Source organism: Trachurus trachurus (genome assembly GCF_905171665.1).
Source record: "Trachurus trachurus genome assembly, chromosome: 16".
Lineage (NCBI taxonomy): Eukaryota > Metazoa > Chordata > Actinopteri > Carangiformes > Carangidae > Trachurus > Trachurus trachurus.
The window spans coordinates 27230921-27375099 of NC_139902.1; the positions used below are offsets into that span (position 1 = coordinate 27230921).

The 144179-nt window shown below is 41.7% G+C and overlaps 5 protein-coding genes and 1 long non-coding RNA gene across 7 annotated transcripts; 3 read left to right on the forward strand and 3 right to left on the reverse strand.

Moving 5' to 3' along the window:
- The first annotated feature begins 7016 nt into the window (after nucleotides 1-7016).
- On the forward strand, nucleotides 7017-26936 carry zdhhc3a (zDHHC palmitoyltransferase 3a). 2 transcript variants are annotated; one of them, XM_083989949.1, is made up of 7 exons: nucleotides 7017-7045; nucleotides 10751-11215; nucleotides 11970-12094; nucleotides 12618-12714; nucleotides 12954-13035; nucleotides 14403-14533; nucleotides 26281-26936. In XM_083989949.1, exons 2-7 carry the CDS (start codon nucleotides 10865-10867, stop codon nucleotides 26485-26487), a joined length of 993 nt encoding a protein of 330 aa, XP_083846075.1. In that variant the 5' UTR covers nucleotides 7017-7045; nucleotides 10751-10864; the 3' UTR covers nucleotides 26488-26936. The 2 variants fall into 2 exon arrangements, with proteins under 2 accessions (XP_083846075.1, XP_083846076.1); XM_083989950.1 differs by lacking the exon at nucleotides 26281-26936 and adding an exon at nucleotides 21374-22631.
- On the reverse strand, nucleotides 23037-25092 carry LOC310999515. Its single transcript, XR_014596055.1, has 2 exons — nucleotides 24138-25092; nucleotides 23037-24105 (listed from the first exon to the last, which is right to left on the reverse strand). It is a non-coding gene; the product is annotated as an uncharacterized lncRNA (long non-coding RNA).
- Nucleotides 26937-28878: 1942 nt separating the features above from the next.
- On the reverse strand, nucleotides 28879-31889 carry LOC310999302 (transmembrane protein 42-like; the record flags this gene model as incomplete). Its single annotated transcript, XM_083989645.1, has 3 exons — nucleotides 28879-30866; nucleotides 30975-31121; nucleotides 31749-31889. The coding sequence occupies 3 exons, from the start codon at nucleotides 31887-31889 to the stop codon at nucleotides 30735-30737; spliced, it is 420 nt and encodes a 139-aa protein (XP_083845771.1). The 3' UTR covers nucleotides 28879-30734.
- A 394-nt stretch (nucleotides 31890-32283) lies between these two features.
- Nucleotides 32284-36636, forward strand: kiaa1143 (KIAA1143 ortholog). Its single transcript, XM_083989764.1, has 3 exons — nucleotides 32284-32553; nucleotides 32878-33031; nucleotides 34974-36636. The coding sequence occupies exons 1-3, from the start codon at nucleotides 32440-32442 to the stop codon at nucleotides 35285-35287; spliced, it is 582 nt and encodes a 193-aa protein (XP_083845890.1). The 5' UTR covers nucleotides 32284-32439; the 3' UTR covers nucleotides 35288-36636.
- A 2112-nt stretch (nucleotides 36637-38748) lies between these two features.
- On the reverse strand, nucleotides 38749-78790 carry LOC310999486 (dolichyl-diphosphooligosaccharide--protein glycosyltransferase subunit STT3B-like). The gene is made up of 16 exons (XM_083989930.1): nucleotides 77860-78790; nucleotides 64395-64503; nucleotides 61629-61916; nucleotides 60677-60742; nucleotides 58176-58275; nucleotides 53653-53751; nucleotides 52799-52945; nucleotides 51575-51623; nucleotides 50625-50779; nucleotides 48836-49047; nucleotides 47912-48099; nucleotides 45993-46164; nucleotides 44900-45073; nucleotides 43064-43177; nucleotides 42746-42955; nucleotides 38749-40304 (listed from the first exon to the last, which is right to left on the reverse strand). The coding sequence occupies exons 1-16, from the start codon at nucleotides 78207-78209 to the stop codon at nucleotides 40224-40226; spliced, it is 2514 nt and encodes an 837-aa protein (XP_083846056.1). The 5' UTR covers nucleotides 78210-78790; the 3' UTR covers nucleotides 38749-40223.
- A 5054-nt stretch (nucleotides 78791-83844) lies between these two features.
- On the forward strand, nucleotides 83845-91826 carry LOC310999930 (syntaxin-12-like). Its single transcript, XM_083990541.1, has 10 exons — nucleotides 83845-83971; nucleotides 85392-85511; nucleotides 86294-86363; nucleotides 86496-86595; nucleotides 88118-88255; nucleotides 88374-88417; nucleotides 88999-89098; nucleotides 89193-89265; nucleotides 89464-89546; nucleotides 90329-91826. Exons 2-10 carry the CDS (start codon nucleotides 85412-85414, stop codon nucleotides 90419-90421), a joined length of 801 nt encoding a protein of 266 aa, XP_083846667.1. The 5' UTR covers nucleotides 83845-83971; nucleotides 85392-85411; the 3' UTR covers nucleotides 90422-91826.
- The last annotated feature ends 52353 nt before the right edge of the window (nucleotides 91827-144179 follow it).

Genomic DNA, 144179 nt, shown 5'->3' on the forward strand with positions numbered 1-144179 from the left:
TTTTCCAGTGATGTTCTCAAACAGCTGGTCATTGTCATTATTTGGGATGACAGTGAAGCAGCATCATTATTTATGTTGTTTGTTATGTTTTTCCAACTGTCACATGCAAAAACAGCATCAATCAAAGACTAATTCGTAATAAATTAAAAATGCAGGCAATATGAGTCTGAATAAATGGGCTGGTGAAGCTAACAAACAAGGAAACAAGCAAAACTTAAAATATGGGAAATCTTTATCTATCTAAGAGACTATAAAGTATGAAATGAAGTTAGTAATCAGGAGGAGCTTGTGGGAGATGAAACAGATATATGGAGAATAATTCTGAGTTGCACTTGAGAGACTCTGTGAAGCCTCTTTATGCCTCTACATGAAAGACTGATTAGTATAAGAGCACTTCTTGTATCCTGTCCGTGCTGTTAGTTCAGCAGCAGTTCCCATAGGACATATACACTTATACAGTATATGGTCAAGACGAAAAACGCAAATAAGAAGCAAACTGAGAGGGTTGGAAAAAAAATAAATGAAAGGATGCTTTTGACGACCGGAAGGTAGGGGGATGTTATTTGAGTCTGAGCTTTCTTCATTTCCTGCAGAATGAATACGCTTTGCTGTTTTTTAACCAAATTTGTTCTCCTCCTAAGTGCACAGGTGGATCAAGAATGACGAGGGTGAGAAGATCATTAAAATATGTAGGAGGAGAGCTCAGCCTTCACCGAAGAAAGATAAACCGTAACCGAAAGCTTGATTTTGATGTTAGCATATCAGCCGACGGGAAAAGAAGCAACGTTTTCTCATTTTTCCAGTTTAATTGCCACAACCCCGAGGTTTAATTTCTGGCTCTCAACTCAGCTGTTAATCCTCCTCTTCCTCCTCCTCTCAGCCACCGTGTGGAAGGACACACTGAGAGACACTACAGGCCAAAAGTTTGGAAACAAGATCACATTTGTGTGAAAAAGATTATAGTTCACTGGTATATTTTGCAACAAGATAAACATGGTTATTATCTAAAGAGTCACTTTACAGGATATTTGCTTATAGACTTTGCTTTCTTCAAAGTAACCTCCTCTGGCTTTAACAACATAATGGCATATACGAGGCATCCGTTGCACAAGTTTTTTACGGTATGTGCCAGGAAATGCATTTCTAGCTTTCTAAAGTTTATAAATGAGAGACCCCGTGCATGCGTGGATTCTCTCCGGGTACTCCGGCTTCCTCCCACAGACAGATCTAAATTGCCCATAGGTGTACTGTAAATGAGAGTGTGAATGGTTGTCTGTCTATGTTATCCCTGCGATAGACTGGCGACCTGCTCCAGCTTACCCGTGACCCTAGTGCAGGATAAGCGGTGTAGAAAATGAATGAATGATTTGCGGAATGCACTTTTATGACTGATGAATCCAATCCATCTCACACAAGCTCAATTGAAGAGAGGTCTGGAGACGGAGAAGACCAAACCTTCCTCTTCCTTTTCTGACCTTTTTCTATTCCAGTTTCTTCTAGTCTCTTCAGCGTGTAGTGAACTCCTTTGTTGGACACCATTAGGCGTTGTGCAATTTATCTTTCAGTGTAGCCTTCTTTCCTCAATGTACTGTACAAATCTGTACACTTGTTTCTTTACTGAGCCATTCCTGTGGTACAGTAGTTTGTGAGAGATATGAACACGGTTGAGATTTATTATTTATTTATTGTTTGTATGCAAACTCTCAAAAGCCAACAAGCTGAAGTGAATAATGCAAACTCTGATTTTTTTTATACCCTTGCAATAAAGCTGTAACTCTTGCACATCTTCTCAACCCACTTTTCTTGTGGTAACATTTATACAACAATAGTCTGATAACATCAGTGTATTATCTAAAGGCAAACTGAGGAAAATGTTGCATGCAAGCAAAGTCTGATCATGCAGTAAATACATCCCAAATTCATATAACTCATACTGTTTTTTAAGGAGGGCATTGTGAACAGAAACTTGAAGTTGCTTCCAAATGTTTGGCCTAGCATTTACCGTTTAATAAACACAGTCAGATACATGACATCAGGCTCCAGATCTCTGAGAATCAAAGGAATAGTTCACTAAAAAATGAAATTCAGTCATTAGTGACTCACCCTCATGCTGATAAATACTCTGGAGTAGTTTTTTATTCCTCAAAGTGCATCTGGAGACCCGGGAGGCCGGTTAGTCCAACGAAAACCTTATATGCTCTGACGTTCACGAGCGAGAACGCGAGAGTGCGCCCCAGGCAAATTCAATACAGGACTGTTTAGGCTGTAAAAATGTCTTAAATAATGTTGTTTCGAGTAAACTCTGGACTGTATCCCTTCAGGACACTTGGATTGCAGTGGACGAGCAGTGTGGAGGAATATTAGAGGGTTTTTGTGTAGTTTTATGCATCTTTTTGTGTCGGGCGCTATTACTGGATTTTTTTGGACTACGAACCGGCCTCCCAGGTCTCCAGATGCACTTCGAGGAATAAAAAACTACTCCGGAGTATTCATCAGCATGATGGTGAGTCAATAATGACTGAATTTCATTTTTTGGTGAACTATTCCTTTAATGTTGGCTTTGCTGGCTCGTACCAAATCAGTGCGTTTTGCACAAACAAAGCAACATAGGTGAAACTAGTAGTGGTGCGTGACACTGGCAGCAGTAATAACAGCAATATTTCTGAGTAATGCTCTTCACAGCACAGAGATGGCTCTTACTATACACTTACATGTATGGTTCAAATAATGCCCCTGCCTCTCTCTCATGTGCCATTCTCCGGGGGTCACTGATTGGTCCTGTGTTTTCTATTTATATGCCTTCTTTAGAGCAGTTACTCCTCAGGTATAATGTGAATTTCTACAGTGATGTGGACATGCAACACTGACAAAGACTGTCTTGTCTTTTTGATACCACAAATGATTGAATTGACTGTCATATTTGTTCTGTTCTGAGCTTTATTTTGACATCACTAACTGATCATCTAAGAAAATTGCATGTGCAAATATTTTATCTTTTTTATTATTAAAAAAAGAAAGAAAATCCTGTCACATCAAGATCATTGCAAGTTCCAATAACCAGAGAGTTGTCTCCCACCCTCATCTTCTTAATGTTGGAAGTCTAACAAAGATTTTGAGAGACAGGATTATACAAGAATAGTAAGAATAATAATGATAATAAACTGTATTTTTAGAGCACTTATAAAAGGAGAGTATACTTATAATTGCCAGGGATTGCCAGGAAACTCCTTTACTAACGACTTCCAACAGGCTCGCTCCTACACACATCACTGATTTACAGTTACTTTCACACTGAGCCCAGTTGTTGCAAGTTGCACTGCTAATTAGCCAAACCCCACATGCCTCAGTCATACAATTCATGTTGTCGTCTCAAAATGATTTGGTGTGAGCAGGCAGCGTTGACAACTTAGCACCTTTTTGTCACAACAAATTAACATTTAAACACCAAGTGACAAGTAACAACTGTAGCTACTGCACAGCAGACATGAGGTCAGGCTGTGGACTCCATAGCAACTGGCATAAATGTCATCATGCTTGTTCTTGTTGTCCAAGAACAGACACATAAAAACCTGTCAAAGAAGACAGAACTATTGGGGATTCGGCTGTATTAGACACTGTGTATGTCAGCAGAGAGAGTATAGGAGAGGAGCAGACAGATACAAGGCTGACACCGGGCAGAATAAAGTCGCCTGAGGACAGGGCCGTTGCTAGGAATTCTGGGCCCCCTTAAAGAATACTAAAGTGGGCCCCTCCCCCTAACTTTTCCTTTTTTTTTCTTAGACTACGTACAGTATGTATTATCGTTTTAACCCTTATTTAGCCTTCTTTGTTTTGATGCTAATGCAGCATTATACTGCAAAAACTCAAGTATCTTAGCAAGAATATTTGTCTTATTTCTAGTCAAAACAAATCTCATTATACTTAAAATAAGACATCATATTAAAAGTGGCTTGTTTTTAGACACTTTTTTTTTTTACTTCTTTCAAGCAGATTTTCACTTGGAATACATAAGTAGAAAAAATCTGATAGTGGAGCAAGTTTTCTTCCTTATTACAAGCACAAAAAACTTACTTTCACTGGCAGATTTTTCTATTTATTGTGTGTAAATTATCTAAAAACAAGTTAATTTTTAGGTTATGAGTCTTATTTTAAGTGGAAAGAGATTAGTTTTAGAAATGAGACATTTGGACAAGAAATAAGACAAATATTGACAAATGTTGAGTTTTTACAGTGTACTATGAGTATTAGTCAGGGTCTTACGCAGAATAAATCAGTCATACAAAGATTAGACTACTGGGGTTTTTTTATGGGCCCCACTGGGCGCTGGGCCCCTAGAATTATCATCACCTTTCTCCCCTATACAACGGCCCTGCCTGAGGAGAATAACAAATAAAATTTAACTAAGGTGCTGTTTTATTAAAGTTTTGTGATAGAGGTTGAAGTTGTTTTGGTGTCTGTGTGATGTGAAAATGCCGCCTTGAGGCTCGTGTTGTCTGAGAGGATTGTACGGTAAAACCACTGTTGATAGAAACTGAGAGTCTAGTCCATTTACAGTTAGTTGTTGTATTCAAGGCATAGAGTGTTCATGCACATCATTAGGGACAAAACATACACAACCATAGCTGAGTGTGTACGTGTGCCTGAGTCCATTTCAATCCAGATACATTAGGACATTTCTGACCTGAACCCTACAGTGCAGTGCACAGCTGTATAAGGCAATTAGAGGGGGGAAAAAAAGCATAATATATTTTTTTTTCTGAAACCTACAGCAAAAATATTACAGTACACACGCACTTCACTTTAACGTTTCATTTCCATTACCTGCTGCAAGGCATCCATCCATCCATAAATGGGAAATGCTGCTGCTGTGTCGACAATGAAGATGAATCTTCCTCATGTGTTTTATTTAACTGCAGTAAAAAAAAATTGCATTTTCAGTACATGATGTATTCGGAAACATTTTTCTAAACCCTCAGGATGTTTCATTTGGCGGAAGAGGAGATATTCTATTTTCTATGTGGCTGATATAAACATTCATGATGGATCTATATAGTTGCTGGTTGAAGGAGGATGAGTTTTTTTTTTTTTTTTTTTTTGCTATAGATAACAACCCGGCCTTCACCTTCACTCTAAACAATGTGCTTTGAAATAAATGCAATTATATCCTGAGCTCTGCTGTACCGCTCCCACCAGGCAGTCTTTAGTGTTGAATACCGAGGAATCAGGGCTTGAAGAACATTGTGTGACAAAGTGAAAAAAGGAAAGAAAAAAAGAAAAAGAAAGAAATTACAGCACCAGATCACTTGTTTTTACTGAAAATGTCGAGAGCAATGAGTCTCAGAGGCATTTGTCTGTATGCCACTGCCCTCTAGTGATGATGACACAATAGAAGAGTTTGTTAAAGCCCTCTGTCATTTGACTTCATGTTTTACAGTAATGCCTGATTGAACAATGTCAGAAATAACAATGAGCCATTATAACCATCACAGTAAATCTCTAAGTAGAACAGCACGGACTCATGAGGCTTACAATATAGATAACAATAATGATACACACCCAAGGACATTTTACACAGCAATCGAATACATTCAGAAAGAAAATGAAATAATGATACATATTCGCCCGCACTTTTATGAATACAAGCTTATATATAAGTTGTATAACTTATAACTTATTGTGTATGTACATGATGCATACTGTACATAATTCTTGATGAATTGCAAAAGAAATAGAATACAAATCAATTAAATAACATTACCATGACTGACAACATGTGATTTGATCACCTATGATATTTAGTCAAATATATGCCGTTCATGAAAGTTGCCACAATAAGGACGGAAACACCAGTGGCAGTGATGATGAGTGTCTCCAGATGTACAGCTGAACCTGAGTTGAAACTGAGTTGCAGTGAATAACGTGTCATGACAGTATTTATTTTGCCCCCCAAAAGTGAGCTAAGTATGGTGCATGTGATCTTTATAAAAATGCAAACGATTTTATATTATCGTTCATTATTATGATATTGCCTAAGTTTAAATTGATTGATTGGAACCTTAATTTATCCCTGTAGGGAGATTCAGTGTCCAAAAAGAGAGCCAAGTCCGTGTGCAGTGCCCGAGTTAAAACGAGGTGAGAAGTGCAGTTCTCTGTGCAGGTAGGTCAAATGTCAGAAAATAATTTTAAAATACTATATACAGTTGAAAAAAAAAAGGAGTTCCTGTAAACATCTTTTTTTTTTTAGTTTCTGTAAAATAACCCTTCAATAAACCAAAATCCAATCAAATACAGAGCAAATAACAGAGAACAACATAATACATCCAAAGGCAACAAAACTTTGTTTCACAATACAAAAACAGTTTTTCATGGTAAAATGCAATTAATAAAGCACATTTATATTATACGCCAGGGGGAATTTATAAGTTTACAAAAACTTTTTCAAGTTTTCACATATATTGATAGTCTTAATCGCTTTCTGGTTGTTTGAAAATTTGATGGAGGTTATGTATTGCTTGAGCTCACCGTTAAAAGCAGTAAAGGAAGGTTTTTTTTAATGAACTTACATTTGTGAATATGAAATTTTGCCATTAAAATAATAAGGTTGATAATAAAAGTTATGTTAGCTTTTTCCTTGTTTTTTTTTTTCAGGTCAGGGAGCCCAAACAGAACATTCCTCCAAAACAAAATAAAATCACCATCAACATTGATAGCAACAAAATTACAAATATCACTCCATAGTTTTTGCACAATAGGGCAGAGCCAAAACAAATGGGTCACAGTTTCAGCATGTACAGAACAGAAAGTACAATTCACATCAATGTCTTTTTTAAAAATCTTTTTAACAGTAACAATAACAATAGAAATCAAAAAAATATGTTTCTGGGATATCTGGGAATGTCCTGTGACGTCATGCCCCGGTCACGTCGGCTCCTCTCTCCTACGTGATGACGTATTGTTGTTGGTGGAGGGGCGGGGCTGCTGCTGCGGACGGATGCTACGGAACAGAGCGTCAGCGGAGCGAACCGGGAGGATGCGCGACTTCCAGGTGAGATTCAGCGCTGAAATAATCACAGTTAATCTCAGGTGAAGGTGTAGAAAGAGAGAGAAAAGAGAGAGAGACGCGGGCGGAGGTGAACCACCGCTTCACAGGTGAGCGAGGGTCACTGACCGGAAGTGGACACTAGGACAGGTTAGACAGGCTCGTCCTCTCCCTGCTGCTGCTGACACGACTGTAGCTACGCAAGCTAAGAGCTAACGTCGTTAACGTTAACCTGGGGCTGACGTTAAATGTGTAACGTTTGAGCAGGTAACGGGCCTTTAAACTGTTTAATCTGACGTTACAGCTTTCTAAGATTAGTTTTTACAACGTTTTACTTTACTAGCACTTCACCTGGGTAAAAAAATGTGCCTATGTAAGCTCATAGTATGTTTACCGAGCTCTGACAGAGAAACTTTACAGGTCAGCTGTTAAAAGACAAACCAGTTTAGCCTATCTGTTATTGTTATATGTAGATGTATATTATCTAACATCAGTAATACCATGTTTGAGTCATGTCACATGTCTAAGCGTGATATTAAGAGTTTTGACGTCCTTGTAAGGTTGAACAAGTATCTAATGAGTGTTATGGTTATGATTCCCTTTTTCTTTTCATTTGTTTATTCCAATTATGGGATTGAAAAGGAGCAGGATGAAGAGAATGTATAATACCTGCTCCTTTCTTAACACTTACATCAGATGAAATGTCATAATAATGAGCTGGTTTACAGCCAACAATATCAAAACTGTTCTTTTTTATTACATGTTTTTGTATAATTTCCCTATTTTTTTTTTTGCTTATACATCTTCTTAAACTGGATAATATTTGATATTTGTACAGCTTTTTTTTTGTCTTCGACTGTTAAGGAATTCCATATTTTGACACCCACCACAGAAATAGCTATACGTTTGTTTCGACTTAGTGTTTGCAGTCCAGTCCAGGTCAGGTCAGGTCAGGTCAGCTCCCGGTGTGACCCGTCCATCCACTCAGTTATCTCTCTCATTCAGCTCCATTGCCTCACAGACTGCAGAGGTTGTGCAGCTCCCTGCAGCTCACAACCATGTTTGACCTCTGTACTGACAAGAGCTCTCGAACGAAACCTGCTCACCTGCTCGGTTCTCACCTCCAGCTTCCTGTTATGGGATGTTTGCATTATTACTACTAGTGTGTGCACAGAGGGCAGATACTTCTTCATTCTTCTTACTTTGTTTGTCTCACTTCAGTATATTCAGTTAAGTGGGTAACACTTTATAATAATACACTATTAAGCATTAGTTAAGCATTAATAAATACAGAATTCTTCATTTATAAAGCATGAATGAAAAGTATGTAGTTTATAAACACAGTTAGTGCTTATCAATGATGAGTAAAACATTTTTAACTGTGTTTATGAACTGTGTTATAAATGATAATTCAGTATTTAATGCTTAATAGTGTGTAGTTATTATAAAGTGTTACCGTTCAGTGTTGAAATGTGTTGTCAGTATAGATGTATGGCCCTGATAGGACATCTTTAGTGTACGTATTGGCTCTGATATGGGATGGTTGCTGTTCACCCTCCACTGGTCATGTAGTCAGGCTGCATCATCTCATTGCACCAGATCCACACACATAAGGTCAAGTTAACATCAGTGTGTGTACCTGCGATAATTTACATTTATTAACACACTCATTCAATTTTAATTGATTTATATAGGAAAGAAGGCATAATGCATATTTAATATGGACATTTGAATGTAAACATGCCAGATTGTGGCCCCCAGGCTATAGTTTCCATCTGCTGTCCCTTAGCAGGTTGATGTTATGAAGCAGAGGAGACATTCAGAAAGTAAAAACACTAACAACAAAAAGACGGCAGAGAAGAATAAGACAATAGATTTATATAAGAATTGAAACACTAGTAGTGAAGTGCTATTAACACACAGTGTGAAACAGCTAACTAGAAAAAGGGGGTTATTGTGATATAATAAAAATGAGTTGCATAACTGTTGTGTTGACTAACTATTGGCTCCCGTCCCGTTGTGCTTTGATCGTGGGGTATTGATCGATTCAGCTATTGGCACTTTTCCTGCTCCAAACTACTGTCGTATTGGCAGCTTTTAAAGAATCCACTAACGGTCGACCTCTGGTTGTCACCGCGCACTAGTGTAGGGTTATAAAGTATTGTTCAATATGAGGAAGTGTCACATGAAGCACAGACGTGTCTTTACTGTAGAGGAGGGAAGTTACGTTTCCGCAGCATCATCTATCTAACCGTCCGTCCGTCTGTCCGTCCATCTATCTATCCCCCTCTCTCTATCTTTCTTTCTTTCTTTCTTTCTTTCTTTCTTTCTTTCTTTCTTTCTTTCTTTCTTTCTTTCTATCTAAAATCTTTCTACCCACTTTCTCTGTCTTTTTACTTCTTTCTTTCTTTCTTTCTTTCTTTCTTTCTTTCTTTCTTTCTACCCCCATTCTTCGGTCTTTTTACTTCCTTTTTCTTTCTTTCTACCCCTCTCTCTGTGTCTCTTTCTATTGTTCTTTCTTTCTTTCTTTCTTTCTTTCTTTCTTTCTTTCTTTCTACCCACTTTCTCTGTCTTTTTACTTCTTTCTTTCTTTCTTTCTTTCTTTCTTTCTTTCTTTCTTTCTTTCTTTCTTTCTACCCCCATTCTTCAGTCTTTTTACATCCTTTTTCTTTCTTTCTACCCCTCTCTCTGTGTCTCTTTCTATTGTTCTTTCTGTCTCTCTATCTCTTTCTTTCTTTCTTTCTTTCTTTCTTTCTTTCTTTCTTTCTTTCTTTCTTTCTTTCTTTCTTTCTTTCTTTCTTTCTTTCTTTCTACCCCCTTTCTCTGTCTTTTTACTTCAGTCTATCTATTGATCCATCTATCTATTTGGACAAAACAGGATTTTTGAAGATGTCAGTTGGACTTTGGCAAAAACTTGATGGGAAAGGTGGTAAATCTGAACAGGGAAATTCCCTTTCTCATGAAGAAAAAAGATAAGAAGATAACTACAGTAGATTAATTATCCGTCTCTCTCAGCTAATCAATTAATGAACTAATTCTTGGAGCTCTTTATTTCAGAAGTTCCCCTCACAGCTTCCCAATTCCCATTGTGAGCTTATCAAAATTATTCTTTCAACCAAAAGAAAGAGTATCCAAGTATCCAGTTCATGATATGTCAGGAAGAGAGGAGCAAACAACACACACACGTACACAAATAAAATGCTTTTGCCTTATGTTATGTTTATTTATTCGATATGGACATCACAAATAGACTGTTCCAGTGGACAGAACAGATGCTTTGCTTGGGTGTGTTTAGCACATGTGCTAATTTTCAACACCAGTCCATAGGCGGCAATTCAAAAAGCACAGAACATATTATCAACAGTATAAGATAAAACCAAGTGCATGACACTACTGTACACCATGACAGTAGCATACTAAAAAATACAGAACACAAGATCAACGAGAGGAGACTGAGCAAACAGAAATCTAACAGTAAAAATAGTAACAATGAAAAAGTCCATATTTATACATGTGAGCATTGTTGTTTTGCTTTTAACCCTTTATTAAACGAGTTTGTATCAGTCTCCAGTTTCAGGTGAGTGGGTAAAGTGTTCCATAGGTTAACCCCTTTTATTGAGAAGGCAGACTGTCCAAATGATGTTGTACACTTGAGAAAATCTTTTGAAGAATCAAACTGTATCTAAATCCAACCTGTTCCTCTCTCCTCAGCATGTGGTGACTGAGGCGTGAAGACGTAGTGTGTGTCAGGCGGCGGCGGCAGCAGCAACAACAGCAGCAGGAGGAGGAGGAGGAGGAGGAGGAGGCATACAGCTTGGATGAAGGATGAAGAGCCCGGTGCACCGGTGCAGGGACGTGGAGCATGGGCGCGCGCACGCCAGCGACGGGGCGGGGACCACCACCACCACCTGCCTGCAGAGCGAGCAGCGCATCCCCATCTCCAAAGACGTCATCACGTCCTCGTCGGCCTCGGCCATGTGGTTCATCCGGGACGCCTGCGGCATCGTGTGCGCCGTCATCACCTGGATGCTGGTGCTGTACGCAGAGTTCGTGGTGCTGTTCGTGATGCTGCTGCCCTCCAAGAGTCTGACCTACAGCATCGTGAACGGGACCCTGTTCAACACGCTGGCCTTCCTCGCCCTCGCCTCGCACGTCAGGGCCATGTGCACCGACCCTGTACGTAGTAGGGATATAACTCACACACACTCACACACACACACACACACACACACACACATAGAAGAGAGGATTTAGGTCTTATCTTTGAATAACCCTGAACTTTAATTAAATTACAGCACATTGAGCCTCTGCCTATTTATTTCAACGTGATGATTAATTAGCTGAGGATTACTAAGGCAGGGACACTGCAGGTGAATAGGATAAAAATGTAAACTACCGTAACAGATATCACCATGAAACTTCCCAAGTTTATCACTTGCAATAAGACCAATATTTTTTGTATTACAACTTGTGTCACATTTTATGTTTGAATATGTAAATGAGGCAATATCTAATGAAATATGCACTATTTTGAATACATTTCCAGAACCAAAATCTGAACAATAGATAAAGCCACTTTTTCTTGTTTTATTTTATTGACACATTGGAGTCAGAAGTTTTTACTGAGAGAATTTTGCACATCTCTTTTTATCACTCTGAACAAGAAATACTGTCACCAGCCCTGAAAAATTAAATTTCGCCATGTTTTTAGGAATAAAATGTTGTATAAATCAGGCTGTGAGTGATATATCAACAATTCTCTCAGTAAAAACCTTCAGAATATAGACAGGAATAAAACTGGAAGGTTTGGTGTCTGTACGACGTGCCGCTGAAGTGGAGATTTGAGTCTGAGGAAAAACAAATTTTGAGAAAACGGCTTGTCTTGTCGGTGTCTTGTCTAAAGTTGTCCTGTGTGTTTCCTTTCCTGCAGGGCGCTGTTCCTAAAGGGAATGCTACTAAGGAATACATAGAAAGCCTTCAGCTGAAACCGGGGCAGGTGGTTTACAAATGTCCAAAGTGCTGCAGCATCAAACCCGACCGAGCGCACCACTGCAGGTAGGACGGGAAATCCTCTCTGGAACGTCTGTGTTTGCATTCACAAGTCCAGCAACATGCTCCCAGCCTGAGCCGTTCATTTACAGGCCACTAATTACGTGATAATGTCAAGAAATAGCTAAGAAATAGCGGCCAATTTAACTGTCATGTTTTTCATGAAGGCAAAGATTACACATGCTTTTCATACTTTGAATTTTTTGGGAAAGGCCAGATTATTTTGCCACCAAGTCCTTGCAATTGACTGTTATTTATGGGCTATTTCTACGCAATCAATCATTAGTTCTTGGCTATATTTCTCGACATTACTATAAGATTGACTGTTATTTCTTGACTATTTCTTGACATTATCACATAATTAGCTGCCTGTGAATTAAAGGGTTACCAAAAATGTCAAGTATCACTGTCATTTCGAACTGCTTCTTCCCAGAATGCAATGCTTTTCACTTTCCTACTGATGTTGTCCTTCTGCACAGTTTCCTTTTACCCCCGTGTGTAACTCGCCGTCGTCTCGTCTCTCCCACAGTGTTTGCAAACGCTGCATAAGGAAGATGGACCACCACTGCCCCTGGGTCAATAACTGTGTCGGGGAGAACAATCAGAAGTACTTTGTGCTTTTCACAGTAAGTTCACTGCAATAATAAGTCTATTCTAATATATGCTGACCCAAACGTAGCATTAGATCATAAACAGAAGATGGGGACTGGGAGGAAGCGTTTTTATTTGTGTGTCACTGTAAGATGTGCATCAGTGCAGTACAGATGCAGCTGAGAGGGTTTTTTTTAATAATAACCTCTATTTGCAGTTGGTGTGTGTGGTGAACCGTCCTTCATTGTGTCCTCTTTTTTCGTTTTTAACCCAGATGTACATTGCACTCATCTCTCTCCACGCTCTCGTCATGGTGGTCTTCCATTTTCTCTACTGCTTTGAAGATGATTGGACAAGTGAGTGTTTCTCTTTTTTTTTTTTTTTTTTAAAGCTCCATAGCCCTCAATGTCCTTCACGCTCAAAAAAAAAGAAAAGAAAAGTAAGGCTGTTTTCAGAACCCAGAGCTGGAGCACTGAACTGAATTGTGATGCAAATGAATATAAATGTTATAATATATTATAGCTTTCTTGAAACCAGGATTTCTCTCAGGAAAAGGTGATTGTAGTAGCTGAAGCACCCATCCACCCTTTTTATCTGGACTTTTTTTCCAGCTGTAAAAAAAAATCTATCTTAGTGTGAAGTAAAGCATAGAATAAAGAAGCAATTTGCAACTTTAAAAGTCAGGAATCATTGAATATTTTTATTGGAATGAATTTCCTATGATTTTTTTTACACTATAAAATCAAATATTGCTTAAAAAGTTTGTCCCAACACTGCTGCAGATGTTCCCAACACTGTGATGTTTCTACCTTCTGTCCAGTTCATAGAAAACCAGCCAATCCCCCCCCCCCATATCCAGCTGTGCAGGATATAGATCAATAACTGATAAATAACCAGATAGTTTGACATTCAGGTCTCAAGACTGCAACATAACTAGATCGAGTGTTGTCAAAGGAACTCGCTTTGGTTGTATAATTTTAGAGAGCCTGCAGGACTTTTAAGGTCAATTTTAAGATGCTCAAACTGGACTCACATGCTCCCTCCTCATGGTTCTGGTTAACAGCCGAGCTGCCGGGTTGTGAATGAGCTGAAAGGAGCCTGGTTGAATAGTGAATTACAGTAATCAAGTTCTGCTTCAAACGGAGACATGAATCAGCCTTTCAGCATCTTTTACTGATTTATGAACGTTCATAGCTTGTTTTTCTGAGGTGGCGACTTTATGCCAAGACGTTTCAACTCTGATTTAACTCAGGGAAATCATTTTCCACAGGTGATTCAACATGAATGACACTTTAAAGTTAAATTTTTTATAAATCGAATCATATCAAACTCTATATCAAGCGACTTCACAGGGTAAAGTGAAGACAAATTATACAGTAGCTCAGGTTTACTTCAGACAAAAGACAGCTTTCATTTTTTTTTTTGGCTGAGACGTAAAAAAAAATCAACAAATTTGATCAGTAACCTGCTAAATCTCTGTTTCCCAAACACTTTTTTCTCCCCCCTCCCTCATGATGAAGCAGCTTGAGCAGGTGACTAGTGAACGCAGCCGTGCACCGACCTGCTTCAGACTGAGCTGTAGCTGCTGTAGTTTCTCTGACTGTAGTTGTAGCAGCTCCTCATGTGACCCTTCTTCTTCGCCCTGTCACTTCTCTTCCTCCATGTCCCTCCATCCATCCTCCCCTCCCTCCATCCTCCTCTCCTCTCCTCTCCCCTCCCCCAGAGTGCAGTTCCTTCTCCCCCCCAGCAACAGTCATCCTCCTTATACTCCTGTGCTTTGAGGGCCTCCTCTTCCTCATCTTCACCTCTGTGATGTTCGGCACCCAAGTCCACTCCATCTGTACCGACGAGACTGTAAGTGAACCGTTGAGCGACCACAGCGATCCTCCTCCTCTTGATCCGTTTTTTAACTTGCTGCTGCTCTCCGGCCACTCTTTCTCAGATTTTTCTCCCTGCTGCTTTTACCCTCTGCTTTTTCTTTTTTCTTTTTAATATTACTATCTTTGACTTTCTCCTTCTGATTCTGAAACTGTTACAGCAAAGTGATGTTTGTCCCTCTGCAGCCTGAGCTACAGAGCACTCAGAAAGTATTCAGACTGTAGAGCTGGGCGCTTTCTTATAGGGATGAATGCTCATGAACACTCCCATTAGGGAAAGTATGAATTGGATTAATTGCAATGAGCAATGAGTCCTAGATGTTGGTTTTGATAGTTTTGTGGTTAATTGTCCAGCTTTATTTCAGACCACTGCAACTTTTCCCCATTTTGTTATTTTGCAGCCTTACCTTAAAAAATCTTTATCAATCTGCTCTACATGACACAATGAGAAGAGAACAGGAGATTTTTTTGCAAATTAGGGAAAATTTAAATATCACATTGATGCAAGTGTCCAGACCCTCATGATGATTTCATATCTCTTGATCATTAATTAGTTGGACATGAGTTAGAAAGGCCCACACCTGCTGAGACACGGTGTCACAGCTGATGATGCAGATCAGGTCCAAGAAACTTAAGAAATAAGGAGGAAGGCATGTATATATTAGTTAAGGCATATTCTCTATAGTTATAAAGTCCAGAGACAGACCTGTGTGGAGGCAAAGATCTGGAGAAAGTTACTGAAGGAGCTCAGTGGTTCTCACATGGAAGAAGAAACAACCAGGACACTAAAAGAGAGAGAGAGAGATGTGTATATGTGTTTGTATACATCTTTATATATGTATATGCCTATTAGAGAGATAAAGATTAGTGATAATATATTAGAATAAATCCAGCTATAAATTAACTTTCTGACAGATTATAGTGACAAGGAAGCTTGATAGTTAATTTATGAATCGGGGGTGGGAGTAAATAAGTTTCACTTCTTCCCACTCCTTTTCGGATATGAAAAATCAAATTATTTTCATTTTCAATTATTTTTATTTTTAATGTGTTGTCTTTGTAAAGTATTTATTTGTTATGTCTGTCCATTACTGTTTATTATTTCTTATTTCTTTTAACATGTCCGAAATAAACTGAAACTAACTAAGAAAATAGAGAGAGAGACATTGGTATCAGAGGTGACCAGGAACCTGTAGAGGGGAGAGACACTTCCTGAACGTTACCAAGCAGCTCAGCCTTGGCTTCACCAGACAAGAACATCTGGTTTCTCTCAGGCTCAGTGACCTTTAGCGGCTTTTGTTTTACAAAGTTTCACAGAAGAGAGACAGTTTTCTGTGGCCACAGCCCTAGAGGAGTCCTGCTGGTTCTTCTGCTTCCTCCAGTCCACACAGTCCTGTCTCTGAGCTCTGCAGCTGCTGCTTCCTCCTCATGGTTTCTGATCTGATCCGCATCGTCAGCTGTGAGACCTTATAGAGACAAGTGTGTGTCTGTCCGCACATCATGTCCAGTCAGCTCAGTTTTACCACAGGTGGATCCAGTCATGGTGCAGCAACATCTCAGAGATGATCCAGAGAAATGGACTTTGACATCCCAGTAAAGTGTCTGAACACTTATATTAATGTGAGATTTGAGTCACATCTGTAAAAACTGTCATTATGAAGTATTGAATGGGTAAAAGTGAGTTTATAGATTGTAGCATGAGCCTGCAACATAACAAAATGTGAGAGAAGTGCAGGGGTCTGAATACTTTCTGAATGCACTGTAGTACAAAGTACAGCAAATTCCCCAAAGCAGAATCCATGGCTGCAGATATTTTCTGACTGGTAGTGTTCAGAGTCGGTGCCTTTGATGTAAATTCATGGTTTCTGTGACATGAGACCGGTGTTGGGTAGAGCAGGGCTGAGGACGGCGACCACAACGGTTACATGTACATACACAAGTCAAAGTTTCACATGGTCGCATTGGTGCAAGTGCATGATGATCTTTAGTCAGACAAACCTAAACAGCAGAGAGAGACTTTAACTGGGCCGGTGAAGAGGAAACGGATGTTTAGACCACGCCGGCCAACGCAGCACCTGTTGCTCAGAGCTCATATGCTTCTTTTGAAGTTGCATAACTACAGATGATTAGAAGATGGGTCATCAAGTTCAACACTTAGATTTCAAACCCTCCACACTGAGAGCAGAAAAATAATATTTATATTTATATACCGTATGTGTTCTGCAACAGCTGTTTCAGTGCCCAGACTATACAGATGTGTTGAACTGTACCGGGGAAAACTGCACAATGTTTTTTTTTTTTTTTTCTTCTGCACACATAGCAACAGTCTCATTCATCTTAAAGTTACAATCTGAAACTTCTCCACATCAAAATGTCTAAAATGACTGGAGCTGTCATTCACAGCTCTGGAAAAAATAAAGAGACCACTCCAGATGTTTCTCTTCATGTTTGGCAGCCAGCACTGAACAGGTGATCTGAACCAAATCATATTTATCGAGGAAGATTATAAACCACTGCTGTGATTAAAAATGCAGGTTATTCCACTAATGTGGATCTCTGAACTGAAGTTAATAACTTAGTGTTGTGTTTTCTTTGCATTATTATTTAAGCTCTGAAAACACTGCATCTTCGTTATTTTCTGCAAATACATTCATTAAATGATGATATTTTTGTTTTAAATCTGGGACAAATGTTGTCAGTGTTCATTTTACTCAAACACATGCCTATAAATAGTACAGGGATGCAAACAGCGCGCCGAAAAGCGAAACTCGCTTTTTTCATGACCAATTAGGTGACTTGTGTGAATCGTTCAGATCCGAAGAGTTTTTGTTTTTGGGAGGGGGGGGGGGGGGGGTCTCAGCGTCTCAGCTGGGAGGGGGGGGGGGGGGGGGGTCTCAGCTGGGGTCAGTAAAATGTTTTTCTAACAGGCTGACAGTGACAATCACGTGAAACTGAGGCGAACTCATTCATGGTTGTCTCTGGTTATAGCACATTATATAGGCCTATATGTCCATTACACACTTTTAGGCCTTAAAATGTCTTAAATTTGTTGAATTATTGTGTTCAAGACTTAAATAAGACAGCTCTTAAATTTTCGTATGCCCACCATGGGCGAGCATTTCGCTCGCATTTGCCCCTAAAAAAAAAAACATGTGTGAACCAGGAAAATCACAAAAAAGAAAGAGCACAACCTGCGATTGGTCAAAAACTACAAATCCCACAATCCTCTGGCCTCAACAATAACAGTAGTTGTGTAAGTAAGGGAGAGTGGAGCTGTCGGTGAAAAGAGGAAACAACGCCACGTCTGGTCCTGTTCTATGTTGTTCGTTCACACCGTCACCGTTTATTCGTTACGTCCGCGGTGTAAAAGGCCGTGACGCAAAGACGCGATTAGGCGCGAGACGCGGTAGACGCGACTTTTTTTTTTTGCGACGCAATACACCCGATTCTTTTATGGCGACGGGACCTTCGCGTCTTCGTCTATTTCATCGTGTTTGGTGGGAAGACCCAAAGGGGCTTCCCACTCAAACACGAGGAACGCTTTTTTTTCGCTCGAGCTTTTACGCGCAACCAAACGCGAGATACGCGAGATACGCGAATTAGCGCTCGTTTTCACTCGTTTCAAAAAAAAAATTCACTACAACAAATTTTTTTTTTTTTTCTTTTTCAAAGGAGGTTAAACCGAAAGCAACTGGACTTAGTTATTTACTTATTATAACTAAGTCCAGTTGCTTTCGATTTAACCTCCTTTGAAAAAAAAAAGTATAGGAAGACGTTTCACCTCTCATCCAAGAGGCTTCATCAGTTCATGTAGCATCTGACCAGGCTGGGACTGGTCCAACTATCTGGTGTGGAGACTCAGTATAAGTCCAGTTGCTTTCGATTTAACCTCCTTTGAAATACTATGACCTGGACAAATGAGAATATGCACAGGCCTACAACAACATTTCTGCGATAACGTGACGCACAGTATACTGTTATGAGACACATTATGGATCCCAACTGTCTTTTTTTTAGAGGATTTTTTTTTTTTTTTTTTACCAAGAATGCGCCCAAAAAAATCATGATCCAGGGGCCAAAATTCGAAACAAATATATATATTTTTTAATCATAATTCTCATTATTCTCCTGATGTCGGTTTAATGTAAACAGATTGCGCTGATATGCGTCATGTGACAGCGGGGCAGAGCTGCAGCTGCTGTGCTGTGATGGACCTGATCAGACTGGTGGTGGTCCACAGTCAATCAGTCCCAGAGCCTTCCTATTCACCTCCAATGTAGACGCGACGTGCGCGCTCGTTACCCAAAGCGGCGCGTATCCGCGTGCATTCGGTGCGACGGCGCCGCCGTTTTCCCCCCCGTGCATGTCCGTTGCTGTGTCAGGCAGGTGTCTCCCACGGAGCTCTGCCCCGTTTCAGAGGTGAAGGAGAGACGTCGCCTCCGCGATGTAGAATGTGTTCAATTAAAGTGAAACTAACACATTATATCGGCCTATATGTCCATTACACACTGAATGGGATGTTAAATCCCATGTCTTTATTTCTTCAGTTTATTTTAATAGTAATAATTATGACTAACATTCAGTGAAGACCTAAAAATCAGTATCTCCAAAATTGAAATATTGCAATGGTTTTTATTTTTTTTAAAGCATTTTTAATATAGAAATGTTGGCCTTCTGAAAACGGTCCATCTATATGCACTCAATACTTGGTTGGGGTTGAACTACTGGAAATAGACTTTTCTGTGATATTGTTAATGGTGAGCCCCCCCCCACGACAATTCCTCTCTTTTTTGGTCCTGACCCGTTTGCATCCCTGATAGTAAAACCAGAGCATCTGATCATTTTGAAGTGGTCTCTTTCATCTTTTCCAGAACTGTATATTTGCTGAGTTGTGTTCTTTCACATTATCCCAAATGTTTCCAGTCATTTTCTAACCCAACTCATTTTCAAGTATTTCAGTCAGATGTAGGATTTCCGTCGTTAGTGACCTCAGTCTTAAGTTAAGGGAGAAAAAGGCTCAGCTATCAGCAGCTTGAGACGCCCTTTCCTGTTTTCGCTGTAGAGCATTAATGATTCACTGATTATTAAATAGAAACTGCTTGATTCAGTGTTTCTATCACCAGGTCTGTTTGTTAAACAAACTTTAAATGTGAACCTGCTTTAATCAGTGTTTTTACTGGTTATTATCACTGTCTAATTTTGATTTGGTTCAAATGAGAGACCCATGGTGGCAGAATGACAAACTAATGTGCTGCTGACTGAACATGATGCATGCTGCTGCAGTGGTGACCTGCCACAATGTCAACACACTGAGTGCCACATATTGATTTTCTATGGCGTTTTTTTTTCTTTTTTTCTCACTACTTCCAACAGCTCAGGTCTTATTTAAATGTGGAGCTGAGGATGACATTGATTGACTCAGCCTCTCCTTGCACACAAACATATTGACCACTCACCCCTCGACTGTCAAGAGTCAGCTGGGAGAAGTCTGGTCTCATCAGTGGACCATTAAATCCTGGTCTTCTCTATGAGCCTGTCATTCAGGGTGCATACTAGCGCAACGCTCACTTCTTTCATATGCAGCTGCAGCATCCCCCACCATGACAGGCGTCCCTGTTAGGTTTAGGTGAGGTGCACGACACACTACAGGTCAGCTTCACTGTGTCACATGAGGATTAAAACCTGCAGGAGACATGCAATGCAACTGCAGGTTTTTATTTCCAAGAAACATGAATCCGCGGTCGGCTTGTTCCACCGTCTCCTATGATTAGAGGATGCAAATCCTGTATAATCTCCATGATTATGATTTGCAGGAGAGCTCTGGCTGGTTGTTTTTTGTGTTTTTTTTGCATTCGCACTAAAAATAGAATCGTGTTTCTTGCGTTTCAGAAGCATCACACTCACTTTTGCCCACAAATAAATGCTTGTTGACTTGAAAATGTATTTTAATTTACACTGTGTATTATCTCCACGTTTACACAGTAAAAGAGCGAGAGGGACCAAAATGATTTAAAGGGATAGTATAACATTGCCATAATCCCTATAGTCTTAGCAGTAGGTTTGTTACCTTTAATTGTCGGTGCAAGCTATTTTTAGAACGGCGGAGCAGAGCCGCGAGCTGCTCAGAGCTACACTATGGAGGCTGATGGGATTTCTTGGTTTCCCTCATCAAACTCATCAAATACACAATCCAACAACTCCACAACGCTCTGGTGGACAAGTTGTGACCTGCACATTCACCACGCTATGAGATAATAACAGAACGTTACCAGACAGAGTTGTTTTGGAGGTAAATTCATGCAAAAGCGCTGATGCGCGTTCCCGTCGGGGGCAGTTTTTCATCAAGCAGTCTCTGCATTTACCTCTAAAACAACTCTGTCTGGTAACGTTCTGTTATTATCTCATAGCGTGGTGAATGTGCAGGTCACAACTTGTCCACCAGAGCGTTTTGGAGTTGTTGGATTGTGTATTTGATGAGTTTGATGAGGGAAACCAAGAAATACCATGAGCCTCCGTAGCGTAGCTCTGAGCAGCTCACGGCTCTGCTCCGCCGTTCTAAAAATAGCTTGCACCGACAATTAAAGGTTACAAACCTACTGCTAAAACTATAGGGATTATGGCAATGGGCCAATTTGCCAAAATTGAACTATTGCTTTGATAATGAAGGTGGGAGGGCTTTGACATGAGGGAGGGTTTATGACCCAACTTGATGACATGTTTGACATATTTAGCTGTTTTGAGAGAAGTTATTATTTTCTTAATCTGGTCCCAGAAGCACAACAACGTGGACTGAAGTTTGGTTGTCTCTCGTTTTCAGGGAATAGAGCAGTTGAAAAAGGAAGAGAGAAGATGGGCTAAAAAAACTAAGTGGATGAACATGAGGGCGGTATTTGGACACCCTTTCTCCTTTTTGTGGTTTAGTCCCTTCTCCACCCCTGACCATGGGAAGGCGGAGACATACCAGTATGTGGTGTAGGAGCTCAGCTCATGCAGGGAACCAGGCAGCCGGGTCAGAACCAGACAACCAGCCAGCCGTCGCTGAGCAGAGGCTCTGGCTGTCGTTCTGTCGCCGAACATGAACTGTGTCCGTCTGTCTGTCTGTTTGTCTGTGTGTCGCTCTGTAGCCGTGGACTGGCTGCTCATCTGCTTTTTTTTGTGTTGCCAAAACCCTTTTAAGTGCGCTCGATTGATCGACGACGTCATTTCTGTGTTGCCTTGAGTCGCTGAGAAAGAGAAACACTATTTTCTTTTTCTTTTTTAGTTTGTGAATCCTGTTTGCAAACACTGTGACCAGTCTGTTTTTATTTTTATCTGATCTACTTCTCTTTGTGTTGTATCAGAAGCCTTGTTTTTCTTTCTTTTTTTTTATAACTGACTGTCTTTTCTTGCTTTCCCTTTGATGAACGGTTATTTAAATTTAATAATGGAAAAAAAAAATCATGTTTTATTAACATTTCCATCTCTGGTCATGTGGATAGTTTCACAAAGTGTTCAGACCCCTTCGGTTTTATTATGGAGTCAATTATTATTCCCTCATCAGTCTCAACTCAGTAGCTCATAATGACTAAATCGAATATTTAAATATTTTAGATATTTTAACAAAATGTATTAAAAAGGAAAAACTGTAATATCACTTTATTATAAATCTTCAGACCTCGCATTTCTCTGAGTCTTTACACTTTGACTGGATCCACCTGTGGTAGAACTGAGCTGATTGGGCATAATGTAAACACACACACAGACTTATGTCCAATCAGAGAAATGGAGGTTGAATACTAAACGTCAATGTGATATTACATCAGTTTTGTCTTTAATAGTTTCTATAAAGTCTGTTTTAACTTTATCATTATGGGATGTTCGGTGTAGACTGATTTGGGAAAATAAAAATATTTTCTTTTTCATTGTGAAGAGAATGAAATTTCCTGAGGGCTACAATTTCTGGTTATTTTCATTGTATATTAATGTCAAAATCTCTTTTATTTTGAAACTCTAAACTCCCCAAAGCAGCAAATAATCTCCAGTACCTAGGACATTATACGTTGCTGTTAGGTTTCCCAATTGTTATCCATTCAGATCTGAGACATTGCAAATAAAATACAGGTAGAGGTAAGGTTGTAAGTTGTAAAAATGGAGAGAATTAAACTTGTAAAGGGGTCCAGTCGATCAGAGTTAGATTCACAATCTTGTGTCTTTTAAACTGTGCCAAGTGCATCACATAAAAGGTTGTGGTTGTGAAAATGTCTTATAATCCAACCAGTTGGGTAAAAAAAGAAAATTAGTATTTGACGTCCTGGCTTGTTGAACTTGGCGGGTGTGTGACAGAATAACTCATGACTAAAAACACTAAAAATGTAAATTGCTCTCTGAATCTGATGCATCAACCAGTTTTTAACTGTAAAATACTGAACTTTGAACCTAATGATGAAAAAAAAGAAGATCAATGACTAAAATGTTTTATTTCAGTCTCACATCATGAATCTTTTTTTTTTTTTTTTGGTGTTACTTGTCCTTTAATCTGAGGTAAAACAAGCCAGGAGGTTTTCTTGTTTCTCCCTGTTCCATCAGACAGAAGCTGATTATTATGAGCTCGCCTCGGTCTCTCTGACTCATCCTTACAAAAGCTCTTTGAGGAAGACGAACTGGTTTCAGTCGGAACAATATTGTGAACTTGAACGAGGTTGATTGAACGTTGCTGACGGCCGACCGACCGACCGCACGGCGAATCAGAGAGGATTCAGACGACCCAACACTGTGTTGTGATGCAGCCTGATGCTGTTGGTCCCAAACTCTCATTCTGCTTTTGGAAAAACCTTCAAGGCAGTGAAAGTTTTGTTTTTTTGTTGGTTTCAATTCTTTTTTTTAGTTAAAGGTAGAGTCTGTAGGTTTCTTTGCTGCAGTTTGTAAACTCAACATTCAATTTCTCGGACTCAGCTGTGCAAATATGGCATAATAAGTGAACAATACAATATCCTCATTGGTAGAGAAGCCCATTGGAGAGAAGTCTATATTTTGTGTTTTAGGAAAATCCTACAGACTCTGCCTTTAAAGCTTGACGAGAGGGAAAAAACAAACAGATGTAAATGGTTTTAGCATCAGGCTGCAGTGTAACCAAACACAGGGGTCTGAATACTTCCTGAACACGCTGTGTGATGTGATGTGATGTGTGGACTCTGCCCTGGTTTGCAGACAGCTCTGCTCTCCTGCAGTAACACCGACGCTGCCTCAGTCTGTGTGTGTGTGTGTGTGTGTTTGTGTGTGTACTGTATGTGTATGTGCATCACGATCAGTTGCCAGAGAAACGGTTCTTGAGCTCCGGGCACATGTGTTGTTTTCGATGTCTGTGAGCTTGTGCCAAATTTAACGAGCGATTAAACTCCTCAGAAATGAAATGACACTGATGCTAAAACAGTCTCTGCTGCACAAGATGTGTCGCTTGTTACTAAAGGAGTTAAAGGGCAGAGCTGCATGTGTTACAGATGTGCAGCAGCTGGATTCTGAACTCATTTAACAAAAAGCATTAACTCAACTTCCACTTTTGAATTTATCTATCTACAAAACTGGCAAACTCACACATATTGTACTTATCGTTTTAGAGTTTCTCCTGTTTCTGCTCTTTGTTTACATGATATATGGTTTGTATCGTATGTGAATGCATGGAGCCGGGTGAAGAGAGGTGACGTGTGACTGTGCGGACAGAGTGATGGTGGAGTGGAGATGATGATTTGTTTTTTTGTTTTTTTACAGAAGTCTTTCTAAAATATTCTGCAGATATTTCAGCAGATGTGCAGAGAATAAATACTTCTCAGTTGCAATGCAAAACAAACCCTGTGTTCGCTCGCTTTATTTGAACGCAGCAGGCGATTAAAAAGAAATGTCTCTTCCTTCCCTCCCTTGCATACACTTCTTTTTCTGATTTCTCTCATGTCCTGCATTGTTAAACTTCCTCCTCCTCCTCCTCCTCTTCCTCTGTCCTCGTCCTCCATTCTCCCTCCTTCCACTTTACTTTACTGTGTAATCTGGTTTCTTTCCTCCCCTCCATGCGATCTTCTCTCCGCACTCATGCATTCGCTTTGGTTGAACTCACTCTGCCTAAAGCTTTCTGAAGCAGACAGCCTAGAATAACCTTGACGGAGGTAAGCTTGCAAAACAGAGGTCAAATTAGCCGTCTCATCCAAAGCTTAACACATCTTCAAAGCATGTTCATCTCAATCAGAGGAGTGCACTTTTCTTTTTATTTTTCTGTTCTTTTCTTCGTTGCTGTTTCAGATTCAACCAAACATGATGGATGAATGAGTGATCCCTGTGGTGCATGCTCTGTTTTTGAACATTTCAACAACAAAAAAATCTCCTTCTCCTCGTGCTTAGGTGTCTTTGTGTTTTGTTTTTTATTTTCAAAGCGCATGTGCAGTGTTTTATTCAGTCTTGGGCATGTTTCTTAGATAGAAGACTTGAATTATTCTTCTCAGTGGGGATGCACCATAACTGTCGGTAAAGATATTGGCAAATGACGTCACACCGATAAGTCTGATAATGAAAGTTTTCGCCGACTACAAGAGCCAATTATAATGAGCCAACAGTGATTGAATCTTGATTTAATTATGGTCAGAACAAAGTAAAAACAAGCACTGATGTTGGTTATATTATTTTGTTAAAGGGATAGTTCAACATTTTGACAAATTGGCCCATTGCCATAATCCCTAGTCATAGGAGTAGGTTTGTTACCTTTAATTAATTGTTGGTGCAAGCTATTTTTAGAACGGCAAAGCAGAGCCGCGAGCTGCTCAGGGCACAAACTCATCAAATACGCAATCCAACAAATCCAAAACGCTCTGGTGGACAATTTGTGACCTGCACATTCACCACGCTATGAGATAATAACAGAACGTTACCAGACAGAGTTGTTTTAGAGGGAAATTCATGCAAAACCACTGATGCGCGTTCCCTTTGGGGGCAGTTTTTCGGCAAGCAGTCTCTGCATTTGCCTGGAAAACAACTCTGTCTCGTAACGTTGTGTTATTATCTCATAGCCTGGTGAATGTGCAGGTCACAACTTGTCCACCAGAGCGTTATGGAGTTGTTGGATTGTGTATTTGATGAGTTTGGTGAGGGAAACCAAGAAATCCCATTATGTAGCTCTGAGCAGCTCGCGGCTGCTTGATTGGCGGCTTCATCAAAACCACATGCACATGGCCAAGAGGAGGGTTAGCAAAACAGAGGAAAAGCGACCAGACTTGCATAGTTCCCCTTTAAATTCATCTTTTCTCACTATATCTTAGCCTTTTTTAACCTCAGGTGTGTATATAAACGATTTGATTTGTTATCGGCTTTGAGAAGAAATAAGTTATTGATATCGATGTAAAAAAGAAAAAAAAAAGAAAACAGTTATCGTGCATCCCTACTTCTCAGGCTTGTCTCACATAACTCTCATGTCCCTACATTGAATAAAAGAGCTTCTAGTCCTTATGTGACAAGTTGGGAGTAAAGCACACACACAGTTTTTATTTTTTTCTAGTCTGGACAGTTTTACTTGTGTCTGAGAAGCTAGCCCAAAAAAACAAAAAAAAAGCTATTAAACCATATTATTTTGTAAGTGCTGCCATCAACTCTGTGTCATAGCTGTGACTGATGTGCATGCAGAGGAGCGATCCACAGTCTCTCGGCTCCTTTCACCTCACAGCTTGCTTGTGTCTCCTCTTCCTCCTCCTCCTCCTCCTCCTCCTCCAGGGCATCGAGCGTCTGAAGGGCGAGACGGGGAAGTGGGGGAAGGTGCCGTGTCGGGAGGCGGTGCGGACGGCGTTCGGGGGCCCGTTCTCTCTGTCCTGGTGCAGCCCCTTCAGCGGGCTGAGCTGCAAGAGGAGCCCCCAGGAGCACGTCACCGTCCCTCAGGGGGAGATCATCGAGGAGGACGTCATCGAGATCCCACTCAACTAGCTCAGTCTAAACCTCGGTGGAGCCTGTCGACCGAGCTTTTCTACTACGTAGCAAGAAGCCATCTGACCTGAAATCTGGGAGTTTATATTTATATATTTTTATTTTTTATCTCCATTGAACATTCACATTCCACACGTCCACTTCCTGTCTCAGCGGATTTCAGCCATGTCCGAGGTACTTTAGGGAAGCAAACTATTACCAAACCTCAGCATCTTGTCCCTTTATAAAATGCACTGTCATTGCACACACTGTAAAGAGAATCTTATACTCCTGTGAATATTATCTTTTAACTGTTTTAACTCTGCAGTATTTTCCCGTAAAGGGATAGTTCAACATTTTGGCAAATTGGCCCATTGCCATAATCTGTATAGTCATAGCAGTAGGTTCGTTACCTTTAATTGTCGGTGCAAGCTATTTTTAGAACGGCGGAGCAGAGCGGCGAGCTGCTCAGAGCTACGCTACGGAGGCTAATGGGATTTCTTGGTTTTCCTCATCAAACTCATCAAATACACAATCCAACAACTCCAAAACGCTCTGGTGGACAAGTTGTGACCTGCACATTCACCACGCTACGAGATAAAAACAGAACGTTACCAGACAGAGTTGTTTTAGAGGTAAATTCATGCAAAACCACTGATGCACGTTCCCGTCGGGGGCAGTTTTTCATCAAGCAGTCTCTGGATTTACCTCTAAAACAACTCTGTCTGGTAACGTTCTGTTATTATCTCATAGCGTGGTGAATGTGCAGGTCACAACTTGTCCACAAAAGCGTTTTGGAGTTGTTGGATTGTGTATTTGATGAGTTTGATGAGGGAAACCAAGAAATCCCATTAGCCTCCGTAGCGTAGCTCTGAGCAGCTCGCGACTCTGCTCCGCCGTTCTAAAAATATCTTGCACCGACAATTAAAGGTAGCGAACCTACTGCTATGACTAAGGGGATTATGGCAATGGGCCAATTTGCCAAAATGTTGAACCATCCCTTTAAATCAGTATATTATAGAACTATCTAGTGAAGTGAAGGAGCTGGCTGATTTAGGAGAAACATCACGCACAGTGACTGTACTCTGCTGCCTTTCTCTGAGGACTTTAATTCACCTTGTGCCTTAATCTTAATCTTTCTTTTATGAACAAATGTTTAAGCATGACACATTCTGTTTACTGTCCAGTCTTTATCCTGTGACCTGTGTCTGACTGCAGTCGCCATTTCCATCCTCATCCTCATCCCTCCTGTGGAAAACAGATGGTACCTGCCCGACTTCCTGTTATTTTCGAGATTGCTGTGTAATGAGTGAGCTGGAGAGCGGCTGCTCAACAAGGGCTTTTAAACTGTAAATGGGTGCTGGATGTCACGGGGCCACGCAAGTTTTTTTTTTTATATCATGTTTACATTATTTCAACAAGTCACTGTTGTTTTTCATTTTTGAATTCTATAATAAATCGATGGTTCGTATGAACTGTATGTTACAAATAACACGGTCTACAAGAGTTTGGGCCTTGAAAAATAATTGTGTTGATTTTTTACAAACCTGTCTGCACAGTTTTAGACCTCAAGGGTTTTTACAGCTGCCCTGAATTTTCTAATGGTAGAGTGATACGACGAGTACAACAACGTAACCCAGATACTGAATGCAGGTGTTTGTGCTGGTACATCATCAGTAACTCTACTCTCTCTGTGTGCTCAGACATCAAACTAAACTCACCACAAGGAACTCAGGGAATGAGAAGATGGAGGAGGAAACGTTCCCAACAATTAATTTCCCTGTTAATCACACATCAGAATTTATATCAAGATTATTTGCCTGGTCTGAAAATAGGAAAATACTCTTCACCTGTACAATAATTACAAGTCTAGAAGTTTTCCTTTTACCTCTGGACAGAATCAAACTGTTTCCTCTGCTTCCAGTTGTTCTGCTCAGCCAGATGTTTGTTGTAGCCTGACATTAAAGGTCCAGTGTGTAAAATGGGGGTAAAACCATGACATCTACCATTCAAATTCTAATTTGCAGCGCTCAGTCGCTTGCTCGCACTCACCCCTCCCGTCGGCAAAGTGACTGTGGCCTCTTGTGGCCTATATATAAGAGAAGAATTACAAGGCTACAAAAACCAAACAAATTCTATTTTATAGTGATTATACACACTTAATATATTCATGGGTAGTATATTCAGATTTTGCCAATAAACCTTGACAATTATTACACACTGGACCTTTAACCAGGCAGTGTGGAGTCCATCATCTCATCTAATTCCTGACCAACAAGTGAAAAAGAGCGTTTCCCAATATTTTAAACAATTCCTTTAATTCAACAAGATGGTCAAACATGTGCATCACATCATATGTTCACAATATTAGTGCAGAGTTTCTGTGATTACATCTGTCAGCATCACTGTCTTCGTTCGTCCTGGGTGAGTTTTCAGAGTAAATGAGCATCGAGCAGGGAACATGAGGTACGAGACAGTAACTGAGGAATGTCTTCATACTTTGGGATTTAGATCACTTTTGGAGAAAACATTACATCGTCTTAAGGCTTCGTTAGTGTATTTGTGTGTTCAATACAAGTTGATACAACCTGAGTACAGAGCAGCAGGGTTGAGAAAGAGGAGACTGAAGCACTTATGTAAGTATCCACACTGACTTGTGTGTACAGGGCTGTCTGCTTTCAGAATCTGATAATTTGGAGTGTAGTCTACAGCCTGCAGTCTTTTTGTGTAAATGTGTGTTTACTGTGTTTTTGGAAGATGTGTCTATTGAAGCACACGTCCTCGCATCAAAGGACCAAACTCTTTTAAACACATTTAGTTCATCTCTGATGCACATTTTCTGAAAACGCTTCCAAAAATACTTGATAAAAGCACTCGTACATCCACTAAGAGGTTTTGATCTGTCAGTTTCTATCTCACCCTGTTGAAGCTTCCTCTCATCAGTGCTGAGGAATGGATCAGTAGTAGTTTTGCAAAATAAAAATAAAACAGTTACACTTTGTTCCCCCCATGATATAATTACCTATAAACAAAAACATGTCATTTGTGAAGTTATGGCTGTTAATCTATAACCTCCATCTCGACATAAATGTTATTTTATACATTGCATAGTTCAAAAATAAGCTTCATTTTGCCCTGGTGGAGGCTTAATTGCATTGACCCACAAACCTGCTAATGCCAGTGACCAGGTCGTCTCTGTAGGCCAACAAGACAAGTGTCCACAGCAGCAGGGGACACATCACTCTGCACACGGGACTGAATGTGCTGTCGGCTCTGTGCAACATGTTCCACTGTTTATTAAACTGCACCTGGTATTAAAACACTCAGTGACCTCTTTTTTAAGGCATCGTTTCTTCCAGCAGCCTGAGATCACATGATGTGTCTCTGACGGAGTCTCGCCACAGTTTGTTGTGACCGAGACGGAGGGTCTGTCCCAATATCCACACTCGATCACACATACACACTTGGGCACTTGGTGTGCGCAAGTGTGTCCCATTTCTCCAACGACCAAAAGTGCAGCGCGCTTGATTTGCACACGTATGGTAAAGACCGCATCGGAGCGGTATTTGGCCAAGTATAAATCCCATAATGCACTAGCTGGTGAAGTCTGCCGTCACCGGGACCCACAAGCAACGTTTAGGAAATACCACTGAATGAATTTCAATAAAATAAATGGACTTTCTATCTCATAATTATGACTTTTTAGTCTCATATATTTTATATACTTTTGTCTCATATTTTTCAATTTCGGTTTTGTTTTCTTTAGGCTTCGTTTACTTTTACATCTGATCATTTCTGACCTGTTATCATGATCATCATCATCATGAATTTTCTCTATTGATTATAACTTATGTGAATATTTTTCATCACACTCTGTTTAATCCGATGTGTTTTTTTCTTACATAGTTGGGCTTACACATTCAGGATTTGAATCTTGCACATAGAGACACTTTTGGAGTAGATGAGACTGTGATCCAGCAGCACTGTTTATTAAAACTGTTGCTGTGCTCTGTGTGCTACTGTGCACAATGGCACGACTCAGATGATGACAGACTGCACTTGTCTAGTATGTCCCGATTGCTTTTGAATATCCCCGCGCGCTTGGCCGCTTAATACATGCTCCCACACTATTTGCAAATGTACGTTCCACCAGCAAAACGTCACCAAGGTGTGTGTGCGTAACCAAGTGCACTGAGCCAAGTGTGGAGAAATGGGACAGGCCCTGAGGAGCTGAGGCTGCACACTTGTAGCAGCAACCACATACTATATCACTTTTCCTTCTTGTCCTCGGTCTGAGTCGTGGATCTGTGAAGCACCAGCAGTCCACACAGCGTGAGACAGATGCCGACCCACCAGAGAGCTTCGTGGGTCTCTCCAAAGATCACCCTCCCAATGACGGCCTGGAAAACACACACACACACACAAATGAGGCAGCATGAAAGTGGATGCTTTCATTTCAACTTTTTTTTATGTGCAAGGGCGTCGTAGGACACTTCAGAGACACTCACTGAGAAGACGAAGTTGGATGCAGTGGTGGTGACGGTGGCTCTGGCCGAGGAGGAGCAGTGCTGCAGAGCCTTGGAGAAGAAGTTCCACATGACGGTGTTACAGGTGATCATCAGGGCGCCACACAGCAGCCGCAGGGGGATGTGGAGCTGGAGGCAGCAGATAGATGAGAAGTTTACAATCTCTTACAGGTGTTCAGGCTGGTTAACATCTGGTTTGAATTCCTTCCTTCAATTTTTGTTGTTGGTTTGCAGAGTAATTTGAATATCTGCTTTATCACAAATCAAATGTTTTTTTTGTTTTTTTTTTCCACAGCAGACAGGAATCATGGGAAAAGCCGAGGTGCAACCAATAAAGTTATGAGTCAACTCCTCGCTATTGTGAATTACACACAATTACTCACATGCCTTTCCTTGCAATGCCATATGAAAACAACTACACACTAAAAGCCTACTTTAATATAAAAGAAATAGGAATTTAATGTATGTTTAAAGAATGTGAAAGCTCAGCAAATCATAATTTAGCACTTTATATAAACAAGAGGCTGAGTTTTATATATAAAAACAATAGGATTGTTCTTAAATGACTGGTAGAGCTCAGAGATATGAGTTTGAATGAACTTCCGGGTTCTTTGTTTACATCCATTCAATAGATAGACAGTGGCTCTAGGTATAACCATGCAATGATGGGTTATATATATATATAACTAAAGAATATATCCCCCAAAATCATGCATTTATAAAGCACCAACAACCAAGTGTGTGTGTCTCTCTCACCAAGTCACACTGTGTTGTTGCTCCTGTCCAACTTCCACACATCTCTCTGATGTAGTCTGCACCGAGCGACAGTTTGGCGGAGAAAGAGCCGAGCGCACTCAAAACCCCGGCGACTAACGCGTAAAAAGAGCCCGACAACATTGTTTTTTTGTTTTGTTTTCTCTTCTTTTACAGAGAAACTAACTAAAGTAAAACCCAAACACCGTCTGTGGGAAAAAACTGTCCACTTCCGACTACTGCAACTGCGCTGCTGTTCACCTAGAGGGCGCTGTAGCGAGATAGCACTCAAAGAATGGAGCTAAACCGGCTAAAATAAATACAAAGTCACACCTTTAATTCAAATTCCTGCAACGATATTATCTATTATACACCAATACTAAAGTGGCAAATGCTAACATCTTCCTGTTTTCCTTAGAAAGGGGGATTTCTACCCGTGAAACGCCGCTATTCTTGCTAATGCATGGACGCGCTGATTGGCTGGATTCGGATTTACGACGGCTCGCGACAGTTTACGACACCACACAACCGGAAGATCACAAAGTGGGAAGGTTTCTGTTTGTTCTCTATTAGCGGAGGAAACCAAACCACACTACTGCAGCCAGCGCTAATCGAAATATCAATAAGTCTGTTTCCATTTGTAAAAGAACAAAACAAAACAAAAAAAAACCTTTTCGTGTTTTCCTGCCTTGCGATGAACAAGAACAAGGCCAGCGGAGTGTCGTGGGTGAAACCAGCGGAGCCGTCCTTCCTCAAGAAGTTTAAAAACGATGTGGGATACAAAGAAGGGCCCACTGTGGATACAAAGGTATGTGGGGGGTCGACTAACCATCACGGATATCATTAGCTAATCCGGCATCTTTAATTATCCCTGTGTGCGCTGTTTTCACGGAGTTATTTATTATTATCACTGTGTTTTATTATTAGTCAACGTCTGCTGATACAGTAAGTTTGACATAATAAAGCACAACTTCCGCATTGGTCTCATTCTTTATAGTAAATAAGAAAAACGCATCCAACAAAGAGAATAACAATTTTTTTTTTTTTTTTTTTAAACTGGGTTATTTTATTCGTAGGCTGGGTGTCTGGTAAAGAAAACCTGTTTTGTCTCGGTTCCTGATTCCCCTCTCAGCGTCACGTGATGCCAACACTGGACGATGATGACAGCGGCAGCGACCGCGAGGACGAGCTGCCTCAGGTCGTGGTGCTGAAGAGCGGAGACCTGACCGAGGAGGAGGTGAAGAAGATCAAGGATAAAACACACACGGGATCTGATGCTAAGAAAGGCAAGACGAGTTTTTATCTTAACATTTAACACTTCACGTGGGAGAAGCATCCAACAAAATCTCTGCTTATTGGTTGCAGGTACTTGAATTTAAATCCCTTGCACATAAAAGATTAATAAGTATTCAACACGTCAACATTTTTCTCAGAAAATATATTTCTAATAGAGCTATTGACATGAAATTTTCAACAGATGTTGGCAACAACCAAAGTTATGCACAAATACAAAGACATCCAAACATTTATTAAATTATCTGTAATAAAGTGAATCGACACAGGCAATAAGTATTGAACACACAACGAAAAGGAGGTGGTGCAAAAAGGTAAAGAAGGAAAGACAAGAAAGCAGCTGGAACCTGTCAGTATTTACAAAGTCATCCTGTCCCCTATTAGTGCAAAGTAATATCAGCTGCTTTAGTCCAGTTGACGCCTATGAAAAGGTTTCTCATCACCAAGGTGTCACACAAGAGGCAAGACCTTCAGAAACTGATGTTGCAGAACATCCTGATGGCATCGGTTACAGATGTGTCTGAATGCACCGTTTTATCCGTTAATGCCGTTATCAGGAACTAAAAATATAAAAGAACGTCATTTCACTATAAACTGGCCACGACCTGCAGGTCCTCACAAGATTTCTGACAGAGTCAAAAGAAAACTAAGAAGAGTCGTCCAAGAGCCAAGGACAGAGAGATTGAGCGGGACCTGCAATTAGCAGGTACATTGAAAAAAACCAATGAGTAATGCATTTAACCGCCATGGCCTCTATGCTGCTCACCATGCAAGTCTATTGACATGTTCAATACTTATTTTCCCCACCATATACAAAAGTTTTTTGGAGGCTGGACAGCTGTAGAAAGACAGGAAACAGGATGGAACAGACAGAGCAGAAACATGCAGCGAAGTGCCACAGGTGACATCGAACCGGGGCCCCTGAGGCAAGAACTATAGCCTCTGCATATGGAGGCATCTGCTGCTCTACCCAGCGAGCTGAACAACGCCCCCATGCAGAATGATTTTCAAAACTATATTAATTTATTGTGTGTACTTTGAAGCATCATCACAGCTGTAAGGGATGCATAGTCCATCCGTTACCTGCGTTAGATCCTGAGCAGCGTGCTCCCATTTACTGAGTCTGGAGCTGCTACAACCTCCTCTCTACTGAGGCACAGACTGACTGACAGAGCCGTCAGCTGAACGACAGGAGCATTTTATCACAGAGTTATATCACCTGACAGTTTGGAAATCTGATGACTGGGTATTTCCACGTCACAGGTATCAAAATGTGAGTCTAACAATAGACTCATGTTGGCTGCTCTGCTGGTGAGATAAACCAACATGCAGTTGTCAGCTCTATTGAAGAAAATCGATCAGTAAGAACGTATTTATTGAAAGAAAACATGCAGATAGGAACCACAAACACAAGGCAAAGTAATAATAAACAGGGTTCCTACGCAAGTATGGAAAGTATGGAATTTGATTTTATACATTTCCAGGTCTGTAAAAGTATGGAAAATGGAAACTATTGTATGGAAATATATTTATTTTATTTATCTTATCTTGGTTTGGTCTTATCTGAAGTTATTTGGGTTAATTATTTTTGTGCTATTGTATCTAGCTACAATCTCCTGGAAATTATTTGGTTGCATAATGGCATACCCATTCAGAATAATGAAAAGAAATGATAAATGGCATGCTTTTTTTAAAAAAATATTATGCACGTCTATTTACTTAAAAATCACAAATTATTAGATTTTTTTTTACCGAGAAGTCTGGAAATTAGGGTCTGGAAAAAGTATGGAATTTGGAAATTTCAATTGTGTAGGAACCCTGAATAAACTAAATGTATTCCCTCCTCTGACCCATTTTTATGTATAATTCATATAAAATGTCGATATTTGTTGTTGAGGTTTTTTCTGGACTAACCCCCGTCCGTTGTCTCTGCAGATGACGGACCGTCTCCCGATGACAAGATAATTTTCAAGAAACCAGCCAAGCGCTCGTCCTCCGACCAGTTCAGGATCACCGCCAGCACCAGCAAAAAGAAGAAGAGCGACAAAGAAAAGAAGGAGAAGGCGAAGGAGGAGGAGGAAGAGGAGGAGGAGGAGAAGAAGGAGAAGGAGAAGGAGGGGGGTGAGGAGGGGGGTGAGGAGAAGGAGAAGGAGAAGAAGAAGAAAGAGAAGGAGGTGAAGTCTGGAAAGAAAGTAAAGAACAACAGCCTCCTGTCGTTCGGAGGGGACGAGGAGAACGAGGAGGATTAAACGACCGGAGGTTCATGACGCTTCTCATTAGCTCAACTAACAGATGAGTCAATGGGGCCAAAGTGGCGATCGATCGATCGATTATTGATAGATAACATTGGAATGAGCAGATACTGTCCTGAGTTCATCCCACTGTGTGCAGCCCACCCACCCACCCATTATCCTTCAGCCCATCCAGTTTGTTTTAAAGGACAGTCCGGTGTTTTTTTTTCCCCCCACACACATCTCCGCCCACTGACTACTACACATAGACTGTTTGACTTTACTGCTTCCATGTAAGTACAAGAGATGCAAATCACAAACACAACACCAGGAACTACTCAACCCCCCCGACCCCGACCCTTTTTTATTTAAAAAATCAAAGTTGTGTGGGAGAACAGTCACAGGCAGGAACAGTTTTCAGCTCCACGTGGTGCATTCAGGGACACTCGGACATCCATGTGTCTGACAGAAACAGCTGTGGATGAATGATTAGAGGGAAATTTGTGATTTTCTTTTCTTTTTTTCTTTTTTTCTGACCATTATCGGTCAATTGGTCAGTAATGGAATTAAATAAATCACAGATTATTGTTGTTTAAACATCAAAATAATCAGACAGTGATACATTTATTATTATTATTTATTTTTTACAGACACTTTGATGTGATGTAGAAGACACAGCAGACTCTTGTGTCTCCTTGGTCGTATCTAAATGGATTTATATGACTCAAACTGTCACTCAATTCACCTTTTTTCTTAAATATAATAAACATCATAACTTTATCAAACAACAAATCCTTCAGCTCTGTATTCTGAAAATCAAATCCCAAAGGATAAACAGAGTACAAGTGAATATTGTAAATGTATAGTGAACACACACAGTGAATGTACCAACAGAGGTTAACATGTGTCTCTATAAGAAGGTGAAGTAACATTGACTGTGATGGTTCACCTACCTCAAACTAACAGCTGCTCCTCAGATTGGGACATTTATGAGATACACAATAAAGTTAGCTTCAAATTTAACATTTCTATACAACGTTTAGGTGATTAGTAGTTAAAGATCAGAGGGCGAATAGAAAAACACCAGAGCAGGTTCATTAAAGCTGCTGTAATGTGAATTAGGCACCAACTAAACAGCGTGTGGTTGGAATTAGTTCACCTAGTTTTTAAAAAAGCAAACAAAGCTGAGCAAAAAAAAATAAAAATAAAAAATAACCTTTTTTTAATTTTACTTTTGGAAAAAAAACAAAAAACTAATATTGACATCCGTTTTGATAACAACTCTCCTGGTGCCTTTCTCTTAAAGGAAGACTGAAACCATCTTTACCATCAGAGCAGCTGACAGACTCTTCTCCCTCCTGCTGTACGGACTATAACACACCTGCCTCACACACACACACACACACACACACACACACACACACATACAGTTCCTTTGTGTTCGAACCCTCCTGTTGACTCATTTGTGTTCATCTCTGTTGTCCGAGCTGTAACGTTTGTTCGCGAGTCGTGTGGAAGTGCTCGTCGTAGAATCAGAAATACATTCGGTGATGCATTGGATGTATGAATATGTTCTAGCTTCGACTGAGGAGCTGCAACAGTTTATGTAGCAACAATGCATTGTTGTCAATGCAATGGGGTGATATTTTTTTAAACGTGTGAATTTGTTTTTATTGTGTCGAGTTTTTAGAGAATGACTACGGCTGTAACATTTGAAATAAACATCATTTTACGTGGCTCGTGTTTCTGTGTCGTAAAGAGACGTTTTAGATTATATTCGGTGTATTTACAGACATTTTACATGTTAGTTTTGCACAGATTTAATCAAGAAATACGGTTTAATATCAACAGAGAGCAGCTGTTTCTCCCTGGTTTCTAATATTTTCTGTAGAGTTACAGTCATGGCCAAATAAATATTGGCACCCTTGCACTTTTATTTCAGATAACGCTTCTTTTTCTCCCTGAAAATCACAGCAAACCAATGTTTTGGTTTTCTGTGTATTTCTTTTGGTTTGCAATGGAACAACACGAAATAACAAACACAACTCCAAAAAAATGAACTGGACAAAATAATTGGTCACAAGTGTGATGATTCTTATATTGCCAGCAGAGTAAAAATAAAAATTAAAGGAGCATCACATGCTTGAAATCCAATGATTTCTCTAAGTTTTGAAAAGGTGCCAATTATTTTCTCCAGTTCATTTTTGGAGTTGTGTGTGTAAAATGCCAGATTTTTACTTAAGTCTTCAGTTTTTTTCTTTTTTGTGTTGTTCCAGTGCAAACCAAAAGAAATACACCTTTAAAAAACCAAAACATTTGTAGTTGTAATGATTTTCAGGGAGAAACTGGGGCATTGTCTGAAAAAAAAGTGTATTTTGCCCATGCACCTTTAAACAGGTGCATCTCAATAAAGTAGAATAGTAAACTTTCAGAATATAATTTTGTGAGATACTGAATTTCCAGTTTTCATTAAATGTAAGCCATAATCATTACAATTAAAATAAATAAAAGACATGAAACATTTCAGTCTTTGTGTAATGTATCTACCGTAAATGAGTTTTTTTCTATGATATCCCAATTTATTGAGATGCGCCTGTTTCTACTGTATTAAATTAATTCCCACATCATGCTCATTTGCATCATAAGGCGGGGCAGTGAGAGTAAACGATACTGAAAACCATGCAGCTGTGTGAGAAAGAAAAACGAAAACACAGAGTTACTTCAACCCCTTTATTCAAAAAGGCATGTTTCATTCTCATACCTGCATCGAGACCGTTACAATTGATGGAACAAAAAAAAAAAAACCTCGAAAATCAAACATAAAACAAAAATCCTTGCACATCGCGATAGGACGCCCCCTCCCCTCCCTTCCCTTCCCTTCCCTTCCCCCCATCACTTCAGTTCACATCACATCCTCCAGTGTCCATGTAATAAATAAACCGACTGTGTGGAGCTTTAATTTCTTCTCTTAAAGGGCCGACACAGTCCTCCAACCGCCGCTCTTCTTCGTCGTCTTCTTCTATCTGAGGCTCACAACAGAACTCAAAGCCAGCTCATGCAGGATGGATATGTTTATTAGAACATCTTCAAGAAACAGAATAAAGGTGGATTCAGTAATAGAGAGGGTCGTTTTTTTTTACAGAAACAAACAACTGCCGACAAACGTTGTGTCACTGGATGCATAACAGAAACTACAGATTATTTATTATTATTATTATTATTATTAAAACAGTAGAAATTCAGCCAATTAGGAAAAAAGAAAGAAAAACCCCAGAGTGTGATGCTCTGAAAGTCCCCAGAGGAGCTGTGAAAGAAAAGGAGAAGAAGCGACATCATCCTGCTCGTTGGTTTTATCACCATCGACCTCCCCCAAAAAAGGGTGAATTCCTGTTCTACCCACTGAGCTGCAGCTGGACGTCCAGCTTAGGTTCAATAATAAACGGATGTTACACTTAAAGAATCATTTACAAAATAAATAATTCTGGTTTATTAGAAATCGGTTGTCATTTTCATAGTTTTGATTTTTCTATTTTAACTAGTGAGAAATCTTAGGGACCACAGATGTGTTTACTGCTGCTCAGCCACTGGAAACATCTGGATAACGCCTTCGATGGAGAAACTTATTAAAAAGTTTGAAAACAACTAAAAAACTAAACCCACACTAAAAGGTAGTTCTGGTTTTGAAGCCTGTGTCACAGACTGGAGATGAACTTCCTGTTTGACCCGTACTTCAAAATAAAAGACAGGAGGATTATTTCAGCTTCGGCTGCTGTGGTTTGTTTTGTTCTATCTGTATATATACTATATATATTTACCGTATTTATTACTGGAAGCTCCCTGGTAACTGGAAGAGAGTAAACCTGCAATCTGGTTTGAGAGGAGAGTTGTGAAAACACTTCAACCTAAGTCTGTAATAACACTGACTGTACTTCGTTGAGATGTGGGAACTCCCCGGCGGCGGCAGGAAGCATGCGGCAGATTGTAAACAGACCAAACTATGAATGAAAAAATCAAATCCAAGTTTTTAACAAAGCAGGAATCAAAATCTTTTAAGCAGCCCGACGCAGTCTGGATCTAAACTAACTCACACATCCCGTCTCAGTGCAGCGGTATGAGGTCGGAAGAGGCTTCTTCTCTTCGTTGGCACATTTATGTGTTACATGCATTTTTTTTCTCTGTTGGTTATGGAGACTGAGGAGTAAAAACGTAAAGAAGGAAATTAAATACGTGAGAACAAGAGACTACGGTACTCGTCGCCTGTGAGCTACGGATTCAAACCACTGGATGGCAGCTGGTTGGGGACTAAAGAAGCAGCAGGGAGCAAATAAACAAAACCAAAACAAGAAGAAAAACAAACAGACATCATCCTACAATCACTTCTTTGTCTCGGTTCAGCTCCGACTGTGTTGTGTGTTGTGTTATGTCGTCATGGTGAAACAGTGTTGCATTGTGTGTCTGTGTCTGTTGTTGTGTGTCTGAACGATGCATAGAGCAGCCTCCGATCTAAGTCCCTGGATTTAAAGACGCGTCATCTCTCTCTCTCGCTCTCTCTGTCACTCACAGCATCTTCAAGTACAAAAAGCAAAAGCAAAATCAAAAAAAAGCAAAAGAAAAGAAAAGGTCACAGTTCCTCAGGTTGAAACCAGTGTGGGGGGGGGGGGTATTAGAGGGGGGGTGGCGGTGTCTCCCGTCTTCACCCTGCTCGTCGTGGGGGGTTAAAGGCTTTCTCCTACATGATGGACTCACACTCTTTTGTTCCTGGTTCATCTTGATAGATGATCGATTTTTGACTGTTGCTCTGTGTGTGTATGTGTGTGTTTGTGTGTGTGTGTTTGTTGTTGTTGAAAGTTCTGTGTTTAGGATTTTTCCTCTCTCCCGTCCACAATGTGCCTCTGTTGTTGTTGTAGTTGTTGTTGTAGTTGTTGGTGTCGGTGTCGGGGGTGGTGGGGTGTTTCTATAAAGACCTCGTGGTCAGTTTCTTGCCCTTCTTATAGGACAGCTTGTTCTTGATGTACCCCCGCTTCCTCTTGGCGGTCTGCAGAGGGACAAACCAGCACACACACACACACACACACACACAGGTCAGTAAAATCAACATTAATATGATATCAGCCTCTTCTAGTCCAGTGAGTAAAGTCTGGAGCTGTGCCAACAAATCCCAACACAAAAAACTAAATAAAAAGACAGTGTAGTTTCAGTGTTGTCCAGCAGGAGGCGACAGTCTGAAGTTTCAGTTCCCTGTTCTTGGCTCAGCTGCTGCATGGACACAACTGACTGACTGTGTTTGTTCCTGCACATTTGAAATTTCAAATCTCTATACTGTTTCTGGACCCTAATTTCCAGACTTCTCCGTAAAAAAAATTCAAATAATTTGTGACATTTGAGTAATTAGATGTGTATCATGTAAAGAAATCGTGCAATTAATCGTTTGTTTTCATTATTCTGTATCTGTATGCCATTATATCTCCAAGTACTTTCCAGGAGATTGTAGCTTGGCACAACAGCACATACAAAATAATTAACCCAAATAACTTCAGATAAGACCAAACCCAGATAAGTTTTAAGATAAATATACAGTATTTCCATATTTCAGTTGCCTTCTTTCAAGCTCTATAAATGAGTGTGTGTGTTGTTGTGTGACTTTGGGTTATTTTTGCTTTGTTTTGTCTGCTTTTATGATGTAAAGCACTTTGTGCTACATTTCATTTGTATGAAAAGTGCTCTATAAATAAAGTCTGATTGATTGATTGATTGATTGATTGATTGATTGATTGATTGATTGATTGATTGATTGATTGATACAAGAGTTTCCATTTTCCATACTTTTCCAGACCTGGAAATGTATAAAATCAAATTCCATATGTTTCCATACTTTCCTTACTTGCATGACTGTGATTGAGGGAGGTTTGGGTTTAAATCCCTTTTAAATGTACAACATAATGCAACCTGTCTGTTTGGTTTCTTGTTTGATGTGCAAATGTAAAATAAATAATAACTTATTCACATCTGAGTGATGTATTCGGTTTCTTTACGTCTCTACTAAAGTCACAGCTGCCCTGTTAACCTGGATATTATAGATGCATCTCAGTTTAAAGACCCATCATCTCCTGAATATATCCCACAATGCATTTCAATCCAACTGGAAAACTGCATAGAGATGGCGGTGGAGAAGAAAATGTAAATAAAAATCATCTTAATAACATCTACTTCGTGTTTGTTTCTAAGTATGACGGTCTGCTCTGTGGCGACATCCCAGCCTGTGATCAGCCGAGTGAGCTGCAGCTGTCAAGGTTGCCAGGCAACGGTCGGGAACCACATCTTTTGGGTTAGCGCCCGTCTCATCTCTTTACTGATGGTCTGTTCTGGTCCACTCGAGTGGAAACGTGTGACAGGTTCACAGGCTGCAGAGGAGCAGCAGCAACATCTGGATTTGAACCACAGATGTTTTTTTTCGTTCACCTTCACAGAGCTGCAGCAGCTGGACGGACGGTGATGTCAGCGTTTGGTTTCAGTCGGCTGAAACTCTCACTTAAGGTTTTGTTTTTGATAAACTTGAAAAGCATGAAACAATAAACAACAAACAGCTGCAGGGAGTAAACCCACTACACTCACTGGTGTGTGTGTGTGTGTGTGTGTGTGTGTGGTGGAGACTTCCTGGCAGCGTGACGAGTTCCTTTGTTTGTTGTAAATGATCCAACAACATTAAAAAAAGCCCAGGAACACAAAACATTTCCCTTAAAGGGATAGTTCACCCAAAATTCAAATTTCACTCATTATCTACTCAACCTCATGTCAACTAAGAGCTGTGAGAAGTTTCAGAGTCCTCCGTGCCTTCTCTGAGTTACGGGGGGGTCCGCGCAGCAGTATTTGTCCATATAATGGTTGTGAATGGATACCAACTTTCTTTGTCCAAAAAGACACACCAAAAAACATCCAAATACCTCCATACTGCTCAGTCTGTAATGTCCCTCTTGTATTGAAGCCCCGACATGAGAAATTGTTCCGGAAAAAAATTAAATAAGTCTATATTTCAAGCTTGTTTGTAGCGGAAGCTCCCACTGTCTTGGTTCACTGCTCTTCCTGTGTCAGTGCAAATCATGCGAGATTTGCACTGACCGGCTGAACAATTTCTCATGTCGGGGCTTCAATACCAGAGGGACATTACAGACGAGCACTATGGAGGTATTTGGATGTTTTTTGGTGTGTCTTTTTGGACGAAGAAAGTTGGTATCCATTCACAACCATTATATGGACAAATACTGCTGCACGGACCCCCCCGTAACTCAGAGAAGGAACGGAGGACTCTGAAACTTCTCACAGCTCTTAGACGACATGAGGGTGAGTAGATAATGAGTGAAATTTGAATTTTGGGTGAACTATCCCTTTAAACACACACACACACACACACACACACACACACACACACACACACACACACACACACAGACGAGGAAAACAACAACAACAGTGGCTGACCTTTTTGGACGTGTACTTCTGCTTCACGGTGTCAGTGCTTCTCAGCTTGTGCTCCAGTCGGTCCCTGTTCTCCAGGTCTTTGACCTTGTAAATCCGGACCAGCCAGTGCTCCGAGGTGAACGCCTCCTCCAGGTGCTTCAGCTTGATGTCCTTGTTGCCGATCTCGGCGTTACGCGTCCGGTCGAATCCCGGCGGCGTCCTGAAGTCCAACTTTAGCAGAAAATGATCGAAACATAAAAGATAAAGTTATGAATCCTGTGATAGATGACGGAGAGAATCCATGTTGTCTACTCTGCAGAATGACGAAAGATGACAAACCTGCATCTCTCCAAAGCGGTAATAAGACATTTTGTACATAAGGCAGTTGAGTAACGTGGGGGAGCCGGCCTTGTCCACTCTGAACTCTCCCTGGGGGGTGAAGTAGTCACTTTCCTGCGTTTAGAGCAGAGACGAGGACAAGAGACAAAGACAGACAGAGAAAATTGTTTAAATGAAACAAACTTGGAGCCTTTTTTTCAGGGAGAAAAAGTGAGATGAATCATGTCCAGTAATAATAAAGTTTCACAAAGCAGGTCACTGTATTTGACACTGATCTCTTCTGCACTATTCTTTAAAGGTGTACAGAAAAGAAAATTGAATTTGAGCCCACTTTGGGTGATAAAATTAATGTGATAACTCATCTTTCAGACGTTGTAGGCCAAACTTTGTGCAAAATTCTATTTTTGAGTAAATCCGGGATGAAAGTGTGTATTTTTTTTTTCGCATTGGATAATGCAGGCGCACGGATTATACGTCAGCCTGTACACGATTCACCAGCCACTGATATTGGATCCGTAATCCGTCATTCAACGTCTGAGACACGCACACACACACGGAGCTCGGTCTCGCCCCAAGCTTTGAATATCCCGCCCGCTCGATAACGACCAATCAAATTCGTTTTCCTCACTCGGGTAAACTCGTGTTGCAGCTCGTGACAACTCGGCGCGACAAACAGGACAAACGGCCATTTCTGTACACCTTTAAGACTTGTTTCATTCCAGGTGAAATGTTTAATGTTTGGTGTTTAGATTTCTGCTCGATGACAAGTTGACGGTTTCTCCCTGAACCCTCCGACAATTACAGGAAATAGCGGTTATGTCATGGAAAAACTCTCCGCCTGAAGAAAAACCCAATTTATTATTAAACAATGGATGAATGGATTGGATTAAACAAGTGGTGAATAATTGACCCTGGATGATTGTTGCTCTTTGCTCTTTGTTTATTTTCTTCTAAACAGCCCTCAAACACAAACACACTCTCCATTGTCCTTGTGTGCACACTTTACCTCTCTCTGTTCTTCAATTATGAAAAACCATCAACAGCCTCAGAAAGTGAAGAACCTTTTCCTAACAAATGTTTTTCGTGATATACACATTTTTTGCCTCAAACTAAAGAATGAAATAAATGAATGAAATTTTGTATAATATGAATTTCAATTTGTGTGGAGCCCCTGCTGCTTCAGGTCATATTTTATAACTCCTCCTTTTTGTTTCTCCTTTAAAGGGCTCGAGCAACAATATGGCAAATCCTCCTCTCACCATAATCCCTATAGTCATAGCAGTAGGTTCATTACCTTTAATTATCGGTGCATGTTGTTTTGAGATCAGCGGAGCAGAGATGCGAGCTGCTCAGTGAACGGTACAGGTCCTGTCCTCATCAAATTCATCAAATACACAATCCAACAACTCCAAAACGCTCTGGTGGACAAGTTGTGACCTGCACATTCACCACACTATGAGATAATAACAGAACGTTACGAGATGGAGTTGTTTTAGAGGCAAATGCAGTAACGTTCTGTCATTATCTCACAGTGTGGTGAATGTGCAGGTCACAACTTGTCCACCAGAGCGTTTTGGAGTTGTTGGATTGTGTATTTGATGAGTTTGATGAGGGAAACCAAGAAATCCCATTCACCTCCATTGTGTTCACTGAGCAGCTCACGTCTCTGCCCCGCTGATCTCAAAACAACATGCACCGATAATTAAAGGTAATGAACCTATTGCTATGACTATAGGGATTATGGTGAACTATCCCTTTTTAAGATGTTCCCAACTTAAGTGACTGTTACTGTGTGTGTGTTTGTAAGTGTGTGTGTGTGTGTGTCCGCTCCCTCACCCTGATGTCCCTGGGGTGCTCCCCCTCCGCGATGCGCACCATCCACAGGAACTTGTTGATGTCGTCTCCTGAGTAGCCGATCACTCCGCCGAAGATGATCAGGACGTAGTCGACGTCCAGTGACCTCATGATCTCGTACGCCGCCGTCTCATTGGACGACATGGCTTTACCCACCTGTAATAAATAAAATTAAAAAAAAACAGACACATGGAGACTGACGGGTGAGACTCAGGAGGACCCTTCATATTCGACCAATCAGCTGGGCCCAGTTGTTCAAAAGTAATCAGATCGGATTTTGGATAATGGATTGGATCAAATCTTGAAAATGGGTTGTTAAAAACCACAAACGGATTCTGAGATCGGATTAGATCACGTGATCCAGGCTTGGTTTTAATCTGGATCAAACCCTCAGTTTGTGTTGTTCAAAACTTTTTAGTAGGATCAGGAAAACTGGATTATTCTGATCCCAGCAGTCGGGTGGATTTCAGGAACAAAATGTGATTTAAATTCAATTCAAACTGGTCAAATTAACAATATTTATAATGTAGTATTTATTCATTTATATTTTGCACCTAATTTTTCAACCATAACAGTGATTAGTGAATCACGTCAACTTTTGAATATTGAACTGATATTGAACTTTTCCACAAAACTGGATTTAATGAAAAGTTCGAATTTTGAAATTTGAAGTTTGAATTTGAAACACATGGGGAAATATTCATAATTTCACTAATGTACTTTATATTTGCTTTTTTTTAAATGTATTTTAACAGCCCAACCAGATGGAGTCTGGCTGTTTAAAAGACATTGAAGAAACAGCAAAGAGCACAGAAAACAACACATACACTCATGCACTGATGCACAGTCCCATCTAGAGCACTCATTATCTGGATTTGGTAATCTTGAAAAGTTTGGATCTGGATCAGACTGATCCAATCCAACTTTGCTTTGAACAACTGGGAAACAATTAAGACCGATTACGTGATCCTGGATAGCAAAAAAAGAGGATTTCAAAATCCGGATAATTTTTATGCAGATTACACCTTTAGAACAACTGGGCCCTGATGATGCAACAGCTCCCCTCCCCCCTCACCAGCGCTATGTGACTGTTGTTCCACGTGTTGTTGTCCACCAGCGTGGTTCTGTTGGCCATGCCTGCGATCTGGTAGCCGTAGTCCCACCACGACATCACTCTGGCGTGCTCGTCCGTGTTCTGCCTCAGCCAATAGTACGCCTCCCTGAAGTCGTCCAGGATGTTACGAGAGCTGGTGGAAGAAAACGTTCACACATGCAGTTAAAATATGGATTTGTACAGAGTGTTAATATTACACACCGAGGTCTTATGACATCCGACCCAGAGGAAGAAGAGACTCATGCCTTTTTGAATAAAGGGGTTGAAGTAACTCTGTGTTTTCGTTTTTCTTTCTCACACAGCTGCATGGTTTTCAGTATCGGTCAACTCTCACTGCCCCGCTTTACCAAATGTCCCATCAGGTTTTAACCGCAATCTTTTGCAATATTGATTATTTTCTTACAGCAAGGTTGATTCCTCACACAGCTGGAGGGAACATACATACATACAGCATGAACACACATGGAAATAAGACCATGATAATATTAGAAGAGTGATGACATGTTGAACAGGAGGGAAACTCTCTGCTTTACCACTGGTTACAGCAGGTTTGAGCCTGTTGCAACAGATATTAAAAGGGATACTTCACCCAAAATCGATAATTCACCAATCATCTACTCACCATCATGCCAAGGAAGGGTTTGGAGAACTTTCAGAGTCATTAAGCGCTTTTGTAGTTCCAGGGGGAGGGGGGGTCCGGCTGGCAACGTGTTTTCATATAATGGCAGCGGATAGAGTTCACTTTTGAATTGTCCAAAAACACACACTATGTAATTGTATTATATGAAAACCCGTTGCCAGCCGGACCCCCCCTGGAACTCCAAAAGCGTTTTTGATGACTCTGAAAGTTCTCCAAACCCTTCCTTGGCATGCCGGTGAGTAGAAAACTGGTGAATTATCGAGTTTGAGTGAAGTATCCCTTTAAGAGATAACTTTAAGTTGTTCGTAAAATGTTAAAAGCAAAACCAAAGTGATGTTTAACGCTACAAACCACATGGGGAACTTAAACTCTTGGACTGAGTTGTTAAATCCCAGCAGTAAATGTTCAAACAGACAGTTTCTATTCATCCGAAAATCTCTATTGTCATTGCACAAGTGCAGTGAAATTGAAGTGGAGACTCTCAATGCGGTGCTATTTAGAAAAGATATCAAAAAGACGACAACAACACACAAACAACAGTAAAAGACACAGCAGAGTTAAATAAAAGATATTCACAATAGGCGCGTTAGGAAAGTGCACCAGCAAACATTATGTAGCACAGAATCATTTTAAAATGCAGGGTACAAACTTTTTAAAAGCCTGGTTTATATGACACGTGTAGAAATATTTATAAGAGATTAATAGAAAGATTTATTATCTATTGTTGTTGCTGTTATTTTATTTTATTATTATTAGCAATTCGTATTATATTATACTATTATATATACACACTGATGTGTTGTTACTTTTGGTGTTGTTTTGATTATTATTATTATCATCAATAGTAATATACTGATATATATATTGTTATTTTATTTACATTATTATTACCATTACTTTCATACAGATATTCACATGAAATAATAATTGGTATTATACATAATTATATTGAAATAGAGAGTGGGGGTAAGAATTAATACGTTTTTTACTTCTTCCTACTCCTTTCCGAACATTTTAATTATTATTATTAGTTAATTAGCTGAAAGAAAAGAAAATTAGCAGTTTTCCTTTTTTGCTGTGATGCTGTTTGTTCGTTTTATACTTTTTAAAATTTGTTTTATTTTTTTCATGAATGGTTTATTTCTGTGGTAACTGTTCACTGCTTACACATGTTCAAAACAAAGATTTCAAATCAAATCAAATCAAATCAGAAATGCTCATGTGATTGTGTCATTCTCACCCGTCGTGGTTGTAAGAGGCCAGGACGACGCTGGGGCTGGAGTAGGCGTTGCTTGTGACCCAGGTGCAGTGCACGGCGAACATCATGAGCAGCATCAGCATCAGCATGGTGACGATGGACTTGATGTTGGGGCCCAGACCTTCCTCGGCCTTCTCCGGCTCCGACACGTGTTTACGCACCTTCCCGGCCTGCAGGGGGCAGCGCACAGAGGTTTACTTTACATCAGCTTCTCATAGACGACACAACCTTGAACTTCAGCTGCGTTTGCTTTCCTCTCAGGAAGGACGAGGAGTGTGTGTGTGTGTGTGTGTGAGCCTGTCCCATTCCTCCAGACTTGGCTCAGTGCGCTTGGTTACGCACACACTTTGGTGACGTTTTGCCGGCGGAACGTATATTTGCATATAGTGTTCAAGCATGTATTAAGTGGCCAAGCGTGTGGGGGGAGATTTAAAAGCAATCGGACATACTTGACAAGTGCAGCCTGTGCCATTGCGCACACTAGCACAACTACGCTACACACAAACACACAGCACCCGTTTTAATAAACAAACTAAAAAAATAAACATAAAAAACATAATTAACAGAGCATGATGAATATAAAATATGACATTAAAAAGTTGTAATTATGAGATAGAAAGTTTATTTATTTATCCCAAACGTGGCTTGTGGCTCCCGGTGACGGCGGACTTCACCGTGGTGCATTGTGGGATTTATACTTGGCCAAATACCGCTCGGATGCGGTCTTACCTTAAGTGTGGGTAAAGTGCAAATAAAGCGCGCTGCACTTTCAGTCGTTGGAGAAACGGGACACACTTGCGCACTGACACTAAGCCCATGAACGAGCACGCCAAGTGTGTAAGTGTGATCGAGTGTGCATATCGGGACAGGCCCCAGGTGTGTGTGTGTGTTTGTGTGTGTGTTAACCTTGTCGTAGAGGTTACTGGCGTTTTTCCTGTCGTCCTCGTCGCTGCTGTCCTCCGCCGGCGGACTCTGCCTCTTCATGTCGTCGCCCAGGTAGTGCTCGAAGACGCTGGAGAAGGCCACGGCCGACAGCATGCACACCACCGGGGTCAGAGTCAGCATCAGACGCACCATCACACCCGCAAAATACACAGCGCTGATGGCGTACAGGGCCACTGGAGCCGGGGAGAGAGAGAGGAAGGGAAGAGGTTACACATCATCAGGATGGTACAGTCCATAAGTTTGATCTAATTTTATAGCAGACTTCATTTATTCACTTGATTCACTATTTTCTGCCTGTAACCAGTAAAATATGAATCCTTTTCCCTCTTCGTATAGGTCGAATCAGAAGAGTTCTCTGCTTTTTAACCTTTATTCAGATTTAGCTTTCTAATCCTTTCATGTATTATTTGTATGTCGATAACTGAATCATTTTATTTTCTTTTAGGGTGACTTTTAACATCAGTACAGGGACAGCAGATGCAAAATAGCCTTTTGGCTAATTCTGGCATGTTTACATTTGTTAAAATGTTTTATTAAATGTGCATTGTCCCCGATTATTAAACCTTTAAATAAATAAGAGTCAATCTGTATTAAACAATATTAGTTTTAAACCTCAAGTGTGACTATGCAAATATGTTGGGTTTTTTTCATGCTATAAATATTCTAAGGGGTGGGGATTAAAGTATTTTATGTTTATAGATAGATAGATAGATAGATAGATAGATAGATAGATAGATAGATAGATAGATAGATAGATAGATAGATAGATAGATAGATAGATAGATAGATAGATAGATAGATAGATAGATAGATAGATAGATAGATAGATAGATAGATAGATAGATAGATAATCCCGAAGGAAATTCATCTTATGCATATTATCTTTACTTTTTCCATTGGGAGTTTGTTTGTAGCCAAAGAATTTGCCCTCAGGGATCAATAAAGTTATTCTGATTTTGAATATCATCACTATAACAAAATACTACAGTACTTAACAAATGTATAGAATGAATGAGAAACTATGAACTATGGTTTCTTATTTCCATCTAGTTATTATTTCAATAGTGCAGCTTTCTCTGTTTGCGTTTTTCTTTCATATGTTGTTAGGTTTCAACATTTTAATCCTTTTTGCTTGTGATAGAAATAAATTCATCATGGAAAATAAATAAATAAATCATAGTACAAGTGCTTTCTTTCCTTTGTCCTTGAATAAATTCTCCTTCACATCTTTCCTTGATCTCATGAGCTTCGAGGGAAAAGTGTTCAGGAAAAGAGATTATTCTGACTTTCCGACCGCAGCCTTGATTCTCAGTGACACGTGGGAAAAGTTACCTGGACCCTCAGCTCTATGAATTATTAAAGAATTATTAAAAGTTTAATGTTGTGTTTCTATTTTAACTGCGCAGCCTTTGTAGCCTTTACGGCACACGGTCACATGACGCTGCTCGGCCAATCACTGCAGCTCCACTCACTGGGCAGAGATCCACACTTTGGGGGGAAACAGACGAGACGAGGGGCGATAGTTTGAAGAAGGTGGTGAAAGTGAGAGAGTTTGACGTGCATGTGTTCAGGAAGAAGGAAAAATATAAATATTTTATTTTGTTAAGATGTGAAACTGAGTTAGAATAAAGAAATAATGCACCTTTTTTTCTTCAAAAGCTCTCAGTTTTGGCCTGATATGATTTATATCTCTTCATTTTTTATTTGATAAGACGCAGCCTGTGATGTTTTTTCATAGCAGAGCTCTTACCAAACACTCGTTCATCATTGATGTTCTTGATGCAGAACCAGAGGCCTGCTGGGAAGGTGCAGACCAGGATGTGGAGGTCGAAGAAGAAGGAAACCCAGGTGGTCGGCTGGTGCTCAGATACCGACGCTATGATGGGGATGTGGATCTTAGCATAGCTGTGGATCACAGAGGAGAAGAATAAGTCTTTAGTTTTGTCCATGCACTTGAGTCATTGGCTCTTTGACCTTATCGATCACTCAGCTGAGATGTTACTCAGAGTCGGAGGAGGAAGACGACTAAAACCAGAAAGTTGTCTGATGTCAGTTATCTAGAGTCGGAGGATGACTCCGCTCCTTTTACTGCACTGCAGCAAAAATCCAACTACTTCCTCCTTTTTAAAAAATGCCCAGGCAGGCAGGCATGTGCACAAACGCACACACACTCACACAGACACACACACACACATATGTGCACATGCACTGTGAGAGTTTTAGAGTTTTAGAGCTGATGCTGCAGTCAGGCAGTTCTCCATAAGCTCAGATCTGAGAGGGGAGAAAGGGAGCATTATCTGTTGAGGATTTTATGATGGAGCTGAGTGAAGAGCTGACTGACTCACTGCTTGACCATAAAAACATTTTGGCAGCTGAAGAGAAAAACACAGCGCTGTTTATGCATTTGATTCATCTGTCTCATGTGTTTAATAGAGGGGGATGCTTCTTGAGAAATAAAGCAGAAACAAATTTCCCCACCGCTGCAGGTTTTAGTAGATCTGAGGTAATTAGACAAACTGAGGAGTAAATCTTCCTTGAACTTACCTCCACCCCCCGAATACCCCTTCGCTTTATTTCAGATTTATAAGTTCATGTGCTACTGTACATAATTTCAATCCAATTATTTTATCAGCAGCACAGTGGGCTGGAGCTTTAAACCCAGGGCTCAAGTACAACACATCAATAATGATAAAGGCTCACCCAGTGTCCCAGAGAGAGTAGAAACGCCCACTCCATGGAGCGATGTAGCCTGAGGGGGGAAAACAAACAAACACACACAGACACACAGGTCATGTGGATTACAAAATCAACTTGTACCTCAGTCTTTACATAAACAATCAGCGGCATAATGAATCATATCACCCAACACAACTGACTGATAAACCCTGAGCTGAAGTTTAGTCTAACACAAACCACAAAGAGTAAAGTATTAACCCTCAAAATGCTGAGTGGAAGAGAAGGTGAAGACTGACCAGAGTGTCTTTAATATTATGTATCATCTGTATGATTGTATCTATCTTTTGTTTAGTTTTTTTCTTGATGGACTTGGAAGAATATAATAGACAATTTTGACTTAATGTTTGGACTCCAGGAAGAATAGCTATGCTAATGTGCTGGTGCTAATGGAGATCCAATAAATGAAATTAAAATGAAATCTGATAGTTCACACATAGTTCTTTTTACTGCTGATCAGTAGGTCATAAAGACACAGGGGACCACAGTAGAGGTTAAAGTGGTAAAAGAAAAGAAAAGAAAGAATGAACGAAAAAGGGAAAAGAGGGAATGAATAAAACAAAGGGAAACAAAGAGAGGCAAGGAGAAATTATGAAAAGGAAAGAAAGAGAAAAAAGAAGAGAACGAATAAAGGAACGGGAAAGTGAGAAAGACAGAAAATAAAAAGGAAATAAAGACAAAGAAGGATGAGGAGAAAGAAAGAAAGAAAGAAAGAAAGAAAGAAAGAAAGAAAGAAAGAAAGAAAGAAAGAAAGAAAGAAAGAAAGAAAGAAAGAAGTCCAGTGTCCACCGGAAGTAAGTGTTACTGCAGCTGCATATCCAGAGTTTCATTAAGATCCAAGGCTCCATGCCCCTAAAATTTGATATTAATTAATAATGAATTGATATTTAATCTACTTACGCACGTGTGACCAGCAAAATTTGCCTTTTCTTTTTTTAAACCCTCGTGAAACGTGGAAAAGGCGACTCAAAGAATCTGGAATCTGTCATTACAGGCGTCAGGCCAATGTGTGTTTGAGGATCATGAATGAAAAGAAAATGTTAATATTTGCTTTGCAAGTCGGTTTATGGGGTGCGCTCCTAAAAATGTTTAAGTTAGGGGGCCACTGTGCTCCTTGTGTGAAAAAAAAGTGAGTTTAAACAATCATTTTCCCAGAGAGCCGATCGGTGTATCGATCACCATCAAACCGACCTGTGTACGTCAGGTAGATGACGGAGAGGAAGACGACTCCGGCCGCCAGAGAGACGCCCAGGAAGAACAGAGTCTGGAACTCCTGCCGGGTCAGTCGGTCCTTCAGGTACTGCAGGAAGGCGTAGACCTGGAGCAGCACAAACACACCTGCACACACACAGAGAGGTGGAGGTGTTTAACGTTTAACTGTTTAACTGTCAGGCCAAAAACATTTAAAGGGATAGTTCACTCAAAATTGAAATTTGACAGCGGGGCTCCGTGCAGCACTGCATGTCCATATGACGGTTGCAAATGGATACCACTTTTCTCCGTAACAAAAAGACACACCAAAAAACATCCAAATACCTCCATGCTGCTCGTATGTAATGTCTGTCTTGTATTGAAGCCCCGAAATGCGAAATTGTTCTGAAAAAAATCAAATAAGTCTATATTTCAAGCTTGTTTGTAGCGGAAGCTCCTCTTCCTGGTCCGTCCAAATCTCGCTTGAAATATAGACCTAATTTTTTTCTGAACAATTTCGCATTTTGTGGGTTCAATACAAGACGGACATTACATATGAGCAGCATGGAGGTATTTGGATGTTTTTTGGTGTGTCTTTTTGTTACGAAGACAGTTGGTATCCATTTGCAACCGTTATATGGACATGCACTGCTACGCCGAGACCCCTTGTAACTCTGAAACTTTTCCCAGCCCTTAGTCGACATGAGGGTGAGTAGATAATGAGTGCAATTTGAATTTTGGGTGAACTATTCTTTTAATACTTCATTTCATAGCAGATGACCATGTGGTTATGGAGTATTGTTATGTATTGAGAACAGTTTCTGAACCAAACTCAGGTGAGTGAGCTGTCTCACCTGCTGCAGCCATGTGTTCACTGGTCCTGATTGGCTGAAAGCCCACGAAGGGGATCTGCATGGACAGGACCAGGCCGATGATGTAGAAGGTGCTGTAGGCTGCAGAGAGACATCGGCATCAACATCAACCAGTTCAGACCAGTTTGACGGACAAATTACAACTTAAACTGTTACTGTGCCTGATCATCTTTCACCCTGACTTTAATCTAAACCTGCAACCTGCATGAAAACACCAAAAAGAAACAACAATAACAAAGTAACAATGAATTCATCAGGTGCAACAGTAAGTTTTTCCAACACATGCTCAGTGTGTCTGTGAGGAAGTCTGTGGTCCTGTGGATCAGGATGAGGAGCAATTAATTTCTGAGTTTTGGAGAGAACAACCCAGTTATTGGTCTTTTATAATAATCTATAATAAAGTAAGAGTCCATGTAAAGAGAGAGAGAGAGTCAACCACAAGAGGGCTGCAGGCGGCTGCACACAACAATACAGCCTGTCCACCTGTGTGCAGAAAAAAGGTTATGCATGTACGGCTCGCTGTAGGAATCTGTTTTTATTGGCTCACTGCAATTTAAGGTGGAATTACTATTGATGATAGTGTGTCTGGTTAGGTATGATCATTATAAAGAAGGTTGTGCCTGTGTGAGTCCAGCTCGTACTGCAGGACAGAGCCACAAACCAGTGGAGTAGATTTACTTTTCCTTATTGTTATTATCATTATTTTAAGTCCATTCTCTACTGTTTTGTTTTCTAGCATTGTGTGGCCATGTGTCTAAGTTGAGTTTGTCTAAAAATATGTCAATTTCTTTATCAATTTTTAAGTTGTGGTGATTTCCTGTTACCACTGACATGCTGACTGATCAATTCCTGTGTAGCTGCAGGCAGAGCGTCCAGAGCAGCAGGAAGAGGTGAGAGATGGAAGTGAGCTTGATCATTTATTCATCTTTACCAATAATCCTATTGGAGGATGTAGAAACACACATCACCACCTCTTCTTCCTCCTCCTCCTCTTCCTCCCTCTCTGTACTCGTCCTTGGCTCTAGCAGACGACTCAGCATGTGTCCCGTTTGATTCCTTATTTCACAGCTTTCTCTCCAAACTCGTCTCTCCGTGTTGAAATTGTTATCATTCCCACAGCTTATGTATGGGTTATTGATTTGAATCGGGAAAAAAATGTTTTGCAGTGTGTTGTGTTGTGACGGCCTGAGGGGTGGGTGGGGGGGGGGGGGGTCAGGGCTCGATACAGGATCAGGATCAGTGAGGCGAGTTTTCAAATGTGCAACGAGTCAGTCAAGGCTCTTTGATGTGAAGAAAGCTTTAATCTTGTTTTTTTTTTTTCCTTCTCTTGTTTCCTCGCTTTCATTTCCACTCTTCATCTCTCCTCTTCTTTTATCGTGTCTCACTTCTTGCACTTCTCCGGGGGATTGCTGTAAACTTCATATCAGTCTCATTGCAGACGCAACAGCAGCTGCTAATGAACGGTATTAATCATCAGCAGCAGAGTTTACACAGCCAAAGATTTGACAGAGAGTAACAACGAGCGACTCCGCACGGCTTCCACACATCGGCGTTTGGTTGCTGATGCTGACTGCTCACTCCTTTGTGTCGTCTGTTTGTTCTGGACGTTACACACCGACACTGGAGGAAGTAAAAAAAAAAAGCCCAGTTCTCTGTATTTCCTCATTTATGTGCAAGTTTGGATGTTTTTACTCTGCAGGTCTTGATGCCCAATCCTGATTTGTTGCCTAGATCCAGTTTTTCTTGACTGTTTCTCTTCACATGTTTGTGACCAAAAACCTGCTTTGCTTGCAGTGTGAAACAACCCGACGTGGTTTGGCTGCAAATGCGGAAGACGAAATAAGCTGGTGAGGTAAACAACACCTAGGCTGATGAAATGGATATAATATGTCAAGCAATTATTTTCTAAAGCAATTTTTTTTAGAGGTGGTCGCATTTTAATTAAAGTGGAGGAGAAAGAAGACAGTCTTTATTAAATCATAAACGAATGATAGAGAGATACTCGAGATTGTTAATAAATTCAAAAATAAAAAATCCTCTGATTGTTTTGATATGGACATGGTATTAATTAAAAGTATCATTGAATATGTAGTTCAGCCATTTACGTATATTTGTAATTTATCCTTTCAAACAGGTATTTTTCCTTCAAAAATGAAAATAGCAAAAGTTATCCCTATTTATAAAACTGCTGAAAGAAATCTATTTACCAACTATAGACCAATATCATTACTCCCGCAGTTCTCAAAAATTTTAGAAAAGTTATTTGTAAATAGACTTGATAATTTCATTGAAAGAAATAATCTATTGAGTGATAGCCAGTATGGCTTTAGAGAAAAAAGGTCCACCTCGATGGCGGTAATGGAACTTGTGGAAGGGATATCAAATGCAATAGACAATAAGGAATACACAATAGGTGTTTTTATTGATTTAAAAAAGGCATTTGATACTATTGACCACCGAATATTAATGAATAAATTAGAGAGATATGGCATCAGGGGGATTGTTTATAAGTGGATGGAGAGTTATTTGGAGGACAGATATCAGTATGTGCAATTAAATAATGTAAAATCAAAATACTTGAAGGTCACCTGTGGGGTTCCCCAAGGGTCCGTTTTGGGCCCTAAATTATTTTTGTTATATGTTAATGATATTTGCAATGTCTCCGATTTATTGAAATGTGTTTTATTTGCTGATGACACCACTCTCTACTGCTCTGGTAAAAATTTTGAACAGCTTCTGAGTATAGTTGAAAATGAATTGAACAAACTTAAAGACTGGTTTGATTTGAATAAGTTATCATTGAATCTAAATAAAACAAAGTTTATAATTTTTGGTACCAAACAAATTAAAACTCAGGTTAAAATTATAGTAAATAGTATTGAAATAGAAAGAGTGTATGAAAACAAATTTCTGGGTGTTACAATTGACGACAAACTGTGTTGGAAGCCACATATAAACAATGTGATAACCAAAATGTCAAAAATCATTGCAATATTTTATAAAACAAGAAATTATCTCAACCAAAAGTCATTATACACACTCTACTGTTCGTTGTTACTCCCATATATGACCTATTGTGCCGAGATATGGGGTAATGCGTACAAAACCAACACTCAACCTATCTTCAAATTACAGAAGAAAGCTATAAGAATTATAAATCATTTAAATATTATAGAGTCAACAAACGCTTATTTTGTACAGTCAAAGACTCTTAAATTTTACGACTTAGTTAATTTCAAAATGGCTCTAATTATGTTTAAAGTGCATAACCATATGTTTTGTTGCAGTACTCAGAGGCTGTTTGAAACTCGAGAGAGTCGTTATGAATTGAGAGGATTAGGTGTCTATAAAAGACCAAAAATACGAACTAATATAAAACAGCGTTGTGTTTCCGTCAGAGGTGTCAATTTGTGGAACAGTTATGATGAGGAATTAAGAATGTGTAGCTCGATTTCTATTTTCAAGAAAATGTTTAAATCCAAGGTACTTAAAGAATATATAGATTTGTTATGAGCGCCAAATGCTTGTTTGATTTAAACTCTAATGTAAAAGTTGCCTTGTTGAAATAGTTTCTGGATTGATTGTTGTTTTTTTGTTTTTGTTTTTTTCTCTCTCTTTACCTCTTTTTTTGTTTTGGTAAAAAGGGTAGGCATAATAAGCCTAGGCTTCAGCCTACACCTTTTCGATCAGCACCCCTCATCACATGTACAGTAAGCACTTGTGTACATTTAGTAAATTTTACCTGTGGAGAAGGGGGGGGGGGGGGGAAATGCTGATTGAATAAACTGAAAAAACTGAAACTGAAAACTGAAAGGGGAACTGTGCAAGTCTGAGCGTTTTTTTGTTGTTTTGCGAAAACCCTCCTCCCGGTCATGTGCATTTGTTTTCAGGCAAATTCAGATAACGTTATTTATCATAATCGTGTTTCAACGTGTATATTTGTGTATCTTATCTGTCATAAACAAGAGATTACAGGTTACAGGGCACGTTTGTGTGGCGGTGCTGCAGAGACGAGAGTTGGGACGCCGGGTCGGAGGAGCTGATCTTGCACAGTTGGTTTTCAGCCAAGAGACGCTATGTAGAAGTCAGAGAGCCTCCAAGTTACAAGTCATTTATTTAACCATCACAATTACTCTGAAGCTGTTTAATTAAGGTAAAAATCTTTGATACTTCCTCTTCAAGGCCTGAGTGTGTGCAGCTGCTTCATCAGTTATGAAAGCTATCTGCAAAATGAGCTGGTCTCACATTATTGATGATGTATGACTCGCAATGCCAGGAAATATCCGATCCGTCTGTTTAGATCACAGATGCATTGGCAGATGTCCGATTCCTGTCGATTCATTTCCATATATGAAGGAGGCCTGAATTCAATTTCATGTGTTTTTTCCTGTTTACACGTTCATGTTAGAGATCAGATCTGTGCCACTTGAGAGGAAAATAATCTGAATTGTGCCTCATGAACCATGCAATGTAAAGGCGGCCTTTGTGAGTGTGCTGCGTCTCACCTATGTAGACTCTCCTGCTGAAGCGCTGCATGAGCAGCAGGACGAACACGTGCAGAGGAATCAGGTTGATGATGAACACGTAGCCTCCCCATGCTGAAACCTAGGAAACACACGGTGCATTTAATAAGATTGTTTTCTAATTTATTCAAAACTTTTATATCAACAGCAACACACACATGCTCAAGTGCACATGTCATGTACGCACAGTCGCACACACACATACATAAAGAAACAACTTCACTGCTTCTCGTCAAAGGGTTTTTTTGGATTTTGATCCCTGCTGAATCTGTGCAGCGCTTTCAACTGCAGGAGATGATCAGTAGTGAAACCAGCCTACGAGTCGCTGTGGGCCGGGAACTGAAAGGCGGCTGTGTTTTCTCTCTCTCTCTCTCTCTCTCTTTCTCCTCATGACACATTCACAAACACACATTCATAATGAGACGGGCAGCAATAACAGGGAGGGTGTGAAGCTGCAGGGCCCACCTGAGAGCTGGGAGACTGTGATGATGTAAAACTATTATGATCATGTTATTGCTCCCTAAAACACTCAAGAAAAAAAAAAAAGGTACACACAGACACACACACACACACACACACACACACACACACACACACACAGGTTCAGAGCAGCAGACGCACACATCTCACATCGCTTTTCAAGATTTATGTTTGTGTGGCTCCGAGTGTCATGTAACTGCCAGGCAGTGAAGCAGAGGCACGATTTACAGCGTGAGGCGTTGAAATTATTCATCACAGAGTCTCTGGAGTTTGGCTGAATGATGAGTGAGAGAAAAGCTTCCTCAATATATTTGTCTTTGCATGATGAAAACAGCTGCAGGTGATGTGAGAGCAGGTTTGACAGACGGATCAGTGAGCGTCAGTTTCTCTGCTACATGTTCATGTCGCTCCAGTTTTAAAGTTCAGGTTCCTTTTCTGTGTGGAGTTTGGCTTTTTTGGCTTTTTTCTGACTGTTATTATGTTCTTAAAGTTCATGTAAAGTGAAATATGAGATTTGATTGGAAACATATTAAAGGGATAGTTCAACATTTTGGCAAATTGGCCCATTGCCATAATCCCTATAGTCTTAGAACTAGGTTCGTTACCTTTAATTGTCGGTGCAAGCTATTTTTAGAACGGCGGAGTAGAGCTGCGAGCTGCTCAAAGCTACGCAACGGAGGCTAATGGGATTTCCTGGTTTCCCTCATCAAACTCATCAAATACACAATCCAACAACTCCAAAACTCTCTGGTGGACAAGTTGTGACCTGCACATTCACCACGCTATGAGATAATAACAGAACGTTATGAGACAGAGTTGTTTTCAAGGTAAATTCATGAAAAACTGCTGATGTGCAATTGAAGGTAACAAACCTACTCCTAAAACTATAGGGATTATGACAATGGGCCAATTTGCCAAAATGTTGAACTATCCCTTTAAATAAATTAGAATATGGTTGCTGAAAACACATAATAGGACTGATAACTATCCCTGCAGCGGCTCAACGGCTGCGTATGGTCGGACTGTATTTACTTTTCTTCGCTAATGAATGTGTATCTGAAATTTCCTCCTGGCTTGATGGCGTCCAATCTCTATCTTGGTGATAGTAGCAACTCTGGTTCTGACGGCTCAAGCGCACAAGGCTGCATGAGTTCGATATGAGCAGCATCCGTTATTGATGTTGTTGGTTGGTATTTGATTGACAGCTTCTAGAGCTGAGAGAAGCGCTTGTTTCTTTAAGATTTTAAAACCTAATTTTACATAGCAAACACATTTTTTTCATCTACTTTTCTCCATTTTTTCCCTGTTAAAAAGTTTTTCCTTGGGAGTTTTTCCTCAGTGGATGTGGGGGTCTAAGGGCAGAGGATGTGGTCATGATGTTGTGTAAATCCCCTTGAGACAAACTGTTTGTAATTTGGCAGGATGGTTAATAAGACATCTGTGTGTTATGCGACCAACTCGGAACACAAATATAGTTTCCCTTTGCACGTCTTTAAGTTTATCTTTTAATTATCTTTCTTTCTATAATGCCCCCGGCTTCAGGGAATAAACCATCAACATCTACACTGTATATTAAAACTAATAAACCTACGGTTTGAATGAATCCAGCCTGTTTTCCGATTATTATTCATGTGATTTATTTTATTTTGATTTGTTAAGCACTTTGTGAATAAAACCTGTTCTTGCTTGTGAGGGACAAATTAATCAATGTGCGAATAATCTGCTACAACAGTGATCAATGTGTTTGTTTAATTACTGCTCATATTGTTGGTTCTGCTGCATTTTTCCCTGTTGCAACAAAAGGGAAGGGAAACACTGAAAAGACTCACATGCTCTCCTCTCCTCTGACTCACACACACACACACATAAGGACAAGGTCAACAATGATCCTGCGTCACGCTTTGGGGGCTTTGGCCGACTAGTCAGCTGGGTTTTGGGGGTTAGCTGGTGTTGCCAAGCGCCCAAAACATCTCCCTCTGTACATGTTTGTGTGTTTTTCTCACCATGTAGAAATAAGAGAGGCAGCATCCGATGCTCCAGAAGACCGACCCCGTCTTCACCGACTTCACCTGCAGATTACAATAAACAGCATTAGACAATAACACACTAACACACACTGGGACTGATGGAGTGAAAAGAAGAGGCTGTTATTATACAGTAGTTGTTATTGTGTATTTCTTCTCTCCAGGTCTGTGTGTGCACATGTGTGTGACTAATTCATGCTATTTACAGTGTGTTTTAAAGGGATACTTCACCAAAAACCGTTAATTCACCAATTTTATGGTTAGGGGGAAGGCTTTGGAGAACTTTCAGTTATCAAGATGCGAGACGAGCAGTATGGAGGTATCTGGATGTTTCATAGTGTGTGTTTTGGACGATTCTGGACGATTTTGATGACTCTGAAAGTTCTCCGAACCCTTCCTTGGCATGGCGGTGAGTAGCAAATTGGTGAATTAAGTATCGATTTTGGGTGAAGTATCCCTTTAAATGTCCAGGAATGGAAACAATGCTAAATATCATCTTTAAATTATAGTTCACTATACACATAAAGAAAGAAGCACAAATTCACATTATATTTCAGCTGCATTTGTGCAACCAGAAATATCATTAAAGTCGCATTAATGGGTTAATTGGCCAGAAAAAAACAACAACAACCATAACAGCAAAGTTAATGTGGCTCAAGACCTCAGAGTCAAAATAACTGTTCCACTCACAGCCTTGTGGGCAGGAGGGAGGGAGGGAGAAGGGAAACATTGGGTTTTGTCTTGTGCAAGAGCCACAAAAATAAAGACAGAACTATTTCTGCACAAATTGCAGATGCAGGTTGAGTCAGAGCAGGTTATGAAACAGTTCTGTTCTGCAAGTCTCACAATTTTTTTAATTAAACCTGAACTCCTGAACAAAAGAGGCGACAGCGAAAGGCGAGGCGTTGTAAATGAGGAAATGCAAACGCACCCATAGGTAGTAGGTGAACTGCAGGGCGAAGATGGCGATGCCCTCGTTGTCGAAGGAGCCGGCCACGGAGCGGGAGATGTAGCCGGGGACGATGGCGATGAAGCAGGCCGCCAGCAGCCCCGCCCCCTGGTTCCACAGCTCCCTGGTCAGCAGAAAGGTGGAGATGGAGGTCAGGCCGCTGAACACCGGCGCCAAGAACACGCACACGTCCCGGATGTGGACGGTGATATGCAGCAGGTTGAGCACATAGTGGATGAGGCCGGCCGTGACCATCAGGCCAGGATACACCTAGAGGAGGAGGAGGAGGAAATCATCCAGGATTAATGATCCATAGGGTTGAAAATATACAAAAAAAAAGTCATGAGTTATTAATCAAGTCTGAAAATGTAAAGAAAAAGAAATCCTCTGTATATGTATCTATATTTGATGTGATGAGAAGTGCATCAATATTGAAAAGCTGTTGAGAGGCCTAAACAAAATGCTGCTTCGTGCATCTTTTCACTTGCTGCGGCTGCAAAACATCATCAACAGGGAAAAAAAAAAAAAAAAAAAATCACATTACAAGCTCGTCTAGTAGCTCACAGAGGTATTAGACAGACAATGTGCTTCCACTAGCCTGCATCATTACCTCAACAACAAAAGTCGTGTTGGCAGCTAATCTAATGTTGCTGTACTTCCAACACAACAATCAATGTGTAGCTGAGAGAGTGAGTGAGTGAGTGAGTTGGAGAGGATGAGTGAAGATGCATCACAGTGATGTGACTCTGGAGAAATAAGGATAAAGAAAAGAGTGGAAGTGAAGCAGAAAAACAGAAAGAGAGGAGACGACAGTGGGACGGGGTAATAAAAAAGCACAACGATAATTATCATGGGGGGGGAAAAAAATACACAAACTGATGATGAACTATGGCAGAGAAGACAGACGAAGGAAAGTCACACAACACCGGTGGTGTGGAAATAGATAGATTGGATCAACAGCAGCACAATGCTAAAATAAGGAAACACAACATTTCTCGGTGACTGTGGTCTCGCACTGTTTAAACCAGAGTCGCACAAGTTCATAAACAAGTGTCTGGTGTCGAAGAGAGAGTAACACAAACTCCTGCAGCCGCCTCTCTCCTGTCTGACACTTTGTATAAATATAGATTCATTCTCATTATATGGCTCATAAATCAAATTGCAACTTCTAGTCTGAGTGTGCAGAAGTCGGCATGTGCAGCATAATGCATAACTGTTTTGTCTGGTTTTTATGATGTAATCTTTTTGGTTTTAAACACCACGCCACAGGATTTTATTTTTATTTTTACTTTTCATTGGATGGGTCGTTACTTGTCGTTGTTATCTTTCAGTTGTTTTCTCCTTGGTTTATGTGTCATAAATTATTTCTGTACAGCACCTTGTAACTTTGCAAAGAAGTAAATAAAGTTTATTATAATTATCACTATCTTGTTGACTTGAGAGGCCTTAAAGGGATAGTTCAACATTTTGGCAAATTCGCCCATTGCCATAATCCCTAATAGTCATAGCAGTAGTTCGTTACCTTTATTTGTCGGTGCAAGCTGTTTTTAGAATGGCGGAGCAGAGCCATGAGCTGCTCAGAGCTACGCTACGGAGGCTCATGGGATTTCTTGGTTTCCCTCATCAAACTCATCAAATACACAATCCAACAACTCCAAAACGCTCTGGTGGACAAGTTGTGACCTGCACATTCACCACGTTATGAGATAATAACAGAACGTTACCAGACAGAGTTGTTTTAGAGGCAAATGCAGAGACTGCTTGCCAAAAAACTGCCCCCGACGGGAACGTGCATCAGCGGTTTTGCATGAATTCTCGTAACGTTCTGTTATTATCTGCCGGTCGGGTCTTTTAACACTGTAAAGCACTTTGTGTTGCATTTTTATATGTATGAAAGGTGCTATACAAATAAATAAAGTTTGAAGTTAGGGATTATGGCAATGGGCCTATTTGCCAAAATGTTGAACTATCCCTTTAATGTTGGCGCATTAGCTGCAGGAGGCACAAAAGCTATTGCCTCACAACTTAAGTACTCTAATAAACTTTGACTGTAAGGTTTGGGTATCACCTCTGAGTTTCAGATTAAATGATTGATTCAGTCGGCTTTATTTCACTTGATGTGAATGAGCTCGTCTCAGAGATCTAGTGTTGTGAAATGTTCCTATAACCTGGTGGCTGGTGCATTATTAAAAAATATTGATGTTTGGATTATAAATGTGGCCCCAGAGCAGATAAATCCATTCACTTTCTTTTTAATATCACCAATAGTTTTGACGATGAATGTTTTTCTGTCTGTTCTTCTTCAGCCACTTTTTTTAGGTGGAATGTAAAAACTAAACCAGTCCACCTTAAATATCAATCAATATCACGACTCTGACCATTTTATTGGTTTTCATTAGCTCTCTACATGGCCTACACTTCAGTGATGGTTGGATCTTCAGGGGCTTAAAAACTATGAACATTTAAAACCAAATCATGAGAAATAAAGAAGGAGAAATTGATTTGGGGATTTTAAGAAATTGATCGATTTGAATAATGAGAATTAAATCATCGTGTTACTCATTAAAACACACAATGTGCATCTTTGGAGTCTAACAAACATGTGGAACGGGTTTCCTTTCTCATTAGTAATATTAAATGTATAAATAAATAATAAATGACTTTGATCGATTGCACAGTCCCTCCTCTCTCCTCCCCCAACATCCTCAGTCAGTGCACACTCAGCATAATAATAATATCAACACTCACCGTGCCCCCTACTATCCTACCCAGGGGGTACCAGGCTCTTTCATCGAACCAGTTGAGGAACTCGTAGAAGCCATTGGTGGTGAGATGGTGAGTCGACCTGTAGTTGAACCTGCATTTGGAACAGACAGAGAGAGAGAAAGAGAGAAAGAGAGAGAAAGGGCTGTTAAACAGGGACAGCAAAACAAACAGAGCAGCTGCACAGAACATTAGTGTCTAAACCCTGGATCATCAGGCTTTAGGGTTTCAACAGAATAAATCTCTCATTCGTTTTAATGCAAGTTTGTCCAAATCCACCACATATGGTTTTTATGATGGCAACCTTTATATAGGTGTTGGTTTTATTGTATCATTCATTTTTCTGTTGTTGATTTATGGCTGTGCATGGCAGATCACCATTCCTGTGTTCTTGATTCTGGGATATGAGCTATTGATGTGTTTGTTATATTATAGGGTATGTGTCATTTTATGTCATCTGGTCTTGTCTACTGCATAACTGATTATGTTTAATGAAATAAAGTTGAAGTTTAATATGTATTTCTCTGTGCATTTCCGTGTTGGATTAGATTGAGCTCATCCAGGCCGGTGTGGGAGTGGTCAGGTCATGCAACCCTAGTGGAGATTAAGACTGCACGATATGTGGAAAAACATCATATTGTGATTATTATATGGTCAGAAAATGGGATTTCAGTTGTAATACTTATTTCTGCTTCTCGTTGTCTTGAAAAATATGAAATTGATGAGTTTTTGTACCAAACATGTCCCTATAGAATATATATATGAATTAATCAGATGAAATGTGTGATTTTAGTATTCATTTAGAAAAAAATTGTTCAAAATTAATAATCATATCAGGAACTATGTGCAAAAACAACACTTGAGCACCTATAGCAGCTGTTTATGATCCATAAGATTATTTGGCAGCAGTGTAGCAGAGTTACAGCAGGTTATTGTTGTTGTGTAGTCAACTTGGTAGTTTTTAACAGCAGAAACCATAAAGAAACCACTTGTGCAGAAGATAACACGCCCTAAATATTCTACATGAAGCGAGGAAATTAAAAAAACCCAGGCTATCCCTTGAGACCAAAGTTGTCGATAAGATATGGCCAAGACTTGGGAAGGACACGAGCCTCAAATTAATTGAGCAAAACACTTCTTGATTATTTGGAAAACCTTTATCTCTATAACAACACATCTATTGATGATGGGTTTCACCATAATTAAACTGAACCTGCTGCTGTAGGTGAGCCAAGCCGCTGTAGCTGTGCCAGAGGAGTCAACATCAAAACAAGCTTAAACTTAAAAACTTGTGGCGTTAACAAAATTTAAAAAGTTGCTAGAGTGGAAAAAAGAAAAAAAAAGTCTCTCAGGCGTGAACAAGGTTGGAAGGAAGTTAAGACTGTCACAGCAAAGTCACGGCGAGGCGAAGTTTTTCAATGTTGCAACAGAACAGAAGTAAACAGATGAAATAATATCATCATAAATAAAATAAAAAAACAGAATAACTTCTATTACAACAAACAGTGAAAAGACTGCGGCTATAAAACAAGAGGAGATGCAGAGATGCCCTGGAATCACTGGCAACATCAGTGGCACAGCTATCAAACAGCTGTCAGAGCGAAGAGACGAAGAGTTTAAAAACAGTAGAAACTTCTCCACCACAGGCTTTAATACTCTGAATTCAGGATGTAAATGACATCAAGAGAAGAACCCAACTCACAAGCAGGATGTGCTGCTGTGTGACGTCTTGACTTATGGCTAAAGAGTGTTGGAGCCCAATTTAAAGGACCAATGTTCTGAAAACTGAAAATTTTCATTGTTGTTTTTTCATGATATAGGTCTCAATGTGCATCAAACCAGGTATTACAGGAAAAATGCACACAGCCTGTTTTTAGAAACTGTCCCTTTAGGACGAGCAGATAGAACTTCCTGCTTTTTGTGATGTCACAAAGAAGAAGCCGGTCTCCGCTTTACCCTCAAACTTTCATCCAGCAGGTGAGCAAGAAACGTGCCTCAGAGAAAAATTTTAAAAAGCTGATCCTGTCCTCTGATTGGCTAAACCAGCTGTGCTTGCCAGGACATGTAAAACTATACTGAGCTGACCAAAGACACTCCAAAACCACAAATCCATCTCACTGTGGTTATCAAAAGCTCAAATAAAACCCTGGGAAAGTGAACGACATTGGGCCTTCAAAAGAAATCCCCTCAAGGACTCAGATGTCAAATGTGTAGACAAGGCCAAAACCTTCAATCACACTCTGTCATCAAAACCTCATCAATCACTTTTTGGTGAAATACCTGAAGCAGTCCGACACAAAGACAAATACTAGCAGGAGAGCTACGACCCTGAACATGGCTGCAAGTTGATCCCCCAGCATTGGAGCAGAAATCTATTGTATGGAGAGAATTACTTTTAAGACTGGAATTGGAGAAATGTACTGAGCGCTGGAAATTATATTATATATTATGCACTCTGCCTAGAATAGTTATGACATACCATGATGGGAGAAAAATGTATTGTGATTTTACGCTGTAACCTCATGTTCTTTGTCCTTGTTTAAGTTCTAACAGTTTTCAATCCACAAAAATGAGACAGATGTATGTACTTACAATCCAGAAACAAGATAAGATATTCCTTTATTTATCCCATGTTGGGGAAGTTTCCAGTATTACAGCAGCAGACGCCAATGAGAGGAATAAAGAGCTCAATAATAACAACAACATCTGCCTGTCAAGATATTTCAATACCATTAGAGTACGACTGAACTGGCTGAAAGGCTGAGTGTGGTAAGCGTGGGTCAGGTCAGGTCTACATGTAGTAAACACACAACAGAAGCAAATCAATGTAAATTGAAAGAAACCCGCTGGTACGAACTCCTCCACCTCCTCAAACTGCTGAGATCTGAACTCACATCAACGTCATTTTATCGACCTCCTCTTTTAACTCCCTCTACTTCTCCATCTTCTCCAGTCTCCTGTCTCACTTCCTACCACTCAGGTTGTTAAAAGCCACTTTAAAAAACTTTCAACAATCCCACAACAACCAGCTTCTCTCTCTCGCTCTCTCTCTGTATATAACTGGACAGGTCAGTGGACTAGTAGAGCCTCATGGGGCTCAATATAAACCGACCCCTCGGTGAACAACATGAGTTTGATGGAGGGAAGAGAGCGGCCGCGTAGCTCGCTCAGCCTCCTCAAGTCTAAAGTGCTAGATTACCGTTACATGCATGGGTGCTCATGCTCACGGCTGAGGCTCTGTTGTTTGATTGAAAAAGAAAGGGGGGGGAGTGATCGAAGAAAAAAAAACGCCCACACATACTGACACTCTCAATCCATTGCATCTTGAGTGCTCCGATTCCTGCCCGTTTGACAGAATGACTCTTGTTTTCCAGCCGGGGACGTCAGCAGCATCCTTCAGCTTTCAGTCGCCGCATGGACAGACTACACTCGACGATGGGCTCTTGATTGAACTTAAAGGGATAGTTCACCCAAAATTGAAATTTCACTCATTATCTACTCGCCCTCATGTCGACTAAGGGCTGGGAGAAGTTTCAGAGTCCTCCGTGGCTTCTCTGAGTTACAGGGGGTCTCGGCGTAGCAGTGCATGTCCATATGACGGTTGCAAATGGATACCAACTGTCTTCGTAACAAAAAGACACACCAAAAAACATCCAGCGGAACAACAGCGGAAGCTCCTCTTCCCAGTTTGTCCAAATTTGACGAACCAGGAAGAGGAGCTCCGAGAAGCTTCCGCTACAAAACAAGCTTGAAATATAGACTTACAGTATTTAATTTTTTTCGGAACAATTTCGCATTTCGGGGCTTCAATACAAGACGGACATTACATACGAGCAGCATGGAGGTATCTGGATGTTTTTTGGTGTGTCTTTTTGTTACGAAGACAGTTGGTATCCATTTGCAACCGTTATATGGACATGCACTGCTACGCCGAGACCCCCTGTAACTCAGAGAAGCCACGGATAACTCTGAAACTTCTCCCAGCCCTTAGTCGACATGAGGGTGAGTAGATAGAGTGAAATTTGAATTTTGGGTGAACTATCCCTTTAATTCAACTCAAGTCCTTGATGAAGTAAAACTCTGTCTCACACAAGGAGGTCTGAGCTCATCAATACACAGGATAAAGCTCGTCTTTTAATGCAGTCGATCATCTGCGGCTGCCAAACAAATCCTGCTACATCTCAACTGCGGCTGGTGAAATTTGTCTTCATCTCTGATTCCTTCGCTCTAAAACTCTAATGAGCCTGTAAACTCAAAAAGACCTTGATGCATTTCCAGATGCTTCTCCCTGCTGCACAAACAGCGTTGGCAATGACATGAGGCTCCTACACTTTCAAGAGCCGTTTCCCCCAACATGCAAAGGGGCTTTTGGAGACTTACACGGGGTGTGTACCAAAGTCTTATATATTGGCGGCGTAATCCAACTAATTAGTGGTGATTTTGTTTTAATCTTTCAAAGTCAGATGGTTTGAAACATCAATACCAGGACAAAATACCTTCAGGGTCCACAACACGACACAAACAACCAGGAAAAACCAATGACAGCAGCAGAGCTTTTTAAAAAAAAACTCTTCTTTCTGGTTAGTAATAAGCAGAAAGAGCCCAGACAGAGCTGCAGGGAGAGGCCTAAAGCGCCACAAACGACATGCTGCCATAACAATGACACTGATAACGACAGTAATATTGGATGGATGAACTTATTCACCCGGAGCTAATGGATTTAGTGAGCGGGGTGAAATGTATTTAGATGCTTATTGGTTCATAAACACGGAGGGAAACTGAGAAGACAGCAGTTATCTTGTGCAGTGCGCTGCATCAATAATGCCATATATAATATAAGCAAAGACCTGATCTTGACTGTAATTTACAAGCTTGACTGAAGTGAATGTCGGCACCAAATCTGAAAAAAACATCTGGATATGTCACTTACAAGAGGACACGAGCAGAGACAAGACTTTTATCTGACAAGTTTGATTTATTTTTCTCATTAACTCACAGCCAAACTGGTGATAATACAAATCAATTCAAAGCTCAAACCTCTGCAACAGTCACCACCAACTTGTGCACCCAAATAATGTTTTCGCAGCCACGCGCTAATTTTCACTCACACAGACAGTGAAATTTTCACACGTTAGAGATAAGTGTGGTGACGAAGCGTGACCATCAGGCTCAAAAAAACATAAATATAAATCTCTAATAAAGTCTGATGTCTCTTTTCAACTGGGGTCTTTGTCTTCACCTCCCCGTAGAGGCACTGAAGATCCAGCTGCATGTGTTTACTTGTCAAATGAACCGTAACAGATCCTCACTGCTCGTGTGTGCACCAGCAAAACTCATCCAATCCCCAGCAGATAAATGGTCTTAAATGGGTACAAACCACTTTCTTCCATGTAATGTGAAAGATCTGCGAGCGCAGCACATTCGCTTTTAAACCGATGCAGTAGGAAATATGAGCTGAATCAGTCCGACACGCAGACTAATTCCCCCCGCACGCCCGTGTAAAGCCGGCGGTGAGCTCGTCAAGAGTCTCCTGATGCTGATTGAACATAAGGTAGAGGTGTGATGATACATGAGCCATGTGCCAGGAGGAGTGCACAGGTTTTCGGAGGAAGCGGGTGCTGAGCAAGCAAACAGGTGAAGCACAGCAGGGTATTCACAGGGAGCCGTTTACTGCTGCAGCCAATCACAGGCCTGAGTGGCCACCGGCACCGGGTGATGATGCCGAGGAACCGGATCGACTCTGTTCATCACAAACCTTTTATCAAGTTCAGTGGAAGCCGTCAGGAGTCTTTGTAAAAAAAAACATAAACCTCATTAAAACATCATCAACCATCCTCATTAAAAAGTGATACAGAGAAGGTTACAGCATCAATTCAACTCAAACCTTTCCCTCGTTCTTTCTGCAGCAACGGCATCCAGCAATATGTGGTGATGTGCATTAAACATATATGGAGCTGCACAGTGCATCTTTTAAAAAGGGTTTCCTAGACTCGCTAACACCAGACCGCATTGCAATCTCATTTGAGATCGAGCACGGGTCGGGTGAAGGTGCATTAACCTCCGAGTTGCATGTCAACAAATGTGGTTGTTGGTGGTAGTTTTGCAGGAGCGATGGCGTCTAAGGTCTTCTGCTGGTTTTGCAAAAAAAATGCTAGATGTTGCTTCTCTGTCATCATCGGCTTCTCCAATTCCAGATGGGTCTGCAAAGCGAAATGAAACTGTCCAAGTTCACCCAGGCTAAAGTTTTCCTCCGGCAAAAGGAGACAAATGCTAACGTGCTAACACACTTTTGGCCAGTTCATGCTCAACGAAACAACTTCATCCACTGCTTTAGTTTTAGTGTTTATATACAAACTTCTATACAAATCCATGACTAAATGGTTAGGAACTGGTCAGATTTATGCATCAGTAAAGTAAACTTTGCGTTATTTCCCAGCTTAATGTGTTTCAACAGTTGTTGATTGTAGGTCTGAGTTGCAGTCAAATTGTTGATTATACACCAGCGAGGCTGTTTCACCCTCCCCTCTGAACGATAGCTTAAAATGACTCATCCCTACTCTGGATGTTCTGTAATGAAACAGCAGAATTAGTATTATGTAAGCTGACTAAAGGGGACCTTCCACATCTTCACAGCGGGGGGAGGATTTTCTGGTGAAAAAACAAATTACTTTCTGTGACAGAACCGAGCTTTGAAAAGGCATAAAAATATAGTGTTTATGATTAATTAAATAAATTATTTTTTCCTAATGTTTGTACCCTCCAGATGCAGCGGGCCACCTGGTGCCACTGACCAGAGTGTGAAAACACAGCAAGAGATGCGTTTTAAAATGAAAAGCCACACAGAGAGTGGAGATTACCTTGTATTGTATAGCAACGTGAGCTGCAAACTGTTATAAATTGGCGATAATTAGCATTTTACAGGCACAAACAGGATAAAATGTGTGATTATTCATTCAACATGAAGTGAAAACTGCTGCAGGATCACTATTCAAACTGGCTTCAATTCATCATATCACCATACTCACCATCTGTTCACTTGTCACTAATGATGCAGTCAATTAGCACATTTCTGAAATACTTAGTTGTCTTTACACACCAGTCTGCCCGATACCAAGAAGATGGATCATGCTTATTTACAAATGTTTGCACACTTAAAAATGTTCCAAAAGTCAGAGCAGTGTAATAAATAAATATTAAATATTGCTTTTCATTTTTCTTGACAATATAATTTGCTGTCTCTGTAGCAACAAAACACTTATGTTCCTGACAATATACAATAATATTGTGACACATTTTACCTTCAACACATATATAGCTGCTGCTACTGTGATTTTGATTTTGCAATTATGGCTTCAATGTGTAGCATTATTAAATATCTATTATCCCACATGTCAATGGACTATTTTTGATCATTGTGCTCATCTCAAGTTGCCGTTGTTACACTGTCTGCAGTTGGTCTCTAAAGCACAATTACTTGATTCTCCACCAAAGTACTTAATTTGACTGAATTGGATTCGTATTTAATACAAATTATCAAATCCCAGCACTACTCTCCATCTAAAATACTGGACAAATTGAAGCTGTGATCTGATGCTGGATCAGCAAAGTGAATAGTCACGTCATCCTCCAGGGACCAAAAACGTCTGTGGCAATTTCCACAACAATACATCCAATAATAGTAGGAGACATGGACTGGACCGGCTGACAGGTCAGAACTGCCGTCCCCAGAGCCGTTGAGAGCGATTAAGCCCCTCAGACCCATTAGACTGAGGCTGGTGCTGAAGTACGACTGCTCACAGACTCTCTGCCTTCTTTTTTTTTTTGTTCTTCCAAAGCCCAAAATCTTCAGCCCATAATACCTCCACCAGGAGCAATAAACAACCAAGTCCTCCACTGTGCCTCCTGCATTTTTACACTCCTTTGCTTGTCTCATTATAACACCATCTTGTGGTCGAATCAAATCAAATAACAAGCCCTTCAAAATCAAAACAAAAATGATCTTTATAGATTCAGCTACAATGGCAGCAATGTGGTCCTAAACTTTCAGATGTAGAGGACAGAAACAGTCCGTCGGTCAGCCTACTTACTGTTCACAACACTGAGCTTCAATCTTGAAATAACTTTGCACAGCAGTGACCTGTTTTAAGTGGCACAGTTCAAGCTGCATGATGTGCAAAGATGTCGACTTTGTGGAAACCTGCACACACAGCTGGGTTATTTGCCGTAATGAAGTGGACACAACAGATTCCCACAAACTGACATGAACACTTCATATACTGTATGTCATAGTGACTCAGGATGGTTAGCACGTCTACGATAGCTTAAATCTGCTCGTCATCTGTCTGCAGGTATCACACTATTGTTCTGTCAACACAAACACTGCAGAAAGAGCAGGGTGGTATGTCCGAAATCTTCTATCATCATGCCAACAGCAATTATTATTTAAATTAAATTAGGAAATAGTCTTAAAAAGAGGGCGGGAGTTGGACAGACCCGACAAAAAGTCATCTGACAATATCACACACAGCCTGGACTGGTGCAGGGAACAGAGGACACACTAATTATGATGATTTGTAGAAGACGCTCTCCTCTGAGTTAATTAGCGGCTGTGGAGAGAGTGAGATCAGAGTTCAGTCTGGACAGTAGTACAACAGTAAACACAGCAGCAGGCGAATCGTTTCTCAGTTCTCTCTCCTTTCACTGGATCATTTCCTCATACGTTTCTGCAGCTAATGACAGTAGTTAAATTAGTGCGTTATAATTTCTGATTATGTGAGAGCAGAAAATGAAGTTAAATTCTGTCTTCTGCTGCCTACCACTTATTCTATCAGACTCACTGTGAGCTGTGGTGCCAGACTCACTCCGCTGCTCTGCTCCTGCTGGTACAGCTAACAACACACTCAACTATGTGAAGCACTTTTTCTAAATTTCTCTCTGAGCCTTTTAAACCTGTCTGTTAAGTCTATTAAAGTAGATCAGCTTAAATCTTCTGGAAGTTTCTTCTATCTATCTATCTATCTCCAGGCAGGATCTCTGGAGCTCAACCAGAGGAGTTGACAGTCAGGTGCTCCATCACCTCTCCTCACTGAGACATTCAGGTTAGCCAGTCATCCAGCTCTAGAGCAGAGTCCTGCCTCATTGTTCTTAAAGGGATAGTTCACCCAAAATTCAAATTTCACTCATTATCTACTCACCCACATGTCGACTAAGGGCTGGGAGAAGTTTCAGAGTTATCCGTGCCTTCTCTGAGTTACAGCGGGGCTCCGTGCAACACTGCATGTCCATATGACGGTCGCGAACGGGCCTCACTTTTCTTTGTCCAAAAAGACACACCAAAAAACATCCAAGTACCTCCATACTGCTCGTCTGTAATGTCCCTCTTGTGTTGAAGCCCCGACATGAGAAATTGTTCAGAAAAAAATTAAATAAGTCTATGTTTTAAGCTTGTTTGTAGCGGAAGCTCCCAGTGTCTCAGTTCACTGCTCTTCCTTTGTCAATGCAAATCTCGCGTGATTTGCATTGACACCCAGGCTCCACAAATCGCGCGAGATTCCGCTACAAACCGCGCGAGATTCCGCTACAAACAAGTTTAAAACATATACTTATTTAATTTTTTTTCGGAACAATTTCTCATGTCGGGGCTTCAATACAAGAGAGACATTACAGACGAGCACTTTGGAGGTATTTGGATGTTTTTTTTGGTGTGTCTGTAACTCAGAGAAGGCACGGAGGTCTCTGAAACTTCTCCCAACCCTTAGTCGACATGAGGGTGAGTAGATAATGAGTGAAATTTGAATTTTGGGTGAACTATGCCTTTAACTTCTTCTTTCTCTTCTTCATTGCAGCTGATATTTTTCATATTCTTCCTCAGATCCGAGCCTCGACACACTCCTGTTTCTGAGCTCTGCAGCAGCTTCTTCCTCCTTGTGGTTTCTGCTCTGAGACCTCGTATAAAAACTGATGTGTCTCTTTCCACATCACGTCCAGCTCCAGTCAGACGAGTTTAACCCAGGTGGATCCAGTCAAGGTGAGGAAACATTTCAAGAGACCATCAAGTGAGATTGGAGGAATTTCAAGTGTCAGAACACCACAAAGTGTTTCAATACCGAATCTCTGCTCATCATGTTTCCAAACCTGTTTTCACTTTGTCATTATGAGTAGATGAGGTGAAACAAATGTTTTCTTGACTTTGCCATGCAAATTGCAACATAACAAAATATGAAAAGGAAGTCTGAAGACTTTCCAAACGCACTGTGTGGATGAGTCAAATTGCAGTCATTATGCATTTTGTCAAGAAAAATTAAGTGCTTGCTTGCACCACAGTTTCATAACAGGATAAATGTTGTTTACTGTTTAGCACATGAAGTGAAGTGCACTTCACACCAGGAAACAACAGTGGGCACTGGGCACTTGTTGAGCTGTGTAAAGCATCTTACACAAACAACACCGTTTTTTTACCCACTGCACCTGAACCATCTGAAATGAATCGATTCTGAGATTGGTGTCGATATTCAGCTCGACAACATATCATGTCTTGTTTGCAACCAACAGGAGGAGGCGTATAACTTGTCAAAAGTAAAAAATAAAATGAAAAAAACTGACCACCATGTGAAAATAATTGCACTTAAATCTCCTGCGCTCCATTACTCCTGCAGGCAGAGCTTTGAACTAAAGATGACAGGTGGATCAAATGCCGTCTCCTTGCCAGACCTTGTTCTGGGGGAGGTCCAGCTCACTAGCAGCTTTTAGCGCATCAGACAAAGAGACATGAGTTGCTGAACTGATGATGAAGCTGCTTTTTCTTTTCTTTTTTCTTTTTTCTTCCAGTTCCTGATAATGTTCAGTTGCATGATGATTAACACAGCTCCCAAATTCAAAAGCACAACCAAGCGTCTACGGGGCCAGCTGTGCGACGCCAGTCCTGACACGCTTCCACCGTCAGATCTAATGGCATGATTTCACATTTCTGAGGGGAAAAAGGACCCGTTAACTAACCAGCCACATCGAAAATGACACATCAGAGAGGTGTGTGAGGAAGAGAGAGGGGGGATTAAAAAAAGAGAACAAACAGGATTGCAAAGGGGGTGAAATGAATGTTAGCTCTCTGTTAATGACACACCACAGAATGACAGAGTTTGTGGGGTTGGACGGTGGTGAAAAAAATAAATCACAATAAGTTTCTATCCTGAAGTTTCTTCTGGAAAACAATAACCGGCTCTTTGCACATGTTCAAAATGTCAAAAATGTCTAGTTAGCAAAAAAAAACAACCCTGCAGATTCAAACTCAACTAAGCCGGTTACACATTTACAACAGTTAGGCAAGACGAGCTACTTCCCATTCCTTAACACAAAGTGTGAGCACACACACACACACACACACAGACCGGTGGTTTCCCTTGCAACATGTGGTGAGACACACTCATCTGATATTATCACTACTTGGAAACTGATTTGAAACTGAAAAAAAAAAAAAAATCAATTAGAAAGTGCCACCTGCCATTTTGTCAACCCAAAGCCAAATATTTGATTAAAATAATTTACATTACACACCCCGTCGTCTGATCTCAAATAGAGCCAGACCCAAGGACATGCATGCATGCACGTCACACATCTGCACACAACACACTGTCTGTCAGTGTGTTTAAAAAGAGGAAGATTAACAGAACAAAGTATAAATTACACCACCCACACCCCCTCTCCCCGCCGGCGTCACGCCACGTTAGTCTCCAAGACGTCAACATTAACTGAAGGAATCCTGCCCGACGACGACCAGTCAGTTTGCTTTCAAGCCTCCTCTTATATTCAGCAGACAGACGTGAAGCTGGCAGTTTAATCCACAATGCTTTCAGTGATGCAATGCAGACTTGGGCTATGCAATACAGTCCCTTTGGTGTACAAATAATACAAAAAAAAAAAAAGCTTGGACAATTTCTGGCATAAGCAACGCTGGGAGAGGTTTTGAAATGAAACACAAACAACATAATCAGTGGTCACTGCAAAAAAAACAAAGCGTGGTTCGCTGGGTCCAGCATGTGACAGTTTAGCTTGGTTTTTTACACCTTATCTTGCAGCAAAAGTCTGTTATAACCTCACTAGTCCAACTCTTGAGCTGCACTGATCCTTCACACATCTGGAGGTAAAAAATCCAGCAGCATGCAAAAAATATATACCGTATATTCCAGTAAAGTCTGAAGGAAATGAAACACCAAAGTCCATTGATGTGAATCTGACGGGTAACGCAGCAGGAGCACGTCTCAATTTAAGAGCAGATAACAGCTTCAACTTTATAAAGCTGCAAGGGAAAGAAAAGGAGGCAGCAAGAATAATGTGTAGGATCAGAATGAGGTGCATGAAGTCACTTAAACCCAGGATATCCTCTTTTCTTTTCTTTTTTTTTTTAAACAGATGCATGACACCAAGATATAAAGCTGTCACACACACACACACACACACACACACACACCGCTCTATATCAGAGGTGCTACTATTATACTACTACTGCTGCTGCAACAAATCGCTGTGTTGAATGGACTTCAACCACTTGCCACTTCACCTCGTGGCTGCTCCTTTCCGGGTTCAACTGGCGTCAGATGAAGCTGTCACTATTGTCCTCATTTACTCTGCTGTGATATCCCCACCCCCTCCTCCACCTCCTTCTCCTCCTCTTCCCCCTCCTCCTGCTGCTGCACTGGCTGCTCATTGTTGCACTTTATAGTGAACTACAATGAATGGGGGTTATGGTGGTAGGTAGTGAGCAGATGAGCCCATAGAAGTAAAGGTGCATGTTTATCAGCATAAAAGTCATTGATAAAAACGTTGTGCAATGCAATGACTTTACTGCACATAACCAAGTGTGAACTCATTGTATGTTAGTATGTTAGTGTGTGGTTATGGTAGTAGTGAGCAGATGAGCCCATAGAAGTAAGTGGTGCATGTTTATCAGCATAAAACTCATTGATAAAAACGTTGTGCAATGCAATGACTTTACTGCACATAACCAAGTGTGAACTCATTGTATGTTAGTATGTTAGTGTGTGGTTATGGTAGTAGTGAGCAGATGAGCCCATAGAAGTGAGTGGTGCATGTTTATCAGCATAAAAGTCATTGATAAAAACGTTGTGCAATGACTTTACTGCACATAACCAAGTGTGAACTCATTGTATGTTAGTGTGTGGTTATGGTAGTAGTGAGCAGATGAACCCATAGAAGTAAAGGTGCATGTTTATCAGCATAAAAGTCATTGATAAAAACGTTGTGCAATGACTTTACTGCATATAACCAAGTGTGAACTCATTGTATGTTAGTGTGTGGTGCAGGTTGTAGGTGGAGAAAGTAGACGTGTTATAACTTAAAGAAACTCCAGGACAGTGTAGCCTATGTGTGCAATGCATGTGTAAGTGTGTGTGTGAATGGAGATGGGGTTTGAGGGTAGGGTAAAACAACAACTCACCAGGGGTCAAACTCGTGGATGATGCTCTCGAACCGGATGACAGCGAAGAGCCGGGAGCTGAAGCCGGCCAGCCACGCCAGGAAGAGGATGGTGAAAGACAGCAGGGACTGCCATCCGGCCGGCTGCGACAGGCCGCCGGACAAACCTACACCTCCACCTCCTCCTCCACCGACACCAACAACTCCTCCTCCTACACCTCCGTTACCGTCTCTATCTCTGTCTCTATCCGCCACCGCCGTGCTGCTGCGCCCGTTCCCGGAGTAGGACGACGCGCCGGAGTTGAGAGAGGATTTGTTGTGTTTGCTGCTGCTGCTGCTGCTGCTCTCCGGCACCGACTGATGCTCCGCCATATTATTCTAACGTCAGTCCCGTCGAAGCAGGCGAGGAGAGAGAGAGATAGAGGGAGAGCTATCTGGTATCACACAGGAAAAACACCCCCCTTGCTGCTGCTTCTTCTTCTCCACCTCCTCCACCTCCCCTCCACCCCACCCCCTCCTCCTTCTTTTCTCTGCCACGCTCCACTTCCGAAACCACTTGCACCACCTTCCCACCTCTTTGCGCGTCTCGCACCCACTCACCCCGAGGGAGGAAGAGGAGGTAGTGGTGGTAGAGGAGGAAGAGGAAGAGGACTCGTGTTTCCCTCCTCAGACAAGACTTTCCTCGACCTCTTGGCTTTGCCGAAACCACACGACACACACACGGCTATCACCAGCAGCAGCAGCAGCTCCACGCATCGGACACTGGGAGTGGGGAAGAAAAGGTGCGTTTGGTAAATTGGAGCCGCTGTTCCTCTTCTTTCTTTCCTTCCTTTCCTTTCCTTTCCTTCCTTCTTTCCTTCCTCGGAGCAGCCAGCCAAGCCAAGCCAAGCCAGCAGCACCAGCCAGGCAGCAGGCAGCAGGATGAAGGGGCGGGAGCAGCGTGTGGAAGCAGGAAGCGCCGTCTTTGTGTCAGCCTCTCACAGCCAGACAGGTACGGCTAAAGGAGGCGCAGGAGCTCCGCGAGCCGGCCAATCCCGGGAGTCCGCGCGCCAGACTGACAGCGCGACGGACCAATCAGGAGCGAGAGATCAACCTGACCAGTGAGGATGACACGCGCACGCAGCGCTGAGTCCGTTGCCGTTGGTCGAAAGCAGAAGTCGATACATCTTGCTTTCCGTAGTTTGCCTTTTTTTTTTTCCACATCAGGTTGTTCACGCAACTTATTACGTACGCACTTTGATCAATGTCTTTATTTGAATGACTATTTTATTATTTGTAGCCTATAATTAGCATGTGTGTGTTAGTATTTATTTTGGCCTAAGTATTTTTTGTTGTTGATTTATTTGACCTTTTTCTTTCTTTTTCTGTAGCCTTTTTTTTTTTTTTTTAATTTGGGCCCACATGATATACAGTGGCATGCAAAAGTTTGGGCACCTCGGGTCAAAATTTCTGATAATGTGAACAGTTTAGCAAGTGAAAGATGAAATTATCTCCAAAAAGGCAAAAAAAAAAAAAATGACACACTCCCTTTACATTTATTTATTTTTTTAATTACATTTTATTTTCATCTTTTACCTACATTTTCAAAATGACAGAGAAGGAAAAGGGCCAGCAGCAAAGGTTTGGCCACCCTAGCCCCCCCCCCCTTTAGAAACCATAACGTGTAAATAGTAAATAGCTTGTCTGACACCTTGGTCAAAGTCATCTGATAGCTCATGTCAAGAGCTCAAGTTTCCCATTTTTGCAGGGTGCTGTGATGGTTCCCCTTTTCACTGTAAAACCGTAGAAAACAAAAAATAATACACTGATAGTGCTTAGAATATTGTAAAAGACTGTTTCATGTTTTACTTTATGCCTTTTGGAGATCATTTCATCTTCCACATTAGCAGAAATTTTGACCAGGGTTGCCCAAACTTTTGCATGCCACTGTATGCAAATAGTCTGAAAGCTAATTTCATTGATTTGACACTATCTTTATTCAATCAATGATTTGGTATTTGGCGACTTCTTGATGAAAATGAGCTGTTAAGAAGAGCTCAAATAAACTGTGACCCCAACTTCACCCCTTTTTTGCAGAAAACAACCATCAGATTAGACATTTGAATTTATTTGGAAAAAAACAAACGAATGGAAAACGTGACTCAGACTTTAATCAGTATGGGCAGAAGTTGTCAGAGATCACAGCAGTGGTTTTTTGCAGCTCAGCACAGTTGGAGGTACAGTAACCAGAAACCACACTTGCAGACTCTTATCATTTGCACCATCACGCCTCCACCGTCATTACATCAAGTCTTCAAGGCTGCAGGGCTGAGGCGCATCATGGGAAAGAAGTTAGTGCACCAGTGCCACTGTGTTTCAAGTCATGGATGGGTAAAATGCCACCTACCCACATAGGTAAGGTTGAGTGATATGTTACCTTTACACTGACTTTATATACACACATGACAATAGTAGAGGTCATGTTGTATTTTGAAACAAACGGCTACCACAGAAACTTTGCACAATTCTTCTTTTTTCTTTTTCTTTACCTCATTGCCTCATATTGCCTCAAATACTTGAGCAAAACAGAGAAAAATTCTTAAAGTTTGTCAGTGGATGTATTTCCTTGCACATGACCGTGAGTCTATTCATTTAGTTACACTCCATCGTGGAGTGGGAGGGTGTGGGGTTTAGAGTGAAATTTGGTTTTTAAAGACATTGTGTTTCCATGGAGATGAACTGTAAGTTCAGATTCCAGGGACTCGTTTCAAAGTATTCTTCTGAGTCCGGTTCTGCTCAAGGTTTCTGCTCCTTAAAGGGTTTTTTTCTGCTTCTTAAAAGGTTTTCCTCACTGTTGCCTGTCTCAGAGGGAATTGTTAGTTCTCTGTAAATAACCCCACAAAGAGAAGGTCTAGACCTGCACTGTTGGAAAAACTGCTGTTTTTTTCTTTTTTTGGCGCTGTGCAAATAAAAAAACTAGGATATAAGCAGAGCTACTAAAAATCTTTTTTTTGCCTAGTCTGTGTACAACGTGAAGCTTTACAAAATCAATAAACATGAACAAATATCAAAAAACTTTTTTTTTTTTTTACATTATCACACTGATCCCATCATAGATTTTCAATACTTTTCCAAACGAACTCTGGTTGTCGTCTGCACAGCCGTTCAGGAAGTCTGTAAAAAGCAACATAAGTGTGGGGCTTTATGCTTTATGCTGACATCAGGCCTTGGTTTTGGCCAATGGCTACGCATGGTTAATCAACCTAAAGACATTTGCTAATTCTGAAAGCTATTAGTTCATGCACCTTATACTATCACACAACACGGTAATTTTCTCAAGACATTATTGGGGCATAATAAGTAATTCCCAGTGACGGCTGTATATTCATTATTACACCACTGACTTACCGAAAAGGAAACTCCAAACCAAGGGTCCAATCCAGAGGCCTCCAGGTTGCATACATGATACTGAAAAAAACCAACTCTCTATCACCCTCTAATGGGGAGGTTAGTGGTCTTTGCAAGTCCTGCCCAATCCTCAGGCCTCACCCAACAGCCACTGCATTGGACGTATAAACAAAATTATACAGAAACTTTAAATACGACAGTACAATACAACTCTGGGTGTAAACACTGTGATGAATCCTTATAGAAGCATGCTCAGTGGCTAATATATCCTTATTGCATTAGCACAATATTACATGTTTTGACAGTGCAGCCATGGGAGTAATTTATGAAGTGTGGGTCATTGTCACTCTTCATGTACTGCAGATTCAGTGAGGATCTTACAATCGAAACACAGGAAGCAGTTTGTGGTTAGCTCTATTTCTTCTGCTAGCAAAGTGGCAAACCATGTGTGTAAAACTTAAGTGAAGGTGTCAGAAAGCTTTCATGGTTTCAGTTCTTAGTTCACATATCCTGTAGATATACTGTAGCGCATGTCCGGTTTTAGTATGTTCATTGACTGTTCACCCATTCAGATGTGGTTAAAATACCAGTAAATCAAAGTATTATGGTTAATCTGGTAAAAAGGAGGCGTGAGAAATAGGTTATTCTAGCCTGCTGAGTTCATCCTATTCATCTAAACCTTGGGAAATTCTGTTTGTATTATTGTAGATGGCAAATACGAAGCATTCTTAGTTTAGGAAATATCTTATTCTATGAAGAACATTTTGGTTTGTTGGGTCAGGTCATTTTATAATTAAGCTTCACCATCTCCTGTAACTCTGCACCGGTAAGTGGTATAAACAGATGGGTCTTCACTATCGGCAGGAAAATAAAAAACTCCTTTCACCCATTCAAACCACAAAATCAATCTGTGTTTGTTGCCCTATTGAGTTTTAATAGATTTCCACAAAAAAGATGTTTATTACTGAGTAAGACCGAGTGTACAACTTTGCCTTGAGACAAGAAATTGAAAAAACATCAAAATCTGCTTTTGTTTGCCCAGAGCACCAGTGTTGATGGGAATTTCCCCTTGCAGAATACAACTATAAAACTGAAAATGTAGAATTTCCTGCCAAGTTACTAAACTGAAACCACAGTAAAATGTATGGAAATCTGTACAATGCAGCAGTTTAGGTGCTATGAAGTAATTTCTGGCCATTTTGAATTACTGCACCGTGCCAGAAAATTACCAATCATGTGGGAGGTAAATCAAGGCCGTGCACATGCAGAGGGTGAAAAATAAAATTCAGGACTGTTGTTTGTCTGTGTAAGGAATGGTTTGTGGAAGAAGCTGAGGTGGGAAAGATACAAGACATTTAAGCCTCTTGATCTGTTCATCAGCATTTACTGCGAAACAAAACCAACAGCTGGACAGAATGCAAATGCTTCCTGTGCAATAAATAGACCCTGAAAAGACACAATTCATGGATGAGCAGCTTTGCTGAAATCCTTTGTTTTCAAAAGATTTGTTCACGGCAATGTCACTCAGGTAAGATAATTATTTTAAGACTGGAGTGCAACATCAGCTGTACTTTGTTGCATGGGCTGGAGGATCAGGGAGTTACAAAGTTAGAAAATCCAAACCACACTAACTAGCATGTCAAGATGTTCCCACTGTTTTAATTACCTCCTTCAAAGAGGATTTGTTTGTTTATGGATAACACACACACACACAAAAAAAAAACCCAACAGCATCAATTTGCACCAAACTTAGAGTGGGCCTGAAAATTAGTCCATTCAGGAATTTGCTAAAAATTAAAAAAAAAAGAAAAAGGGGGGGGGGAAAGCCTTTCACTTTTATACAAAATTATATATTTTCATCGACATTTATAGATTTTATTTACCATTATAACATTATGACCTCTGCTGAAACTCAGTGAGCAGATGTGCATCACATTGATTATCATGAACCACTAGGCCTAGGCTACTTGTTGCACAGGAATTACAACAAAGACTCAAGACTCAGCCATCTGACATTTTCATTGAATGCACTTTATATGATTATATTTTTCATATTTTGCACTGCTTAATGTTGACTTTTTGACATGCAGTTCTTCACACTGCTGCATTTACACACTTTCTTATTAGAGGCAATGGGAAAGTCATGGGACAGTCACGAGATTAGGCCCGAGAACAGACACTGGCTTGTTACACTGAGCCAACGTTAGAGGCTTTCATGGAGATCTTTGCTTCTTATATTACAGCGGTAGCTTCCGGGATGTAAAATGTTACTAAAATACCTTGTGAATTTATGTCATGAAGCTGAAACTGTTATCAAGTCACAAGTGCGTCATGGCAAAGGCTAAGGTTTAGAGTTATGTGAGGTTCAGGGTCAGGTAGGAAAAAAAAACACATCAAACGAGAAAGAGATCTCACGTACCCCCAAAATTCCCTCAAATGCACCACAGGGCAACTTTGTGCGAACTACAACCCGAACCAATCAAATATAAATTCACATCTTTGTCTAGTTGTGGGTTAAAATTGTAATAATCCTTCGCCATCATCTCTACGTACTCGTATTTCCCACCCTTCCGCCTGACAGTGAACGCGGCGCTAGAAAAACGGCCGTTGGATTAAAGCGCGTCGTCGAGCGTCTGACGTCACGGACGGCTGGGGCTCGGGTTTGCTAATTGTGACACAGAAAAATATTTATCTGTGACATTTGGGAGCAACAGACGCAGTAGTCGACACCAGTTTCCTACTACAAAGTAAGAAATATGTTGTGAATATTGATAAAGATGTGTGTTAAATGTAACTGGAGCTGTTAAAATCTGTTGTTGGGGGGAGAAAAAACAAACAAACACCACCACCACCACAGCTAAATTAAACCAGGCTCAAATTGATGCGCGACACACATTACGACCTGTTATCGACGCTGAGTAACGATTGGATAGTATTTTATTTATTTAGCGTTTTATTCCCTGTTATCTGCTTTATTTACCTGCGTAGCATTAGCTCTTCTTTGTATTATATCACGTCGCCAAAGAAAAAACAGTGTTAATGTGGTGTCAATAGCAAACTGTCTGTTGCAAGATTAATCCACGTGATTACATGGGTTTGGCTTTCACTGCCCTATATTTCTCTCTATTTGGTGCTAGACTCTTATAATAATGAACTGTCACTGTCGGCATTAGACGTCTTTTCCATGTCATGGTGCGTTATAGCCTACCTATATTTATATAGATACAGAGAAGAAAAAAACGCTGTGTGTGACACACACTGTTGTTGTTTTGTGTGTGTAGCTACTCCATCATACAGTATTTGAGGACACAAAAACTCACCTTTTGCGTGTAACCTGTGGTAGATTTCAGCTCCACAGACTGAAATGAAATAGGAACAGATCAAGCTGTTTTATGAATGAAATTTTATCAACATTTGTGAAAAGTAGAGGTGAAAATATGATATGACATGATATGATATGATATTGATTAAATAGGAAATGATTGAAATGTTTAACAAAATCTCAAATTCTCCCACTATTGTTGAATTCATCTGCTGTTTTAACACAATTACTTCCATTCATATTGAATCACAAACCCCCCCTAAAATATAGCTTAATATGACATTTTATATCACATATGGGATCTTTTGCTTAATTACTCATACCATGATGGATTATGAAAGTAGTTGCTGATAAATTTTCCACTGCTGACTGATCAAATAATCAGATTATTAGCTCTGTGAAACATGATGCACTGATATTGATAATAAGGCTCTACTTATACAATAGAGTGTTCAGGTTAAGGTTATGTTGTGGTTTAGGCTAGATGTCAAAAATTGTGAAAAATCGATCATATCTGACTTTTATGGTCCAAAAAAGCCGGACTTTTAGTTTATATTTCAAGTCATTTTGCTGTGAAGGCCTGTGTAAAAAACTGTCAATTAGGTTGATATTTCTTGGGCAGCATATTCACATCATTTTCTGATGTTGGACAACGTTTTCCAAATGAAAAAAAAAAAAGCTCATTCCAACTCTCAGGAATTTGAGCCAATCCCAAACCAGAAAAAATAATGAACCAAACCAAAACCCTTTTAGTATTATAACCCCAAAATAAATGAATAAAAATGTAATGTAACCAAAATGAGCTCTGTCTGTATTCAGTTGTGGTTTGTGTTTTTGTGCGACAGGCCACTGGGCTGCAGCCAGGATGTCCTACATGAGAGCAAACAGCAGCCGGTCCCAGCTGCGGGACGTCAGCACCATTGTGCAGGCATGCAGCTCCAACATCCAGATGATCAGCCAAAACTGTGAGTGTACACTGCGCCCAACACACACACACACACACACACACACAGTAGGGGGGTGGAAAGAGACACAGAGGACAAGACAGACACACTCTATATAGGATTGTGTGGTCATTTACTAAAAGCCTTTGTTTTGGATCCAGTCTGTAGCTCTTCCCAGTGTTTCATCCCCTCTCTCCCTCTCTGTCACTCAATGTCCCATCACTTGCATGACTCGTATGACTGTAATAATGGTAAACGCAAAGAAAAAGTAGTTTATCCCAATTTTAACTGTCTCTCTTTGTGATCATTATGCAGTAAACACAGCTCAGTTATGGCCTTATTTTTGTGCCTCATTCCTCAGGACACAGTGGGACTCTCAAAGCACAAAATAAACACACAAATTATATTTTCAAGAGAACATAAGCAAAGAATAACTTGACCTGAGCAAACCAAGAATGTATTCTTTGCTCATTAAATTTATTTCTCTGCATGCTATTATCCACAGTTGCACACAGCACTGATGTCTCTCACTCAGTTTAAAAATATGACATCATCCTCAGTCTTTGTCTTTAAGTGATGTGTGTGCTGATAGGTGGTGCAGCGATACAGTATATTAGGTTACCTAGTCTTGTAACTCTTGACAGAAGTAAACTGTATGCATGCAAAGGTAAAGCTACATAAATGATGAAGACAGAGCATACAACAGGAATGATTAGAGTACAACAAATACGTTCAAATGCAGTTCAATATTAAACTCTTCCACACATGAATTCATTGCACAACATTGTTCCTTTTCTCTGCAGCTGGTCAGATCCAAAATCTCCTGCACCAACTGGGCACAAGACAGGAAACCTCAGAGCTCCAAGACAGGCTGTGAGTTCTGTACCTCGTTTAATAGCACACATTATCATTATTATCTCATTCAGTTTGTGACCAGGAAGACCTTTAATTAAATGTGTCGTCTTAGCCGTTGTTGTCGATGTGTTGTGTTGTTCTCCTCTGCAGCCAACAGCTCCAGCACAACACCAACCAGCTGGCCAAAGAAACCAACAGACACCTGAAGGAGCTGGGGTCACTGCCTCCACCTGTGTCCACCTCAGAACAGGTCAGTCTGTAAACACAGTAGAAATATATACATATATATACAGTATATAGTATTTATCATGGTCATATTGGGTAGGTTGTCCACGTTTAATACTGAGTTTGTAGGAAATAACATAATCTTTGTGTGTGTGTAGCTCTGGCCAAGACTAAGAGATGTACATTTGTATGGTTATGTGTGAAATATCAGATTTGAAATATAAATTCAAGGAATGTGGAGAGAGTCACGCTGATTTTTTACAACATACTTACATGTTTCCATCACATGAGGTCGGAGTGAATCAGACTTTTTTTTACATGCCAAGAAATCAAAGTCTTTTACCATGAAACACACCACAGTAACACTGGGTATAGCTCCTCACTTTGCTCTCGAAACAGCCTAATTTCTTTGTGCAAAAGGTCCAGTGTGTAATAAATGCCAAGGTTTATTGGCAAAATCTGAATATACTACCCATGAATAAGTGTGTAATTGCTATAAAATAAAAAATTTGTTTGGTTTTCATAGCCTTATAATTATTCTTTTATATATACATATAGTAAGGGTCTTGCTTTAGAGAGTGTCGCCATCTTGTGCCGCCATGTTTGTACGGCAGCCCGAATGGAAAATGGTTTAGATCTTCACCTCATCGCTCCATGCTCCTGAAAATACTCCCAGTCATCCCAGTTGTGGAAAACTAGCTAGATATCATGGTCCCCCCCCTCCCATTTTACACACTGGCCCTTTAAGTTCTGCACCAGACAGTTTCCACCTCAGTCACCGAGACAGCAGGCTGGATATTTTAATAGAAGTGCAACAAACATTACACAGAACTCAAATGATGGGTCTTCTTGTAAAAATCTTTCTGGGAATCTGTACCTTTTTGGCATCTGTTTCAGTAAATCAGAGAAAACCGATTCAACTGAGAAGATGAGTTTTTTGTTTTAATATGAGACATTTTGATCCACCTTCCATACCCGGTGGCTGTAATGCACCGACTGGTCGTCTGCCAGCCGCCAATAAACCTCAAAGAAGAGGAAGACTTCCTGTCTTTGTCGTTTTCCTGCCAGTTTTCTTTGTCACCTTTTCCCATCAGATAATTATCTCTCAGTGTTTCAAGTCTTGTTTTTTTTTTACTTTTTTGGACCCATCTCTCTGGTTTTGACCCATGCAGTCCTCACCGACACCATCCTGTGAGCCTTTTGTTTCTCGTTGTGCCACATGAATAACGGAGGTGCAGTAAAGCTGCCTTCGAGTCTCGGTTCCCCTTTTGTTTCCATGACCTTGCACCAGCAGGGCTGTGCAATCTGTCCACCAGGGGCCCAGTGGGCATTTTATGTGATGATGAACTCAAAAAATTTGGATTTGACTTTATGCCTGTATGGTGATTGGAAAGGGGGCGCCTGCAAAGGAGACTGCTCTGAGGTTAACATGCAAGGTCAAGTGTCAGAAACACTGAGATTGAAAGAGTCTTTACCACCTACTGATACATACTCCTACTCAGTTTGGATGGATAGAAAAACTGAGTTTGTCTTCATCTTTCTTACAGAAACAACAAAAGCTGCAGAAGGAACGTTTGATGAGCGATTTCTCTGCAGCCCTCAACAACTTCCAGGTGCTGCAGCGGCGGGCGGCTGAGAAGGAGAAGGAGTCGGTGGCCAGAGCTCGAGCTGGATCCAGAGCCATGGTGAATACCAGGGGAAAGACTGCGTCGCCTTTCCAGTCTGTAGCACAACAACACCGATGACTTGGATAAGCGATGTGAGCAGATGTCGATTTAACTTATTTATCGTTTCCGTCCGCAGGGGGATGGAGGAAATGTGGACGATCAGCTGGTCACATTTGAAAAGTATGTATTTGACCTTCAGTAAATTATCTGTTCAAATGTTCAACATTTTCCTCCATGTGCAGTTAGTTGGGTGTAGAAAAAAGTCCACAGCAAGGACAAACTGTGTTCCTGTCTGTTCTCTGAGTGACTGCACACTGTATCGTTAGTGCACTGCAGAGACATTTCCAGTAGAGCTAAACCAAGCTTTTAGCTGATGTATAAAATATAAATATAGACTGTACTGGCCAATTAGTCATAGGAAATGTCAGCACAGCGATGCTAAAGGTATGTACAGTAAGAGGTCAAGGTCTTATCTTCCACCTGCTGCAAAGTGGAGCAGACAACAATAAGAATATTAAAGTTATGTAAAAGCCTTGATGTAATAATGACCAGAACAACGTTAAATACTGATAAATATTCATTATGGGTCAGGCTCTAATTTCCCCCAGCTGTTATACCTCACCTTACATCACCTTCGGTATTGTGTGCATACCAGATTATTTAACAGCTATTTGTTTAAGCACAATGTTTGCTAACCCTTTTTAAATATTGAATTAATAAGGAAGATAAAGTATTGAATTAATATGCATGTGGTTTTGCAGGGAAGATGAGTGGGCTCAGACCCAGACTGAGGAGCCTGCCGTCACAGAGGAGGACCTGGAGATCATCAAGGAGAGAGAGACTAACATCAAACAGCTGGAGGTAACACACAAAAAAACCCCACAATTAGCAGGAACACTGACACCTTCACATGTAGGTCACCTGTTCACCAGTTGCCCCTGTCCTCCTCCCCCAGGCCGACATCCTGGATGTGAACCAGATCTTCAAGGACTTGGCTGTGATGATCCACGACCAGGGAGAGATGATCGGTAAGTCAGAGGAAACTCAAGTTAGTTTTAAGTTGATTGTTTATATGGGTCGTGTACGTACAGTATGTGTGTGTATATGTGTGTGTGTGTGTGTGTGTGTGTGTGTGTGTGTGTGTGTGTGTGTGTGTGTGTGTGTGTGTGTGTGTGTGTGTGTGTTTGTGTGTGTTCTCATTGACGCCCCTGTGCTCTGATTAACAGACAGCATTGAGGCCAACGTGGAGAGTGCCGAGGTTCATGTGGACAGAGGGGTGGTCCAGCTGCAGAAGGCGTCTTATTATCAGGTACGCTGATGAAAACTCTGACTGTAAAGACATAAAAGTATAAAATACCAACAAGATTTATTGTTAAAGGGATATTTCAACATTTTGGCAAATTGGCCCATTGCCATAATCCCTATAGTCTTTGGAGTTGGTTCATTTAATTGTCAGTGCAAGCTGTTTTGAGATTGGCTGGGCAGAGATGCGAGCTGCTCGGCTAATGCAACAGAGGCTCATGGTATGTTTCCCTCATCAAACTAAATACACAATCCAACAACTCCAAAACGCTCTGGTGGACAAGTTGTGACCTGCACATTCACCACGCTATGAGATAATAACACAACGTTACGAGATGGAGTTGTTTTAGAGGTAAATTCATGCAAAACCGCTGATGCACGTTCCCGTCGGAGGCAGTTTTTTGGCAAGCAGTCTCTGCATTTGCCTCTAAAACAACTCTGTCTGGTAACGCTCCGTTATTATCTCATAACGTGGTGAATGTGCAGGTCACAACTTGTCCACCAGAGACTTTTGGAGTTATTGGATTGTGTATTTGATGAGTTTGATGAGGGAAACCAAGAAATCCCATTAGCCTCCGTAGCGTAGCTCTGAGCAGCTAGTGGCTCTGCTCCACCGTTCTAAAAATAGCTTGCACCGACAATTAAAGGTAACGAACCTACTGCTATGACTATAGGGATTATGGCAATGGTCCAATTTGCAAAAAAATGTTATACTATCCCTTTACCATGATACCACTGTAATGTAAAACACTGACATTAACTCTGACTTGATTTTTTTGTTGTGTGCAGAGGAAATCCCGCAAAAGGATGTGCATGTTGGCCATGGTGGTGTCGCTTGTGCTCACCATCCTCATCATCATCATCTGGCAGGCCATCAAATGAGAGGAGAGGCACCACCCAGTGATACCTTCAGATGACTTCCTGTGTGTGTGTGTGTGTGTGTGTGTGTGTGAGTGTGTGTGTGTGTATTTATGTGGGATAAATGAATGGCAGTAAGTGGTTTTCTTTTTTTTGTCCTTTTGCTTTAAAAAAAAGCTTTGAGCAACGTCTTAGGAACAAATCTGCCAATATTTTGAGATGATATTCAAGATTTTCAAATTTATTTTGTTTTCTTGAGTTTTAAATAACTGACATACTGTATATTCAGTGCTTCCTCTCGTAGTTGTGGAACAGTAAAAGCTCCACTGAGATCATGTTACTCTCTCCACTCCCCCCCACTCACCGCTGGGTTTGTGTTTTGAAACCCAGGTGGAGAAAGTTGTTCAGTCAGGTTTTCATCCCTTGCGAAGAAACTGAAGAAACGTATCCATGTTTTTATTTCCTCCTACCTCCTTTTTACTGTAAATCCCTGTATTCCTGCTGTCAAAAAATCAATGCACCTACAGTTTGTTCAGATGCTGCAGCTCGGCTCTTTACTCAGTGTTCACATCACCGCTGTCTGAGTGTCTCCTCGCTGCCTGTCCATTCATTTTAGGATTTATTTTCACCAGGCTTCACCAGACAAACACCTCCTCCTTATATTTCTGAGCTTTTATCCCTTTTATGAGCCAGGATCCAGTCTGAGTACCTCTGGTGGTTCAGTGTTGGCTGTTCAAGGTCGAGGTTGGAAACCAAAGAAAGAAGAAGAAGCTGCCAGTCGAGTGCAGAGTCAGTTCCCTGTTTTTCACTTTTTAAAAACACATAATAAGCTTTTTTCCTGTGCGATAGGCTAATCTTTCTAATTTTCATTCACATTTCATTTTAAATTGTTTAGATGTTTTATATTTGACTCATGTGGAGCACTTTGTTACTTGTATTGAAACCGCTATACTTGCATTATTGTTATTATTATTACTGCTTCTAATAGAAACGATGATCAGATAGGGATCATGTGGGCCAGAGAACATGGATTGTATTGTAGATGGTTTATTATATTTTATGTAAATTTTTACAACACTTAAGTTGTAGCCTCAAAATAACGGCAGTCGGTCAGTTAATGTCAGATTATGATTGTGTATAACTGATCAGTGTGTGTGTGTGTGTGTGTGTGTGTGTGAGAGAGAGCGTATATCTGCACAATAGTCTGAGAATAACAAACAACCCTGCATCCCAACACAAACGTCGTACCGTAATATTTTTCAGTGTTACCTCTATCACTACAACAGGACTGTGTCTTAAATCCAATGTTGCACAAATTTGTCCACAGTGAGCTCACATAAACCCTGCTGTGTTGTTTGAGTAATGAAGTGTATTGCTGATGTAATGTAAGGAGTGTCTTACTTATAACACTGAAGGAAAGTAAAGTAAATGTGTGTCTTTAAGTAAAACAGTTCATGTCACTGGACCTGCACCACTACAGAGAGAGCTGAATACAGATCCACCTGATCAAACAAATGGAGTCGTGTTTCATTTTGTCCACCAGGTGGCGCACTAAGCATGTTCAGAATAGAAAGCAGCATCATCATCATTCATATCTCCATAACCGTACCACCTGCGAGTCTCTACATCTTTCTTGCCAGTGTACCGACTCCTTGACATCCCAGCTCTCCAGAACATTTAAAGTCTCCATGTTGCTCCGTTTCCTGCCAAATCACACTTAAACTTTATTTACTTTTAATAATGCAAAAATACCATTCAAAATACTTCTATACCCAGATCTCCTGTTGTCACAATCTACTTCCAATTATTATAGTGCCTCGACAAAACCAATAAAAAAGTGCAGGCTTCAAACATCTCAGCACTGAACTGAAGAAAAAACAAAAAACCTAATAACTTCAGACACATTGATCAGAGCTAAATTGCAGGTTGGACCCAAGGGGGCAGTTGTCGGTCTGAGAAGTGAAGCTCACTTCCGCGTTCAAAAAACTGCAATCCCCCCGGATTCCTCTGGGGGCTGGTGTCAGACGGGAGCTTTCCCCATAGACCCCCATGTTAAAATCGCCGATTTTACATCCTCAATAAACATGTTAAAAGCCTGGTGTCAGAACTTTTTTTTTTCTCAATCGATAGTTTCTACCCCCGCACACACTCTGAGGGGGGTGAATTTTTTTTTAACTCTACCGTTTTACCGTTATTAGGTTAAAACTCTGGCCAATTAGGGCGCGGAAACGCTGAGTGACAGGTCCGAGCAGCTCCGGAGACAGGCTGCTTCGAGGCCAGTGGGCGGGTTCTCGGCCGGCCAATCCAACATGGCGCTGTCCAGGCCGCCATATTTGAGTCACAAAAACGACTCCCCAAAACCAATGGGTGACGTCACGGACGCTACGTCCATTCTTTTTACAGTCTATGGTTGGACCATGAACAGACAGACAGTCACATCATGGCCCCTTCAAACAGAGGATATACCTGTTGGAGCCACATGGAGGAAGTGCTGCTCCAGTTATGGACAGAGTCAGGATCTGAAGTGCTGTATGGGATTTCAAGAGACTGGACAAACCCCTTTGCAACAGGGGGTTGAAACACCTGCACAACTCTGAGGACGATAGTTTAGACCAGGGGTGTCAAACTCAATTTAGTTCAGGGGCCACCTACAGCACAATTTGATCTCAAGTGGGCCGGACCAGTAAAATAATGGCATGATAACCTATAGGTAACGAGAACTCTAAATATTTCCTTTTATTTATCGCAAATGAACCCTCCGTTTCACAATTTCTTGAGAAAAATACTGGCATTCTCAACAATATTATGCCTCTTATGGCTTCTATGTGATTTTAACACTTGGCAAATTCATCCCAAGGGACCTTCTGGTGGGCCGGTTTTGGCCCACGGGCCGTATGTTTGACATCTATGGACACTCTATGGACACCCTGTTCAACATCTGTCCATCCATGTGCTGCTGTGTGCAAGAGAGAAAACCAAGAAGTCTCTCCTGGACTCAGTGTAGCCATGGGACAATGGTTCATGCAGTTTGGGGAAAATCAATGAGACACCTGTGGTAAAAATTATATTTAGTTTAGTTATGTAATTTCTGGTGCTTGCTTGGTATTATTAGTTATTCGAGGTCCAAATCATTATTCAAATCCTAATCCGAGATAATCACAACCTCCTGGTGAAAGTCAACACATCCAGGTATTCAGGCACACTTACGCCCATTGGCTGAGCATAAAAAGACACAAAAAGAGATGAGGGAGATTTAACATTTGCAAATAAAACGTGACTTGTGGCCCATTGCATCTGGATCATTTTGAATTGTTTCCAAAAGGGTCTTCTTAATTAATATGTGAGAAATAGATTTACAGGTTTTCTTGTTCATATCATACAAATATAATATTTTCCTCAATGGCTCTGTAGTGGCCTTTGTTTTCAGTGAGGAGAACACGTGCTGCTTCTGTAATCTGTACCAAGAGTATTTATTGCAGCATATGACTGTAATATGAAATATGGGAGATGACAACAATGTCCAGACCCCCATTGCGAGTGCATTGGACCCACACTTGTGGAAATTTTACAACCACATCTTCCACCCCCAACACTGACACAACCTGATAGCGGATTGGCTCGGCTCCACTTTGCCCCATGGCGAGTCAGATGGCTGTTTCCACTGCAGAGCAAGCGTGACTGTTATAATGTGAGTGTTTCAGGTCCCATAAGCAGATAAACTCAAACAAAGGCTGGTAATTGCTAAAAGGATAATTTAATAAACAAAACAGGCTCACAAACTGGTGCAGAAAAAAAAAGAAACTGAAGAACTGGCAGGAAGACAGAATCTCAGGAACACTGGGGAAACACACAGGGGGGGGTGGGACTGAACAAGAACAAACAGCAAAACAGATCAACTGACCAAGACCACGAAACTTAAAGAGACCAGGGAGACGAGGGCAATCGAACACAGGTGAAACACATTAGTGTGTCACCAAGGAGGGAAAACAGGCAAAGACTGGAAGTAGAAGAACAAGTGAAGGTCCTTCAAAATAAAAACAGGACGAACAGAGTCCAGAAGTGTCCAAAATTGTCCAAGGCCTCATTTATAAACATTTAGTTTGTACAGTTTGGGATCTTTAAAACAAATTTGACATCTATGTACCAACTCTGACCCATGTGTACAAACATTTTGTTGACAGGGGAAATTGGCGACACACATGGTGGTGGTGGACTGAAGCCAGATTACCGATCACATGTTTTATTAACACATATATATGTATTTATTATTTATTTAAAAGATATATTAGGGGCATTTTACCTTTAATTGACAAGAAAATGGAGAGAGACTTGGGGGAATGACATGGAGTACAGATCGGCGCACAGTCAGCAATCGATCCGGCGATCACTGCATTGGGCATTGCCAACATGGCATTGCCAACGACTGCTCTGTCATGTGCTCAGAGCACACAGGGACACCACTTAAATTGATAAATTTGGGTTTACCTACCAAATTTCCTGTTTGAAATTGAATCATGGGGTTTGAGAGGGGCTACCACCGACTGGTGCAATTCAAATTGGCGATGTTACTAATCAGCCTGGTGACTGTACGTAAATAAATCCATGAAAAAAGGGAAGGAAATATTGTGACCTTTAAGGCCTTTAATCCATTTTGGAGTAACAAACACCAACACATATTGGCTCTGTGCCTTCTTCAGGTCGTAGAGACACACTGAAAGGTGTTTTTATGTTACTCTAGCTCTATGGATTAAAGGCCTTTTATCATTTCCAAACCATCCTGAGTGCCTGAACCTGGAACATTGCGTACTACTTCTTTTGGTCACACTTTTCATGATTTCTCTTCCATGAGCAACAGTTTGGGGGACACCAGAAGTGCTCCAGTTTGCTTTGTTTTTGTGTGTCTTTTTTTGTAAATAAATCCGTGTTGACTTGTGTGTAATGCAATGGATGCTCTGGCGTGGAGGAATGATTGCTTGAACAGAAGAATCAGGAAGGACCACAATGATCTTCTGGCTCTTGATGATGACTGGATATTAAGGAGATTTAGGCCGAACCTCTGTGCAGCTCAATTGGCGTTTACCAAAGAACACCAGAACTGGCAGATTCACTCTAAGCATGTGTGACAGTTGCAAAATGTTGGCTGTAACATCATCCAGTGATGGTCTCGGGGCGTATACCCTTATAATGTCGCTCAGACCTCAATGTCAAAGCTGTACCCTGACTACTGTTTGGTACCAGGATGAAATCTTCAGAGCCATAGTCCAACCTTTCTCTGGTGCAGCGGGCCCTCGGCTCCTCCTGGTGCAGGACAATGTTCAGCTTCATGTGGCCAGAGTGCGTAGGCGGCTTTTGGATGTTGAAGACAATGATGCCATTGATTGGCCCTCAGGTTCCCCCTGACCCGAATCCAATTGAGCACCAATGGGGCGTTATGCATCAGTGTATTGACCATCGCCGCCAAGTACCGGTGCAGACCTCCCAGGAGCTGACTGATGCTGTCCTCATCCAAGTCTGGGAGGAGATTCCCGAATGTGTGAACTCATCAGGAGCATCCTCAGACACTGTCAACAGTGGACTGAGTCACGCAGGGAACCACAGACAATGCGTCGACAATTAATCGAATTATGAGTTTCTGTGATGCCATTCACACGTGGGATCAGCTTGTGATTTCAGTCTCACTTTGATTGTGAACTCAGTGGGACGATGGTTTTGGTTTCCATTGATTTCCACAAATTATACAATGTAGCCAACATGAATAAAGATTTTCAACTTCAAGATCCAACATGTGATTGAAGTGTTCCCCCCTTTTTTTGGCGCAGTATATTTGGCATTGAATGTAGTTTTTTTTTATGTTGACCTTCCCTTTAAGACATTTTCACAGCTTTTAGATGAAGTTTGGGATCTGACGTTTCTTGAAATGAACCAGTTAAGTGAGGAAGGAAGTGAGGCTCTGTGTTTTGGAAGTGTTCCTCTGATTCTCTGCAGGTCCCAAGCAATTCAGAAACCAGAGCATCTCGGTAGACTCAGTGGACCACCACTGTGCACTCTGCTGTTATCATCTGTCACATTTAGCAACTGGACCCAAATGCAGTTTTCTCAGAAACAAAAGGGATTTAATAAACTTACTGAAGAAACTCAGGAATATGCAGGAAAACCACCGGGCCAAAAGGTATGGACAACAGGGTATGAACGCAAACGATCTGACAAAGACTATATGAAAAAGAAACAAAGAAACAGGTGGTGCAATTGAACGTCAAAATAAATCTGTGACAATCATCACTCAATCAGATGTACAAAAGATTATAGGGATTACTGAAAACTGCAGATGAGCCAAAAGTGAAGTAAAATCATGGTAGAATTGCCTCAAGTGTGTTTATCTCAGTGGCGGGTGTGACTCGTTTTATTGCCTGGATATTTGTGCCAGAGTCGTAAATTTCCTCCGATCAGAGTTTACTTTTCTGTTTGAAAGAAAAAGGAGAAGGAGGACCTGAGTTTGGAGTTTAAATGAAACTGATCTTTTATGCATGAAAATTGCACACCTCATCTTCTCATTATCAACTAATCAATAACCAAACATAAACTGCAGGTTGGGCTTTTACACAGAAAATGAAGAAAACATGTGGATAATCAAAATAATCCCCGGCGGAGTGTGAGTCATTGTACAGAAGGGGTGTACGAGATCAGGATCATCTCTAATACTATGAATATGTGAGCAAGACATAAAAACACCTAATTTGATTAACAATGTAATAAAAGTCAAGTGGAAGAGATTCAGTCACCCGCATCAGACGTGTTGGCCAAGTGTGTACAGAGTGAATATTGCATTATTGTTGCATGGTTTTGAACTCACGTTACAATAAAACTGTGACAAGAAAGTTGGACGGATCTCCCTAAAAAAAACATTTGCAGGGTTGATTCGTGTGAATTTTAAAGACACATTAATTTAACAAAGAGGGGAGATCAGTAAGACATCACCATGGCATTTTTATGGAAAATTCATGACAGCATCCTATTTCTTTTTTAGTTTTCAGTATTATTTTTCTGGTTTTCCACTCGTCCAGCGCTCCACAGCTGGATCGCCGCAAGGCCGATAACAAAGTTCAGTCCTGTTGTTTGTTGATCCCAGTACCAGAATAAAACATCATACAGTTTTTCCAGGTTGAAGATGGAGGTGCCAGGTCTGGAGTGTATTACTCCTGACAGCTTTATTATGGAGGTGAGAGGTTCATCTAGAACAATCCTGAGTTTATTGTGAAAAAAGGTGAGAAGGTCACTGAATCAGAGAGTCTGCACGCTGCAGAATCCCACTGTTTGTCTTTGAGTCATATCTGGGGCTGTGTTTCTTCACCACATGAGTGTTTATAACTTGTAGTGTGATGAGAAAATAAGATCAACCATTTAGTGTACTGCTAGTTTTACTGCCTTCATCTAACTTCATGTGTGTGTTAACGGCTGGTGATACTAACTCCTGGTACAAGAAGGAGCAGTCAGCTTTATATGCTGTATATAAGCACTGATTGTAGGAGCCAAAATATGTTTTTCTTTCGTTTATATTTGTATAAGCTCAACTTATTACATCACGGCATTGATGGATAGATGGGTGTGGTTTTTTCTCTTTTCTTTTACCTGTTCTTGTGGTGGCCCCAGAGTTGGGACAAAGGGAGTAGGGCAAGTTATTTTTGTTGAATCATCATCGTCATCGCCATTGTTTTCTTTATTTCATGGTGTTTCATTGTTTTGATATTATATTCTTTTTGCAAAAGCTGATAGTCTTTGATTTTTGTGTGCAAATAAACGCCCTTAAACCGAACATGGACATCCTCATGGATTTTGTATGGACGTGTCACAAAGACAAGCTCACTTACTCTGTCAGAGGCATTAATATTGAAAGACTGTCACTACAATGATAGAGGAACAGAACATCAGCCCTATTGGAAAAATGCATCATCAAGAACCAACATCCAAACACAATATGAGCTCCAGTGTAACAGCATTAAGTCCAAACAAGTCACTGTGGAAAACCTGCAGAGCTGCTCTGTTGATTTTTATTTGAAAGGGTTGAGTTTCATAATGTCAAACTCTTTTTAAAAACCTGTACAAAGTTTACTAAATGTGCTCTAACCACTTGACCACTGAGCAGCCCCCTGATAACACTTGCTAACGTTTGATAGTGGCAAATTTTTGTCGAACCTGAAACAGATTCACAATGGAACCAGATATTAAAGGGATAGTTCAACATTTGGGCAAATTGGCCCATTGTCATAATCCCTATAGTCATAGCAGTAGGTTCGTTACCTTTAATTGTCAGTGCAAGCTATTTTTAGAACGGCGGAGCAGAGCCACAAGCTGCTCTGAGCTACACTACGGAGGCTCATGGGATTTCTTGGTTTCCCTCATCAAATACACAATCCAACAACTCCAAAATGCTCCCATGAGTGTCTGTAGCGTAATAGTTCTGAGCAGCTTGCGGCTCTGCTCTGCTGCTCTCCCGGTCTCGCATACAGTGACATGTCTGGACTTGTACAGTGAGAAGTCCAGACATGTCACTGTATGCTAGACCGGGAGAGCAGCAGAGCAGAGCCGCAAGCTGCTCAGAGCTATACGCTACAAGTCCAGACATGTCCAAGTGTTGCAGGGGGGGTGGTGGGACGGGCACAACATCTGCTGACAACTGACATTTTATGAACTGTATTTCTTTTATATGAGAGTGTGTGTGTATATATATATGTGTGTACATGTATATCTATGCATATATAGAGGTGATAGTTTGTATATGTGTATATATATAGGTATATTTTATATTGTATTTTATTCTTTTATATTATTGCTACATCTGTCTACATTAGCTAAGTACTTTCTTTCAGAATGTTTGGAGCAGCTGACAGATGAATTTCCTTCGGGATTAATAAAGTATCTATCTATCTATCTATCTATCTATCTATCTATCTATCTATCTATCTATCTATCTATCTATCTATCTATCTATCTATCTATCTATCTATCTATCTATCTATCTATCTATCTATCTATCTATCTATCTATCTATCTATCTATCTAAGTCCGAACATTGTCTGACCACCTTCTCACACTCTTTGATATTCAAATGAGACCAAGAAATCCCATTAGCCTCTGTAGCGTAGCTCTGAGCAGCTTGCGGCTCTGCTCTGCCGTTCTAAAAATAGCTTGCATTGTCTCCCGGTCTCACATACAGTGACAAGTCCAGACATGTCCAAGTCCAATGTTTAAACATTGTCTGACCACCTTCTCACACTCTTTGATATTCAAATGAGACCAAGAAATCCCATTAGCCTCTGTAGCGTAGCTCTGAGCAGCTTGCGGCTCTGCTCTGCCGTTCTAAAAATAGCTTGCATTGTCTCCCGGTCTCACATACAGTGACAAGTCCAGACATGTCCAAGTCCAATGTTTAAACATTGTCTGACCACCTTCTCACACTCTTTGATATTCAAATGACACACGGTGCTGTACAAACTCGAACCAAAGGAAAAACTGAAAAGGAATTTGTGTCGCATGAAGAGAGGGGCCCTGACATTGAACAGCGAACACTGAACTACCAGAGGTACTCAGACTGGATCCTGGCTCATAAAAGGGATAAAAGCTCAGAAATATAAGGAGGAGGTGGTGAAAATAAATCCTAAAATGAATGGACAGGCATTGAGGAGATGCTCAGACAGTTGTTATGTGAACAGTAAAGAGCCGAGCATCTGAATATATCTGAATGAGAGAAGTTTTCAAATGAGCTTTGGGGGCTCCACCTCGTCCTCAACTTCACTTTCTTGTGGAGTCCCCCAAGGCTCCATACTTGGACCTATTCTGTTTTCAGTATATCTTCTTCCGCTTCCTCAATTTTAAGGAAATATGACATTTCTTTCCATTTTTATGCTGATGACTCACAGATCTACCTGCCCCTTAAAAGAAACAATGGAAGTCCCTTTAATTTGCTTTTAAACTGTTTTAATGACATCAAAGCCTGGTTGGTCTTAATTTTTTATTTTTTTTAATTCAATAGAAGTAAAACAGAGGTCATCGTTTTTAATCCTTGGCAACTCAAGTGACTCTACAATGGACCTGGGTCCCTTTGTCACCCCAGTGGTAACAAATCTTGGAGTTAAGATGGACAGTGATTTTAAACTAGATACTCCGATCAATTCTGTAGTAAAAGCCGGGTTTTATCATTTAAAAATGCTTTCAAAGGTCAAACCATTTCTATCGTTTTTAGTCTTTGAGAAAGTTGTCCACAGTTTTATACCTTTAATACTTGACTATTGTAAGTTATTACTATTGTAAATTCCTTTTCAATTTTCCTTTGGCCCCCTCGGTCACGGTTCAAGTTTGTACAGCACCGTGTGTCATTTGAATATCAAAGAGTGTGAGAAGGAGAAGGTAGTCAGACAGTGTTTACACATTGGACTTGGACTTGTCTGAACTTATACAGTGAGTCCAGACATGTCACTGTATGTGAGACCGGGAGACAGTGTCGCCATGCTCGTATTTCAGGGCTTTCGCTCATCAAACTCATTAAATACACAATCCAACAACTTGGGACAAGTTGGGACCTGCACAATTACCATGCTATGATGGGTGTTGATGGAGTTGTTTTCGAGGTAAATACGTAACCGGAACTACATTCCTGACACAGCTGCTCGGCAGAGTGATTTCAAAAGTGAAAGTAGTCCCGAGTATTTGCTTCATGTGTCGTAATGTTACATAATTATATGTTATTTATTTTTTCATAGAGTGGCAAATGTGCAGGTCACAACTTGTCCACCAGAGCGTTTTGGAGTTGTTGGATTGTGTATTTGATGAGTTTGATGAGGGAAACCAAGAAATCCCATTAGCCTCCATAGCGTAGCTCTGAGCAGCTCACGGCTCTGCTCCGCCGTTCTAAAAAATATCTTGCACTGACAATTAAAGGTAACGAACCTACTCCTAAAACTATAGGGATTATGGAAATGGGCCAGTTTGCCAAAATGTTGAACTATCCCTTTAAGATCCACTTGTGCCTAAAAGAGGGAAAGAAGAAAAAGATATTTCAATGCAGCGGAGTTGGTGACGACTTTGTGAACATACATCATGAATCAGAGAAAAACGAAAAAAGCCTAAACTCTGCCTCCTATCTGACAAAGCTGCACCGACAAGTCGAGACATATCATTGTATATGTGAGACCGGGAGACATGGGTTGACATTGTCTGACCACCTTCTCTCACTTCTTTGATATTCAAATGACACACGGTGCTGTACAAACTCGACCCGTGACCGAGGGGGCCAAAGGAAAAAACTGAAAAGGAATTTGTGTCGCATGAAGAGAGGGGCCCTGACATTTCACTGGAAGCGGAGGGGAACAATGTGAGCACGTTGGTTTGAATGTCACGGTAGCTGCGACGATGAGGGGAATGTTTGTGAAGTTCGCGGCTACTAGCACCGCCCTGCTGGATGTGACGCGCTGGTGCCAGGCCAGCACCACCCCTGATGTCACTCCCGATTTCTGAGCCGGAGATGTGAATGTGTCTCTTTACGGCTGTAATGAAGTCCACTAGCGCCACTGCTCTGGAGCTCTGACCGCCACACTCAATCGTTTTGTCCATCAGTAAGTAGGAGGGCTGATGAGTCCTGAAGAAACCCAGACGAGCTTTTAAGTGCTTTCACGGGAAGATAATAGCCGCATCCCTCTTTCTTTAATGGAGCTTTGTTGGCTTTTACACCACTTCCTGTGAGATCGGCACATGGCAACGAAAACACTTAGCTGAAATAGATGGGTTAGAAACAGATCGTCATCCCACCCTCCCTCCCCCTTTTTTTTATTTATCCCGATCACCTCAAATTCAGCTCGGCTCAAATTGGAAAAACGACATGAATGATTACATTCATCATATCCCACAATGAGCATTCATGCCCGTCCCTGTGACGTGATCTGCTCAGATCTGCTGCGTGCCAGCGAGCGATGTGAGACTTCACCCCATCCGATTTCTGCCAACCGGAGACCAGGATGGTACCCCCCTCCCCTTTTCCCCCCCTGCTCCAACACCCTCCCCCCTCTCTGGTGGCCTACGTGCGGACTGGCAGCATCTCAGCTCCAGCCTCTTTCTCCCTCTCTATTAGATTCTGCAGCCCACCCTCCTCCGACCCCCCCCACCCCCACACACTCACTGTGTGAGTTAACATCACCCCATATTACCCGATTTTCACAGTCAGTGTTTAAAAACTCGCACAGGCGCAATTACGTTACAAATTCACACACAAGCACGCAGCACAGGCCGATGTTGGAGGCGAGCACACACACACACACACACACACACACACACACACACATAGTTTAGAGAGGTTCAGCCACATTAATGGTAATTATATGCAGGCTGCGTCACCGGCTGCAGAATAGTCTCCAGGCTTTTTTAGAGTAGCCCATTCACAATGTGTTTGAAAACAGCTTCCTCTCTACGTCCACTCCTCCCCTCTGTTCCTGTCATTCAGCACCAATGTTTCATCAGTCTGCAGGTGTCTGTAAATTTGATTTACATTTTAAAGACCTATCTGTAATTTTGGAGTACAAATCTGATCCGATCTGATCTTATCTTATCCCTCACAATTAGTTTTTATAATCCAAATTTTCCACCTTACCCTTACCCGTACAGTTAGGTCATCTGAGACTCTTTTCAGGATGTTGCTGCAGGATGACAGAGACGTCAGAGAGGAGTCAGGAGCTGAGATTACTGGACTAACCTTTGTTTTTGTTTATCTGGTAACTTATGAATCAGATGTTCAGGAAGGTTTTGGCTTTGTTTTTTTGTCTTTACCAGCAGTTGAGTGATCTACACAAATGAATAATCCTTTTCTCCTTAATAAACAGACTGAGAGATTACGTAAATCAGACACAAAGGCCGTTTCACTTTCTAAATCTGTTCCCGGAGGCACTCCTGCAGCTCTGAGGCTCATGTACGAGAAAGGTTTAGTCCTGTTCCTGCCTAACCCTCGTAACCCCTAACCCTGAACCTAACAGTACCCCCAATAAAGAGATCAAAAATGTCAGAGGACAAAAGAAAACAAACAATCAATTAGTCTGAAGCATATGGAATTCACACTATATTAAATGAGCAGTCAATGCAAGTTTCTTCTTTGAACAGGCCGACATTAAAAAGACTATTTGCAGCAATGTCCGGTTTCCCAAATGCGATCGGCGTGATTGACTGCACTCATGTAGCCGCATCTGAAAATGAATTAGATGATGTGAACAGAAAGCACATGCCTTCAATGAATGTCCAAGTCATATGTGGCTCTAACTTGGTCCTGACAGATGTGTTATCACTGTGGCCTGGCTCAACTCATGACTCTTTTATCCTGGCACACAGCAGTGCAGGGAGTAGACTACAAACAGAGGCTGTGCATGAGGGCTCGGAGTAACACAAATGTATTACAGTAATTCTCAATCAAGCCTGCTGTACATACCACATAAATTAGCCGTGATTTTCAGTTCAGTCTGTCTTGAAGACCTGTTGAGTAAGTTAGTGGTACTGCAAGGAGGCCAATCCCTAGGTCTTTGGCGACAAAAAATTGATGCAGTATCTAGAAAGGAACTCTAAAATGACAAGGCTCTGTCTTTCTACAGGCTATAGAAAGATGTGGAAATGTGACTGTTACCATCAAACAATCTACCAGAATAAACAGAAGAAAAGTCTGCACACTTCAGCTCCCTTTTCAGTGCATTATGCATATGGACCATTGATGTATGTACCATTTATTTAGCACATCCAACAAGCTATGTTTCGAGCCACATGCTCTTCCTTAGACTTCTCTTCTGTTTATTCTGGTAATTTGTTATTTGAGTCCAGCAGGGATGTGCGTGGCTGCTCTGCCTTCAAACACCATCAAACAATCTGAAATTTCTCTTGGACACCTTTGGAGACTTCCGAGCCTGTTTGACTCCATGCTAGCTTGACACCTAGCTTATGCTAGATCTGGAAATGCAGATGTTATCTGAGCTGTCTGTGAACTCTGGACCACTGGGACACAATAAGGAATGGGCAAAGGCCATTGGACATGCAGGACCAGGACACTATAAGAACAATCGGTAAGGACATGGCTGATTGTTGACGGTGGGATAGTTTGCACACTGGCTATGGTGACGCATTATACAGTATGCTTTCTTAAGCTGTAATACAACAACAATATAAAAAAAAGCAGCAGCTTGTTTTAAAAGGCTCTGTCGTCCGGAAGTTCTCCTCTGGCTCATCTGGTCTGGACCTGTCAGCTCGGCTCTTTAGGAAGCCAGTAAAACTCCGCTACAGACGTTAATGAGACTGCGGTTAACTTTGTGACACCCAAGCTTCACTGGAGGCTCCATATCCTACAGTATACGCCTCCTGCGCTGTCCATTCAGCCATATGATCGCTCTGGGAGGCTCTGTGGGACTGTAGGAAATGATAGTAAATCAGTCCCGGACACCGTTTGTATGTATAGTATGTGTGTGTGTGTGTGTGTGTGTGTGTGTGTGTGTGTGTGTGTGTGTGTGTGTGTGTGTGTGTGTGTAGCTATAAGAAAGTGCACATCAAAGCCTGGGAAATCTCCTGTGTGAGAGTCTGTTGGAGCTGATACAGAATGAGGCTCTGTCCTCCGTGGCCGACACCACGTACAGCTGCAGTGGTTTGATCTACAGCTTGGTATCGGCCGGGGGAGATGTAGTCCTGATGTAGATGCTTCCTCCGATGGGATGGAGACCAAGAGGTGCATGGTGCAGACGATTTCCCAGGAAGACAAGATGCAGCCAAAGGGTAAAAAGTCTTTGGTGCATAAGTTTGTCTCTCTGCATTTTCCATTGTTGTCTGACTTGTAGCACATGTACAGTATCAATTACTACACCACAACATAATACAATGACATTGCTGGAACTACTTTGATCCTCTTATTTATAATGTATGGCCCCAAAAGATCCATTGTTAATTCACAACTTGAACATGTTTTCCTTTGATTTTAAAGAAACTCTCCCAATACATTTATGTCTGTAATATAAAAAACTGCAATAAAAAAAAGTTAAGAGACAGCAGGATGATCCATCAAAGCTGTTGGTCTGGTGACCTATGACTAATAACCCTTCAAACAGTAACATCTGCTCATCATAACAGCACCACATTGCGCTCCAAATTGCGTAGCGCAACACAACAAGCAAGTGCCGACATTTTGGTGGCGACGAAAACGTTTTAAGACAAAGCTTGTATATTTACTGAGGTGACGCCTGTGGGAAAAAAAGAGACAATGAAGTGGGTGGAGAAAGAGCGAAAGATGAAACATCGGAGAAAGAGCGAGGCCTCTGCTTTGATAAATCTCATGCGACGGCCCGGCCTCTCCTCGCCATCAGTGTGCCACGTGTGCCTCCTTGCCTACACAGCACTGCTGCGCCGAGACATCAAAGGCCCCGGCGCACACCCTGCGCTCTCTCCATGCATATGTGAGCTCATGACAAACCTCCTCCTTCATGTCTGCAGGGCTCCCAGACAGCTGTGGAGGAAAACCAGGCCGGAACATGTGCCGCTGTCCAGGGGCCCCGCCCCACAGCAGCCTCCACGTTCAGAGGTCAAGCGACGTGGTTGGGGAGAGGACACTTTTTAAGGGTGCGTAATTTACTCTGTCATTTCCCGTAATGCGCTTCATTATTACTGGAACGCAAACAAAACATGAAAACATGTTGGCAACAACAACAAGGAACCAACTGCAGAGGGAGTCAGAGTTTAAGATCCTGTGGGGATAAATCACAGTGGAAGGGCTGTGACAAAAGGCTCGCACTAATGAGGCACCATAGATCCTCCGACTTAAGTGCAGGTTGTCATATACACACACGGACTGTTTCAGGAAACCTCAGTCAGTAAAGAAAGTCTGCAGACATGCTAGCAGCTCTGTGAGGAAGCACTTAGACACAGGAGCTTAGTCATGCGTGCTAACATCCTAATCCTGAGACTTGAGGTTATAGAATAGAATAGATATTTAAAACTAAGATAACACGTTGCATTTGTCTGTATCTGCCATTTAGACTAGTTTCAGGTAAAATCCCCGTTTCTCTATAGATTCATATAAAGTATAGCTCATTGATGGGGCATTTTGTGAAAACTGCTGTGTCATGATTCTCAAGTAACGCCCTAAAACTGTTTTTCGATCACCATGCAGGCTGTAATCAGTTCATCCTTGAGTCCCAGTGGACATACATCAGTTCTTTTCAGAAGTTTATCACTTTGTTCATTCACCAATAATAAACTGTGAAGGGATTTCCTTATTTTGGGTGACCCTAACCCTAATATTATGTTAATAAGGCCAAAAACCAGCCTCTCATCAGGTCTCTGGGACCGAAATCTAATCAGTTTATCTTTAAACCATAGTGAGTGTTTTTGCCAAAGTTGAAGACGTTCGGTCAAGGTGTCACTGAGATATTGTGTCCAAGGGAGTGGGACAGATGTCTGTAAGTCTTTAGTTACCGGCATGTGTGCAATAATATTAAATCTGAAAACACAAAAAAATATTAAAGATTAAGAAAATGTACAAAGAACAGACCCAGCAGTGTTTATACGAGACAATGTCTAATACGTAGACTGGGATTAGAAAGGTGTCTTCAGGCGTCCCTGCAAGAATGTGAATTTACGTCTTCCCACATTTCCTGTCCCACTGAATCACGGAACAAACTAATTAAAAAAAGGATCAGATAAAAATGAAATTGCATGACCAGATTAGAGCTCAGATGAAATATTTTTACCCAATATAAATGTTTGCTGTGCTGTTTGCCTCATGCCTAATCCCCAGTCCGATCATCAACGTCAGGACTGATCTGAACTCCACATTCCTCACATCAGTCCTGGTCCAGCAGGAGGAGACTCTGTCGGCTCTTCCTAGTTTATTATAGGACAGCAGATCTGCAATTGAAAAATATTCCAGCTCTGCCAAATGAGACCTAAATGTTCTGCCCTAATTGCTTGATTCTGATTAACAGGCTTTTAACCCCGGTCAATGGCCGATCTCAACCTCTTGTTGGCTCGATGGAAGATTCCTCGGTTCAGTGTGAGTAATTGGCTCGGATTTTAAAATTCTTCTGCTGCATCACCCAGCTTTACTTGTTGGCTAGTTTGTGTCAAAGTCGTGCCAAGCTGTGACCTCGCCCATCAGACCGCTGTTTCTCTGACAACTTCCAAATGTTTAGTCTGGGAACATCTGTACAACAGGCCTCTTCCTGCTGTAAGGGCTGCCCCGACTGAGACAGACACAACGACCAATCACACCACAAAACAAACTGCACGAGAGAAAGTGAAATATGACAATAGAGACGTTATTGTGTGACAAGTTGCGGAAACTCCAGAGAGTACACGTTGTTGGAGTTCAGGCCTTTCAACGGATTCAAGTGTTTAATATGAAACACATTTTACATCACGGCTCCTCACAATTACTCGAGGAGGATTTTTTGAAAACAAGGACGATTTTCTCAAAACACTTTGAACCACACACCCCAAGTGGAAAAACATCTCGTGTTGCAAAAAAAATGAAGCGCTGTGTTCAAAAACACTTCAAAATCAAACTTCTGACCCAGATGGATCACACTTTATTCGTATTACCATATTTTTTTTGCAGCCAACAGATTGATGTACTCAAGCAGAAGTGTGTTCATCTTCTGGGCTTGTCAGCACTCAGTCGTCCAAGTTTACAGAAGATGTGCAGAAACAGGAAAACACTATTGAAACATCGACTGTCTGAACAGATCACAATAACAACGGCATTTTATGGGAACTATACCTGGATGACATACCTACCGATGATCCCTTGGCTCCATGACGACCGGCACTGTCTAGACTGGTCTGACCTCTGAGAAATGCCTTTGCACTTACACGTCCGTTGTAGTCGCACGCACGAGGATGTCACTGTTTCCCAGAAGGCTTTGAGGAGCAGTTGTTATGACATGTGGTTTTATTGTAAATCACTCCTGGATGTTCGTAGTTTCGCTGCTTCGCCTCTAAGTGTCACCAAGTGACTGAAACCAGGAGAAACTTGCACAGGTCAGACATATGATTGAATGGTTTGCATCTCTCTCTCTGACTGTACAAGTCTTTTGCGGTTATGTTCCTGTGTATATGTTATGCATGTGACAGTGAGTGCAGGTTGATGCAGTTGCAGAGCCACACATCTGAGATTTATCCAGATTAGGGACTGAGGTAAAACTTCTTACTGCTGACTGGACAAGTGTGTTGAGATCAGAGCAAAAGTTGTCACACTCAGTGTCCTCTATTAAAACATCTTAAAACTTTTGAGCATATACCATATTTCTTCAATTATAAGCCAGTATTCAATTACAAACCGGGTCTCTTATGAGTTTGTTGTTGCATATGCATGTTAATGTGGCCCCGGTCACTATTTGAATAAATATATAATTGTATGTCTACTTACTGACACTTGTATTAGACCTGCTGAACTACTGGTCCATATTTTTGTACACTTATTTCTGACGCAAGGTTAAAGGGATAGTTCAACATTTTGGCAAATAGGCCCATTGCCATAATCCCTATAGTTTAAAGAGTAGGTTCGTTACCTTTAATTGTCGGTGCAAGCTGTTTTTAGAACGGCGGAGCAGAGCCGCGAGCTGCTCAGAGCTACGCTACGGAGGCTAATGGGATTTCTTGGTTTCCCTCATCAAACTCATCAAATTCACAATCCAACAACTCCAAAATGCTCTGGTGGACAAGTTGTGACCTGCACATTCACCACGCTATGAGATAATAACGGAACGTTACTTGCCGAAATACTGCCCTCAACGGGAACGAGCGTCAGCGGTTTTGCATGAATTTACCTCAAAAACAACTCTGTCTGGTAACGTTGTGTTATTATCTCATAGCGTGGTGAATGTGCAGGTCACAACTTGTCCACCAGAGCGTTTTGGAGTTGTTGGATTGTGTATTTGATGAGTTTGATGAGGGAAACCAAGAAATCCCATTAACCTCTGTAGAGTAGCTCTGAGCAGCTCGCAGCTCTGCTCCACCGTTCTAAAAATAGCTTGCACCGACAACTAAAGGTAACAAACCTACTCCTAAAACTATACGGATTATGGCAATGGGCCAATTTGCCAAAATGTTGAACTATCCCTTTAAGTGCAAGAGAGGATGGGCAGATGAAAGAGTGGTGGGGAACATAAAAAGAAAAGATTTGAGAGCCAATCCCAGCTGACGTAGGGCGAGGGCAGAGTTCACCCTGGACAGGTCACCAGTCCATCACAGGGCCGACGTATAGAGACGAACAACTTCACACAGTCACTGATCAACCTAGTGTCGATATCTTTGGACTGTGGTAAGACGTGCAAACTCCATGTTTGAACCGAGAACTTTCTTGTCGAGAGGCCGACTGGTTAGTGCTAACTAACCCACGCAGGAACTGGGAGGACATGCCAGCTCCACCCGGGACGGTCCCAGAATCCCCCTGCGAATTAAACCCACACAACCTTCCTGCTGAGAGGCGGCAGTGCAAACCACTACACCGCCCACTTGTGGCTTCAGTAAAATACGATTAAAATAAAAAACGATACACTCTCTTCCCCACTTCAAATGTGCATATTAATGCCAAAAAAGTATTTATAATGGAAACCAGAAGCTCCCAGTTGGGATGTGGTTTGTAAAAATCAATGTTGCGATACATCTAAAGAAAAATCACCCATTGTTTCACACATTAATTTGACACAGGTCAAGTGTTTGCAACTTTCTGTGGTGGCAGTGTTGTCGGACACGTACTCTTTATTTTCCAAGTTCTTTCAATTAAAATAATGATAGTAATTCACTTTTAATTAGTTTGTGTTGAAGTTTCTGTCTGAAATCAAAAAGTGAAGAAGCCTGAACTCTTCTCAGGATCATGTTCCCAGATGAGCTGACATACCAGTGTCTGCTCTCATACTCGTCAGAGGGAAACCTTTGATCTGGCTGCATGTCGGCTGCTAGCGAGCACATCAGTCCACGCTGGTTGACACTCAGGTTCATCAAGTGCAACAGGGCTTTGCTCCAGAGGTTAGACGGATCCATCACCCGTAGACGGTGCATTGACCTCATAACCTTCCTAAACAAAGCCGAGTATTTTCCACAGATCTGATTGGAAACAAAACTATTAACAAATATTATGACATTTTGCTCAACTGTTGGACCCGTAGGTACTTATGTTTCTCCGTTTCTCCGAGAAGAATCAATTATATTTGTTCATAATTTCCAAAAACCAAAGATGCTGTAAATTAACAAAACTCAGCGAGGGGCTTTTTCTGTTTAATCAACATCATCATCAATAATTCCTCTTTCTATAAAAATGAATGTTTGTTTAGGAGGTTTTATTTACTGACCTATTACATAATACCCAAGTTTTTTTTTAATATAAGCTGGTACTTAACAGGAACATCCCTCTAAGACTGTTGACGTAAATCACCCTCTTTATCAAAGGCTGTCATCCTTAATCAGTTCAAGTGGATGCCATATGACAGCTGTTGTATATTACACTGTATACGTACTTATGTAGTCATCATCATCATCGTTGTCTCATCCTCTCTTCCCACTCACGGGCTTTAGTTGTGGATCATTAATGTCGCAATAAACTAAAGTGCAAACTCACTCACTCAATCACACAATCAAAAAGGAAAAATGAAAAAGAGGACAGACTTGCCAAGTCATCCATCCCAGAAGCAGCAGCAGCAAAAACATCTGTTTGGCGTTAAGTGAGATTTGAAATTCTGCTTTGCAGTCAAATCAAACTTCCTTGTTCCTCCACCTGCTGCAGCAATCGTCTTTCAGTAGATTCTCCAAACGGCGACTCCAGGTATAGCTGCTGCATGTCCCCGCCTTACAAGACAAGATGCTTTTCAGTGCAGCTTTCATGTCCTTGAATATTACTCTCACAAAATGGAGCTTCACGTCATGATGCAGTCTATAGCAGCAGGTAAGTCCTAATGATCAAGGTCAGCACACAGAAAGGTAATAAACAGGTCTGGAGGCAGATACTTAAAACACTCTGTTAAATAAAGGCTATAAGTTCTAAAACAGATGTTAAAGAGGAACTATGCAAGATTTTTAGCTTAACTTTGAAGCTGTTTAATTAGGGTCAAAATGTAGCAAAGTAATTGCAAATAAAACTTGCACTGTATTTTGATGGGTGTTTGTCAATGGAAAACTTCCTCTGACGTCTGTAGCCCCAGACCACAGGCAGTCAATAAATAATACATTCAAATTTACTACACTCTACTTTAACTGCAGCTACAGGTAAGAAACCTCCATGTCAGAGGAGAGCTCCTTCCTCAGGGGGAGGAGTTTAAGTATCTCGGGGTCTTTTTTTATGAGTGAGGGAAAGATGGAACCTGAGATCGACAGATTGACCAGTAAAGCGGCTGCAGTGATGTGGTCGAAGAAGGAGCTGAGCTGAAAGATAACGCTCTTGATTTATTGGTCAATCTATATTCCTACTCTCATCTATGGTCATGAACTTTGGGTCATGACCAAAAGAACAAGATCTCGGATACAAGCAGCTGAAATGGGTTTCCTCTGCAGGGTGGCGGGGCGCTCACTTGGAGATAGCGTGAGGAGCCCTGTCACCCGGGAGGAGCTCGGAGTCGAGCTGCTGCTCCTCTAAATCAAGAGGGGCCAACTGAAGTGGCTGGGGCATCTGTTTCGGATGCCTCAGGGAAGACCCAGGACACACTAGAGGGACTATGTTGCGCGGCTGGCCTGGGAATGCTTCAGGATCCCCCCAAAAGAGCTGGAGGAAGTGTCCGGGGGGAGAGGGAAGTCTGGTCATCTGTGCTGAGACTGCTGCTGCCCCCGCAACCCGGTCCCGGATGAGGCGGAGGAAGATGGATGGATGGACAGACTGATAAGAACTAGAGCTGCAGTTCTCCACTGGTCTATGTATCTGTGTATTTACACACTTGCCTGATTTCCTAAAGGTTTGCATGTGTAAAAATGTGTTAACATGATATCACCTTCAAACAAATGCCTACACTGCTCTATTACCGCAACAGTCAACAGTGTATCGCACTGCTCAAATGTTAAAACACAACATGCGCTGTCCATTTAGTACCTTTGTCTTAAAGATGAACTAAACAGGATTTACCCAATTAAAAAGCCCTGGAGTAATTATGATAGTTAAGTGACTTGACGTGACTTGTGGGATTGGAGGCTCTCTCCCTTCCACTTTTTTCCCTGCAGCGATAGCTCTCGTGAATTTCTCCTAATGCACCCACTGTATGAGTATTGATTTATTGCATGACATTTTGTAGTGTGTTGCTTATTTTTCTGTATGTGTGTTGGGTGTTGTGTAAGTGTTGAGCACTGTTGCACAGACAATTGCCCCCTTGGGGATAATAAAGACTGATTGAATTGAATTGCACCTGGCATCTCATGGCTGAAACATCAGTGTAGTACTTGGCGGCCGCCCCAGCTCTCGTCTCTGTGCACCGCCACACAAACACGCTCCATAACTCGCAATCATTTGTTTATGACAGTTAAGACTACACAGATATACATGTCATAACATAGTATAACGTTATCCAGCGCTCCATGTATTGATTTTTTTGCCAGCTTTGTTGTAAACAAATGCACATGGCTGAGAGGAGGGTTAGCAAAACAGCGGGAAAACAACCAGACTTGCATAGTTCCTCTTTAATGAATATGCAATATGCAACTTCTCAGGCCTTGAAGTAAACTTCTGCACTGCAAAAGCTCAAAATCTTTCCAAGAATATTTGTCTTATTTCTTGTCAAAATGTATAATTTCTAGTCAAACTTAATCTCTTTTCACTTAAAATAAGACTCTTCACCTAAAAATGTACTTGTTTTTAGATCATTTTCACTTGTTTCAAACAAATTTTCACTTGAAATAAGTAGAAAAATCTGCCAGTGAAAGCAAGTTTTTTTGTGCTTGTAATAAGAAAGAAAAACTTGCCCCACTATCAGATTATTTTAAGTGAAAAAATGCTTGAAATAAGTAAAAAGTGTCTAAAAACAAGTTGCTTTTTAATGTGATCAGTCTTATTTTAAGTATAATGAGACTTGTTTTGACTAGAAATGACATTTTGACTAAAATGTAAGACAACTTAAGACAAATATTCTTGGTAAGATATTTGATTTTTTGCAGTGTGTGACTGTGACTTGTGCACCGCTGATGCGGTTATTGCAGTGAGGTGGAGACATGGGGAAGACATGGTAGAGAAGGACATGTTAATATTTTTGGAAAGACAGAAGAAAAATAATTCAGATATGATTCACCCTATGCAACGTTACCACTGAGACAGATTTTTTTCTATTCCTGCAGCAGCTCCTCATCAGTATCATACTCTGATATCCCAGTTACCTGCTCATCACAGTGAGCTGCACCTGTTGCTCATCATTGTTCGAGATATCCCCCTCCCCCCATCTGCTGAGGTTTTATAACAGGCCAATTTTCCCCTTTGCTCTATATCTTTCCTCCTTCTTTGAACTACATCTGTTGTTCTTCTTGTTTCACCTACTGTATTTACTTTCTCACAGGCACTCCTTGCTGTGGCTCAACAATTTGTGTATTTGCCCCCCTCCACCAACGCTTCGTCGGATCGGATTTCACTGCGCGCTTGCGGCCATCCTCCTTTCCGTCCCAACTCTCCACGGGCGGAAACCATTACAACGTGCAAAACCCTCATTTAAATACTGCGGTTTGTACCTCACGCGATCACTCTCGGTCAATCACCCACCAAAAACATTCACCAGCCAAGAAGGTGCAGTATGTTAACCGTATATATGCACACACATCGTAGGCTCTTTCAATCTCATATGGTTTCATTTCCGAGCCAAAGTGCTGAGACACAGCTGAGGCTCAGGAGAGTCATTGGTTTCTTTTAAGCGCGACCACACTCTTCCTCTAACCTTCTCCAAATCTTTTCAGTTTCCGCCGTTAACCACGGAGGTGACTCTTCAGAAAAAAAACACAATGACAAACAGCGTACAGTGGCCCCTGCGTTGTCTTTTTGACCATCATCTTCGCCCTTGTCGCCCCGTTGATGTGGTTTGTTCCTCGGTTTGTGGTTCTCTGTGCTCTTCCTGTGTTGACTCGACAACATCTGTTTCTGTCAACAGGGTAAATTTTCTCACCCTTTCTGTGTGTTTCTCTACTTTCCTGCCCCGAGTTCCTTTTCCCACACTCTCTTTGTCCTGCTGTTTAGCCTTTTAGCACTGCGCAGCTGTGCAAAATCATATACTTCAGTTCCTGTTGCATTGTGACCCTTTGTTTTAATTAATCTTTTTCCTCTGCAGACTGAGACAAACCTCTCTGGTCACTTCGAGTCAGCTGGGTTCCTTCAGAGCATCTCGGGGGGATTAGGAGTCAATAAATTCACACTGTAACAGGATGTCAGGTTGCACAGCTGTCAGGTGAGGGCTACTCCTGCCAGATGTCTCCGAGCTGAGGACTATCACATTGAGAGAGCCGGCCGGGACCATCTTACCACAATTTATGGCTCGTGTTACAATTAATTACCATTAAACACATTAACTGCAGTGGAGATTTCAGAAGAGATGTGCTGCTGTGTAGTTGCTGGCTGATATCTTACATTTTCTTCTATAAAAAATGATTGCACAAAGTTGAATGAATGGAATTGTTCAACCAGAACAAAACTAGGTCAAATCTTTGGTCCATGTCTGGACCGACCTACTGCAGTGAAGTCCTGAATTCATATCCCGCCACAATGTCACCACTAAACACATCATTCATAAACACAATGACTGAGCAGTGATTTCTGCTTCTGGTCACTCAGGGAGGAAGTTACAAGAGACAGACTATCTTATATCTCTTCAGGCTTTTACCTTTAACTCAGTTGTAGTGGGAAAGTGATGGGGAAGAGACAACTTTAATACTAAGTAACTAACCAAGGGCCACAGGCTGGGGGCCACCTGATCAAAGACTAAGATAAATGGCTAAAACACTTTGCCAGGTCAACTGGACAAGAGCCAGTTTATTTGACATTTAATAATTTTTGTCCCTCCACTCAATGACAAGAGTAGAACGTTTTTTTTTTTTGAGACACTGTGATGGAGATTCTCTGTTTAAGTTGAAAGTTTAAGTGATTTTTAAAGATATTTTTTGTTGTTTTTGCCTTTATTTGATATTTCCACTCGATCACCGAGCGAGATTGGATTATACTGGACAAATGATAATCCACAGGGTTCATTATAAACTGAGAATCAGAAAATCAGTGATTGATCAATGATTCCTCTGATTGTGTACTTTGTTATATTATATTATGCAACTTTTCCGCCTTAAAGGGATACTTCACCCAAATACCTCCATACTGCTCGTCTGTACTGACCCAAGTGTCCTGGAGCCGCCACATGAAAAAGTTGTTCAGAAAAAATTGATTTGATCTCTGTTTTTAGCCTTGTTGTAGTAGTAGCTCTCGGATGATTCAAAAGTGAACTCTATCCGCCGCCATACCCCCCCAGAAAAGCGTTTTGATATCTCCGAAAGTTCTCCGAACCCTTCCTTGGCATGACGGTGAGTAGAAAATTGGTGAATTATCCCTTTAAATGAGTGAGTATCCCTTTAAATGTCTAAAAATGACCAGACTTAATCAGTGTAAAGTTACAGTATCCCAAATGTTTGCGGCAATTTTCAATGTGATTTTAATTTCACTTGTGGTCTGCGTCATCTGGTCTCCTTCATCAACATAATTGTCTCTTGTGTGTCAGTGTGCTTGTCTGCCAGAACCTCAAAATTGACTTTTATCTCGATAACGCATTCACTTTGGTTTTTAATTGATTTTAATCAGATTAAGGAGTTTAGTCACTTGGTGTCTGGGTCTTAAATCATCAGATAAAAGAAGCGTAAGAGTAAATGTTTGATAGTTTGCTTTATCTGTGAATCACTGGTGTTTCCTAAAAGTGAAACAGCTTCATGGATCTTCTTACCAGTTTCGATCCCCTGGTCAGTTTGTTATGAAGAGGAGGACAGTCCGTGGAAACTTCTGCTGCTGGTAAAAATCCTGCTGGTTTGGTATCGTGAGAGAAACCGTCAAAACAAAAGACTAGCAGCAACCTCGGTTCCCAGACAAAGAGTGTCAGTGAAACACTCACACTTTAAAATGTGACACTGCATTATTCACTTCTTTTAACTGTTTGATTTACTGAACCACAGACACTGGAGGAATCCAAAACTGGGAGGGACTGTAATAACGGTGGCGAAGGGAACAACTCCCATGGTCACACGCCATTTTTATGACGCCAATGTCTCGAGTTTTGGCTTTGATTGAGAGACCCCCAGAGAAAAACGTTGCATACTGCAGACAATGATTAACGATGATTAACAGTGTAGTAGTTAGTGCGCCTTGTACTCTGTTCTCGCCTCGTAGTCGGACATACTTTGTCACAACAGAGGTCCACTTTAGATGATGTAAAACATGCGATTAACTTATATATGACAGCAATTATATGTCAAAATCTACATCCTTGAGAACAGTGTTGCTTTATCGGCCAAGTATGTGTGCATTTGACTTTTTTTTTACCATTGCTAAGAGATGTTAAGTTAGAATAAGGACGAAAAAAGAAAATGATAAAGATAAAGAATGACACAAAGATTTAAAAAATAAATAAATAAGAGCACAAAGTGTAAATAATAAACCCTAGATAGATGAATTGCGCACAATATTACAATGTACAATGTGGCATATGTGTATCGGGAGTGGTTGGAGGACCTGAAGGGGTTAATGGAGGAACATCTGTACCATCTGGCACAGGTTAGCAGGACAGTATGTCAGCAATATAAAGATCCAGCTCTCTGTGTGAAACCAGAGCCTGGAAATCCTCCACCTTCACCGCGGCTGGAGGAGCTCAAGTCGCAGCTTTTAACGGCCCAGTTAAAGACGATTCTCACCGTCTCTGAAAACAGGGATGTTGTTAAAGACGCAGTGTGAGAGAACACACAACAGGTGCAGAGGGAACCTTATAATTATATTTAATAATCACGTAAGAGTTTCAGATAGGATCCTGGATTTGTAGATGCATAGTTGTGGTTTTTAATGCTTGAAAGATAAGACAAGACAAGATAAGACAAGACAAGATAAGATAAAACAAGATAAGATAAAACAAGATAAGATAAAACAAGATAAGATAAGATATGTTTATGTCATCCAATCACTCCCCTCTGTCTAGGACATATTTAAGAAATGCTGCTAAAACAGGGCCTTGCACATTGTAAGAGACTCCTCACACCCTCTTTGCAGTTTCTTCCAGATGTTGCCCTCACAGAAACGCTATCGCAGCATCAGAAACAAGAGCACAAGGCTGCTGAACAGCTTTCTGCCACAAGCTGTGAGACTTTTAAACAAAAACTCAACTTTTACTGATCTCCGAGAAAGGTTTTCTCTCAAATGAGAATAAAGTTTAATAAGATAAGATAAGATAAGATAAGATAAGATACGTTGACCTGTATACATTTCTTTCTTTGTGATACCAATGGAATTGTGTTTCCTAACATAAGCAGCAACTTTGGCGCGTATATTGTTATTATTATTGATAAATATGATCAGAACTTCAAAATAAAATAAAAAGTTTTGACTTATTCTCTGAGATTTGTTGGATAGTTTACGCAGAGTTTGGCTGTGGATCTGATAAATACTCCCTGTGCTCCTTATGGCTCCGTTTAATTTTTTTTTTTTTTTTGAATTATGTAACCCTTGTTTGGGTGCGATCCAAGTTGCTCTTCCCATGCAAAAAAAAAAAAAAAAAAAAAAAGGACTGGGAAGATGTTACAGATTTATGTTTACCAGTTGGCATTGGGATTACTGAACTGTGAAGCGGATTACTGACACAAAGACTTGTGTTTTCTCACACCTCATAACGCATCCAGTGGGATTTTCTTTCTTTTTTTCATATGTGAAACTTAATTCTACTTCAATTTTGTTCTTGCAAAACTGGAGAAATTGAAACATCTGTCATTCCCTTTAAAAATCAGTTACAAAGAAGAAGAGGAATTGAAGAAGAGCTGAAACTGAGACGGCTTCATTTTAATCTATAGTCTGTTTGCACAAGTGGTAAAACTTGCATGGACAGAGTCTGCTCATTGTCTCAGGCCAGGTTTTTATTTTTTATTTGCTCTGCCACAAAGGAGTGCTCACGTACGTATCATGTGGGGAAAAAAAAAAAAAAAAAACTGAGCTGGGACAATGAGGAATCTCATAGGGAATTATGTAAAGACCACTTGAATAACGACTTGTGCACCATCATAAAAGGACAAATGGCAAAAGAGGAAGGAAAAGGGCGAAGGCGAGTGAAGGGAGTCAAGCATGTTTCAAACTGAACAAGTGCAGATCTCCTCCTCCTCCTCCTCCTCCTCCTCCTCCTCCTCCTCCTCCTCCTCCTCCTCTTCTGTTCATTCAGCCCACCTTTTTGGTTGTGCCCCCCTCTCCCTCTCCTCCTCCTCCTCCCTTCCTCTTGTCCAGGGGCTTTGTCAAGAGGATGGAAAAGTACTGGAGTGTCTTGGCAGCTCTGAAGAGAGAAGAGAGTCTCTCCCACCGGACACAGAGCTGCAGGACGGACCGGTCTGACACAGATCCTCGTTTTTCACGTGTCAAGGGTCAGTTAACGACGAGCGGATGTGTTAGCGGGTCACTTCGTTAATACAAACACATACACACACATACACATACAGGTTCGACTTTGTGTATGAAGTTAATTGTCTCTCCTGCTTTCTTTAACCTTGAGTGAGCTTGTTGCAGCAGCTTCAGGTTCAACAGATCAGAGACAACACGTCAGACAGATTGTATGTGGACACCTGAGAGCGCTTATCTGCTCAGACGGACACCTTGAACTACTTTTCATCTCCAAATCCAGACAGACAGCGACTGAACGTGAAGGGAAATTACTGTATGACCTTAAAGTGGGTGACAAAGTAACATATGGGTCACAGTTACATAAGTTGTTACTTATGTTTTTCCTGTTTCACTTATCCCAGTCGTGTGTGTGTAGTTAAGTAACTCTATTGTTGTTTCCTTGTGTCATAGTTTTTCTCTGTTTTGCAGTTTGAAGCTGCATCCTGAAACATTGTTTTCAGATTACTCCCCCTTTGCTTGAGAAAAAAAACAAAAACAAAAGAAAAAACAAAATAATGTCAAACAACTTGAGAACTGGTTGTTCTTCTGGAAGTTTCTCCACCTCCTCACTCACAGGGAATCTGGAGCTCAGACTGGTCTGGTTCTTGGTCTCATCTCCTCCTCCTCTCCCCGATGACTCTGTTAGTCCAGGACCAGACTGATCCACGTCACCATGACGGGGGTCGCTCTTCCTCTTCAGTGCAACGGAAATGTCTCCGGTGCTGGAGCTGGATCAACTACTGTAGCAAACCTTCTCAGAGTAGACGTCATCTATTAGATTAGATGTCACTGCATTAAAATACAATGAAATTGCAACTGCCCATGCATCACAGTGGTGGCATGCATACTTAAAATCACACACATCATCAAAGCACTGTTGGGACAACATGATCTTCTCACATGGTCTCTGAATAATGAATGCTGTCGTGTCCAGACCTCCTCGTTGTCCTGGCACAGTCCCTGTAGCCAGCTGACTTAGCAAGATGCAGGGATGCTAATGAGCAGCAGAGAGAAAGATTCACTCGCTGTTACCGAACATGCAAATTATCTTGAAATAACCAAAGCTGAGAGAAGCTTGGGCATGACTGAACCCTGTCCACTTCTCCATAACTGGAAAACTGGAAAATGGTCATCATACAGGTGACACAACATCAAATCAAATCAAATCAATTTATTTATAAAGCACATTTAAAAACAACCAAAGTTGACCAAAGTGCTGTACAGTACAGTGAACACAAAATTACAAACAAGGTACAAAATACAAAATAGCCATGGCTGGGACAGCCAGAATGAAAAAAATAAATAAATAAAAATAAATGTCACACACACTTGAGACCATCAGGGACATTTAAAGGCCTGGGAAAACAAAAAGGTTTTTAGATTTGCCTTAAAGGCATCTGCAGAGGAGGAACATCTAATTGAAATGGGTAGGCTGTTCCATAGCCTTGGGGCTGCAATGGCAAAGGCACGATCACCCTTTCCTCGTAGCCTAGACCGGGGAACGGTCAGGAGCAGTTGGTTCGAGGATCTAAGAGTCCTTGGGTTGGAAAGAGGGGAGAGTAGGTCACAAATGTATTGGGGGGCCAGGCCATGTAGTGCTTGAAAAACAAATAAAAGAACTTTAAACTCTGTCCTGTACTTGATGGGGAGCCAATGAAGGGATGCTAGTATGGGTGTTATGTGTTCTTGCCTCCTAGTTCCTGTTAGCAATCTGGCAGCAGAATTCTGAACCAACTGTAAGCGGGATAGAGATGACTGGCTAATACCTAAATAAAGTGAATTGCAGTAATCCAGCCTGGAGGTGATCAAGGCGTTGGTAACTGTATTAAGGTCTGAGAGGGAGAGAATTGATTTAAGTTTTGCAATGTTTCGTAGTTGGAAAAAACAACTTTTCACCACAGAGTTTATTTGTTTATCAAATTTTAAATCATGATCGAAGATCACCCCAAGATTTTTGGCATGGGTATGGAGATTGGGCGCCAGGGGACCTAAGTGATCTGTTATACCTATGGAGGAGTTTGGGGGGCCAAAAAGGACCACTTCTGTCTTCCCATCGTTTAATTGGAGATAGTTATTTGCTAACCATAGTTTGACGTCTTGGAGGCAGTCAAGAATGGACTCCAAGGTGGAATTGTTGCTATGACCAGGTTTGAGTGGGAGATATAACTGTGTATCATCGGCGTAGCAATGATATGAGATATTGTGCTTTTGGAAAATGGAGCCTAAAGGGAGCAGGTATAGGGCAAATAGGATGGGGCCTAAGATGGAACCCTACATGAGTTTATCAAATTCACCTTGTGTTTTTTTTGCATTGCTTTAAAGCAGAAGTAAGCGATCCGGTCGTTTTGGCTAACTTCTTGTCAGCAGATGGAGTTAGCAGCCCCCGCCCTCGTCCCTACCTCACACATTCACGCGCATCCCTTGGCTGCACACACAGAGAGGACCGCCCCTTTATGCCGTTCTCTCGCCTCATTCGATAAAGGTTGTAGGATACAAGGAAAGTTTTCTCCTCGGCTTACAGCAGAGCAGAGTGACTGACAGACCCGTGTTTCAGACCAAACACTCTATGTAAGTGATTGCTGTCGGAAGATATAACTATTTAAGACTTATATTAACACAAATGTTCCACTTACTTCTGTTTTAACTTTATATTAACTTTAATTTGCATTACCGCCGTCATCCACTCTCTGTTGGGTGTGATGTCCTTCACCCACATCACCCAGACAGTCACAATTGAAAAAACTCATCTTCAAACTCATGATTGAGTTGAATATGAAGTTTTTCATTTTTCCCACATGAGAGTGGGATACAAAGATTTTCTGTTTATTCTCTGTTTTGTACGAGTATGTTGTGATTTATTTGACTAGAAACCAGCTGAGGTTAGCCTACACTACAGTACAACTGCTCAAAGGTGTGTATTTATGAATGAATCACTGTAGGAATCAAACAACTGTAGCTCATGTGCATATGCAGCGACGTTTTGCATAATAGTTATTATATAAAAAGACCTGTCGACACCTGACAGAGGTTTTTTATTCCTGTTATCACCCACCGACAACTGAGGAGTCTTCATCCACTGACGGAGACGTTTCCCTCCAGATGGGGGGGGAGGGGGAGGTGGTGACTGCAGTGCTGTGTGTGTAGAGGAGGGGCAGTGTCGAGCTGCAGCTGCGGGGAGCGAGAGGTGAGGAGTGTGTCAGTCGGAGAACACACTCGTCCGCTGTGACTCAGCAGCAGAGCTAATCTCTGCATGATGGGAACATTAGCTTTATTGTCAGCAGCTCTGGTTGAACAGGAGGAATGCAATTTAACTAAAGAGACTGAATTACCTGCTGCCTCCCAGAAACAGGAACCCCCTCGTCTCTGCCTCACACACATGTGTGTGTGTGTGTGTGTGTGTGTGTGACAGAGAGAGAGAGAGAGAGCAGTAGCGAGTTCATTACTTGGCAGATCTCCTCGTCTCAGATCAGATTTGCTCTCGTCTTGTTTTAACCTCGGACGTTTGCTCTTAAATTTCCTGCTGTGTCTAAACTGACTGAGACGGAGCTGCGTCCCCCGCGCGAGGTCGACCGCCCCCGTCATGTTGGAGCAGTTGTACTTTCACAGGACGTCAGTCTGCCATTGTTTCCCCGGGCAGGATAAGCTGCTTATAGAGCTTCCAGCCACCAGAACCGGTGTCGAGCCCGCGGCCTCATGCTCTGGCTTCGGTCCACACGAGGGTACAGAAGTGGCTTCACGCCCGGTCGGGTTCCACTGCAGCCACACACTTCCTGTCATCAATGGTTCACTAAAGAGGAGCGAGCACAAAAAAAAAAAAAAAAAAAAGACTAGGACAATAAATATAAGACTGGTACTGGTTTTCAATTAGAAGTCAGACACCATCAGGCCACTGCTGCTGCAGATTGAAGGGCTGGAGGCATTTTGTATTCAAACCTTCCCCCGAATCACCTCATCCCAGTCTGAAAGTTTCTCGGTTTGCAAGATTTGCTCCTTTCCCCAGGCTGAAACATCTTCCTGTCTGCTCCTACCGCTAAAAGCCCCAGCGACTCAGCCCATCGACCACACCTCCATCCCATGCACGTTGGGTCTGCGAGGTGATGCCGCTTCTTAAGCTAGAAAAAGATGCACAATTCAGGGCTTCAAAAAAACTTGGCGCAACTTTTTAGAATACTTTAGAATAGCCTTTTTTTTGCCATGTATCTGTACACTGGTTGACTATTGAAAACGTAACAAATTGAAGCAAAAAAAAAGTGTCTAAGTATGTATGTACATCCGACGCACACTGGAGATGAGATCCATGTATGGCATTCGTGCAACTCTGTCAGTTTCAACTGTTTTGTTTTTTCTCACTACAGTTTTTTGTTTTTGGAAAACTCAATAAAAAACTATTTGAAGTAAAAGCCCCAGCGACTCAGCTTCCAGTGTGCAGCTCAACCAGACTGAGTTGGACCCTGCACTGTAGGTGGACCAGCTCCACCAGTTCTGCTGCTGTTACATCTGACCAGTACCAGCTCCTGGTTCTCCACTCTACACTCCCCGCTGAGTCAGTGCCACATCATTGTTGACATTTTTTTTTTTTGCCAACACCCAGCCAGATCACTGGTTTTTCCCAGGCGACCTGCTTCTCTCTACACCTTCAGCTTCGTCTGCTCTCTTGTTCTTCAGCAATCAAGCTCGACCCATCCACCCTACATATGTCTTCTCTTCCCTGAAACAACATGAGCTTGTGAGTTTGATCTACAATCAATCATGATCTATGACGATTCATTTCTCTGCATCTGTAAAAAAGAAAAGAAAAAAAGAGAGAAACGAAACAGTGAGAAGTTGAAAAGGAGCTGAATTACTGGATGCAACAAAACAAAACAAAAAACAAAAAGACAGATAATAAATCAACTTTACAAGCAATCAGCTTTATTCCCACACCATCATCATTTCTGTAGAAATACAAGTTGAATCACTTAATTGCATTTTTAATGACTTCACAGTAAACATGCTGCTTCCAGGACAAATGCTGTCACAACAACCAAGCCGTCACACTCGCGCTGACACCTCGGCTCCAAACCAAGTCCTTCGTTGATTTTTTTTTTATGTATGAAGTCATTTGGTAATCATCCTTCACCCACTGCAGCAGTTTCAAAGAGCAGGAAAAAGAGCCACTGCCCATTGTTGCTGAAGAATGCCTCTGAGAGCCCATTAAGGCATGTTTCCGGGGCCTCCCAGCGATGAGGGCCTCCTTTCCCCCTCTGTAACCCCACCACCCACTCACCCACCCATGGGAGCATTGTATGCGTTTTGGCCCCTCACGTGCTCGCCCCTCCACACCGCGCCTCCCCGCAGAGAGCGCTGCACCGGGGGAGCAAATCAGAACTTAATTTGATACTAATCCATCTAATTGAGGAGCAGGAGCTGAAGGTGGATGCTTCTTTGATCTGCTGCAGAAACAGCGAGGAAAGATTACGGCTGCTTAAGCTACTTAGGTGCCACAGAGAGAAAAGGAGGGCTTTCTGGGGATTTTTCCTCTTCTTCTCCGCTGGAGGAGGAGAAGGGAGGAGTCAGCGTTTCGAAGAAAGAAACCTCGAAACTCTACATCACGTGCGGTGGAATAAAATTCTTATGAATGAACATCAAAGAGCAGAAACATCTGCTTCATTTTTGATTTCACATATTTTTTGGTGCAGCCTTCTGCTAAAGTAAAGTGGAAAAGTGGTAAAAACCACTTGTTTGCACAGTTACAGTGTGCATGCATATGCTGCATGCATAGTGTGCAAACACAAACCTCACTTCGTAGGAAAAAAGCACATTTCTCCTTTACTCTTATCAAGAGTGCAGAGTAAACATCTGCAACTTCCAATGAAACAGCTATCAGGCCTAAAACAGGGCAGCATCAATATTCAATTCATTCTTTATTTCAGACCCAAGGGGATCCATATCACAATAAAAAAAACACAATAAAAAAGAGACAGAATAAGAATAAAAGAAAAATACGAAATACAAAGTACAGAGCCTCCCCCACTATTCAATGTACATCTACATACAAACATGTTCTGAAATGATTCCACAGTCTGGATGAGAATCTGACAGAACTGCGTACAGGATTAACCAAAAGAGCAATTAGGTCATTTTCTGATTCAGACGCCCCTACACATAAATCTATGCATCCAACCCAACAGATTGTGCAGAACAGCAGAGCAGGTAGGTACCCTGACCGACACTCACAAACATATGGCTTGCACTGGAGCTTCTTGAGGCTCTCAGCAGTATAGCCTCAAGCTGTCATTATAAGCCACTATGAGCTTTCTTATACTACCTTGTTTATAGCGACACTTAACAATAATGCAAATATTTACAACTTTCCATTTGAAGGCTGTGTGTGAGGTGCAGGCATCAGATGCTGAAAAAAAAACAAGGTTATTTTCTATTGTTAATAATTGATAATAACTCTGCCAAAAATAGAAGGAGTGTTTGAACAGTGTTAATCTGCTCCTCTTGCTTTGATATTTCACAGTTTCACAAACAGCCTGCATAAAGCACATGGAGTGAGTGCTTGTCCAAAGTCTGGCAATAAGAATAATAATAAAATAATAATAAAAGAACAGCTACAGTCTGAATACAGTGTGACAACAGCTTACTCATGAAATGTTTGGACTTTTTTGTGGGTAACTTCAAAACAGGAGAGTACTTCAGTTCAAGAGGGTGGTTGGTTGACGTCGTAGTTCGGCTGCGGAACATGGCAGCAGCTAAATGTCCAGCGACGTTGTCCAGATCATCATCATCGTCCACCATCTGGTCTTCCAGGACACTCCCAGTGTCCTCTCGTTTCCTGGTGGCATCATGTTTGACGCCCACCGAGGTTTCCTCCTGTCCCTCTGCAGCTGGAGGACATGACCTCCTCTTCCTCCTCCTCCTCCTCTTCCTCCTCCCACAGTCACTCAATGTACTCACCCAAATATGTTTCATAATCATGACGTTACAAGTTTGCACGAGGAATATTTTTTACTCAGGAGTGTTAATGTTTGACGTATTTGATCAGATAAGTGATCACCATGTATTTCACAATGATTTAAAGTATATTTATATATACTGTATAATCATTTATCTGCTATCAGACCAGAACATGTGATGGGGTCAGACAGTTCATTTTCACTGACCTTGGGTAGAATCAGGATATAAGTGATTTTAGAAACAAGTCTGTGGGACTGGGTGAAGCTGTGGTTGGTCTGTGAGGAACATGTGACACCGAGAACCAAAACATGAGATAATGGTGTCCTGGTACAAGGTTGGGTCAAGGGAGGACAGAATAAAACAGCTTTGGTGTTGTGGTGCACGGAGTAAAAGTGAATGAGCTGATTTGTGACTGGTATGAGACAGGAGTTCAGATCAGGGCCGCTGCTAGTAATTTGGGGACAATTAAAAAATGACTGAAATTGGCGCCCTATCTATTATTGTTTTTTTAATTTATTTCAACCAGCATAAGAATGACATGAGTGACAGTAACAGACAACTTGCCTGTCACTCTGATGCTTCTCTGCTATGCTCATGAAACTTTTAGTTTTCTTATTTCTATTGTCATACCAGGCATGTGAAAACATATCATAGCAACCTGTACTGATTCAGTAAGGGGCAGTGCATTTGCATTATTTGTCAAAACAGGACATATAAGTTATATATCATATGGGTTGATCCAGTATTATTATCATTTTATTCATGCGAGTGGCTGAGCCCAAGGCCACACAGCCTCGGATGGGTGGCTCCTCTGACTGATACTTCCCTCATGTCCTCCCACTTCACTTCAATTTAAATTATTGAAACAATATAATTAGATCCTACACTGGGTTTGGTGCTATGACCATTTATGTGTCCTCCACTGTCTTCACATGCAGCTACTGACATGGTTCAAAAAAGAAAATACATGTAGTCTCATTAAAGATGTAAAACGTTGAGTTAATAGGTGAAAAAACAGTTTAACTAAAGTATAGATTCAATTTCTTGTGCAAACTTTTCAATGATTTTCTTGATGCTGACGAGCCAAACAATAACGTATGTCCTTACAAGTAATACTCTACTCTTACTTCTGTACAACATGTACTGTACATGTGTCCATGTTTCTGCAGGGCAGTGTTTCCACTGACAGAGCAACATCCATATCTGCAAAAATGATTTAAGAGTTTAAGTGAAAAACGTAGTCAAAGCGGAAATTACAAATTGTAGCTCGCACGGTGCATTTGGAGCGTGAGATGCTCCGGGACAGTGGAGTGTAGGAGATCAGATCAGACAGAGATAGAGGTCGGAGCAGAGAAAGTGAAGGAAAAGATAATAACTCCAGAGCAACAAGTGAAAACTCGACTTCAGAAGTAATAAAGAGCAGCGGAGAAATAAACTTTAGCTCTGTGACCTCAATTTTATTCTTGTCTCTGTTAGACTCAAACACTGTGTGTGTGTATGTGTGTGTGTGTGCACTTAAACATATGTTTTAGTCCCTAGTTTCCTGTGAACGATCCTCAGAGGGAATCGTGGGACCTGACTAAGTTTTCCTGACGTAACATCTGGAACATCTGCTGCGACCTGAAAACTTCCACTTCCACTGCATCATGCCCCATCACTGGTGAATGTGCACGTCTTACATAAGCCGGTGCATATTCTCATTTGTCCAGGTCATAGTATTTCAAAGGAGGTTAAATCGAAAGCAACTGGACTTAGTTGTTTGTCTAGGAAGACGTTTCACCTCTCATCCAAGAGGCTTCATCAGTTCATGTACGCAGCTAACCAGGCTGGGACTGGTCCAACTATCTGGTGTGGAGACTCACTATTTAACCTCTTGTGTGGGCGTTTCACAAGGGTGATGATGTCACTGGTTCCCTTTTGTGCTCCAAGTGCCAACGACAGTCGTTGGAGTGACAGTCGTTGGTGGGAAGTTGGTTTCGACTTCGTTAGTGCCCTATTGTGTTCTAACGACAGTCATTGGAGTCACTTGCCACTTGTGAACAGTAGTTGTTCTTTGAGGCTAGATGGTTGAGTCTCCTGGGAAGGGATGAAAGGGCAGCATTGTAAATTGGAGACAGGTGGTGTCTCAGACCTCCTCCCCTGTTGAGGGACGGTTTTTCTACTTTTACAAAAATGGCTTCTTTAACTCCTCTTTCAAACCATCTGTCCTCTCTGTCTAGGATTTGGACATTGCTGTCCTCAAAGGAGTGGGCTTTCTCCTTGAGATGTAAATGAACAGCAGAGTCCAGTCCTGAGGAGTTTGCTCTCCTGTGTTGGGCCATGCGTTTATGCAGTGGTTGTTTTGTTTCTCCAATGTAGAGGTCTTTGCATTCCTCGTTGCATTGGACTGCATACACCAGATTGCTTTTGTGGGTGTGTGGTGTTCTGTCCTTGGGATGTACCAGTCTCTGTCTGAGTGTGTTGCTGGGTTTGAAATACACAGGGATACGGTGTTTGTTAAAGATCCTCCTGAGTTTTTCTGATACTCCAGACACATATGGAATGACTATGTTTTTTCTCTTGTTTTGTCTTTCTTTCTCAACCACTTTGCTGGTTTTCTTTCTGGAAGCAGCTGCAGTTTTCACAAAGGTCCAGTTAGGGTAACCACAAGTTGTGAGGGCGCCTCTCAGGTGCTTGTGTTCTGCCCCTTGGGCCTGTGAGCTGGTGGGCACGTTATCAGCTCTGTGTTGCAAAGTTCTGATAACACCAAGCTTATGTTCCAGAGGATGGTGAGAGTCGAAAAGTAGATATTGGTCTGTATGTGTGGGTTTTCTGTATACCCCAATGTGGAGGCTCCTGTCCTTTTTCATATGGACGTCACAATCTAAGAAAGGCAGACTATTGTCCTTGACATCCTCTCTGGTGAACTTGATGTTTTTGTCCACTGAGTTAATGTGTTCGGTAAAAGCTTGCACTTCTTTGGTTTTGATTTTAACCCATGTGTCGTCCACATACCTGAACCAGTGGCTCGGTGTTGTTCCTTCAAAGGAGTTTAAAGCCTTGTTCTCTACCTCCTCCATGTACAGATTTGCCACAATAGGGGATACTGGTGGCTGTGCCATGGGTTCACCAGTCCTTTCTTAGATTGTGACGTCCATATGAAAAAGGACAGGAGCCTCCACATTGGGGTATACAGAAAACCCACACATACAGACCAATATCTACTTTTCGACTCTCACCATCCTCTGGAACATAAGCTTGGTGTTATCAGAACTTTGCAACACAGAGCTGATAACGTGCCCACCAGCTCACAGGCCCAAGGGGCAGAACACAAGCACCTGAGAGGCGCCCTCACAACTTGTGGTTACCCTAACTGGACCTTTGTGAAAACTGCAGCTGCTTCCAGAAAGAAAACCAGCAAAGTGGTTGAGAAAGAAAGACAAAACAAGAGAAAAAACATAGTCATTCCATATGTGTCTGGAGTATCAGAAAAACTCAGGAGGATCTTTAACAAACACCGTATCCCTGTGTATTTCAAACCCAGCAACACACTCAGACAGAGACTGGTACATCCCAAGGACAGAACACCACACACCCACAAAAGCAATCTGGTGTATGCAGTCCAATGCAACGAGGAATGCAAAGACCTCTACATTGGAGAAACAAAACAACCACTGCATAAACGCATGGCCCAACACAGGAGAGCAAACTCCTCAGGACTGGACTCTGCTGTTCATTTACATCTCAAGGAGAAAGCCCACTCCTTTGAGGACAGCAATGTCCAAATCCTAGACAGAGAGGACAGATGGTTTGAAAGAGGAGTTAAAGAAGCCATTTTTGTAAAAGTAGAAAAACCGTCCCTCAACAGGGGAGGAGGTCTGAGACACCACCTGTCTCCAATTTACAATGCTGCCCTTTCATCCCTTCCCAGGAGACTCAACCATCTAGCCTCAAAGAACAACTACTGTTCACAAGTGGCAAGTGACTCCAATGACTGTCGTTAGAACACAATAGGGCACTAACGAAGTCGAAACCAACTTCCCACCAACGACTGTCACTCCAACGACTGTCGTTGGCACTTGGAGCACAAAAGGGAACCAGTGACATCATCACCCTTGTGAAACGCCCACACAAGAGGTTAAATAGTGAGTCTCCACACCAGATAGTTGGACCAGTCCCAGCCTGGTTAGCTGCGTACATGAACTGATGAAGCCTCTTGGATGAGAGGTGAAACGTCTTCCTAGACAAACAACTAAGTCCAGTTGCTTTCGATTTAACCTCCTTTGAAATGCACGTCTTACAAGTCTGACTGGAAAAAAAAAAAAGTAGAAAGAAGCAGATGATAATGTGTGAATGATGTAATAACCTGCACAGTGGTTGTGATACAGTAAGTCTGGACTGCAAAGGAAAATCTCTGACTCAATAATGTAAATAAAACCTGAAGCGTCACCGGCTGCGTGTGTGTGTGTGTATCTGCAAGGAGCCACGTGTGTGGGTGTGTACATTTCTGTGGGATTATGTGTATGTGTGTGTGTGTGTGTGAGTGCATGCATGCAGCGTACCAGCACCGGCAGAGTTTACAGGCCTGAGGGGGATGTAGCTTTGTTTATACTGTGAGTCCTGTTAGTCACTGTATGTCTGACAGGCTACAACTGCTGCAGAAACAACACAATAAAACCCCATTCATGTCTGTGCTTGACAGCTGAGCCCTGTCACCGTTAAACCGAGCTTCAAACACGACATCTGAGACTGAATTATTTGAACTGTATTTTTCCATCCGGCCAGTCGATTTAGTTCCCAGAAGCTTCTGTTATTGTAAACGGGAGCAGAGGTGAATGAAATTCCTTCACCTGTTTAGTTTAGTTTAACTTTATTGTCCACCTACTGTAAATGGAAATTTGTCTTTGTTTTCCCCACAGTACACACAGACAACCCATACAAGTGGACAAGAAATAACAACAAACAAATAGCAGCAGCAATAGGTAAAAAAAAAAGAAAACTTAAAGGGATAGTTCAACATTTTGGCAAATTGGCCCATTGCCATAATCGCTATAGTCATAGCTGTAGGTTCGTTACCTTTATTTGTATTTTTGAGGAGGCCTGTCTGATCGTTCCATAATTTTGGAGCAGCAATCCTTTGGTGCATGGAACAAAGGATTTCTTATAAATGTTCTTGCTTGTTGTGGCTTCATGTCTCCTGGTCCTGAGTTTAAACCCAGCGGTTGGTTGAGCAGCCTCAATTACGTAGGGAGTGTTTATCTTCCCATTAGTTTGCAGGCATTTGAATAATAAACTGAGGTGTAACTTGGACCAATTAAATGTCTCGTGTTGCGGGAACAGCAACCAGGACAAACGTCTGAACCAAAATGTCAATCGTTCGTCAACAGACTGAGACGTCTCACTTTAATAAAACTCAAACAGTTTGACAGGCTGTGTGTTTGTAGTTGGTAACAAATTCAACGTGATGATGGGAAATGTGGGTGGAACGCTTGAGTCATGACGACTGATCCCCATGGGCACCGTGAAGATCTGGACCAAATGTCTTGGTGCTCCGTGTCTCAGGCTGGATCATCGTTAGTATCAGGGCTTAAAGCAGAAGTGAGTGATATATTTGTGTTAATATAAGTCTTAAATAGTTATATCTTCCGACAGCAATCACTTACATAGAGTGTTTGGACCGAAACACGGGTCTGTCAGTCCCTCTGCTCTGCTCTGAGCCGAGGAGAAAACATTTATCGTATCCTACAGTTTTTATCCAATGAGGAGAGAGAACGGCATGCAGGGCTGTGTGTGCAGCCAAGGAACGCCGTGAATGTGGTGACGTAGGGACGAGGACTGTTGTGGTGCGTTCAAGGCAACTCGTAACTCGTGTTTTTCCGACCTGTGAAGTCGTACCAGTTCGATCTGGTACGAGTTCACCGGTCGGATGTTACGAGTGGCCGTTATAGTGACTTTCATAGGTAAAACAGGTCGGAAAAACACGAGTGGGTTGCCTGGAACGCTACAAAGTCGTAAGTTGTGACTTGAAGCTGTACGGTTTCAAAAGCCTGCCTGGAACACAGCATTAGCCAAAACGACCGGATCGCTTACTTCTGCTTTAATAAGACTAATTAAAAAACACTTTCTTTCTGTGTGTGTGTGTGTGTGTGTGTGTGTGTGAGAGAGAGAAAGAGAGTGACTGACTCTGAATAAACTGTGGTGTGATGAAGGTTCATGGTAATGAAGGAACATGTCACCCTGTGACTCAATGATGGTTTTAATGGTTTAAACCGACATAGTTTATGGTTCAGACAAATGAGCTACACACACGCTAGGCTACTTGTTGGCAGACACACACACACACACACACACACGCACGCACGCACGCACGCACGCACGCACGCACGCACACACACACACACACACACACACAGAGGTGGGACTTGTTGAGCCACCACAGAAATGCATGAAGAAGAATTATTTTAGTTACGTTCCAATACTTTGCTGATTCATGGTGAGTTTGGACTTTACACACACACACAAAAAACCACACTGTCTAAAGGTTTCAGTCGATTGGGTCATAATGAGAAATGTGAAAGTGTTTCCGGCCGCATCACTCCGACCAGTTTAGATCAACAGGAAGTTGGCGGTCAACTTGACTCCAGGTGCAGGTGGATGCGTCTGACAGGTAGCTACTGAGAAAGACACGTCACACACAGTAACTTGAACTTGAACCTGAACCAGCAGTACTCCCACATGCAAAGGTCATCATCATCACTTTAATCTTCCTACGAAGCGGGTAACTGAGATGGAAACTTATGATTCCATGGAAATTCCTCCTGTTTTCACTCAAAATAATAATATTACTCATACCTGAGCTTTAAATTCTGCCTGATTAACCGGGAAAATGCATTAGCTCAAACAGGGGAGCTGTTTATCCTTTGGTGGACATGAATCAGAGTTACAGTGAAAAGGAAATTACTTGAATACTGTAAAAAAGACCTGTGCATCATCCTGTACACTTCCACAGCTTTGGCTTGGTACCATCGAGTGCCCGGCACAAGTTTTTTTTCTCCTCCTCATGCACAGTTAAGATTGTAGCTCTCTGTCTCTGTAGCACCACAGTATTAAACAATGAGAGTTGGACATTAACGGAAAGTGAGAGAGTTATTTAATGATTGAAGAGCAGGGGGACACTTAGCTTACAGCCTTGGTCGGTGTGTAAATGTTTGAACAGGAAAAAGTGGAGTGCAGCGCTCTGCTCCATTTAAATCCCTTTGAACTCGGTGAATTGTGGTCACCTTAGGAATCCAGGTTTGATAAAAAGTAACACTTAAGCCATCAAACCTCAAACGTTCAAAGGCCCTAAGTTGCTGACAAAAAAAACACACAAAAAAACACCACTCCGGGGTCGGGTTAGCCGGGAGAATTTAGAGCCAGGTTAAGAAGGGACATCATGCTAAGTAGGAAATTAATTTTGGGTTGTTTTGCAACATGAAGCGTGGTTTGCGGTTTGGTTCCCAAGGAGGCTGCTGGTCAGTGGTTTCTGGGTCGGGGGTTGGGGGCGGTGGTGGTGGGGGGCCCGGCCAGAGCAGCATGTGGCTGGTGTAAATCTGAGAGGCCCAGCGCTGGTCCGCGTGGACGGGTCAGCGGCGCTGGGACTCCCATCACTCAGCAAGCAGCAGCGCCGGAGAATGACTTTATGGACGGAGACGAAAGACAAGCCCTCTGATGTCTGTGGGTATAAACATCCTATAGAAACATGCTATAGAAATACAATGAAAGGTTCAATGAAAGTCAAATGGCTTTCTCTTGGTTCATATTTAAAGGGATAGTTCAACATTTTTGACAAATTGGCCCATTGCCATAATCCCTATAGTCATAGCAGTAGGTTCGTTACCTTTAATTGTCGGTGCAAGCTATTTTTAGAACGGCGGAGCAGAGCCGCAAGCTGCTGAGAGCTACGCTACGGAGGCTAATGGGATTTCTTGGTTTCCCTCATCAAACTCATCAAATACACAATCCAACAACTCCAAAACGCTGGTGGACAAGTTGTGACCTTCACATTCACCACGCTATGAGATAATAACAGAACGTTACCAGACAGAGTTGTTTTAGAGGCAAATTCATGCAAAACTGCTGATGCGCATTCCCGTCGGGGCCAGTTTTTCGGCAAACAGCCTCTGTATTTACCTCTAAAACAACTCTGTCTGGTAACGTTCTGTTATTATCTCATAGCGTGATGAATGTGCAGGTCACAACTTGTCCAGCAGAGCGTTTTGGAGTTGTTGGATTGTGTATTTGATGAGTTTGATGAAATCCCATTAGCCTCCGTAGCGTAGCTCTGAGCAGCTTGCGGCTCTGCTCCGCCGTTCTAAAAATAGCTTGCACCGACAATTAAAGGTAACAAACCTACTCCTAAAACTATAGGGATTATGGTAATGGGCCAATTTGCCAAAATGTTGAACTATCCCTTTAACAGATTATCTAACTATGAGACATGATGAGAACTTGTGGCATAAAACTGAGGATTCACTGAGCAAAAACTGATTCACTGCTGTACACAACATCTTATTTAAGTCCCTCTATTTCTAGTTACAGTGTTTTATATATAATACACATCTGCAGCAGGTAAGAGTGTATATGTAGGAGCTGGCAGATTCGCTCAAGCCGTTTCTCGTACAGACAAACATGGAGCCAAGAACATGAATTAAATATAACACTGAGATGTATTTCAGGAGTGACATTGTATTTGTTTTGAACCAGCCTCTGGTTATGTGTCTGGAGTCCTCACTATTATCCTCCTGTTGACTCCACTATTTTAAAATCTTAGGCAAACAGAAGGAGTTTTAAGTTTTGTAACGCTAGGCCAGCATAAGGAGAATGGGGTCAGACGGCTGAGAGCACGTGGATCGGATCCAGGCTGTCGTGACGTGGAGGAGGAGGAGGAGGAGGAGAGGAAATATCTGAGACTGATGACCCTGAAGAGGAGGTAGAGAAAAGCTCTCGAAAATCAATATGAGAGCTAAAGCTGCAGTCTCACCTGCTGAATCTCTGTATATATAAAAGAAAAAGACAGAAATAGAAACCTGCTGATGTGAGATCAGGGAACAAACTCACTGTGATATGTTTATGAAGCTAAAGGACTCAGTAAGATAAGCCGTTCGTGTCCCGGAAATAGGTCAAACTGAGCAACGCTGGACAAACAGAGTGTGTATTTGTGAAAGGGGAGTAAGTGTCTGTGTACGTGTCTCACACCTCATTCTCAAACCAGAGCTCAGCCACACACAGATGTGTCAGAAGATGTCTAACCAGTCTGAACCAGTGAGAGTTTGAATGATGCCAGTGTGACTGTGACTGTGACTTTCACTGCATGAGCTAATGGCCTGCTGCTGTCTGCTCATGTAGACATACTGGAATCTCCCGGCTCGCGTGGACCATATCGTGTCGCGTGCCTCACACAGGAAGTGGCGTCAGTGTCTTCATCACACAGGTGGTCTGTGGGGGGATGAGGAAGTCAGCCTCCTCCTCATCCTCGCCGTGAACTCACGCCACGTGGGGATTGAGGGTTTCACCGATTGTGAGATGCGCCAGATGTTCCGCATTAGTACGTAAGAGGGATATGAAGATATGAAGAGATAAGGTCGGATGATGCTAAAGTAAATGTTATGAAATCCCCACGTACCTGACTCCTCACGGTTCGAGCCCAGTGGAAAGCAGAAGGCAGGAGTCCACTGCTGCTGTGGCGACGGCTGCTGGAGTCAGATGAGCTCAGTGTGTTAGCATCTCTGATTCAGACCACAGCATCAGACGTCATCCAGGAGAAGACTCCGCTGCTTCCTCCCAACAGGAACTCTTAGTGGATGATCCATACAAGTCCTCATGGTGCAGTTTACAGAGATGGAAATATCATACCGACGTCCTGTGTGGGGAAATCATTATACAGTATATACATGGAAACTGTGACTGATTCCCTCTGTGATGCAGATGGGACAGGTTTTTTTCTTCTTTTTTTTCCTCGTCACAATTACATTCCCAGAGGTGGAGGAGGTCTCCTCATCCTCAGCAACCACTTTCTTGTTTATTTACCCAGTTTCACCCAAATCAGGTGAAAGAGTCTCCGATAGCGACTGGATGTGACCACAGACGTCACCTGTACATGGACGGCGGCTCCTGATTGGACTCTCCTGTTAGCATCACATGCACTTAGTGTTATTAAGGGGTTTACTGGGATAGCTTTGTGTTTCTGGTATCAGAAAATAAAAGTCATTATCAATACTGTAAATTGTAATTAACTGTGCAAGGGAGAAGCTTGAAGGGCTAGAAAAACTATATATTTAAACCTTTAAGTACAGCCTCTTTAAGACATGGTGTCCATAACACTGCTGCCTTCGTCAGACTGTTCAACTGTCTTTATATAATCACTTTGCTGTGATATGCCCCACAGTGTTGAGGACAGTTAGCTAGCTAGCGATAGCAACATTTGCCACATTTAATACGCCCAACCAGTGATTAAATTGGGCCGGAGCTCAGCTCTGCCTCCTCACCTCGGCAGTATAATCGTGGGTGTAGCTACCATTATACAACTTCATCATACGAAAACCATTCATTTGGACCCCCCCCCCTCCAACTTTTACCATGTCAGTAGGCTACATTAGTCTGTTCACTCAGCGCTGTTTTCAGAGCGTGCACACCGAGTTCACGCCGGGTCCATGCCGGCCGCTGAAGCACCGCGCCACGAAAATCGAGCGCAAGCCGCGGCCATCCTCACATCAGACACTTATTTCTCCGTGCCGGTCGACAAGGTGCAGGTCTGAAAGCACCCTGCAGTTGTTCCGATTCAGCAACTGAACCGATACAACTGTTGCGTTCTTTTTTCTGGGCCGTTTGTGTTCACATTGCATGATTCTAAAGCGGTACAGTGCTTTGCACTGTGGAACCATAGCAACGGCCCATAGCAACAACCCATCAGCTGAGCAGCAATGGCAACAATGCCAAGCCGGGCTGACTTGGAGCAGTGAGGAGGTTAAATATCTTATCAATATTTGGGCAGATGAGGCAATATCACAACTTTTGGACACCACATATAAAAACAGTGATGTCTATAAAATGATTAGCCTAATAGGCTACATTATTATTATTAGTGACCAAGCGCGCTGTCCGCTGTCTCAGTGCTGAAATGTGAATGAATGACAGAGCGTGTCACTGCCCGTGGGACAGAGAGAGAGAGAGAGACAGGGCCCGTAGCCTATAGTAAACTGGCAGTGTAGCATGACAAGTCAATTTGTTCCGATACATGTGTTGATTACGTTCTCACTACAAATGAACCGCTCCAGGGCGGATGGAAACGAGCCGAGACCACCTCTCCCAAGCGATCTCAGCTCGCTTATTTTGTTCCGCATCGAGCGCGATTGCTGTGTTCACATCTGACGAAACAAACCAATCTATGACGTAAAACGCTCCCTGTTTTGGAACAAATGGTCAGGTGTGAAAGCGCCCTTAATAAAACAACAAAGATAAAAGGTGTTACAACCATTCCCACCCCTGTCAGTCACTGTTTGACTTGCTGTACCAGCATGGTGGTTTGAAATAAATATTTTGACCTAAAAAAAATCTTCACACAGCCATGCAAATTCACAAGCAATGAGTGTGTGGGTACACATAATATTGATTACATAACTCTAATGTTATCCCTTGGTGAAAGTGAGATGCTGTTACAACCATCCCCGGTCTCCCCTAAATAAAAATGTTGTGAGTTACAAAAGCCAATTTAACCATATGTAGCGCTTTCTAAGTATCCTGGCTTTAAGATACAGCACTAAGGGTTCTTTTACTTTGTTATGTCTGATGCTAGTAACTATAAGGTTGCTTTATTTATTATGACCTGTAACCCAGCTTACCTGCCAAACTCCTCAGATAACATGAACTGAAAATGACACAGGAGTTTAGTATTTTTACTCTTTACACCTCTGATTTTAAACCACTTTTTAAAGCTTTTTTAACCACTATGTATTACCTTGTAATCACTATTTATTAACTTGACACAAGAGGGATCATGAATTAAAATAAATGAATTATTTATTCACACAATCAAAAATATTTATGTAAGGGTCGAATTAGGCTAATTGGTAAACACAAATGTTACTCCCTTTCTTTTAGAGTGTAAATAACCCAATTTAGAGTATTTCAAGAAAATCACATAGTTGCCCTTTAATCTCAGCAATTTAAATAAAACAAAAAACCAGGCAAGTGCCCTTTAAAATTCACCAAGGCACTGTTATCACTGTTAATTGCACAGAATCTCTTAACCCTTCTTGTAAACTTGTAAACCTCGTTCAAAAGGAAAATATCAATCAGTTACTCAAACCTGAATCTCTGAAACACAGAATATTACGTTTCAAAATTAGTGTGGGCCCACAGAAAAATAATAATACAACAGCCGGCAAAGAAAATAACAAACCCCCCGTTGCAGGCCTGTTTGTGGATGAGTTGTGAGGTGTTGTGGAACGTTGGTCACACGGTGTCCGATACCGTGTTCACTCACCCACGCTGAACCAGTCTAGTCTCTGTACCTGCAGCCGCTGATACAGGAAAAGTCCCGGCCTCGTCCGAGACTCACTGAAGCCGCTCGTTAACCTTCTCGTTGCCGCGACGACGTCCGCCGACGTTGGAGGAAAGACACGGCAGGTCTCCCTCAACCACCACAGCTCACCCGAGTTGGTCCGATCCCACGGCGCACTGTCTATGACTCTGTCCGAGAGTCACAGTCTGTCCATGAAGCACTAGCACAACATTAGCATGTGTGCTATCACGATGCAGTCTGTAGAGTTGCTCGTTAACTCCGTAGCTCCGTAACTCAGTCTGTCAACACAGTGTACCTCAATTAACCCTTCACATAACGTGAGAGTAAGATTACACTCATTAAACACACTCTACATTAGCGAACTTAGCTGCAGACTAATCGCTACGGCGAGGAAGGAAAACACACAGCGGCCATGCTTCGGAGCACACCTCAATTCTCCCTCCTCTCTTTTCCTTCTTTCCCCGATCTCTCTGGTCCCGCCCCTTGGCCAATCCCCACAGAGAAAACCTGACGTTTCTACTCACTGACCAATAGTAGCAGGGCAAATACCAAAACAACAAAACAAACAAGTTAGTCTGATTTACCTCATGTTGAGGGAACTACTTTTCACACAATCTATAACCTGGTTTCGGTTTTAAAGGAACATTGCAACTATTTTAATGCTGGGATTTATTCCCTGGCTACACCCTCCCCCTTTTAAAGGTCTGGATGTCCTCATCAGACTTACTCTTTAACAGTTTTGGGATCTAAGGGTTGCCATATCAGACTTTTTAGATAGTTCCTTACTCATGCTCTCGTCACACTGGACCTTGAGTCTGTAGGAAGGCATGGGTGTGATGCATATCCTCATCCCTCGATGCAGGATGACAAGTGGCTTGTTCGTGGGCTCTCCTGGTTCATCATAACTCAAGCGGATGACTGGCTTAACTGCTCTTTTTACAACTGGGTCACTGCAAGGTGCTGGTCCATCTTCAGACTCACTAGTAATTGGAACGTCTCCCAATTCCAGTCCTGTGTCCGCCACAGGGTCCTCGGATGACAACTCAACACTGTCAGTTTCCTCTTCTACCATAGGTGCAGTGTCAGTCTCTTCTTCGTTTGGAGGTGTACCAGGGACACCACTACTCTCCAACCCATCTGCCTTGATCTCATCTTGTGCACAGTTCAGAGGTTGCAAGGAAGTAGGTAAGCTCGGCCAGTCAGAGTTTGTGATCTCTCTCCAAGTGTAGTGAGAATCCTCCTCTTCAGACTCAGAACCACCGTGCTCGGATTCACCAGACATCGGCACCCCATCACCTGTTGCCCTTGCTCTGGTGGTGGGTCTGTGGTATTGGGGTTTCTCTTCCTGGACTCCAGGCATCCTCACCAGGAACCCTATCGGAAGCAGGTGATCTCTGTGAAGTGTCTTTACCATACTTCTTCCTTCTTCAGACTTGACCCGATAAACAGGTAAGTTGGGAAGCTTTCCAACCACCGCATATGGCTGCAAGTTCCATTTCTCTTTTAGTTTGTGTTTTCCCGGTACTCCCAAGGCTCGAATGAGTACACGGTCTCCTTCTTGCAGGTCGTGAACTCGGACTCTCTTGTCGTAGTTTCGCTTGTTCTTCTGATGGTTTTTCCCAGAAGCTTCAGATGCAAGGTGGTAAGCATGACTCAAATCTTTTCTTAGCTCCTCCACGTACCGGTGGTGAGTTTTCTTGTCTTCTCCTCCACTAGACAGACCGAAACACACATCAATAGGGAGGCGGGCCTCTCTCCCGAACATCAGGAAATAAGGGGAGTAACCGGTCGACTCATTACGGCTGCAATTGTAAGCATGCACCAGAAAAGCTACATGTTGACTCCACCTTTGTTTGTTTGTGGGATTAAGAGTACCCAACATGGACAAGAGAGTGCGGTTGAAGCGCTCCGGCTGTGGGTCCCCCTGCGGGTGATACGGGGTAGTTCTTGATTTCTTGATCCCCAGCATACCCAAGAGCTCCTTTATCAACCGACTCTCAAAGTCTCGCCCTTGGTCTGAGTGTATACGTGTGGGCAGGCCGTAATGGACAAAGAACTTCTCCAACAGCACTTTGGCTACTGTTGCTGCAGTCTGATTACTCGTGGGGAAGGCTTGAGCATAGCGAGTAAAATGGTCGGTGACCACTAAGACATTAGCTACTCCGCGGGTGTCTGGTTCAATCGACAGAAAATCAATGCAAACCAAATCCATCGGACCTCGACTGGTGATTTGGTTCAGTGGAGTAGCCCTGTGCGGCAAGGTCTTCTGAGCCACGCACCTCCCACAGGTCTTGATATACTGGTCAATGTCAACAGCCATTTTGGGCCAGTAAAACCTATCACGCACTAGCTCAGTAGTCTTATCAATCCCAAGATGGCCAAAGTCATCGTGCAAGGACTTAAGCACGAGGCGTCTGTGTTGTTCTGGAAGCACTAACTGAAATATTGCTTTCCCGGTCGGCTTCACCACCTTCCGGTACAGGAGCCCATTTTGCAGGTGCAATTTTCCACCTTCTCGCTGGAACAGGACAGCGTCCTTATGGGTGCTCTGGATGGGACAAGGCCAGTTGTTTGCTCTTATTTCCTGTTTCACCCTTCCAATGACTTCATCAGTGTCCTGATCCTTCTGCATGTCCACAAGACCTACAGGGTCCACAGGGCCTCCATCAAACCTAACTGGGTAGGCGTACAAATCTGGGATAGCAGAGGGCGATGCACCTAGCTGATCCACCCATCGGTTCGGGGGACTTGGGGACTCGACGACATTGAGTCTCTTACAGAGGGCTTTTACCCCTGATGGAGGTATCCATCCTTCATCCCCTTCACTTGGGTTTCTGGACAGCAGGTCTGCATCCACATTCTCTCTTCCTGGCCTATATTGTATGGCAAAATCGTATGTAGACAGGGCTGCCAGCCACCGATGTCCTGTGGCATTGAGCTTGGCAGTCGTGAGAACATAGGTCAGTGGGTTATTATCTGTTCTGACGGTGAATTTGGCCCCATATAGGTAATCATGAAATTTGTCAACCACTGCCCATTTTAGTGCGAGAAACTCGAGCTGATGAACAGGGTAATTTCTTTCAGAGTTCCGCAGTTTCCTACTGGCAAAAGCTACAGGACGCAAACCATCTGAGTACTCCTGGTTGAGGACCGCACCTAACCCTTCGAAGCTGGCGTCCACATGGAGTATATAGGGCTTGGCCGGGTCTGCGTAGGCCAGGACAGGAGCGTGAGTGAGACAGTGGATTATTTTTTGAAACGCCGCTGTACATTCAGGGGTCCACCTCTCTCCAAATGGCTCAGGCCTCTTGAAGTAGCTAGCCGTCTGGGCAGTTGCTTTCTTGTTGCGCTGAGTGGGAAGGTAGCCTTTTGTAAGGTCTGTCAACGATTTTACAATCGCTGAATAGTTGGCAATGAAGCGTCTATAATAGCCGCAGAAGCCTAGAAAAGATTGCAGGGTTTTAAGGTCAGTTGGCTGTTCCCAGCGGGTGACTGCGATGATCTTTTCGGGGTCGGTAGCTATCCCTTCAGCTGACACAATATGGCCGACGTATTTGACCTGCGGCTGACAAAATTGACATTTGTCGATGGATACTTTCAGCCCATACTCTTGAAGACGATCTAGCACTTTCAAGAGGCGTTCCTCATGTTCTTCTAATGTCTTTCCGAAAACAATGAGATCGTCCAGATATACAAGGCACTGGAGCAAGTTCATATCCCCTACCACCCTCTCCATGAGGCGCTGGAAGGTTGATGGCGCTCCAGTGATGCCTTGGGGCATACGTTCAAATTGAAAGAATCCCAATGGACAAATGAAGGCTGTTTTCTCTTTATCTTCTTCAGACATTGGGATTTGGTAGTAGCCATTTCTTCAGTCCAACACAGTAAACCAACGACTGCCAGTCATACAGTCGAGGGCATCATCGATCCTGGGGACTGTGTACTGATCCGGAATAGTACGAGCATTCAGAGTACGGTAATCGATACACATTCGGACAGAACCATTTTTTTTTCTTGCCACGACAATAGGCGACGCATATGGGCTTCGGGATTCCTTTATTATCCCAGTAGCTAGAAGCTTCTGTAGGTGTCGCCGGACGTCATCTATATCCGCAGGCGCCAGTCGTCTTGACCGCTCTCTGAAAGGCCGGGGATCGCTAATGCGGATGTTGTGTTCAACGCCTTTAGCCAGTCCCACATCCCATTCCACCAGTGAAAACACTCCCGCTCTCTCAGATAGCTTCTTCGCTAGTCTCTCCTTCCAAGCAGTGGGGATGGGGGACTCTCCAAAATCAAACAATCCAGGATCCAGTGTTGAAGGGGATCCATTATCCTTCTGGAGTTCCATCACAACTTCAACTTTGTGGACATGGGCTACGACTGTACCTTTGGGAATGGACTTAGTTTTTAGCGACTCGTTCCTGAGTAGCACAGAAAAATTGTTCATGTCCATATCGGAGGGAAGAAGGACGCAGGGTGGTACCACGACTCCAGCAGGAAGAAATGATTGGACAGGTGCTTCGACCACCAGTACATCTTGCTTCAGTGTTTCGTCTGCAGTCACTTTACACGCAGCAAAAACTGCGCCACCTGGAGGGATTTTAAGGGGTCCGGGGCCCGCCCATCTTATGTGTCCTATCTTGTCCTTCTCAAGGCTTTTGGAAGAGTTTTGTTCGCCTGAGGTCTGTGCACAAACCCGCCATGCTTGGGCCTGCCCATTACTCCCTGTAACGTCTGTCGTCCGCGGCCCATGGCAAAACTTCCTTGCGTTGGTCCCAAAAAGTACAGGTGGCTGATCTGGACCACTAGGATCTGGGCAGACAAGGGCCAACACCGTCTTTGGTGCGGGGTTGGGTCCGTCGTCCACAAACTGAACATTCATTGCAACATAGCCCTTGTAAGGATAACAGGACTCACTGAGACCCCAAAGGGCCAAGCTGGAAATGGGATGGAGTGGCAAATGAGACAGATGTTCATGGAACCAACTCTCAAAAACTATGGAGACGGTGGAGCCTCCATCCATCAGTGCTGTTAGCGGTTGCCCCTCGATGATGACTTGGCTCAAGGAAGTCTCTCCAACCAGTCCCTCAGGAAGGCTATCAGGCTTTTTGTGGTCTACTGCACTCCGTTTAATAGAACAATGAGTGTGTTCAGTCTCTTTATGTGGGTTTGTTTGCTCTCTGTTGTTGTGTTCTTTGTGTCTTCTCAGGGTACGAACCAGTTTTTGTATTACTTTGGCGGAGTCTTCAGGGGCGGTACAACGTGTGGCTACATGGCCATCTTCTCCGCATCGATAGCAGAAAAAATCATCTCTATCATTTCTGTCCCTGGATTGGCCTTTGTAACTCTGTCTGTTGGGGGCATTATAGCTTCCTTTATTCTCTCTGGGGTCTGCTTTCCAACCAGACCCTCTTGTTGTTGGTCTCGTTTCTGTGTGTGTTACCGTCATAACCCCAATCTGATTCTGTAGACTCTCCACTTGTTTCTTTAATGCTTGAACCTCACTGTTTGATTTTGCTTTGGATTGTTTCTCTGTCTGTATCTCTTTAGGGGATTTAGTTATAGCCTTTAACGACCCAACTGTCAACTCAGATACTCGGGACTGCAAAAACTCAATCTGAGCTTTGAGATCTTGAACCTCTTTGTCTGTTAGCTTAGCTTCATCTTCGACTCTCACTTGTCTAACCATAGGC

Excerpts from the sequence above, each read along its gene's own strand:
- zdhhc3a (XM_083989949.1), top strand. The coding sequence starts at position 10,865 with ATGAAGAGCCCGGTGCACCGGTGCAGGGACGTGGAGCATGGGCGCGCG. Across the intron at positions 11,216-11,969 it reads GGGCCATGTGCACCGACCCT|GGCGCTGTTCCTAAAGGGAA; the intron begins GTACGTAGTAGG and ends CCTTTCCTGCAG. Across the intron at positions 12,715-12,953 it reads AGTACTTTGTGCTTTTCACA|ATGTACATTGCACTCATCTC; the intron begins GTAAGTTCACTG and ends TTTTTAACCCAG.
- kiaa1143 (XM_083989764.1), top strand. The coding sequence starts at position 32,440 with ATGAACAAGAACAAGGCCAGCGGAGTGTCGTGGGTGAAACCAGCGGAG. Across the intron at positions 32,554-32,877 it reads GGCCCACTGTGGATACAAAG|CGTCACGTGATGCCAACACT; the intron begins GTATGTGGGGGG and ends TTCCCCTCTCAG. Across the intron at positions 33,032-34,973 it reads GGGATCTGATGCTAAGAAAG|ATGACGGACCGTCTCCCGAT; the intron begins GCAAGACGAGTT and ends TTGTCTCTGCAG.
- LOC310999486 (XM_083989930.1), bottom strand. The coding sequence starts at position 78,209 with ATGGCGGAGCATCAGTCGGTGCCGGAGAGCAGCAGCAGCAGCAGCAGC. Across the intron at positions 60,743-61,628 it reads AGTTCACCTACTACCTATGG|GTGAAGTCGGTGAAGACGGG; the intron begins GTGCGTTTGCAT and ends TGTAATCTGCAG. Across the intron at positions 50,780-51,574 it reads TACTCTCTCTGGGACACTGG|CTATGCTAAGATCCACATCC; the intron begins GTGAGCCTTTAT and ends TGTGATCCACAG.
- LOC310999930 (XM_083990541.1), top strand. The coding sequence starts at position 85,412 with ATGTCCTACATGAGAGCAAACAGCAGCCGGTCCCAGCTGCGGGACGTC. Across the intron at positions 88,256-88,373 it reads GAGCTGGATCCAGAGCCATG|GGGGATGGAGGAAATGTGGA; the intron begins GTGAATACCAGG and ends TTCCGTCCGCAG. Across the intron at positions 89,547-90,328 it reads AGAAGGCGTCTTATTATCAG|AGGAAATCCCGCAAAAGGAT; the intron begins GTACGCTGATGA and ends TGTTGTGTGCAG.